The sequence below is a fragment of the Dasypus novemcinctus genome, chromosome 21 (assembly GCF_030445035.2).
Source record: "Dasypus novemcinctus isolate mDasNov1 chromosome 21, mDasNov1.1.hap2, whole genome shotgun sequence".
Classification (NCBI taxonomy): Eukaryota; Metazoa; Chordata; class Mammalia; order Cingulata; family Dasypodidae; genus Dasypus; species Dasypus novemcinctus.
In genome coordinates this window covers 81,613,232-81,755,923 of record NC_080693.1, presented here as the reverse complement: position 1 = coordinate 81,755,923, position 142,692 = coordinate 81,613,232, and the positions used below count along the sequence as shown (strand labels likewise).

Here is a 142,692-nt window from a genome sequence, read left to right as displayed (position 1 = left end):
CTTCCCCGGAAGCTGCCCCCCCCCCCCCATGGCCCTCAGCATGAAACCTTCCCCTGGAGCCACAGCAGCTGCCAACCGTGCCACAAGGACATCTCAGTGCGGCCACTGTCTCTGACTAAATTAGAGGGTCAAGAAGTTATCTTGGGAAGCTCCCCAGGGGCCGCCAGCTTCTCCAGATGAGCCCATGCTGGAGTCGCACCCGGCCAGGGCTGCGGACAGCCTCCGGGTGGGGGGGGGGCGGCCCCTGCTCTGAGCTGAAAGCGAGCGACCCCAAGCGCCTGCCTCGTCCTCCTGCCACGGGGACCCCACTGCTTCCCCTTTTCCCCCAAAAGTCCCATCACCCACACGACACTTTCGGATTAGGACGCGGAGGCAGCTCGGCTGGCAGCCAGGGAGAGGCGCACGGAGTGCAATCCCCGGCGGGGAGGCCGTCTCGAAACCGCACAGAAAAGCGATCAGAGCAGCCGAAAGTCACCGCCTCGGTCACTGGGAAGCTGGGAGGCCGCTGCAGGGGCGCCGCGGGGCCGGGTTTCAGGGCGGCTGGGGCTGCAGGGTGCCAGGCTCAGGGCCCGCGGAAGGCGAACAAAGCGGCCTCGGGGCCTTGGGTACCGAGTCATCACAACTTTTCAGACCCGGAACCCTTGTTCTCGGGGGGGGGGGGCAGGGACGTTCAAGAGCCGGAGTCCGAGGAAGTGCCCCCACCACCGAGTCAACAAAGGAGAGCCAGGCCAGCCCATCCATTGGCCCGGCGCACGGCCGCACGGTGCGCGGGCACACTGGCCCGTCTCCTCCTGTGTCTTCACTCCAGTCCCCCAAAGGCCCCCCGCCTGGCCCGTGATGCAGTTGCTGGGCCCCCCCCACCAAAGGGCCACGGGGGTGGCTGGACACCCAGGCGGGCCCTGGCTCTGGCCTTCGGGAGCGGCAGGAACTCAGGCCCGTCAGCCCCCGGCCTGGCCTGGCACCTGGCCGTCAGGGGGTCCTTCCGCCCAGCCCTGCCGCGCCCAGGCCACCACGAAGAAGGGCGGGGGGCCCCAGGTCCAGGAGGGGCAGCCCTCCCCCATCCGTAATCTGCCGCAGAAGCGCTGGAAACTATTGCGAGCTTCCTTCCAGGGCTTTATTTACTCCCCAGGATGCAGGACGCACGGCCGCCGCCGCGGGGAGTCACGAGGACACCAGAAAACACTGCCCGGCCCAGACCCGCACTCGGAGCGCCAAGCCCCGCAAGTCTCTCCTAAAACTCAGAAGGGGGAGGGGCCGGAGCGCACGCAGGCCTCTTCCTCCCCGCCCCCCCCCCAGCCCCCCGCCGTCTCTGGCAGACGGAAGAGGATGTCCCCATGTCCACGGGGCGCCCCGTTCTGGACCCTGGCGGGGTACAACTCGGGCGCGCCCGGCCCACGGGCTGTGCCCCTGGGCGCCCCCACCCCCTCCGGCCGGCCTCGGTTTAGCCCCAAACTGCGGTGGGGGAGGGGAGGGCTTCCCACCCGAGCGGGACGCGGCTGCCCCCTGGTCCAGAGGCGGGCAACCCACTCCTCCCCGCAGCCGCCGGCCGGAGGGGCCCGGGAGCCCACCGAGGACGAGGGCAGGGGGGCACCCAGCGAGCTGCGAGAGGCAAAACGCGCGCCCCGGCGCAGCGCCGAGGAGGTGGCTGTGGCTCGGCAAACACAAACAACAATAAAAGGAAGGAAGCCGGGCGGCAGCGCGCAGAGGCCGGCGCGGTGTCCCCGCGGGTCGCCCGGAACAGGATCTGCGGGGGCGGCGCGGCCAGGGGCGCCTCCGGGGGTCCCCACCTCCCTTCCCCGCGCCCCCCCGGCCCGCCCGCAGGGTCCCCCGGAGCGCGCCCGCGGCCGGGCGGCACCCACCTTCGAAGTCCGAGATGATCCCGTCCAGCTGCGCGTTGACCGCGGGGTCGGACATGGTGGCTGGTGGGCGACGAGGCGCGGAGGGCGGCGGCGAGTTAGAGGCCCCCGGCCGGAGCCGGGCCCTGCGCGCTGGCGCCCCGCCGTGCAGAGCTCGCCGCCGGAGCCCCTCGGCCCCCGGGATCGGCCGAATGAATGGGGGAGGCGGGCGGCGCCGGCCCCTCCCCTGCTCCCTCCGCCCCCGCCCGCCCCCGCCTCCCGGGCGGATCAGGTTCCCGCACCCGCGGCCCGGCCTCCCCGCCTCGCACTGGCTGCGCCGCCCGCCTGTCAAGCGCCGGGGGCCGGGGGGCTGGTGGCGCGAGCGGCCGCCGCGGGGACCCGCAAGAGCCCTGGGCACCCGACCCGGGCGCCCCCCTCCTCCCCGCCGGGCCCGCGCCCGGGGAAGCGGCGACGCTGGCGGTCTCGGCGCCCCTCCTCCCCGCCCGCCCGGACGCCCTGCTGCGGCCAGATGTGGGCGGATGTGGGGGCCGGGGCCCGGCGCGCGGGGGGCGGGCACGGAGCGGGGCCGAGATTCCTGGCCTGGCCCGCGGCGCGGGACTCCTTCTGCGGGTAGCTGGATGGACGCCGCCCGAGTTCGCCGCCGCCCCCCTCCGCGCGCATAGCGCCGGCCTGGGTTAAGCGGGGCGCTCGGCCTGCCCTGCCCGCGGGCTGGATCCCCGTTTCTGGGGTGCAGGGATGGCGTGCCTCATCCCCCCGCACGCACACACAATAAGGGGGCTTCTTGCGGGCAGAGAGCACACCGCGGCGCTGACCAAGTCAGAGGAAGAGCGTTTCTAATCTTTGGAGAAAGAACTGGCAAATGGGCAGATGGGGCCCTCCCGGCGCCATCTGGTCCCCGACCTCCGGCAACTAAGGGCAGGAGGGGCATAGAATCCTGTGTGCCCCCCAGTTTCAGGCCTGGCCTTTTTCCTCGAGCAGTTGTCCACAGTCTCCCTTTCCCTCAACAGCCCATACACTACTTAGCCGGCAGCCCGGTCTGGAGAGGGCAGGACAAACTGGATTAGACACAGAGGCCTGTGTCCACAGGGCTGGCTGGGGCCCACTCGCCCTGGCTGAGCCACCCCCAGACAGCCTGATTGGTCAGAGCCCAGGAAGCGGCATTTTTAGAGGCACCCACCCACCCCAGCTGGTGCCGAGCAGGTCTGAGAAGCACTGCAGCAGGCACCATCCTAGCCTCCCACCTGCCATGCGCCCCCACCTCTTCTCCCCTGAAGTCACCCAAGACCTCAGACCACGCTCTGCCTTCCACCTGAGACGGGGGCAGTGTGAGAATTCACGGCAGGGCATGGCACCCCCAGGCTGGTGGACCACTCTGCAATCCTGTACCCCCAGCGGGTGGTGTGGGAGTACCCCCTGAATTCATCCTGGGCCCCACGTTGGTCAGTGCCACTCCTGCCCCCACACCCCCAATTCTGGAAGCTCCCAGGTGTGGCTGCCACTCGAGAGGTGGACAGGTCGCCACCAGGCACCCAGGCCTCCTGCAGAGAAGGTATCAGGGTTCATCAAGTAGATGACACCAGGCCCTTCCTTCTTAAGAAAAGGGCGTGTGTCCCTTTCTCATGCTTGGGAAACTTGCACTATTTTCAGCCAAGTGTGTGTGGACACTGGAGCTGCAAAACCACAGCCATCTCAGGTGCACACAGCCTCGTCTGCCTGGGAGCCTGGCTTCCCATGGACAGCACCCATGGCGCGGCTCCCGTCTGAAGCCTGCACCGCGGCCTGCGGGCGACGGCAGCCCACACGGGCCTCCTGTCTGCTCGGCATTTGGAATTCGGCCCTGTTCCCCTGCCGCCAAGAAGCTCAGCCAGAAAGAAGGGGTTGAGTCTCCGGGGCGGCACCCAACTGAGGCCAGGGCATTATCCGCCAGTGTTTTTATAAAAAGCACCTGGGGAGGGGGACCCACCCCTGTGACTGTTCTGGAGAGCTGGCGTGGAGTGCCACCAGATTAGCAGGGTCACTTGATTGTGCGTTATTTGTTTCCTTTCACTGCAGAGCGAGAACCAGACTTGGGCGTATTTCCTCGGGGAGCCGGGCCAGGGTGCACGCCTCCCTGAAATGCTGCCCCATGGGAACCCGGGGACAATGGCAGGAGGGCGCCTCGGCCAGAAACTGCCCCCCTGCCGGCGAGACGGTGCTCCGGAGGCCAGCAGCCCATCCCCAGCTGCTGGCCCTGCCTCAGTGCCACCGTCCAGGCCACCTAGCCAGGGAAGAGGCTCCGCAGGCAGCCTGCGGACCCCCAACCAGGGCTCGGCCACACCCCCGACCCGGAAGCTGGGCCCGTATCTGGGCAGCTGCCCTCACTGAACAGCACTGATTTCCTCTCCTTCCCCCCCCCAGGTGGTGGGAAACAGCTGAGCCCGGCCTTCGAGGACTAATCACCTTCTCCGTCCTCCATGACAAGCAATGCAGTGGGTCCCCCGGCTGCTCCTTCTCCCCTGAAATCATCCTTCCCAGCCCTTTAATCATCTGGGGCTCTCCTTGGATCATGCCTGCAACTGTCCAACCCGGGGCTCGGGGGTTTACTAAGGGCCGGTCCAGGCGGGGGCAGTGAGGGGCCGTCCCCAGCCCCCTGGAGCCGTCAAGGCGGAGGCCTGGGCAAGCGGTCCAGGCAAGGGCCCTGGGCGGACGCAGCGAGCAGCCCCAGAGAGGAAGACACGCCGAGGAGAGGCGAGAAGGGGAGATCAGCCGGGCCTCTGCAGGGCATGTCCTCCTGAGGCCACGAGAGAAGGCAGGCAAGACCGGCCCCAAGCACAGTCAAGGGGGAGCTGGCGCTCGAGGGGCGCCCCCATGCCCCCATCCGACTCGTTCCCGCGGAGCAAGGCTTCACGTCCCCAAGATGTCTAATATAAGGCACCGAAGCCTGTGTTGGAAACGGCCGCTGTCTGGCAAGCCCCAGTCTCGAGGGAATGGGGGTGCATTGTGGGGTGCCAGCCGGCCCGTTTTAAAAGAAGGGCTGGGTGGGGGACTCGGTAGGAGAGGTCTGATAGGGAGCCCAGTTCAGGCCTTCCTGGGAATGGGGAGGAGCAGGCCGGCAGGGAAAACCCAGCAGGCCGAGCCCCGGTGGAGCGAGCCTGGCAAACGCTGGGAAAGAGGGAAGGGAGGAAGGCGGCAGCGGAAAGAGCCGTTTGGCTCGTGCATCGGGATCTGTGACCCCCCAGCATGGAGCTCGGCCCAGACCCAGTGCGCAGCAAGGAAGCCGAGCTGGCCGCAAGCCCCTCAGCCGGTGGGGCGGGGGGCAGAGGGGAGGCCGGTCTGGTGGCCCTGGCCCAGCCTTCAGGCAGGACCCCCTGTGAACCAGTGTCCTCCCAGTGGGGACCCTCCAGGGCAGGGGCCCTGCAGTCTCATCGCTCCCGGGCCCTGGCACACAGTAGGTCCTCAGTGGCTCCACCGGCGGCTGGACCTTCCACAGCCACCCCAAGCTCCCTGGGCCAGCCGTCCCGGGAAGCGGGGCCACCATCCTCCGCGGCGCCCAAGCCTGAGCCCCTCTTTCCCTGCACCCCAACCACTAGTAAATTTCCACCCCCAAAACAGCTGCCGACCGGCCTGTTCTCACCCCCCTGGCACCCCCATGCCAGTCCAAGCCACCCTGTGACAGGTTCCCCTATCAGACAAGGTTTTGTTTTTTTTTAGGTACTGGGGCCGGGGTTTGAACCCAGGACCCTGTATGCAGGAAGCCAGTGCTCAACCACTGAGCCACATGGGGTTTTTTCCATTTGTTTGTTTTTAGGAGGCACCGGGGACCGCCCATGTGGGAAGCAGGTGCTCAACCACTTGAGCCACATCTGCTCCCCAGCCAAGGTTTTAAAAAAGATACAACCTTTTGAATGTAACAGTAAAAAAATAAAAGAGATCGTAGAACCAAAAAAAAAAAAAAAAGGTACAAGCTGGTGTGCAGTGTCTGCCTATTTCTGTGGTGTAAACACTCCCACCGCAGCCGAGTTCAAGCTACCAGCGAGACGTCGCGGAAGGGGGAGCTAGCGGAGATGCAAACCCTGCAGCAGGACGCGTCCGGAACTCCCGAGCAGGCCTCGGGGAAAGCGTAGCCAGGTACCTGGGGAGGGGCAGAGTTTGCCTCTTTATTACCTTGGTTTTTAATATAATCACTGGCAGCTGCAAATGATTTTATTTTTAATAACGGTTGTGTTGAACATCTGGCTCACAAAATGCCTCCGAATTTAACCTTGGGCTCTTGGAAGCCGGCCTGGGCCAGCAGGAGCCGGCAGGGGGCCTGCTCCACCACCGGCCTCTCTCCCTCGCCTGACCACCAAGCCTCCTCCCTGGGCTGCTTCTACTCTTGCTTCCTTCCACGCAGCCCTGGAGGGAGGTTTCAGGAGTTAGGAGAGGGAGGGTCACTGCCCTGGTTAAAACCTGCCCGCGGGCTCATTCGCCGTGGAACAGAGCACAGACTCCATACTGGGCGGCCGAGGTCCTCTGGCTTCTCAGCTCGTCACACTTCCCTCCTGCCCCAGGACCCTTGCACTGGCCGTCCGCTCTGCCAGGACAGCCTTTCTAGGTCTTGCCCTGCTGTCTCCTGGTCTGTCTTTTAGGTGGAAGAGCAGAGCAGCCAGCTCTGTCTCCACCGTGAGACCGGAGCCTGGAGCCTCCTGGAGGACGGTGGCTGCCCTGCCTCCACGGTGGCCCGGTGAGTCCTGCGGCATTCCCGAGTTCAGTATCTGCTCCGGGATGGCAAGGTCACCGTGACTCCCGATGGGGAATGGGTCCAAAGGGGCGGAGAGGACATTCCGCGCCAGCTCGGGCTCCTTGCCCGCCTGCCGGCCTCCGCGGCCGGGCCCCAGCCTCTGGCGCCTCCGGCATCCCCTGCGGGTGCTGCCGGCTGGGCCGCGCCTCCACGTCTCCGACCGCTGAGTCCCGCGTAGCCTGCTGGATTTTGAATCTTGCCGTGGAGCCGCCGTGGGTACGGCTGACATCAAACCAGTGCAAAGGTCCCGGCAGCTGCGTCGCCGCTTAAATGCAACCATCGGGCTTCACTTCAAAGGAGAAGGGCCGTTTTCTTAGCACATGATTAATCTGTTTCCCCAAACTTCCCAGGGGTCACCCCAGCCTGCTTTGTTCAGAAGATTTACGGCAAGCCCCGGCCAGGCCGGCCCCCGCCCTATCTCTGCAAGGGGACTTGGAAAACAGCGTGGGCCTCCTCTGAATTGGGGCTTCGAGGCCCGGTACACCCCCTGCTCCCCGCCCCCACCCGCACCCCAACCCTCACCCCAGGCGCCCCTCCTCCAATGACAAAGCTGCTCAGGCTCAGCCGAGTCCTCGGTCCTGGCTCCGAGGGGGCAGGGGACTGCCGGGTCGCCCTCAGTCCTGACACTGGGTTCCTGGTGAACTTTGCCAAAATGAAACCTGACGGTGGGAGCGGCGCGGAAATCGGGAGCCCTCTCAAGAGGGTCCTGCACCAGCGGAACCCCGGGGGCCCCTGCGCATCAGCCGCTTATTTCCACAGCCAAAGAGCTTTCCGTTGGCAAAGTCGGCTGTCTGGGATGCCACCGCCGGCCTCGGTGAGTTGTCACCAGATACAAGGGGAGGGGGGGACGCCGCTGGTGGCTCAGGTTTCCTTCCTCAGGATCACCTCTCCCTACCCTAACTCGCCAAGAAGGGGGCACCGAAGGCTGGCCAAGTCCCTAAGCCCCTAGCAACCATCCCCCTAAAGTCGGGGGGTGGGCAGCACCCCATTCAGTCCGGCCCGTGAGAAACGCCCTCGGGCCCTTCCAGAGGACCTTCCGAGTCACCCAAGGGCCCGGCAGGAACGGCTGGCCTGGTCCGCCCCAGCCCCGGAGCGGCGAGTGCCCGCCAGCCTGCAGCCCCTTCCCCGCCCCACCCCGGGGGCTGCCGGGAGCCTTGGCTAAGCAGCAGGCCCAGGCAGGACGGGCTGCTGGCAGGAGCCCCGGCGTCCTGGCCCCCAGGCCGCCTCCCGCGGGCAGGCACCCAGTTCGCCTGGGTCCGAGACCGGAGGCGACTGGCCGCCGCTGCGGTGTGGGGACCAGCGCTGAGTCACCGGCCTGCCCTAGTTCCACGTCAGCGGGAACAGCAGGGATCCGAGCCGAGCAGAGAGGGAAACTCAGGCCTCTGTGGCCGCACTTATTTTTAGAGTCGCCACAGTGATGACCAAGGCAGCTCTGTCCCCGGGGAGCTCCCTCCCTGCCTGCCTTCCGCGGACACCCAGCCACGTGCTCTAGCTGTGCCCTGTCCACCGCCTCGAGAGAGGCCCAGCAGGTGGAGGGAAAGAGGGCTGGGGGGCAGCGGGGCGGTGAGGACCGGCAGGGAAGGGCAGGCAAGCAGGACCCCGCCTCCACCCCCCTCTCCGGAGGGTCGGTAAAGCTTACCCTGCCATCTACAGCCCCTGCACGAATCCCTCATCACTCTCTCCCCTAAATGGCCATGCACCCTGCTCTTGAACACCTCCAGTGATGGGGAGCTCAGCACCTACCAATACCTCTCCATCTCCAGCCAGCTTTGGCTGTTTAACAAAGAGACAGAGAGAGAGGATAGAAGTCTGCCTGGCCGTAGCTTCCACCCATGGAAGAGTGTATCCACTTCACCCTTCTCCAAAATAGGAAGGCAGGGAGACGATGCGGAGGTCTGGGCCACTGGCAGCTCTTCCCAGGGGTCTGGAATTTGGGACATCAACCCCCTTCGGTTTTGAGAAGGGAACTGGGATCCCCAACGTCTGCAGTGTAGACCTGGTCCCCAGTACGGGCTGGGGGTGCAGTGTGTGCTTACTGCGCAAACGTCATCTCCCACGCAGTCCCGACAAAGAGGGCCCTACCCAGGCCGACAGGAAATGCTGACTCCGGGAGCTTGCGAGGCAGAGAACATGACATTGCAAGGAAGGGGGCTGTGTTGTCAATCCGTGGCTGTGAGGAAATGTTTCCAGGAACCAGCCTGAGAGCCCCCCGCCTGCAAAGCCCCCAGAAGGAAGCTGAGAAGGGGCGGGGCTCTATACACACCCCTGGGCTCAGTTCTTCCGTGACCTCCTGCCCCCTGGCTGCTCTAGAACTTTCCCTGGAGGGTAAACCCAGCCTCTGGAGTTGCAGGGAGTGGCCTCCACCTTCCTGCTCCCGGTTTCTACGGCCGGGCAGGGAAGCCACAGCCGCTTGGGGACACGGTTCTGGGCTGGCGGTCCCCGGGCCCTGGTTTCTCCCCCTCTGGCTTCTGCGGGCCACCTCGGGCCACTTCCCTGCGGGCAGTGGTGGGTGGAGAAGAGGAGGAGGAGCCACTCGACGCCGGCCCGCCTGCTCTGGAGAGCAGCATGCGCTGGGAGCTCCCCGGGGCCCAGGCTTCCCTGCCCCGTTCCCAGCCCCTCGCCAGTCTGAGAGGAGGTTTTGGGCACGGAAGGGGGTGGCCGCCGGGCCGCTCTGCACCTGAGACCCGCCCCCGCGCCTTGGACCGCGGCCCACGCGGGGGAGGGAGGCAGGAAGAGCCGGGCGCGCTGGCCGGGCGCCCCTGCAGACAATCTGGCATTGCTTTCCCTGATCACGAAGTCACCCCCACCCCGAGCGAGGGCGGCGCGAGTCCAGGCGGCCCCCGGCAGCCTCAATGCACCATTTGTCCCTGGTGTGACGCGACCCTGGGGTGTAATGACTTTGCAGCCAGCACGCAGAGCCGCGGGCCCTGCCCCACTCTGCCCCTGGCCTGAGTCACTGCTGGCATGACTAGGTCCAGCCGAGGGGGCGTGGGAGGGGGAAAGACTAGCGAGAAGGACCCTGCCCTTTCCCCTGGAGCCACTCCTTGGTTCTCAGGACCCGGGGGCAGAGGCTACCACCCATCGCTGAGGGCTCCCCACCAGGGTGTGAGGTTTGGAGACAGGCAGTGAGACCAGAACAAGACTGCAAGGCCTGCGAAGGCCAATTACTCCTGTGATCAAAAACCCCGGGGACACCCAGTCAGGCAGGTGTTTCATTGGTTTCTTTGTCTTGAGAACCGTATGTTGAGTGAAGCAACCCATGACCCCAATGACATGAAATAAGCAAGCTGCCTCAGAGAGCTAGAGACTGGAAGATAGGCTTACAGGAAATCAGGGGGTAGAGGAAGGATGTAAGCTGACATCTACATGGGTGAAATCTATGATAAGCTGGAGGTTAGTATGTGTACAAGGAAGGGATAAAATGGGGGCATAGGGTTACCTTTGGGTGGGGCTTTGGGGGTTTGAGGGGGGCTAGGGATGGGCAGATGGGTAATATTGCCCAAGAAATTGGGGGGAGGGTGGGGCAACACACGAACATAGGAGATTGTCAGGTGTTGGTTGAGAGTATAATGCTGAGAAAACCTTTTCAAAATATAATTAGGAAAGTTACCTGTTTAAGATACTCAAAGGGGAGAATCTGACGCAGGACAGACTCCTAGGGAATATGTGAATGCTCATTTTGCCAGAGTGGGTTATACAATTGGGTAGAGACCCATATAATGAGAGTGAAGGTATACCCACATCCTGGGGAGGACTGATGCCATCAAATAGAGGGAACTGTATCTCTCAAGAGAAAGGGTGGCTCCCAGGGCATTAGGGCAGTTGAGCGGGTCAGGCCCTCAGCACTGTTGCAAGTATCTCTGAACGTGGCTCCTCAGGAAATGAAGATTGACTGTCACTGTGGGCCCAAAGGGGAGGGGGAAATAGATATTGAATAGATGGAACCAGAGTAAATGTGAGGGCAAGGGAAGTATTTCACAAGAGTACACAAGGATGGATATAAAACATGTAATATTACACCAAAAACATATAGGGGATGACAGACTAATAATGTAAACCATAATGTAAAACATAGGATAACTAAAAAATTTAGAAAACTGTATAGCCTAGTGTATAAATCACAATGTAAACACAAATGTTACCTTGTTTGAAAGCTATTGTCTCAATATTTGTACATCAGTTTCAGTAAATATGATATGAATAAGTTAAAAGATTATCTCTGTGGAAGGGAAAAGGTTTTATAATGGATATGTGGGACTACTGTATATTGTATATATGAATTACTGTGATCTAAGGCTCTTGTGAAGAGAAGCTCAATAATTAGGGAAAAAAGAAAAGAAAAAGATAGGATGTAGAATTTTTCCAAATCATATGTATTCTATATCTAACCTTTAAACTCATCGCTATATTCCATTTTACTATTAAGGGAACTGACATTATATTGGGCTTCACTTTTCAGGAAGTTTTGTATCACAGAGAGGTTCAACAATGGCAGTGGAGGAATACTGGTATGGGATGTTATTGACAGGGGACATATGGTTGACAGGGAGTTATACAGGGCATGTGTCCAGGATGCATGGAAATGTTTGGATATACTCATAGTGGAAACAATTAAAAACAACAGCTGGGGGGGTACTGGGTTCCTGGCCGGGGGGGGGAGGGCTCTGTCGTGGTCCCTAGGGGAGCAGCGGCAGTCCCCCAAGTGCAACGGCAAGGACCAGGAAGTAATGAGGGTCCAACAGTGACCCCCTGATACTAATGACTATGCTTGTGAGCCTATACACCTGAAATAAGAACAAGGCCTAGAGCAGCACTGTGCCTAAGGGTTCCCTCCTGACAGCCTCTGTGTTACTCAAATGTGGCCAGTCTCAAAGCCAAACTCAGCATGTAAATGCACTGCCTTCCCCCCAGCGTGGGACATGACACCCAGGGATGAGCCTCCCTGGCACTGAGGGATCACTACCAAGTACCAGCTGATGACGTAACTAGAAAATGACCTTGAGTTAAAGGTTCAACGTGGACCAGCAGAATATCCCTGTCTACATATAATAACAGGAGTTAAAAATGCTGTTTGACCTAAAGTAAGGGGGAAATGGAAAGGACAAATGAGTTTATATGGCTGTGAGTCTCCAAAAGAGTCTGGAGGTTTTCAGAAGGATTGCCCTTATGCACACCTGAGCAGAGTCCCAGAACAAATAAAGTAGATACAACCCCAGGTATTGGTTCTTCTGAGGGCTAAAAAGACCCACAGGTTCTATGGTCATGGCAGATGGAGTTCACTGCCATGTCAGTTGGTCCTTCTTTGGAGCTGGTGTTTCTGCGTGATGGAGCTGGACTCAGATGTGATCTCTTTTCACAAGCCTTTCATGCTACTTTACTGGAAATGTAGTTGGTGCTGGGGTTTAAGATATATCTAGGGGATTTGAATCTCTGGACTGACAATATGATAGCCAGGCCCTGAGCCTCAACCAACTTTAGCTCCTACACTCTGATTTATTGGACTTACCCCACTCAGCTAACATGGAGTTGAAGAATGTCAACCACCACACCATGGAGCCTAGAGTGCCTACAACTGAAAGCAGGAGGATTGCATCCAGTATCCACATGGAATCTAAGCCCCCTCTTGACATAGTTGTGGAATGGACACAACCAAGCCAAGGTCCACAGGAAGGAGGAATACTGTAAGGATCAGAGTGGACTTAATGATATTCTATTCATGAACTATTGTGGCTAATAATCGAGAAAATGTGGCATTGGTGTGGAAAAAGTGGCCATGGTGGCTGCTGGGGGTGGGGAATGGGAGGAAGAGATGAGATGTGGAGGCATTTTCGGGACTTGGAGTTGTCCTGAGTGGTGCTGCAGGGACAATTGCTGGACATTCTATGTCCTCCCATGGCCCACTGGATGGAACGTGGGAGAGTGTGGGCTATGGTGTGGACCATAGGCCATGGGGTGCAGCGATGCCCACAGATGTACTCACCAGATGCAATGGATGTGTCATGATGATGGGGGAGAGTATTACTGTGGGGGGAGTGGTGGGGCGGGGGAGGTAGGGGTGAATGGGGACCTCATATTTTTTTAATGTAATATTTTTTTAAAAAATGAATAAATAAAATAAAATTAATTAAAAATAAATAAATAACAAAACTTGGCTCAGAGCTGGGGCGGTGGCTCCAGCCACAGCCGCCTCCCTGCCCCGGGCCTCCGTCTTCCCACCAGGACTCTCCTCCCAGTCAGGGAGTGCAATGGGCTGTCCCTTCCCTGCCTCCGGACCTGGGTGGCCGAGCCCCTGCCGTCCCCGTGGGCTCCCCACGCAGGAGCCACACCTCTGGGCCTGTTTCCTCGGCCCCCTCCCCACCCAAGGCTCCTCCAGGTCTCACCCAAAGGTGGCTCCTTCTAGGAAGCCTTTGTGCCCCCACCCCCACCCCTGTGGTTGGTACTTTCCTCTGGGCCCTTCCTGGGGGTTTCCCAGGCCCCAAGGCAGCCTCTGACTCAGGCTCAGCTGCCTGCCAGGGATTCATAGCCTGTGACGCACTGTGGTGACTGGTCACCCCTTACAGAGGTGGAGGGCTCTGCAAACACATGGTGAAGGGCTCTGCAAACCGACAGCGAAGGGCTCTGCAACCAGTGAAGGCTCTACAAACCCAAAGGGAAGAGCTCTGCAAACACACTGTGAAGAGCTCTGCAAACCCACGGCAGCCTCCGCAATTCCTAGTGGGGAAGCCTGGGCGTGTCGCCACAGACTCGACTCCCCTCATCCCCACCCCGGGCAGCAGGCAGCTGGGAACAAGGGTAGAGCTTCGGGGAGCAGAGAATCAACTGGGGGGAAGGACAGTGATTTCCGGGTGCAGGGAAACTAGAGCTTCCTCAGCGCCTGCAGGCAAATGGGCCGACTCAGCACAGCTGGCTTCCCAGCAGGGAAAAGCTTCTCACCTCGGAGCAGGGCAGGGCCCTCCCACAGGGGCCACATCACGTGGTCAAGGGGCCACGGAGTCTAGTGGCTAGTCCCGCCCCCTCGGCCACAGACCTAGCCCTGGGCTGCCAACTTTGCCCAAAGGAGCATGCATCCGCGCATGGCCCGAGAGGCAGGGTGGGAAGGGGGGTCTGCCAGGTTAGCTGAAGCCCCTGGCGCAATCTGGAGTATGGACCCCCATGCAACTCCACCTGGAGCCTCTGAGGCGGGGGCCAGCGGGTCGACGCCAGGCCCCCCGCCCGCGCCCGGACGCTGGAGAGGTGGACCCTGAGAGCCGACGGCGCAAGGCCGGCAGGTCAGCAGGGGTGCCAGGCCCGGCGAGGGAGGGGTTGGCCCTCCATTCTGAACGGTCAAGAGCATCTACCGAGGCCCTGGACTTGCCCCTTCTGGCAGAATGAGGTCACTTGCGCCATCTCGATCTCCACTCCCCGCGCTCCCCTCGCCCCATGCCAAGAGAGCGCCAGGAACCCAGAGCCCGCGGCGGCCCCATCAGTACTCCCACGGGCCCCCACACCTCCCCGTCCACCTTCCGCCCTCAGGTCGGAGGGGAGTGGTGACCCCGAGACAAACGAGCCTTCAAGAGGGGGGCGGCTCCGTTCAAGCGGCGTCAGGGCTTCGGGAAGGATGAACACGGGGGAAAGGGGGGTGCACTGGGAACAGGCGCCTCGCCCTGACTCGCCCATCCCGGGTGTAAGTACAGCCTCCCCCCCCTGCCACACTCCCAACGCGACGTCCCCGATCGCGGCACGGGGACTGTGCACCCCGGCTGCAACGCTCAGATCACGCCAGCTCGGGTTTCCCAGGGGAGGGTGCAACGTCCAGACAGCCGGGCAGCCAAGCCAGTGGACGGCCCCCCGCGCGTGGGGGGTCCACGGCTGCCTCCGTGCCCCAAGAGGCCGTGGGGCCGGACAAGCGCTGGTGGTATCTGCCCCGGCCTCGGGGGTGGGAGCACCTGCCACTCGCCCGGAAGACGGCGTCGCCTGTCCCTGCAGCAGCTATGGGTGCCTGCAGCACAGGCCCTCCTCGCCCCCCCCCAGCACCTGATCCCTGCAGCTGCCGCAGGGACAGAAGCTGTAGCTCACGCTGCCGAGCCCCGAAAACGCAGCCCAGGCTCCTCGCTGCCAGAAGCGGCCGCGTAACCCGGTAACTGCAGGTGGAAAGGGGCACCCCACCCCTTCCCGCCCTCCTGGCTGGAGCGCAGGCACGTTGCTGGGAGCTGGCGCCAACCTCTCGGCTCACAGACAAAGGGCAGTCGAAACAAATGGGGTCCCCGGCACCCCAGGCCACAACTGCATATACCTAGATCATGGGGAGGAAGAGAAACGAACGCCTCCCTAGGGCAAGGCTGACGTTTTAGCCTTTGGTTACGCAGTCGGATGCATGCCCCAATTAATTCAGTGTATGTCCCTCATCCCCCCAGCCAGGAGCTCCTGGGGGGCAGGACAGCATCATATCTTTATGAACTAAGCCCCCCCCGCCCCCAGCAGAGTCCAGCTCAACGAGGGTGGTTAAGGCAAAGCATCGTTCTGCTGGTTCTGATGTTTGAAATGGGGAAAACAAGGGCCAGAGCTGAACTGGGGACAAATGCTTGCTTAAGAAGAGGGGACAGCCCCCTGCACGTGCCGGGCGTGGGGGGGTCGGGGCAGCCAGGTTTTGAGTCAGATCTGGGCAACAGCCTGTGTGTGCTGGGGAGCCGAGCGCGCCTGGCAGCGGGCGGGCAGGTGACGGGGGCAGGCCCAGCGCGGCCACTAGCCCGGCGGTGGGACCGGGCACGCTGCTTCCCCTCCCCCATGGACTAGCCTGCACCTGGGGAATAGCAACAGCCAGGGGCGCAGCTCAGCAGTCCTAACGCGGAAAGCAGCTGGCGTAAAACGGGCGCCTCGTAAAGGGCAGTTCTCGTCACCTTGGATTAAATTCCCTGCTTTACAGCTGTGAAAACCGGACCTAGAGAGGCAAAATGATTGGCTCAAGGTCGCTCAGCTGGTTGACAGAGAGCTAGGACTGGAACTCGCTGCGCCCTGGCTATGGAAGAAGAAATCCTGGGCGAGGGTGAGGAGTGGGAGTTGGTGAGAAATGCGAATGCATCTCCTTTACCTCTTAGGATTGCCAGGAGGACGCTGGGAGCACACGTCCCTTAAGGGTGCAAAGTGTCCCTGCTCCCCGCCCGCCCATCCAGCCTCTCTCACCTGGGCCTGAAGATTCTGCAGGTGGGGTGGGCTGGCCCAGATGCCAGCGCTCCGTCCCACCCCAGGGCTTGCCCACGCGGGCGCTGAGAGGATGCCCGCCCACCCCGCGAGGCCCCAGGGGGCCCAGCCCGGCACTAGCCGGCGCTCCTGCGTGTCTGGCCAAGGGCCTCTTGGGCTGTGCCCCGGGGACCCCACAGGCGCCCCGGCTGCTAAAGCACCACTAGCAAGCATCCCCACAGCCTCCTCCCCGCCCGCCTCCCCCGTCCCCCTAGCGTCTGTGCCTACACCGTGTCGTGGGTGGAGGAGCAGGCTGAGGACTGCAGACCTGCGCGGGGCCGGCTGCTGGGACCACTGGGTGGGAGGCCCCACCGGGTCTGTGCCCGAGTCCCCACGCCGAGAGCCAGGTGGGAGGAGAGCAACGGAGAGGACCACAGAGGGAGCAGGCTGCAGAGGTAGTGGAGGTGTGTGCGGGAGGGGAAGGGAGGGGGGAGGGAGGGAGGGGAGAGAAAAGAGAAGGGCGAGAGGGGGAAGCGGATGTGACTCAACTGATAGAGCATCCTCCTACCACATGGGAGGTCCAGGGTTCAAACCCCGGGCCTCCTTGACCCGTGTGGAGCTGGCCCACGCGCAGTGCTGATGCGCGCAAGGAGTGCCCTGCCACGCAGGGGTGTCCCCCGCGTAGGGGAGCCCCACGTGCAAGGAGTGCACCCTGTAAGGAGTGCCACCCCATGTGAAAAAAGCGCAGCCCACCCAGGAGTGGCACCACACACATGGAGAGCTGATACAGCAAGATGATGCAACAAAAAAGAGAGATTCCCAGTGCCGCTGACAATGCACGTGGAGGCAGAACACAGTGAATGGACACAAAGAGCAGACGACTGGGGGGGCGGCGGGGAAGGGGAGAGAAATAAATAAAATAAATCTTTAAAAAAAAAAAGAAGGGGGAGAGGAGGGGGAGGAGGGGTGAGCAAGGAGAGGAAGGGAGGAGGGGGGAGGAGGAAGAGGAGGGGGAGGAGGGCGTACAGGAGCGGGGAGAGGAGGGGAGGGAAACAGGCGGTGGCTGTGCCTGGGCCCGGGTGTGTCCAGAACTACCACCTGCTGTTTAGAGCCGGCTGAGGGTTGGGTCCAGTGCCCAGAAGGGTGGTAGGTCCTCGCCCGGGTTGGGTCCCTGCAGCGGGGGTGAGTGAAGACCGGTGCCGTGCGCAGGCCTGGTGCTTAGGGGAGGACGTGCAGACACGGAGACAACGGCGGACAGGACGGCAGAGCCCAAAGCCTCGCTACAGACCACGGCGCCCAGTGTGCCAAGCCCGGAGCTGGGGGCAGCACTGAGGGCCCCCGTGTCTGCCCGGCTCCCCTCACCCCAGGGCCTCCGCCTCCAGGGTGTCGAGGGCCCTGAGCTGTTTTGGGCTTATGGCGCCCGAGGGGACCGAGCCCGCACCTGCGGCGGCTGCCCCCGCACCCCTGCCCCCGTGGGGGAGCGGAGATGCAGGGCGGTCAGAGCCGGCCCGAGCCCCCCAGGGGGGACGGAGGAGTTGCTGGGACTGGAACTCCATCTGCGCCACCCCCATGCGCGGGCTCGTGGCCACCACGATGCGCTGACCGGGCCGCACGGCAGCAGGTGGCCCAGGAGCTGGGGGTGGCGGCAGCTGCGAGGCCCGGATGGTGCTGGGGAAGCACAAGGGCCACCGTGTGTCCCCGGGACGCCCAGTAGGCGGCCCCCCCCAGCCAGTCGGGGCCTGGTCACCCGGAGGCTCCTAGAACTCTCCCGCCGGGGGCTGGCAGCACCCTCACCTGCAGGCAGGAGCTCCCGAGCCGGGCTTCCCCCCCGGACAGGACAGACCCTCGCGCTGCGGGGAGGGGCCCAATCCCCGGCGGGCTCTGTGGACGTGGGTGAATTGGTGGCCGTGGAATGCCTTTGGATGCAGCAGCCACGGTGGTGGCAGGCGCGTCCCTGGCCACCGGGAGCCGGCGCCCGCGCTGGGGGCCTGTGCATGGCCAAGCAGGAGCAGGGGTTGCCCTGAGGGGTGGGTGCCAGCGTGTGGATGGCCGGGGTGGGGTGGCGCTGGGTGCCGTGGCCAGGCTTCTCCAGCAGACGTCCTCATCGACAAGCGTGGGGCAGGCCGCCTCCGTGCCTCTGGGGACCCTCGCGCGGGGACTGACCTGTGCCCGTTGGGGGGGGGAGGGGGGGCAGGGAAACAGCGGCAGAACCCGAGCCCCTCGGCAGCTTCCCCAAAGCGTCCCCAAAGGAGAAAGCAGCAACTCCTGTCACCCCCTTCCTGACGGCTGCTGGGTGCCTGCTGACAGCCCCCCAGCTGGCCGTGGGGGGCGGAAGGGGCTCGAGGGAGTGGACTTGAACCTGACCACTGACCTCCGTGTGGCCAGGCGGGGGCATCTGGGGAAATCCAGGTCCTGGGAGGGGGTCAGATCGGAGGGACGAGGCCGCCGGACAATCCCTTTGGTGCGCCCGGCACAGCAGGTGCAGGGGGGGGACACGGCCTGCCGCAGAGGGGACACCGTGTAGGGAGGTGGGGGCATGCACAGGCGTGCGCGCCAGGCTGTACGAGCAGGTGCGGGCATGGAAGGGCGAGGCGGGAGTGGAAGAGCGAGGCGGGCAGTCCGTGCCCCGCTCTGGGTCGCGGTTTCCTGGTCTATGAAATGGGGGGGCGGCACTGACGACCGTGGGGTCATCATGAAATGGCAAATGTGCAGAATGCCTGGGACAGCAGGGTCGGGCATGCCTGGGCTCTCCGTGTGTTAAACGTGTGAAGCTGAGACGCACGAATGGAGCCTGGCACAGCGTGAGCGCACGGCGTCGCTTCACATGCCTTCCACCTGATGATGGGGAGCGCTGCTGCTGGAGCCCCGTTCTCGGCTCCCTGGGGGGCCCTCGGCCCTCAGGGACCCGTTTCTCTCTGCGTCTGGCTGCCTTCAGTCACCGTGCGCATGCGTGTGTGGGCACACACGTGTTCCCTGCCCAGGACCCGCCTGACCCCTAGGCTGAGGGTCCATCTCCATAGAAACCGGGTGGGGAGAGAAGGTGGTGTCGTCAAGCCCCATCTGACCCCCACTTGAAGACAAGAGAGCGAGTATGCGCGACCTGAAGGCGGAGGCCCCCAGAGCAGGCGGGCCCCCACTGACAGCACACTTTGAAATTCAAGTTCTCATAAAATTCAAGTTCTCGGACTCCCGGTATGGGCAGGGCCCCCAGCAGCCCCTCTACAACATTCCTAGACGATTTTCCACGTGGTCAGGCTTGAATGCCTCTCGGCACGGGGAACTCACTACTTTGTGAAATAGCCTGTACCACTGTCAAAGGGAAAATTGTGAGGAGAAACCCTGCTTCACCAAACCCTCATTTCTGGTACCTCCCAAGTATCTGGTACTAGCACTTGGAGAAATCAAAAAAAAAAAATTCTCTCTTCCCTCTACATGATGACGCTCCAAGTGCTGGACACAACAGCTCCTCCGGCCTCACTCGCCTCCTGGCCAGGCAGCCATGCCCGGCCCCATCCACACTGCCTTTCCTGGCGTGATTTCACGCCCTCTCGCCGTGTGGGTCCCACTTCAGCTGCCCCTCGTGTAGCCACATCCTCCTCAGTGTCCTGGGTCATGACGACCCCGTGGCCTGGCGCCGCCCCCTCCATCAGAACAGAGTTCACAGCCATCATTCTGTTTCTCCGGCAAGGTCACGCAGCCGCTCACCCTGAGCTCGGCTCAGCGAGGGTCAGCGGATGTTCCCACGGCTCAGGGTGACGGCAGCGGCCACCGCTGGCCCGCCGGCCAAGCACCTGCTGTGCACTCGGTCCTGCCGCACTCGCCTGCCCGCCCTCGCCTGCGCCTCGTCTACTCCAGCGCTCTGGGGCAGGCCCAGGAATCCATATTTTTACAGGGATTGGGGGTTGAATTGTGCCCCCCAAAAAGACATGCTCAAGTCCTAAGCCCCTGTCCAGAGAATGTGACCTTCTAAACAAACAGCGTCTTTGACAATGGGGTCACTTAGAACGCGGCCAAACCGGACGGGGTGGATCCGACGTCCCCAGACGTTGCTGTGAGGCCAATCTGGACACGGAGACAGGCGGGAAAGAGCTAACGTGGGGTGGAGGGGGGGGGACGGACGTGCTGCGGCGGGAGGCGCGGCGCCGGCCCACCCCGCAGGTGTCCAAGGAACACGGCCTGCCACGGCTCGCTTCCGGGTCTCTAGTCCCCGGTCTCTAGTCCACTGCCCAGGCCGTGGTGCTGCGTCACGGACAATGCGTTTCCCAAGTCACTTAGCAAGTCCCCAGTGCTGGGCCGGCGTGGAGGGCCACGGCTGGGTGGCGGCCGAGCGCCTTCCTGTGTCACCTGCTGGGACTCCAGGAGGGCTCCCAGGGCCCTCCCGCGGCCAGCCTGCCCTCAGCTCAGGCGGGAAAGTGCAGCCCCGAGTGGCTGGCGCCCGCTTTGGGAGGAGTCCTGGGGAGCAGAGCGGGGGCATGAGCCACCCCGACGTCCCCTCCACGCCCCTGGAGGCTTTAGGCAAAGCTGGCTCTTCTGGACACAAGCTGCTCCCACCCCCACTTTCTGTTCCCTTCAATGAACAGCAACAAAAACATGTTTCTGTGCCAAAGGTGGGGCCTGGAAGTTTCCCAGAGTCCTGTTTCCTGACGGGCCTAGGTACAAGCCACGAGGGCGCTCACCCTGGGCTCACGTATGTGCGAGTGCATGCATGTGCCCATGTGCCTATGTGCACGTGTCTGTGTGTGCATGGCTGTGCATGCACGTGTGCACGTGGCTGTGTGTCTGTGTGTGCGTGCCTGTGTCTGTGCACGTGTCTGCATGTGTGTGCATGTGCGCACGCACGTGCATCTGTGCGCACGCACGTGCATCTGTGCGCCCTTGTCTCTGTGTGCATGGCTGTGCATGTGTGTGCACATGCATGTGCATGTCTGTGTGTGCCTTTGCTGTGTGTGCATGCCTTGCATGTGCACATGTCTGTGCATGTGTCTGCATGTGTGTGCATGTGTGTCTGTGCGCGCGCCTGTGTCTGTGTGCATGGCTGCGCGTGTGTGTGCGTGCATGTGTGCGTTTGCATGTGTGCATGCCTGCGCGTGTGCAGTTCTCTGTGTTTCTGTGCATGTGTGTGTGCATGTGTGTCTGTGTGCGCCCGTGTCTATGTGCATGGCTGTGCGTGTGTGTGTGTGTGTGCATGCCTGCGCGTGCACACTTCTCTGTTTCTGTGCATGTGCATGTCTGTGCATGTGTCTGCATGTGTGCACAGCTTGGGGAACTGTGGGGAGAGTCGCGGAAATTCTTTCTGGTGGTCAGAAAGATAGAAAAATGGATGCGCGCTGCGTGCACGCGTGTGCACACACACGCACACCACAGCAGAGGGAAGCCCTTCTCGTCTTCCGCCTCTCGAGATGACCAGGCCGCACAGAACACGCCTGGACTTGGGAAGTTTGAGGCAGTCTGCCATGTCTCCAGGGGGTCTGTCCGGGACGGGAGGTGGGGGAGCGCTTCCCCAACACCCACTGTCCCCAGTCCCCACCCAGCCCCTCCTGTTTCCTCCTCTCTGCTCCTCTAGCCCTTGGGCTGCCTGCTCGGATCCCAGCCTCTGCACTTGGGCGTGAATCATTTCCTCCGTGGAAGGGTGGGTGTTTGCGCACGTGGGGACACATGCTGGAGGAATGGGGAAGAAAGGGCGGCTTCTTGGGGATTTTCCTGGAGAAACACAGAGGACTTGTTGCTAGAACAAGGCACTCTACCCCAACACACACGCACACCACTTCCTCTATCAGGGAAGGGAAAGCCCCAGCAAGCACGGCTCACTCAGGCCTTAAGAAGAGCCTTGGATATGTGGGTCAACTGAATACTTCTAAGAAGAAATTGCAAGGAAAATTTTTTAGTATTTCTAATGGAATGATAATGAAAACAGCATATCAAAATAAATAGGATGTGGGACATGGATGTAGCTCAGTGGCTGAGTGCCGGCCTCCCGTGTATGAGGTCCTGGGTTCAGTCCCTGGTACCTCCTGAAAAAAAAAAGAAAAAGAAATATGATGCAGCCAATGCAGTGCTTAGAGGGAAATGTAGAGCTTTAAATGCTTCTATTAGAAAAGAAGGTCTAAAATAAATGTTCCAAATAAGGTCATGAAGAAGCAAAAAAAATGTCACTCTATTGCGACTCCAAATCCCTCCTTCCCTGTGGCATTGCACGGAAGCTGCCCGCACTGCTCTCCCCTGAGCCAGAGGGAGATGAGGTGGCCCTCCGTCAGCAGAGGGACGCGGGAGCCCTGGCAGAGGACGGCGTGTCTCCTGGTTGCTGCTTCTCCTCCCCCGGGACAACTGGGGTGCTCGCTCTTCACTGAGGCTCTCGAGCACCACTGAGGCCCCCACCACAAGCCTGGGGCCCCCAGCACCCCAGCAAACTCCTCAGACACCCCGGGGGCAGTGCTGGGGGACCAGCTCCAACCGGCCCAGCCCTCTGGCCAGCTTCTCAACCACCTGACAGGCAGCTCCCACAGACCAACTCCACCCACACCCGCCGGCAAGACTTTGTTTTTGCCACCAGCAGGCTGTGGGTCTCTGGGACAGCCACACCTGCTCCATCCTAGTCTGAGGCGCAGCCTTGGCTGGGCGAGAGGATGCCTCAAGCCCTTGGTTTCTTTCTCACATACTTCCCCTTAGCCCCAGATACAGCCGCTGCTTTCTTGAATTTGCTATTCCTATATTCCGGGGTCCTCTCGGGCCCCTTTTCATAGTTTGTCTCCTTTCACCACTTAATAATTCTTTCTATTACAAAGAGCTGCTCAAATTTGGGTGTGGTTTCTGTTTCCTGACTGCTGCACCAAAGTAGAGCAGAGGAAGCAGTAAAGATAAGGGCTGAAAGGAGTGAAATGGAAGACAGAAAAAGAAAGCCAGGAGCTGGCTCTTTCAAAAGATCTGCCAATATATTAGGCTTCCTTGTTGAAGAAGTTTTGGACCACAGAGAGGTTCAACTATGGCAGGGGAGAACACTGGTGTGGGGTGTTATTGATGGGGGGCACATGAGTGGGGAGGAGTTCTCCAGGGCATGTATATAGGGAACATAAAAATGTTCTGATACAATGTTGGGTATTTTTTATAGTAGTTACAGTTACGAATGTCAACTGAGGGAGTGCTGAGTTCCTATCCAGGGGAGCTCTGTCACATTCCCCAATGGAACAACAATAATCCCCCAAGCGCAACGGCAAAGACCAACAGGGAAGGATGGTCCAATAATGAGCCCTTGATACTGATGGCTATCCTTACGAGCCTGTGTACCAGAAATATGAACTAGGCCTAGAGCTGCAGGGTGCCTGTTACCTCCTGAGAGCCTCTATCTTGCTCAAATGTGGCCACTCTTTAAATCAAACTCAGCATGTAAATGCATTACCTTCCCCCCACCATGGGACATGACTCTTGGGAATGAACCTGCCTGGCACCGAGGGATTACTACCAATCACTAACTGGTGATGCAACTAGAAAGAGACCTTGAATAAAAGGGTCAACTCAGACCAGCAGAATATCTCAGCCTACATGTTGGATCAAGTGTTAAAAACTGCTCTTTGACCTTGAGTAAAAGGGGGAAATGGCAAAGACAAATGAGTTGATATGGCTAAGAGTCTTCCAAAAAGAGTCGGGAGGTTATCAGAGGGGTCACGCTTATGCACACTTCAGCAGGACCCCAGAGAGAGCCAAAATAGGTACAACCCTAGGTACTGGTTCTCCTGAAGGCTACAGAGAGCCACAGTGTATATGGTCATGGCAGATGGATTTGGAGCTCTTTGCCATGTCAGAGGGCCTTACTTTGGAATTTGTGCTCCTGAGTGTGATGGAGATGGACTTAGATGTGACCTTCCTACACGTGCCTCTTCTGTCACTTTTACTGAACCTGTGGTTCATGCTAGTGATGGTATATACCCAGGAGGCTTGAATCTCTGAACTGGCCGTGTGCCAGCCGGGCCCTGAGCCTCAGCAGAGTGGTGACTCCTCCTCTGTGGTTCATTGGACTTACCCAGGTCAGCTAACAGGGAGGTGAAGATGGTCAACACCACACCAGGAAATCAAGAGTGCCAACAACTGCAAGCAGAGGAATTGCATCCATCATCCATGTGGGATCTAAGACCCCTCTTGATCTAGAGGTGGAGTGGACATAACTATCTCAGGGTCCACAGAATGGAGGAATAAAATATGAATTAGAGTGGACTTACTGATATTTTACTATAAAACTGTTGTGACTAGTAATAGAAGAAATTGTAGCACTGAGGTGGAGAAAGTGGCCACAGTAGTTGCTGAGGGCAGGGAGAGGGAAGAAGAGATGTGATGTGAGGACATTTTTGGGACTTTGAACTGTCCTAAATGATATTGCAGGGTCAGATACCAGATATTATATATCCTGTCATAACCCACTGAATGTACTGGGGGAGAGTGTGAACTACAGGGTAAACTATTATCCACGTGGTGTAGCAGTGCTCCAAAATGTGTTCACCGAGTGCGATGAGTGTGCTGCAATGATGGGGGAGGTTGTTGGTGTGGGAGGAGTGGGGTGGGAGGGTGAGGTATATGGGAATCTCTTATATATATTTTTTAAAGATTTATTTATTTATTTCTCTCTCCTTCTCCCCAGTTGCCTGTTCTCTGTGTCTATTCGCTGCGTGTTCTTCTTTGTCCACTTCTATTGTTGCCAGCGGCATGGGAATCTGTGTTTCTTTTTGTTGCCTCATCTTGCTGTGTCAGCTCTCTATGTGTGCGGAGCCATTCCTGGGCAGGCTGCACTTTCTTTCATGGTGGGTGGCTCTCCTTATAGGGCACACTCCTTGCACGTGGGGCACCCCTGTACAGGGACACCCCTGTGTGGCACAGCACTCCTTGTGCGCATCAGCACTGTGCATGGGCCAGCTCCACACGGGTCAAAGAGGCCCAGGGTTTGAACCGTGGACCTCCCATGTGGTAGACAGACGCCCTAACCACTGGGCCAAGTCCGCTTCCCTCTTATATTTTTTAATGTAACATTTTTTTGTGATGTAAATATCTTCAAAAAATACAATTTACAAAAATGATGAGGTGAGGGGGTGGGGAGTGGGGTATATGGGAACCTCTTATGTTTTTTATATTTTTATGTTTTTTAATGTAACATTCTTTGTGATCTATTAACTTCAATTAAAAAAGTGTAAAAAAAAAAAACAAAAAAAGATCTTCCTGTTGATAAAGTCCTCATTAGACGACAAGAGAGAGTCCAAGACAAAAAACAAAAAAAGATCTTCCTGTTGATAAAGTCCTCATTAGACGACAAGAGAGAGTCCAAGACAAAGGTGGGGGTGGGGAAGGGTGAAGAGAGAAAGAGAAATAAAGAACATAAATTGCTAATACTAAGAATGAAGGGGGAGCAGAAGTGGCACAAGCGGTTGAGCGCCTGCTTCCCGCATGGGAGGTCCCGCGTTCAGTCCCTGGTGCCTCCTAAAAGCAAAAGCAAAACATCAAGCAAACAAATAAAAGTACCACCCAGGGGAGTCGATGTGGCTCAGTGGTCGTGCGCTAGCTTCCCACATAAGAGGTCCTGGTTCAATCCCCAGTACCACCTAAAAAATAAAATAAAAAAAGACTGAATATACATGCATATACATGTATGCATAGTACACACATCTATATATGTATACATGTCTACTATACATTATATACATGTATATGTGTATACTATACACATATACTATATATTATATATGTGCATTATGTATGTAATATACATAGGATCTCTACAGAGCTTATGTGTATTAAAATGATTTAAAAAGGAATATTATGAAGAACACTATACCAATAAATTCACTTCCTAACAATAAATGGGCCGATTCTTTCAAACTTGACATAAGAGGGAACAAAAACCTCAATAACTCTCTCTATATATTTGCATATGAATTTATAACATATTTTTTAAAACCTTTCCCAAAAAAGGAGTCATTTATGCTTAAAAAAAACTCTCAGCAAATTATGGAGAGAAGGAAATTTCTTCGATCTAATAAAGGACATATAAGAAAATCTACAGCTAACATTACGAGTTCTGAAACAAGGCAAGGATTTCCATTCAATACTGTCCTAGAGAAGGCATTCTTAACTTTTTTTGTTCCACAGACTCCTTTGCCAGACAGGTGAAAACCATGGACCCCTTACTAAGTCAACGCTAAACTGTATTATTTAATAAATATATCATACCCACATCAACATGTCCCCACAAGAAGAATGTTTTTCTTAATTTCAATTCAAGCTCATGGATCTCTTGTCAAGAACCCCTGTCCTAGAGGATTTAGCCAGTGCAACAGGGCAAGAAAAAAAAGGCATCAAGGTCAGAAAGAAAGAAGTAAATCTGCCTATTTTCAGATGACATGATTGTTAACATGTAAATCCTAAGATATTTACAACACAACTACTAGAACTAAGAAATGACATTGGCAAGGTCACAGGACACAACTTAATGTATTAAATTCAGCTGTATTTTTATATATTGGCAAACAATTGAAAATGAAATTTAAAATATAAATTCATGTTACAATAACACCAAAAAATACTTAGGAATAAATTTAACAAATAACATGCAAGATAGCTTCATTGAAAACTACAGAACAACCTGATTAAAAATGCATGTGGAAATGCAAAGGACCTAGATTGGCCAAAACAGTTTTTAAAGGAGGGTGTCCATCACCTGATACAAAGACTTTTATAAAGCCATGGTCGTCAAGAGAGCGTGGTGCAACTAGCAAGGGAGATGAAGCAGTGAAATAAACAGAAAAGAGAACTCGGAAATAGATCCATACTTAAACCGTCAATGGCTTTTCAACAAAGGTCCCCAAACAAGCCAGTGGAGGGAAAGAAGCAAGTGGAGGTTGAAAGAGACCTCCATAGGTTCTCAGAAGGATTGCCCTTATGCACAACTGAGCAGAGTCTAAGAGACAGATAAAGTAGATACAACCCCAGGTATTGGTTCTTTTGAGGGATAAAGAGACCCACGGGTTCTATGGTCATGGCAGATGGGGTTCACTGCCATGTCAGTTGGCCCTTCTTTGGAGCTGGTGTTTCTGCGTGATAGAACTGGACTCAGAGGGGATCTCTTTTCATAAGACTTTCATGCTACTTTACTGGAATTGTAGTTGGTGCTGGGGTTTAAGATATATGTAGGGGATTTGAATCTCTGGACTGACAATATGACACCCAGGCCCAGAGCCTCAACAGACTTCAGCTCCTACACTCTGATTTATTGGACTTACCCCACTCAGCTAACATGGAGTTGAAGAAGGTCAACCACCACACCATGGAGCCTAGAGTGCCTACAACTGAAAGCAGGAGGAGTGCATCCAGTATCCATGTGGAATCTAAGCCCCCACTTGACATAGATGCGCAATGGGCACAACCAATCCAATGTCCACAGAGAAAATGTGGAATGGGTGTGGGAAGGGTAGCCATAGTGGCTGCTGGGTTTGGGGAATGGGAGGAAGAGATGAGATGGGGAGGCGTTTTCGGGACGTGGAGTTGTCCTGGGTGGTGCTTCACGGACAATTATGGAACATTGTGGATCCCCCCAGGGCCCACTGGATGGAGCATGGGAGAGTGGGGGCTATGATGTGGACTGTTGACTATGGGGTACAGTGATGCTCAGAGATGTGCTTGCCAGGTACAGTGGATGTGTTGTGGTGGTGGGAGAGAGTGTTGCTGTGGGGGGGGTGGGGGGGGTGGGGGCGGTAGGGTTGAATGGGACCTCATATTTTTTTAATGTAATATTTTTTAAGAAATAAAAAAAAATGTTTAAAAAAAAAAAAGAAAGAGGCCTCCATAGAAAAATCCACCAATGAGCACCATCTGCTGGCCAGTTGGGAAACTGCAAAGAGAAAAAATGCTTTTTGGAGTCTCTCATCCCAGACCCCTTGGATCAGACCTGCATACCATGAATGAGTCCCTGGCCCTATACTGATAACTTAAGCTGAGAAATTTTAAAGATTGAACTGAAATTTTAAGTTGAACTGAAAATCAAAGAAAAGTTGTGAACCAAAACCATTAGGCAAGAAAGAAAAACTGACCATCACAGTAAATTCACCAACATATCCAGATACCTGACATCAGAAAAAACTATAAGCCATTCTAAGAAATAGGATGAGATGGCCCAGCCAAAGAACAAACCAAAATCCTATGGGACACAGGATTTAAGAAAACTAATCAATGATAATCACACAAATCTCCCTAATCAACTCAAGGAGTTGAAGGAAAATATGACTAAAGATATAAAAGATATCCAAGAAGGTACTGGGTGAGCATAAAGAACAATCTGAAAACTTGCAAAGAAAAGTAACAGAGAAAATGTGGGCAAGATGGCGGCTGAGTGAACTTCCCGGTTACTAGCTCCTGGAGGGAATCGGCTGGGAGGCGTCGGAGACTCCTTGGGACCGGGCTGTTTCGGGATTTTTCCTGGTCCCAAGGTGTTTAGACATCGATTTGGAGGGAAGGTAACAGAGAGGATCCATCCATGAAATATACACGGAGATCCCAGCTACGTGTGGAGGATTCCCTCCTTGGGTAGGCAGAGCCGAGGCAGCTAGCACCGCGCCGAGCCCCGGCGGGCGGCGGCCAGGGTAGCCTAGCTGGGCCGCGGTGGGCAGCGGGCGGGGGATCCGAGCCACGCCGCGGTGGGCGGCGGGCGGGAGAGCCGAGCCGCGCTGTGTCGCGGCGGGCGGCGGGTGAGGGAGCCGAGCCCAGCCGAGCTGCGGCGGGCAGCGGGCGGCGGGCGGGAGAGCCGAGCCGCGCTGTGCCGCGGTGGGCGGCGGGCAAGGGAGCCGAGCCCAGCCGAGCTGCGGCGGGCAGCGGGCGGCGGGCGGGAGAGCCGAGCCGCGCTGTGCCGCGGTCGGCGGCGGGCAAGGGAGCCGAGCCCAGCCGAGCTGCGGCGGGCAGCGGGCGGCGGGCGGGAGAGCCGAGCCGCGCTGTGCCGCGGTGGGCGGCGGGCAAGGGAGCCGAGCCCAGCCGAGCTGCGGCGGGCGGCGGGCGGCGGGCGGGAGAGCCGAGCCGCGCTGTGCCGCGGCGGGCGGCGGGCAAGGGAGCCGAGCCCGGCCGAGCCTAGTCGCGCCGCGGCGGGCAGCGGGCGGGGAAGCCGAGCCGGGCCGAGCCCAGCTGAGCCGCGGAGGGCGAGGGGGCCGAGCCCAGCCGCGCCGCGGAGGGCGGCGAGCGGGAGAGCCGAGTCGCGCTGCGCCGCGGAGGGTGGCGGGCAGGGAAGCTGAGCCCAGCCGGGCCCAGCCGAGCACAGCCGAGCCGCGGCGGGCGAGGGAGCCGAGCCCAGACGAGCTCGGCCAAGCCCAGCCGCGCCGCGCCGGGCGGGAGAGCCCAGCCGCGCTACGCCGCGGTGGGCGGCGGGCGGGAAAGCCGAGCCCAGCCGAGCCTAGCCAAGCCCAGGCAAGCCCAGCCGAGCCGCGGAGGGCAGGGGACCGGAGCCCACCCGAGCCCAGCCGAGCCTGGCGGCGGGGTTTCTGTTCTTTGTTTTTTGTTTTTTTTTTTGTTTTATTTTATTTTATTTTTTATTTTATTTTATTTTTGTTGTTGTTGTTGTTGTTTTTTAATCCTCTCTTTCCTGTCCCCAATATTCTTCTTATACTATTTTATCTTAACAATACAATAGGTCCTACAGGAAATACCTCACATTTGCTGGGTTTCCTCACCCTCCACTGCCTCATTTTTCTGTGAATAGATTTAGCCTATCTACACTATCCCCTTTCCCCTACAACTTGATATCCTCCACCATCTGCTATCTCTCCTATATTCCATCTCCCTTTCTTTGATCCGCAAAGTATCTAACTCTTAATTTCTAATACCTTTGTTTAGTTTTCCATCTGGTATTCGTCCCTGAAACTATTACCTTTCTTTTCTCTTTCCCTCTCTCACGGAAACAATAGCCTCTTAGTACGTACCACATTCCTCCCATATTCAGTCGTCTACCTCATTATAGGTACTTTCCTACTACTATAACTCTACACAATTTACATGATCTAACCTCCATCCTCCCAGAACTCATATTGTTGCTTTGTAAACATATATCACCAATACTACTTCACACTTTTTCCTTCCTTACACAATTGACTTTCCCCAGCACTAATACTTTCCTTTAAAGTGAACTTAACTAGCAATAAGAAATTGGAATAAGAAGAACAAAGTGACAAAGAGAAGATATAACACTTACGCAAAAACAACAGCTAATTAATCTCCAAGACTAGACAAAGAAGCTAAGGAACTGATTAAACCCGTCAAGAAAAAATGTTGACAAGACAGCAACAAAAATCTACAAACCAAACCAGTAATCAGGAAAACATGGCTGAATCCAATCAGGAAGGGGGGCAGGACTTCGCACAAGCAATGAAAGATCTCAGATCATTTATCACCGACAAATTTGATAAAGTAATGAAAGAGGTTAACAGCGTGAAGACAACACTTGGAGGGGAAATTGCAGACATGCGCAAAAAAATAACAGATATGATGGAAATGAACACCACAATTCAAGAAATCAAAAATACACTTGCAGCAAATATCAGCAGACTAGAAGAGGCAGAGCAGAGAATTAGTGGTGTGGAAGACAGTGCATTGGAAATCAAACAGATAGTAGAAGTGGTCAATAAAAAGGTAGAAAAAATCCAGATAGGACTTAGGGACCTGAATGATAACGCAAAACGCTCAAACATACGTATTATAGGCATTCCAGAAGGAGAAGAGAAGGGAAAGGGGTCAGAAGGACTGTTGCAGGAAATAATGAATGAAAACTTCCCAAATCTACTGAAAGAGACAGATGTACATATCCAAGAAGCACAGCGCACTCCACTGGTCATAAACCCCAACAGGCCCACCCCAAGACATATACTTGTCAAATTATCCAATGCTCAAGACAAAGAAAAAATTCTAAAAGCAGCAAGAGAAAAGAAAACCATCACATACAAGGGAAACTCCATAAGATTAAGTGCTGATTTCTCATCTGAAACGATGGAGGCAAGAAGGCAGTGGTATGATATAGTCAAGGTACTAAAGGAAAAAAATTTCCAACCAAGAATACTCTATCCAGCTAAACTAGCATTCAAAAATGATGGAGAGTTCAAAATATTCACAGATAAACAGAAACTGAAAGAGTATATCAACAAGAAACCTCCCCTTCAAGAAATTCTTAAGGGAGTTCTGCAGGAAGAAAGGAAAAAACAGGACAGTCAGAGATGGAGGAGAGTGTAAAAGCAACAAGAAAGACAAAAATAGAAGGGGAAAATAAAATAATACAAACAAAATATAACAAACACAAATCCAACCAAAATATGGCTACCATAAATAACTTCTAAACATAATAACATTGAATGTCAACGGACTAAACTCACCTATCAAAAGATTCAGACTGGGACACTGGATAAGGAAATACGACCCATCTATATGCTGTCTACAAGAGACACATCTTAGACCCAGAGACTCATGGAGGTTGAAAGTGAATGGCTGGAAAACAATCATACAAGCAAACAACAACCAAAAAAAGGCAGGAGTAGCTATATTAATATCAGACAAAATAGACTTTAAATGCGAAACAATTGTGAGAGACAAAGAAGGATACTATATTTTAGTGAAAGGGACAATCTGTCAAGAAGATCGAACAATCATAAATATTTATGCTCCTAACAAGGGCGCCTCTAAATATGTGAGGCAAATGCTGGAAAAACTAAGTGAAAGAATAGATGCATCTACAATTATAGTGGGGGATTTTAATACACCACTATCAACTCTGGACAGAACATCTCAAAAGAGAATCACTAAAGAAACAAAACATTTGAACAGTATATTAGAGGAGCTGGATCTAATAGACATATATAGATCATTACACCCAAACACAGCAGGATATACATTTTTCTCAAGCGCACATGGAACATTCTCCAAGATTGACCATATGCTAGGCCACAAAGAAAGGCTTAATGAATTCAGAAAGATCGAAATCATACAAAACAATATCTCTGACCACAGTGGAGTCAAGCTGGAAATTTGCAAGGGACAGAGACCCAGACTCCACACGACAATTTGGAAATTAAACAGCACACTCTTAGAAAAACAGTGGGTCAAAGAGGAAATCTCAAAAGAAATCAATGACTACCTTGAAACAAATGATAATGATAACACAACATACCAAAATTTATGGGATGCAGCAAAAGCGGTACTGAGAGGGAAATTTATAGCCATAAATTCATATATCAAAAAATAAGAAAGAGCAAAAATTGGAGAACTAACTGCACTTTTGACAGAATTAGAAAAACAACAACAAAGTAACCCAACAGGAAGAAGAAGGAAGGAAATAACAAAGATAAGAGCAGAACTAAATGAAATAGAAAATAAGAAAGCACTTGCAAAAATAAACAAGACCAAGAGCTGGTTTTTTGAGAAGATCAACAAAATTGACAAACCTTTAGCGAGACTAACAAAGAAAAAAAGAGAAAAGATGCAAATACACAAAATAAGAAATGAGAAAGGTGATATCACCACTGACCCCACAGAAATAAAGACTATCATAAGAGGATACTTTGAAAAACTATATTCCAACAAAAATGACAATTTAGAGGAAATGGACAAATTCCTAGAAACACATAAGCAGCCCATACTGATGAAAGAAGAAATTGACGATCTTAACAAACCAATCACAAGCAAAGAGATAGAATCAGTCATTAAAAATCTCCCAACGAAGAAGAGCCCAGGGCCAGATGGCTTCACAGGTGAATTCTACAAAACATTCCGGAAAGAACTAACACCAATCCTCTTGAAACTATTCCAAAAAATTGAAACAGAAGGAACACTGCCTAATTCCTTCTATGATGCCAACATTACCCTAGTACCAAAGCCAAACAAAGACACCACAAGAAAGGAAAATTACAGACCAATTTCTCTAATGAACCTAGACGCAAAAATACTTAACAAAATACTTGCTAATCGTATTCAACAACACATTAAACAAATTATACACCATGACCAAGTGGGATTTATTCCAGGTATGCAAGGATGGTTCAACATAAGAAAATCAATCAATGTAATACACCATATAAACAGATTGAGAGAAAAAAACCACATGATTATATCTATAGATGCAGAAAAGGCATTTGACAAAATACAGCACCCCTTCCTGATAAAAACACTCCAAAAGATCGGAATACAAGGAAACTTTTTGAACATGATAAAGAGTATATATGAAAAACCTAAAGCCAACATTGTTTACAATGGCGAAATCCTGAAATCCTTCCCTCTAAAATCAGGAACAAGACAAGAATGCCCATTGTCTCCACTCCTATTTAACATTGTCTTGGAAGTACTTGCTCGAGCACTGAGACAAGAACCAGATATAAAAGGCATTCAAATTGGAAGGGAAGAAGTCAAAATTTCATTATTTGCAGATGACATGATCCTATATATAGAAAACCCTGAGAGATCTACAACAAAGCTCCTAGAACTCATAAATGAGTTTAGTAAAGTCGCAGGTTATAAGATCAATGCGCAAAAATCAGTAGCATTTCTATACACCAATAATGAGCAAGATCAGGAGGAAATCAAGAAACAAATACCATTCACAATAGTAAATAAAAAAATCAAATACTTAGGAATAAATTTAACTAAAGAGGTAAAAAACTTATACATCGAGAACTATACAAGATTGTTCAAGGAAATCAAAGAAGACCTAAATAAATGGAAGAATATTCCCTGTTCATGGATAGGAAGACTGAATATTATTAAGATGTCTATCCTACCAAAACTGATCTACACATTCAATGCAATCCCAATAAAAATCAACACAGCCTTCTTTAAGGAACTAGAAAAACTAACTATGAAATTTATTTGGAATAGAAAGAGGCCCCGAATAGCCAAAGACATATTGAAAAAGAAAAACGAAATAGGAGGAATCACACTTCCTGACTTCAAAACATACTACAAAGCTACAGTAGTGAAAACAGCATGGTACTGGCATAAAGAGAGACACACAGACCAATGGAATCGAATTGAAAGTTCAGATATAGGGAAACGGACTTTGGCCCAGTGGTTAGGGCGTCCGTCTACCATATGGGAGGTCAGCGGTTCAAACCCCGGGCCTCTTCGACCCGTGTGGAGCTGGCCAGGCGCAGTGCTGATGCGCGCAAGGAGTGCCGTGCCACGCAAGGGTGTCCCCCGCGTGGGGGAGCCCCCACGTGCAAGGAGTGCGCCCGTGAGGAAAGCCGCCCAGCGTGAAAAGAAAGTGCAGCCTGCCCAGGAATGGCGCCGCCCACACTTCCTGTGCCGCTGACGACAACAGAAGTGGACAAAAGAAACAAAAGCAGACAAAGAAACAAGACGCAACAAATAGACACCAAGAACAGACAACCAGGGGAGGGGGGGAAATTAAATAAATAAAAATAAAATCTTAAAAAAAAAAAAAAAAGAAAGTTCAGATATAGAACCTCATGTATATAGCCATATAATATTCGATAAAGCCACCAAACCCTCTCAACTGGGAGAGAATGGCCTATTCAACAAATGGTGCCTGGAGAACTGGATAGCCATATGTAGAAGAATGAAAGAGGATTACCATCTCACACCTTATACAAAGATCAACTCAAGATGGATCAAAGACCTAAATATAAGAGCCAAGACCATAAAGACCTTAGAAAGCAGTGTAGGGAAACATCTACAGGACCTTGTAATAGGAAATGGCTTCATGAATATCACACCAAAAGCACGAGCAGCAAAAGAACAAATAGATAAATGGGACTACCTCAAAATTAAAGCCTTCTGCACCTCAAAGGAGTTTGTCAAGAAAGTAAAAAGGGAACCCACACAATGGGAGAAAATATTTGGCAACCATATATCTGATAAGAGACTTATAACTTGCATATATAAAGAACTCATATATCTCGAAAACAAAAAGATAAACAACCCATTTAAAAAAATGGGAAAAAGATTTAAACAGACACTTCTCCAAAGAAGAAATACAAATGGCTAAAAAGCACATGAAAAAATGCTCCAAATCCCTAGCTATCAGGGAAATGCAAATCAAAACTACAATGAGATACCATCTTACTCCCATAAGATTGGCAGCCATGAAAAAAACAGTAGAATACAAATGCTGGAGAGGATGTGAAGAAAGGGGAACACTCATCCATTGCTGGTGGGAATGCAGAAGGATCCAACCATTCTGGAGGACAGTTTGGCGGTTTCTCAAAAAATTATCCATAGATTTGCCATATGACCCAGCAATACCACTGCTGGGTATATACCCATCAGATCTGAAAACAAGGACACAAACTGATATATGTACACCAATGTTCATAGCAGCATTGTTCACCATCGCCAAAAGTTGGAATCAATCCAAAAGTCCATCAACAGATGAGTGGATCAATAAAATGTGGTATATACACACAATGGAATACTACTCAGCTGTAAGAACCAATACACTACAATCGCACGTGATAACATGGATGAACCTTGAGAATCTTATGTTAAGTGAAGCAACCCAGGCATTGAAGGACAAATACTATATGACCTCAATGATATGAAATAAGTTAACTGCCTCAGAGAGCTAGAGTCTGGAAAAGTGGCTTACTGGAAATCGGGGGGTGGAGGAAGGATGTGAGTTAATGTCTGTAGGGGTGGAATCTGTGATGAGCTGGGGATAAGTATGAGCACAAAGAAGGGACAAAATGGGGGCAAGGGGTTACCTTCGGGTGGGGTTTTCTGGGTTTGAGGGGGGCTGGGGATGGAAAGAGGGGTAATATGGTCCAAGAAATAGATGGGAGGGAGGGGCAACATACAAACATGGGAGAGTGCCAGAAGTTTGTTGAGAACTAAATGTTGAGTAAAACGTATCAAAGTATAAATAGGAGGGTCACCTGGTTAGGACGCTCAGGGGGTATGGTCTGATGCGGGAGGGACTCCGGAGGGAATAGCTGAAGGCTCATTTTGCCAAGGTGGGTTCTACCATTGGGTGGGGTGGACCCATATCCTGGGGAAGACTAATGCCGTCGAATAGAGAGAACTGTACCTCTCGTGAGAAAGGACGGCTCCCAGGGCATTAGATTGGCAGGCGTTGTGGGCCCTAAGGGGAGGGGAAAATGGACGTGCAATGGATAGAACAAAGGTAAATAAGGGGGCAAAAGAGGAGTTATGTGAGAGTACACGAGGATGAATATAAAACAGCTAATATTACACCAAAAACATATAGGGGACGACAGACTAATAATGAAAACCATAAGACAAAACATAGGATAACTAAACAATTTAGAAAACTGTACAACCTAAAGTATGGACCACATAGTAAGCACAAATGTTACCTTGTTTGAAAACTATAGTTTCGGAATCTGTACATCAGTTTCAGGAAATATGATATGAATAAGTTAAAAGATTATTGCTGTGGAAGGGAAAAGGTTTTATGGTGGATCTGGGGAAATACTGTATATTGTATATATGAATTTTGGTGATCTAAGACTCTTCTGAAGCTGCCATTATGTTGGGATTCACTTTACGGGAAGTTTTGGATCACAGAGTGGTTCAACAATGGCAGCGGAGGAATACTGATATGGGATGTTATTGACAGGATATATATGGTTGACAGGGAGTTATACAGGGCATATGCCCAGGGTATATGGTAATGTCTATATATACTCATAGTGGAAACAATTAAAAACAACAGCTGGGGGGGTACTGGGCTCCTGGCCGGGGGGTCACTGTTGTGGGCCCTGGGAGAGCAGCAGCAATCCTCCAGGTGCAACGGCAAGAACCAGGAAGGAAGGAGGGCCCAACAGTGGGCTCGTGATACTAATGGTTATACTTTTGAGCCTATACACCTGCAATAAGAACAAGGCCTAGAGTAGCATTGTGCCTGGGGGTTTCCTCCTGACAGCCTGCATGTTACTCAAATGTGGCCACTCTCACAGCCAAACTCAGCGTGTAGATGCGATGCATTCCCCCCAGCGTGGGACATGACACCCGGGGATGAGCCTCCCTGGCACCGAGGGATCACTACCACATACCAGCTGAAGAAGCAACTAGAAAATGACCTTGAATTAAAGATACAATGCGGAACAGCAGAATATACCTGTCTACATATAATAACATGACTTCGGGAAGCTGTTTGACCTAATGTAAGGGGGAAATGGAAAGGAGAAATGAGATTATAAGGCTGTGAGTCTCTAAAAAAGAGTCTGGAGGTTGTCAGAAGGAATACCCCTATGTACAACTGAACAGAGTCTAAGAGACAGATAAGGTAGATACAACCCCAGGTATTGGTTCTTTTGAGGGATAAAGAGACCCACGGTTCTATGGTCATGGCAGAAGGGGTTCACTGCCATGACAGATAGCCCTTCTTTGGAGCTGGTGTTTCTGCGTGATGGAATTGGACTCAGAGGGGATCTCTTTTCACAAGACTTGCATGCTACTTTATTGGAATTGTAGTCGGTGCTGGGTTTAAGATATATGTAGGGGATTTGAATCTCTGGACTGATAATATGACACCCAGGACCAGAGCCTCAACAGACTTCAGCTCCTACACTTTGATTTATTGGACTTACTCCACTCAGCTAACATGGAGTTGAAGAAGGTCAACCACCACAACATGGAGCCTAGAGTGTCTACAACTGGAAGCGGGAGGAGTGCATCCAGTACCCATATGGAATCTAAGCCCTCACTTGACATAGATGTGCAATGGACACAACCAATCCAATGTCCACAGAGAAAATGTGGAATGGGTGTGGGAACGGTAGCCATGGGGGCTGCTGGGTGTGGGGAACGGGAGGAAGAGATGAGATGTGGAGGCGTTTTCGGGACGTGGAGTTGTCCTGGATAGTGCTTCACGGACAATTACGGGACATTATAGATCCCCCCAGGGCCCACTGGATGGAACGTGAGAGAGTCTGGGCTATGATGTGGACCATTGACTATGGGGTGCAGTGATGCTCAGAGATGAACTTACCAGGTGCAATGATGATGGGAGAGAGTGTTGCTGTGGGGGGAGTGGGGGGCGGGGGCGGTGGGGTTGAATGGGACCTCATATTTTTCATAATGTAATTTAAAAAAATAAATAAATAAATAATTTAAAAAAAAAAAAAGAAGAAAAGTAACAGAGCTTATGGGAATGAAAGACACAATGGATGAGATTAAAAATACATTAGAGGGAAACGGACTTTGGCCCAGTGGTTAGGGCGTCCGTCTACCACATGGGAGGTCCGCGGTTCAAGCCCTGGGCCTCCATGACCCGTGTGGAGCTGGCCCATGCGCAGTGCTGATGCGCGCAAGGAGTGCCGTGCTACACAGGGGTGTCCCCCGCGTAGGGGAGCCCCACGCGCAAGGAGTGCACCCCGTAAGGAGAGCCGCCCAGCGCGAAGGAGGGAGCAGCCTGCCGAGGAATGGCGCCGCCCACACTTCCCGTGCCGCTGATGACAACAGAAGTGGACAAAGAAACAAGACGCAGCAAAAAGACACAGAAAAACAGACTCCCGGGGGAGGGGAGGGGAATTAAATAAATAAAAATAAATCTTAAAAAAAAAAAAATACATTAGAGGCATATAATAGCAGATTTGAATTGGTGGAGGACAGAATTAGTGATTTGGAAGATCAAGCATCTGAACTTGAAAAGAAAGGAGAACAGAAAGAGAAGAGAATAGAAGAAATGGAACAGGGTCTCAGGGAATTGAGAAACAATGTAAAACACACAAACTTGGATGTTATTGGTGCCCCAGGAGGAGAAGAGAACCTTCATGAAATCCTTATGAAAGACATAAATACCAATATCCAAGAAGGACAACGCACCCCAAACAGAATAAATCCACAAAGACCTACTCCAAGACACCTACTATTCAGAATGATAAATACCAGAGTTAAAGAGAGGATTCTGAAAGCAGCAAGAGAAAAGCAAAGCATTATATACCAGGGCAGCTCAATAAGACTAAGTGCCTATCTCTCATCAGAAACCATGGAGGGTATCCAACCAGACATGAAATGAATTATACACCATGATCAAGTGGGCTTTATCCCAGTATGCATGGATGGTTTGACATAAGAAGGTCAACCAATGTAATAAACCACATCAATAGACCGAAGGAAAAGAAATCATATGAGCATCTCTATTGCTGCAGAAAGGGCATTTGATAAGACACAGCATGCTTTCTTGAGGAAAACACTTCAAATACAGGAATAGAAGGGAACCGCCTCAACATGAGAAAGGCATATATGAAAAGCCCACAGCTAACATCATACTCAATGGAGAAAGGCTCAAGGGTTTCCCTGTAAGAACTGGAACTAGTTATGGATGCTCACTGTCACCACTCTCATTTCACAATGTATCGGGAGTACTTGCTCAAACACTTAGACAAGAAAAAGAAATAAAAGGAATTCACATTGGAGAGGAAAACGTAAAACTTTCAGTATCTGCAGATAACATGATCTTCTACGTAGAAAGTCCTGAAAAATCTACAATAAAGCTTCTAGAGCTGATGAATGAGTTTAGTGAAGTAGCAGGATACAAGATCAACATGCAAAATTCAGTAGCAGTTTTGTACATTAACAATGAGCACTCTGAGGAGGAAATCCAGAAAACAATTCCATTTACAATAGCAACTAAAGGAATCAAGTACCTAGGAATACACGTAACTAAGTATGTAAAGGACTTGTACACAGAAAATGACACAATGTTCCTAAAAGAAATCAAAGAACTAAATAAATGGAAGAATATTCCATGTTCTTGGATTGAAAGACAATATCATTAAGATGTCAATTCTACCCAAAATGATTTACAGAGTCAACACAATCCCAATAAAAGTTCCAACAGCACTTTTTACAGAAACTGAAAAGCCAATTATCATATTTATTTGGAAAGGTAAGGGACCCCAAGTAGCCGAAAACATCTTGAAAAAGAAAAACAAAATTGGAAGAATCACGCTACCTTACTTTAAAGCTTACTACAAAGCTACAGTGGTCAGAAATGCATGGTGTTGGCACAAGGATAGGCATACTGCCCAATGGAACAAACTGAGAGTTCAGACAGAGACCCACACACACATACGGCCAAACTGATATTCAAAACGGCCACTAAGTCCACTCAACTGGGACAGAACAGTGTCTTCAACAAATGGTGCTGGGAGAACTAGCTGTCCACATCCAAATGAACGAGAGGATCACCGCCTCACACCCTATACAACAATTAACCCAAGACGGAGCAAAGAGGCCGCGACATGCCGTCCAGATTGAGAAAGACCCAGAAACTCTAGGGCCATGTGAGCCACGCATCAGGATCGACATCGACAAGTACCACCCGGGGGACTTCAGGAAGGTTGGTACGAGACGCTATCACCTGAGGAGGAACCAGCACTTCTGTCCAGCTGTCAACCTTGACACATGCGGACCGTGGTCAGTGAGCAGACACAGGTAGATGCTGCCAAAAACCAGACCTAGTGGCTCCCATCACTGGCGTGGTGCGATCGTGCTATGACAAGTTCTGGGGAAGGGCAAGGTCCACAGCGGCCCGTCATCGTGAAGGGGGGCGGAGGAGAAGACCGAGGGGGTGGGGGAGCCTGGGTCCTGGGGGCTCAAAGCCTCACGGAGGGAGGCTCATTCGATGCCGACATGCTTTTCCCTGGGGTCTGAGTGCAGACCCCTCTCGCTCCTCCACATCCCGGCGTGTCGCCAGCATCAGGAACCCACCCGACGTGGGCTCTAGGACAAGGAATGTGGAGGCCTGAGCCGATGAGCAAACTTGAACCGTATTTTCACCTAGGAGAATGGGAACCTGTTCATTTTCGTTGAACTCCTGTTTGGATTGTGCACAGTGTTTGGATTGTGTACAGTGTTTGGATTGTGCACAGTGTTTGGATTGTGCACAGTGTTTGGATTGTGCACAGTGTTTGGATTGTGCACAGTGTTTGGATTGTGTACAGTGTTTGGATTGTGCACAGTGTTTGGATTGTGCACAGTGTTTGGATTGTGCACAGTGTTTGGATTGTGTACAGTGTTTGGATTGTGTACAGTGTTTGGATTGTGCACAGTGTTTGGATTGTGCACAGTGTTTGGATTGTGCACAGTGTTTGGATTGTGCACAGTGTTTGGATTGTGCACAGTGTTTGGATTGTGTACAGTGTTTGGATTGTGCACAGTGTTTGGATTGTGTACAGTGTTTGGATTGTGCACAGTGTTTGGATTGTGCACAGTGTTTGGATTGTGTACAGTGTTTGGATTGTGCACAGTGTTTGGATTGTGCACAGTGTTTGGATTGTGCACAGTGTTTGGATTGTGCACAGTGTTTGGATTGTGTACAGTGTTTGGATTGTGCACAGTGTTTGGATTGTGCACAGTGTTTGGATTGTGCACAGTGTTTGGATTGTGCACAGTGTTTGGATTGTGCACAGTGTTTGGATTGTGCACAGTGTTTGGATTGTGTACCTCTTCCATGGGGGTCAAAAGGGAAGACTCAGTGTTGATGGGTCATCCTTACAGAGGGACAGTGAGCCCTGAGGCAGCTCCAAGGCCTAAATTCCCGACCCTAAGGGTTTCTCCCGGGGTCCCTTATTTTGGACCAAACTGTTCTGATTTTAACCAGAATCTAGAATTAATAGTTTTTTTTTCCTAGTCAAAAATGTACATAGTGAAGAAAATTGGGAAATCCTAGAGGACAGAGGCTGAGTCAGGTGTCCTAGGTTTCTATCTTCCTGTTGAAGGTGACGACCAGGGCTTGTGTGCAGATGAGACCCTCAGGGGCCTCGGGGTAAATTATTTGCTACAGTTTTTACGGTTCTGGAATTTTAGACTATTGACCCAAAATAAAACCTGAAGTCTAAAAAAATTGATGAATCAAAGACCTACCATAAGCGCCAAGACCACAAAGCTCCTAGAAGATAATGTAGGGAAAGATCTATGTGCTCTAGCGTAGGAAATGGTTTCATAAACTTTGTACCCAAAGCAAGGGCAACAAAAGGAAAAACAGTTAATAGCAAATAGACAGTTAAATGGGATTCCCTCAAAATTAAAACCTTTCGTGCTTCAAAGAAGTTTGTCAAGAAAGTGAAAGGAAGAAGCAGATGTGGGTGGCGGACTTGGCCCAGCGGTTAGGGCGTCCGTCTACCACATGGGAGGTCCACGGTTCAAACCCTGGGCCTCCTTGACCCGTGTGCAGCTGGCCCATGCACAGTGCTGATGCGCGCAAGGAGTGCCCCGCCACGCAGGGGTGTCCCCGCATAGGGGAGCCCCACGCGCAAGGAGTGTGCCCCGTAAGGAGAGCTGCCCGATGTGAAAGAAAGTGCAGCCTGCCCAGGAATGGCGCCACACACGGAGAGCTGACACAGCAAGATGACGCAATGAAAAGAAACACAGATTCCCGTGCCGCTGACAACAAGAGAAGCAGACAAAGAAGATGCAGCAAATAGACACAGAGAACAGACAACCAGTGTGGGGGAGGAAGGGGAGAGAAATAAATAAATAAATCTTTAAAAAAAAAAATGGAAGCAGATGTGGCTCAAGCAAATGAGCTCCTGCCTACTACATGGGAAGTCCCAGGTTCAGTTCCCAGTGCCTCCTGGAGAAGACGCGCAAGACAGGGAGCTGGCATGATGGGTTGTTGTGGTGAGCTGATGCAACAAGGAGACACAAAGAGGAAACACAATGAGAGACACAACAAAATAGGGAGTGGAGGTGGTTCAAGCAAATGAGTGCCTCTCTCTCACATGGGAGGTCCCAGGTTCAGTTCCTGATGCATCCTAAAGAGAAGATGAGCAGACACAGAGAGCAGACAGGGAATGGACACAGAGAGCAGACGGCGAGCACAAACAATGAGGGGGGAATAAATAAAAATAAATCTTAAAAAAAAAAGATCATACAACTCACTGATCAAAAGCTAAGCAACCCAGTTTAAAAAATGGGTTACAAAGAGTAAATACAAATGGTCAAAAAGCATGTAAAAAAATGTATGTCTATACCACATTTGTTCAGCCATCAATATCACTAGCTAGTAGGGAAATGCAGAGCAAAACTATGATGAGACACCATTTCATACCATGTAGAACGGCCATTAAAAACAAAACAAAGCAAAGTAACAAAAAAAGAGCAGAAATGTTCAAGGGCTGGAGGGGCTGTGGAGAAACAGGCACACTGCGCCACTGCGGCGGGAATGGAGAAGGGCGCAGCCCCTGTGGAAGATGGTCTGGCAGTACCTCAAGACGTTAATATTAATATCAGGCAAAGCCAAAACAAAATACTACTCTAAGTGTAAGAACCCCAACACAAAGTACTACATATTGTATGATTCTATTGAATAAAATGTAAATATAAGTCAGTTCATAAAGATGGAATTAGATGAGCAGTTACCAGGGCGGGGAAGGACAGAGGGATTGCAAGGTGGCTGCCAAGGGGTGTGGAGTTCTGTGTTTTTTTTTGGAGTAATGAACTTGCTCTAACATTTTTTGTGGTGATGAATGCTGTGATTATACTAAAAGCCGTTGACTGTACACTTTGAAAAACTTTGAAAAAACTAGCAGAGGATGATAAATGACAGGCAAAGACTGTGCTGCACACTTCTGCCAGGAGAACTTCAAGACAGAAACAATATGAAAAATAACGTTTAAGTACAAGAAGGAAGTACCATTAACAAAAGCTGGGAAACGGCTGTGGCTCAAGCAGTTGGGCTCCCGTCTACCATATGGGAGGTCCAGGGTTCGATGCCCAGGGCCTTCAGGTGAGGGCAAGCTGGCCCATGTGAAGCACAGGCCCATGTGGGAATGCCGCCCCGCAGGGGAGTGCCGCCCCGCAGGGGAATGCCGCCCCGCGCAGGAATGCCAGCCAATTTTGAGAGCTGGCGCAGAAAGATGATTCAAGGAGACACAGAGGAGAGCCAATAAGATGTAGCAGAACAGGAAGCTGAGGTGGCACAAGAGAATGATCACCTCTCTCCCACTCCAGAAGGTCCCAGGATCGGTTCCTGGAGCCACCTAATGAAAATACAAGCAGACACAGAAGAACACACAGTGAATGGACACAGGGAGCAGACAACAGGGGGAGAAATACATAAATCTTTAAAAAAAAGAAAAAGAAAAAAGAAGCTGAATATAAAACTGCCCTATCATCCAGGAATCCCTTTTCCAGGAATATATTTAGTTCCAAGAAGTGAAAGCAAGGACATGAACTAACATTTGCACACTGATGTTCATAACAATATTATTCACAATTGTTAAAATACAGAAACAGCCCAAATGTCCATCAACCAATGCATGGATAACAAAATGTGGTATATCCATACCCTGGAATACTAGTCAGCTATAAGAAGAAATGAAATCAGGATGCATGTGACGACATGGATGAAGCTTGAGGACAATAGGTTGAGTGAAAAAAGCCAGACACAAAGGACAAATATTCTATGACTCACTAACACGAACTAAATAAGATGAGTACACTCTCCGAGGTAAACTCTAGGGTGTTAATTATCCAGGAGATAGAATGCGGGGTGAGAAGAGGGAGCAGATGCTGAATGCATGCAGAATTTTTAATAAGGTTTATTGTAAAAGTGTGGAAACGAATATAATTAATGGTAACACATTAGAGGGAGCATAACTAAGGCTGCTGATTCATAAATGAGACTGGCTGAAAGGGGTAGTCAGTGAGCGTAAATGTCAATTGGAAGGAAGCTAGAAAGTCATCTAGGGACTGAATAACAGTGATTTCGGTGACAGATGAAGATTGTGGTTAATAGTATAAATGTAAGAATGTTCTTTTACAAAGCATTAAGAATATGGTAACACGTGGAAAAATTTCAACTACGTAACTTACAGATGATAGTTAACGGCAATATTGTAATATTTTTGCAGCAATGGCAAAGATATATCAATTCTAAGGGACAACACTAGGGGGGTATAACACGTTAAGGGGTTTTTCCTTTTGGAGTAATGAAAATGTTCTAAAATTGACTGAGGTGATGACAGCTCAGCTCTGTGATGAAAATTAGAACCACTGAGCGTACATTTTGAATGGATTGTATAAAGGATGGAACTTATAACGCATTGTATCCCATGGCAGAAGATGGATTGTGGTTAACAGAACAAACAGAACATTCTCTCATGAATGTCATAATATAACAAAATATAAAATACTAATGCAAGGTGTAAGTAATCAGGTGAGATGGGGGTAAGATGTATGGCTATAGTTAACAGTAATATTTTGATGATGCTCTCATGGTTTGTAACAAATGTTTCAAACAATGCAAGGCATTGGTGGTGGGGTGATACAGGGGAGCCCTGCATGATGACAGGCATGTTTGTTTTGTAAATTCACAACCTTTACTATGCACTTATTGTTCATGTACATACATGTGTGAACGGCATACTTCAACAAAATTTTTAAATGAAAACAATGCACCGAGCCCCCTACTCAAAAATGAAAGCAAGAGCTTTTAAAATTTAAACATAAAAGCTGTAACTGTAAAGCTTCTAGAAGAAACCTTTGAAAACATCTTTGCAACTTGAGGGCTGGCAAAGGTTCTTATAAATAACATGGAAAGCAATAACCATAAAGAAGAAACAAACGTGCCATGAGACATCATCTAAATTAAAATTACAAACTTTTGCTCATCAAAAGATACCAGGGAGAAAATGAATGGGCAAACCACAGACAGGATAAAATATTTGTAATGCACATGCCTGACAAAGGACCCATATCCAGACAAATAAAGAACTCTCTCTGTATTATACAACTCAATAAGAAAAAGGCAAGCCACCCCCAATTTTTTAAAGGGCCAAAAGAGTTGGGAAGGCCATCCTCAAAGGAAAATACCTGAAGAGGCAAGAAGCACAAGGAACATGCCCAACAGCGTTAGTCACAAGGTACGTGCAAATTAAAGCCTCCTGGAGAGAAGGCAACCATCCACCGGAAGGGCGAGAATTCAGTGACAGCACCACAAGCTGGCGAGGGTGTGGGCAACCGGAACTCTCATACACTCCTGGTAGGTGTGTAAAATGGTACACCGCTTTGGGGAAAAAGGTGGGAGTTTCTTATAAAAACTAAACATGCACCTACGCGGTAGCCTGGCAATTCTACCTCTAGGCATTTGTCCAGAGAACTGAAAGCACATGTTAGAAAAGCACTTGTATGTGGTGCTCATGCAGGCTGAGAGCCCCAAGCTGCAAAGAGCCTGGGGACTGGCAGTGGAGAATGGCTACAGACCCAGGTGTGACCCTGTAGTAAAACAGGACACAACTCTGAAACCCATGGCAACAGACGAATCTAAACTATATCATGCAGGGAAGCGGTTGTGGCTCAGCTGATAGAGCGTCGCCTTCCATATGGGGGGTCCAGGGTTCTATACCCAGGGCCTCCTGACCTGTGTGATGAGCTGGCCCACACACAGGGCTGCCACGTGCAAGGAGTGCCGTGCCATACAGGGGTGTACCCCACGCAGGGGAGCCCCGTGCAAGGAGTACACCCCGTAAGGAGAATTGCGATTGCAGAAAAAGCGCAGCCTGCCCAGGAGTGGTGCCACACACACGGAGGGCTGACACAGCAAGAAGACGCAACAAAAAGAGACACAGATTCCCAGTCCCTCTTGACAAGAATGCAAGTGGACATGGAAGATCACACAGCGAATGGACACAAAGAGCAGACAATGGGGGAGAAGGAGAGAGAAATAAAATAAATCTTAAAAAATAAAATAAAGAGGACTTCCGGCAAGATGGTGGCTGAGTGAGCTTGCCTTGCCGTCTCTCCTGGGAAGAGGCAGCTGGGCACCGCTGGAGGTTCTCCGGGACCAGGCTTTTTCAGGATTTTTTCAGGGCAGGAAGTGTCTGGACATCGATTTGGTGGGAAGGTAACAGAAAGGACTGGTCCATAAGATATAATTTGGGACTTTTCAGGAGGGGGAGGCAAGATGGCGGCTGAGTGAACTTCCCGGTTACTAGCTCCTGGGGGGAATCGGCTGGGAGGCGTCGGAGACTCTTTGGGACCGGCTGTTTCGGGATTTTTCCTGGTCCGGAGGTGTCTGGACATCGATTTGGAGGGAAGGTAACAGAGAGGATCCATCTGTGAAATATACACGGAGATCCCAGCTACGTGTGGAGGACTCCCTCCTTGGGTAGGCGGAGCCGAGGCAGCTAGCACCGCGGCGGGTGGTGGGCGGGAGAGCCGAGCCGCGCTGTGCCGTGGCGGGCGGCGGGCGAAGGAGACAAGCCCAGCCGAGCCTAGCCGTGCCGCGGCGGGCGGCGGGCGGGAGAGCCGAGCCGCGCTGCGCCACGGCGGCGGGCGGTGGGCGGGGAAGCCGAGTCCGGCCGAGCCCGGCTGAGCCGCGGCGGGCGGGGGGGCCGAGCCCAGCCACACCGCGCCGGGCGGCGGGCGGGAAAGCCGAGCCCAGCCGAGCCCAGCCGAGACGAGGCGGGCGGCGGGCGGCGGGCGGGGGACCGGAGCCCAGCTGAGCCCAGCCGAGCCTGGCGGCGGGGTTTCTGTTCTTTGTTTTTTGTGTTTTTTTTTTATTTTTTATTTTTTGTTGTTGTTGTTGTTCTTGTTGTTTTTTTTTTCTTTTTTTTCAATCCTCTCTTTCTTGTCCCCAATATTCTTCTTATACTATTTTACCTTAACAATACAATAGGTCCTACAGGAAATACCTCACATTTGCTGGGTTTCCTCACCCTCCACTGCCTCATTTCTCTGTGAATAGATTTAGCCTATCTACACTATCCCCTTTCCCCTACAACTTGATATCCTCCACCATCTGCTATCTCTCCTATATTCCATCTGCCTTTCTTTGATCCACAAAGTGTCTAACTCTTAATTTCTAATACCTTTGTTTAGTTTTCCATCTGGTATTCGTCCCTGAAACTATTACCTTTCTTTTCTCTTTCCCTCTCTCACGAAAACAATAGCCTCTTAGTACGTACCACATTCCTCCCATATTCAGTCGTCTACCTCATTATAGGTACTTTCCTACTACTATAACTCTACACAATTTACATGATCTAACCTCCATCCTCCCAGAACTCATATTGTTGCTTTGTAAACATATATCACCAATACTACTTCACACTTTTTCCTTCCTTACACAATTGACTTTCCCCAGCACTAATACTTTCCTTTAAAGTGAACTTAACTAGCAATAAGAAATTGGAATAAGAAGAACAAAGTGACAAAGAGAAGATATAACACTTACGCAAAAACAACAGCTAATTAATCTCCAAGACTAGACAAAGAAGCTAAGGAACTGATTAAACCCGTCAAGAAAAAATGTTGACAAGACAGCAACAAAAATCTACAAACCAAACCAGTAATCAGGAAAACATGGCTGAATCCAATCAACAAACTGAAAATCAGGAAGGGGGGCAGGACTTCACACAAGCAATGAAAGATCTCAGAACATTTATCACCGACAAATTTGATGAAGTAATGAAAGAGGTTAACAGCGTGAAGACAACACTTGGAGGGGAAATTGCAGACATGCGCAAAAAAATAACAGATATGATGGAAATGAACACCACAATTCAAGAAATCAAAAATACACTTGCAGCAAATATCAGCAGACTAGAAGAGGCAGAGCAGAGAATTAGTGGTGTGGAAGACAGTGCATTGGAAATCAAAAAGATAGTAGAAGTGGTCAATAAAAAGGTAGAAAAAATCCAGATAGGACTTAGGGACCTGAATGATAACGCAAAACGCTCAAACATACGTATTATAGGCATTCCAGAAGGAGAAGAGAAGGGAAAGGGGTCAGAAGGACTGTTGCAGGAAATAATGAATGAAAACTTCCCAAATCTACTGAAAGAGACAGATGTACATATCCAAGAAGCACAGCGCACTCCACTGGTCATAAACCCCAACAGGCCCACCCCAAGACATATACTTGTCAAATTATCCAATGCTCAAGACAAAGAAAAAATTCTAAAAGCAGCAAGAGAAAAGAAAACCATCACATACAAGGGAAACTCCATAAGATTAAGTGCTGATTTCTCATCTGAAACGATGGAGGCAAGAAGGCAGTGGTATGATATAGTCAAGGTACTAAAGGAAAAAAATTTCCAACCAAGAATACTCTATCCAGCTAAACTAGCATTCAAAAATGATGGAGAGTTCAAAATATTCACAGATAAACAGAAACTGAAAGAGTATATCAACAAGAAACCTCCCCTTCAAGAAATTCTTAAGGGAATTCTGCAGGAAGAAAGGAAAAAACAGGACAGTCAGAGATGGAGGAGAGTGTAAAAGCAACAAGAAAGACAAAAATAGAAGGGGAAAATAAAATAATACAAACAAAATATAACAAACACAAATCCAACCAAAATATGGCTACCATAAATAACTCTCTAAACGTAATAACACTGAATGTCAACAAATTAAACTCACCTATCAAAAGATTCAGACTGGGACACTGGATAAGGAAATACGACCCATCTATATGCTGCCTACAAGAGACACATCTTAGACCCAGAGACTCATGGAGGTTGAAAGTGAATGGCTGGAAAACAATCATACAAGCAAACAACAACCAAAAAAAGGCAGGAGTAGCTATATTAATATCAGACAAAATAGACTTTAAATGCGAAACAATTGTGAGAGACAAAGAAGGATACTATATTTTAGTGAAAGGGACAATTTGTCAAGAAGATCGAACAATCATAAATATTTATGCTCCTAACAAGGGCGCCTCTAAATATGTGAGGCAAACGCTGGAAAAACTAAGTGAAAGAATAGACGCATCTACAATTATAGTGGGGGATTTTAATACACCACTATCAACTCTGGACAGAACATCTCAAAAGAGAATCACTAAAGAAACAAAACATTTGAACAGTATATTAGAAGAGCTGGATCTAATAGACATATATAGATCATTACACCCAAACACAGCAGGATATACATTTTTCTCAAGCGCACATGGAACATTCTCCAAGATTGACCATATGCTAGGCCACAAAGAAAGGCTTAATGAATTCAGAAAGATCGAAATCATACAAAACAATATCTCTGACCACAGTGGAGTCAAGCTGGAAATTTGCAAGGGACAGAGACCCAGACTTCACACGACAATTTGGAAATTAAACAGCACACTCTTAGAAAAACAGCGGGTCAAAGAGGAAATCTCAAAAGAAATCAATGACTACCTTGAAACAAATGATAATGATAACACAACATACCAAAATTTATGGGATGCAGCAAAAGCGGTACTGAGAGGGAAATTTATAGCCATAAATTCATATATCAAAAAAGAAGAGCAGAAATTGAAGAATTAACTGCACATTTGAAGGAATTAGAAAAACAACAACAAAGTAACCCAACAGGAAGAAGAAGGAAGGAAATAACAAAGATAAGAGCAGAACTAAATGAAATAGAAAATAAGAAAGCACTTGCAAAAATAAACAAGACCAAGAGCTGGTTTTTTGAGAAGATCAACAAAATTGACAAACCTTTAGCGAGACTAACAAAGAAAAAAAGAGAAAAGATGCAAATACACAAAATAAGAAATGAGAAAGGTGATATCACCACTGACCCCACAGAAATAAAGACTATCATAAGAGGATACTTTGAAAAACTATATTCCAACAAAAATGACAATTTAGAGGAAATGGACAAATTCCTAGAAATACATAAGCAGCCCATACTGACGAAAGAAGAAATTGATGATCTTAACAAACCAATCAAGCAAAGAGATAGAATCAGTCATTAAAAATCTCCCAACTAAGAAGAGCCCAGGGCCAGATGGCTTCACAGGTGACTTCTACAAAACATTCCGGAAAGAACTAACACCAATCCTGTTGAAACTATTCCAAAAAATCGAAACAGAAGGAACACTGCCTAATTCCTTCTATGATGCGAACATTACCCTAGTACCAAAGCCAAACAAAGACACCACAAGAAAGGAAAATTACAGACCAATTTCTCTAATGAACCTAGACGCAAAAATACTTAACAAAATACTTGCTAATCGTATTCAACAACACATTAAACGAATTATACACCATGACCAAGTGGGATTTATCCCAGGTATGCAAGGATGGTTCAACATAAGAAAATCAATCAATGTAATACACCATATAAACAGATTGAGAGAAAAAAACCACATGATTATATCTATAGATGCAGAAAAGGCATTTGACAAAATACAGCACCCCTTCCTGATAAAAACACTCCAAAAGATTGGAATACAAGGAAACTTTTTGAACATGATAAAGAGTATATATGAAAAACCTAAAACCAACATTGTTTACAATGGCGAAGTCCTGAAATCCTTCCCTCTAAAATCAGGAACAAGACAAGGATGCCCATTGTCTCCACTCCTATTTAACATTGTCTTGGAAGTACTGGCTCGAGCACTGAGACAAGAACCAGATATAAAAGGCATTCAAATTGGAAGGGAAGAAGTCAAAATTTCATTATTTGCAGATGACATGATCCTATATATAGAAAACCCTGAGAGATCTTCAACAAAGCTCCTAGAACTCATAAATGAGTTTAGCAAAGTCACAGGTTATAAGATCAATGCGCAAAAATCAGTAGCATTTCTATACACCAATAATGAGCAAGATCAGGAGGAAATCAAGAAACAAATACCATTCACAATAGTAAATAAAAAAATCAAATACTTAGGAATAAATTTAACTAAAGAGGTAAAAAACTTATACATCGAGAACTATACAAGATTGTTCAAGGAAATCAAAGAAGACCTAAATAAATGGAAGAATATTCCCTGTCATCTACAGGACCTTGTAATAGGAAATGGCTTCATGAATATCACACCAAAAGCACGAGCAGCAAAAGAACAAATAGATAAATGGGACTACCTCAAAATTAAAGCCTTCTGCACCTCAAAGGAGTTTGTCAAGAAAGTAAAAAGGGAACCCACACAATGGGAGAAAATATTTGGCAACCATATATCTGATAAGAGACTTATAACTTGCATATATAAAGAACTCATATATCTCGAAAACAAAAAGATAAACAACCCATTTAAAAAAATGGGAAAAAGATTTAAACAGACACTTCTCCAAAGAAGAAATACAAATGGCTAGAAAGCACATGAAAAAATGCTCCAAATCCCTAGCTATCAGGGAAATGCAAATCAAAACTACAATGAGATACCATCTTACTCCCATAAGATTGGCAGCCATGAAAAAAACAGTAGAATACAAATGCTGGAGAGGATGTGAAGAAAGGGGAACACTCATCCATTGCTGGTGGGAATGCAGAAGGATCCAACCATTCTGGAGGACAGTTTGGCGGTTTCTCAAAAAATTATCCATAGATTTGCCATATGACCCAGCAATACCACTGCTGGGTATATACCCATCAGATCTGAAAACAAGGACACAAACCGATATATGTACACCAATGTTCATAGCAGCATTGTTCACCATCGCCAAAAGTTGGAATCAATCCAAAAGTCCATCAACAGATGAGTGGATCAATAAAATGTGGTATATACACACAATGGAATACTACTCAGCTGTAAGAACCAATACACTACAATCGCACGTGATAACATGGATGAATCTTGAGAATCTTATGTTAAGTGAAGCAACCCAGGCATTGAAGGACAAATACTATATGACCTCAATGATATGAAATAAGTTAACTGCCTCAGAGAGCTAGAGTCTGGAAAAGTGGCTTACTGGAAATCGGGGGGTGGAGGAAGGATGTGAGTTAATGTCTGTAGGGGTGGAATCTGTGATGAGCTGGGGATAAGTATGAGCACAAAGAAGGGACAAAATGGGGGCAAGGGGTTACCTTCGGGTGGGGTTTTCTGGGTTTGAGGGGGGCTGGGGATGGAAAGAGGGGTAATATGGTCCAAGAAATAGATGGGAGGGAGGGGCAACATACAAACATGGGAGAGTGCCAGAAGTTTGTTGAGAACTAAATGTTGAGTAAAACGTATCAAAGTATAAATAGGAGGGTCACCTGGTTAGGATGCTCAGGGGGTATGGTCTGATGCGGGAGGGACTCCGGAGGGAATAGCTGAAGGCTCATTTTGCCAAGGTGGGTTCTACCATTGGGTGGGGTGGACCCATATCCTGGGGAAGACTAATGCCGTCGAATAGAGAGAACTGTACCTCTCGTGAGAAAGGACGGCTCCCAGGGCATTAGATTGGCAGGCGTTGTGGGCCCTAAGGGGAGGGGAAAATGGACGTGCAATGGATAGAACAAAGGTAAATAAGGGGGCAAAAGAGGAGTTATGTGAGAGTACACGAGGATGAATATAAAACAGCTAATATTACACCAAAAACATATAGGGGACGACAGACTAATAATGAAAACCATAAGACAAAACATAGGATAACTAAACAATTTAGAAAACTGTACAACCTAAAGTATGGACCACATAGTAAGCACAAATGTTACCTTGTTTGAAAACTATAGTTTCGGAATCTGTACATCAGTTTCAGGAAATATGATATGAATAAGTTAAAAGATTATTGCTGTGGAAGGGAAAAGGTTTTATGGTGGATCTGGGGAAATACTGTATATTGTATATATGAATTTTGGTGATCTAAGACTCTTCTGAAGCTGACATTATGTTGGGATTCACTTTACGGGAAGTTTTGGATCACAGAGCGGTTCAACAATGGCAGCGGAGGAATACTGATATGGGATGTTATTGACAGGATATATATGGTTGACAGGGAGTTATACAGGGCATATGCCCAGGGTATATGGTAATGTCTATATATACTCATAGTGGAAACAATTAAAAACAACAGCTGGGGGGGTACTGGGCTCCTGGCCGGGGGGTCACTGTTGTGGGCCCTGGGAGAGCAGCGGCAATCCTCCAGGTGCAACGGCAAGAACCAGGAAGGAAGGAGGGCCCAACAGTGGGCTCTTGATACTAATGGCTACACTTTTGAGCCTATGCACCTGCAATAAGAACAAGGCCTAGAGTGGCATTGTGCCTGGGGGTTTCCTCCTGACAGCCTTCATGTTACTCAAATGTGGCCACTCTCACAGCCAAACTCAGCGTGTAGATGTGATGCGTTCCCCCCAGCGTGGGACACGACACCCGGGGATGAGCCTCCCTGGCACCGAGGGATCACTACCACATACCAGCTGAAGAAGCAACTAGAAAATGACCTTGAATTAAAGATTCAATGCGGAACAGCAGAATATACCTGTCTACATATAATAACATGACTTCGGGAAGCGGTTTGACCTAATGTAAGGGGGAAATGGAAAGGAGAAATGAGATTATAAGGCTGTGAGTCTCTAAAAAAGAGTCTGGAGGTTGTCAGAAGGAATACCCCTATGTACAACTGAACAGAGTCTAAGAGACAGATAAGGTAGATACAACCCCAGGTATTGGTTCTTTTGAGGGATAAAGAGACCCACGGGTTCTATGGTCATGGCAGAAGGGGTTCACTGCCATGACAGATGGCCCTTCTTTGGAGCTGGTGTTTCTGCGTGATGGAAATGGACTCAGAGGGGATCTCTTTTCACAAGACTTGCATGCTACTTTATTGGAATTGTAGTTGGTGCTGAGTTTAAGATATATGTAGGGGATTTGAATCTCTGGACTGATAATATGACACCCAGGCCCAGAGCCTCAACAGACTTCAGCTCCTACACTTTGACTTATTGGACTTACTCCACTCAGCTAACATGGAGTTGAAGAAGGTCAACCACCACAACATGGAGCCTAGAGTGTCTACAACTAGAAGCGGGAAGAGTGCATCCAGTACCCATGTGGAATCTAAGCCCTCACTTGACATAGGTGTGCAATGGACACAACCAATCCAATGTCCACAGAGGAAATGTGAAATGGGTGTGGGAACGGTAGCCATGGGGGCTGCTGGGTGTGGGGAACGGGAGGAAGAGATGAGATGTGGAGGCGTTTTCGGGACGTGGAGTTGTCCTGGATAGTGCTTCACGGACAATTACGGGACACTGTAGATCCCCCCAGGGCCCACTGGATGGAACGTGAGAGAGTCTGGGCTATGATGTGGTCCATTGACTATGGGGTGCAGTGATGCTCAGAGATGAATTTACCAGGTGCAATGGATGTATCACGATGATGGGAAAGAGTGTTGCTGTGGGGGGAGTGGGGGGCGAGGGCGGTGGGGTTGAATGGGACCTCATATATTTTTAAAATGTAATTAAAAAATAATAATAATAAATAAATATTTAAAAAAAAAAAAAAACCTAATCTGAATGAGTAGTTTGGGAATTCAGGTCTGCATGCGCATGTCTTCATCTTTCTTATATTTTCTTCTTGTTGGAGCAGGCCTATTATTGTCTATTTTCTATAAGTAAAGAAGTTTAATTTGATGGAGGTAGTGGTGGAAAGAGAAGTTGAAATTCTTATTATGACAAATAGCTAAATTATCACCTCTAGTTAAGCTTCACTGGTAATAAAACTCTGTTTTGTGTTCAAAAAAAAATAAAATAAAATAAAATAAAATAAAATAAAAATAAATAAAACATACTATGCTGAGTGGAGGAAGCCTGACACAAAAGTGTGCCTACTGTGTGAGGCCATGTACGGGAAGTTCTCAACTTGGCAAAACCAGTCAATGAGGTGAGAATCAGAGCTGTGGCTGCCACTGGAGGAGATGAGGCAGAGGTGGACTAGGGAGGGGCACGAGGAACTTTCTGGGTTAGGATGTGTTCCATATCCTGACATTTGTCAGGACTCAAAGACGGGGAATGGGACATTAAGGCTTAAATTGTAAGGGGTTCCTATCAGGAGCAATGGAGGTATTTGGGCAATGGATGATGGGGATGGCGGCACCACGTTGTGAATGCAATTACAAGCATGGAAAGGTATATTTGAAGATGATTAAAAGGGAAAATGTGACATTGTCTATATGATAACAGAATACATTTTTTTAAAAACCCATGGAACTGCACTATACAAGCAGTAAACCCCAAGCGGGGGAAGCGGATGTGGCTCACGCAGCTGGGCTCCCTCCCCCCACACGCTGGCCCCAGGTTCAGTTCCTGGTGCCGCCTAAAGAAGAAGAGGAGTAAGACAGCGAGCAACGGGACAGGCTGGTCCAGCGAGCTGACGCAATAAGATGACACATTTAGACGATGCAACCAAGAGACACAGCAAGGAAACACAATGAGAGACACAACAAGCAGGGAGCAGAGGTGGCTCAAGTGATTAGGCACCTCCCTTCCACAAGGGAGGCCCCAGATTCAGTTCCCAGTGCCCCCTAAAAAAAAATGAGCAGACAGCGAGCACAAACAACAAGGGGGGGATAAATAAATATAAACAAATAAATCTTTTTAAAAAGGTTATGCTGTGGACTTTAAATAACAGTACAATTATAAAAATGTGCTGTCATCAATTGTAACGAATGTTCCACACCAGGGCAAGGTATCGGTGGTGGGGTGGTATGTGTGAATCCTGTATTTTATGCATGCCTCTTCTCTAATAAAGAAAAAAATTTTTTAAAAAACCAACCACAAAGAATCATGCATTAAAATCTGCACATTTCAAAGTATGTAATTTTTACTTCAAAGAAAGAAAAAAAACTAAAACCAAATATTGAATGGTAGTCAAGGAAACGCAGGCTGAAGTGTTTGCAGGGCAAAGAGCCCTGACGTGTGCAGTTATTCTGAAATGCATCAAAAAATAATGTGGGGAATGCAAATCCAAACCACAACGAGCTCCCACTTCACGTCCACTAGGATGGCTGCTATGAACAAACAAAACAGAATCTAAGTGTTGGCAAGAATGTGGAGAAATACAGAGCATCGTGCATGGTTGGTAAGAATGTAAAATGGTACAACCATTGCAGAAATCGGTTTCGGAAAGTTGAACATAGAATTGTCATGTGACCCTGCAATCCCACTTCTAGGTATACACCCAAAAGAACTGAAAGCAAAATTCAGATATTTGCTCGAACCAATGTTTATAGAAGCAGAAGTCACAATGGCCAAAAGGTGAAAGGCACCCAAGTGGCCATCGACAGATGAGCGGATAAGCAAAACGTGGAATAGTACTCAGCTGTAAAAAGGAATGAAGTTCTGCATCTCTTTGTAATAAAAAGTTGGGAGAACATTTAAAGAGCTTGAAACATATCCACAACAAAGCAGTCTGGGGCCGTAGCCTCTTCCTTTCCCCCTCACTCAAGATCCAGCCTTCCCCAAAGCCCCTAAGCGTCCAGCCTCACTTGCCTCGCTCGCCTTACCCCACTAGGACCTGGGGTCCCAGGGCCAAGCCTCAGGCGCCGTCTCCTGTGCTCCCCACTGCTTGCCGGAGGTCCTCGTGGCACTTGCCATCTTCTCCACCTTCCCCTTCCCTGCCTGTTGCTTGTAGCCACAGCTAATGGGAGCCCCTGGGACAGTCTCACACCGGTTTCTTTTCCCACAAAAGTGGACTGAAATCCCAGCAGGGGCTGGGCTCCTGAGGGCTTATGCTGCCACCTCCTGGAGGAAAGCCTTTTTGCACCCGGATTCCTCTCGCCTTCTTGCGTTGTTTTGCAGCAGCCGGGCTCCCTGCCTCCCAGGGCTGGTGGGGTGGGGTGGGGTGGGTGCTGGCCTCAGTAAATCTAAGGATGCCAAAGCATCTCCTCTGACCCTAGACAAACACAGCTCCCTCTCCCATTCCGGCCGCCTCTCTAGGAGTTGGGGCGGAGATGGGGGGAGTTGCTCCTCCCGGTCCCAGCACCCAGGGGTGATCTAGCAACAAGCTCTGCAAAGCAAGCAAGTCCCCTGATGAGAGGTTTGGGGCTTTGGCAAAAATACCTCTTACAGAGCGTGCTGTGCTCTTAGTGGAACCCTGATTCCCCGTATCCCCAGGTCCCCCAGCCCTCTCCGGGACAGGTTACCCAAAGCCCGGCCGAGCTGTGCCACCTCCAAGAGCCACGGCAGACTCCTGGGAGCGCCAGGGGCAAGGGAGCGAGCTCAAAGAGGGTGAGCTCCCTGAAATTCCCTGCACCCGCCCCTCCCGCGTGGCACAGGGCACCGAGGGGAGGGGCAGCAGGGGAAGCCCAGGGGAGAAGAGGCTGGAGGCAGGGACAGGAGCTGGGGGGGGACAGTCCAGGCTGGGAGGAGGACATGCCGGGCATCTCTCACTGGACCTGGAGGTAGGGGGTGGACAGGGCAGGGAGGGGCCACCGTCCAGCCTGGGGGTCACAGGGGAGGCTCAGGCCCCGGAGCCCCCTTGGCCCCTGCCTGGCCCCCCCAGGGGTCGCCCTGCACCCCAAGGCCTCCTCCTCCTCCACGCCTCTCCAGGGACGGTGCCAGCACCCACTTGGCCTTCGCTGCTTCTCTGGTCATGGGAGGGAGGTTCTGACTCACTCCCAGCTCTGAGGCCCAGCCAAGAACCTTCTAGATTTCCAAGCCTCCCCCCAGAGTCAGCGATCCAAAGCCGGGGAGAAGCTGGGGGCTCAGGGAGGCCAAGCCACAGGTGCACGGGAGAGGGGGTGCCCAGCAATCAGGGACACTGTCGGGATACCTGGTGCCCGCTTGAGATAGAGGCAGGGCGGGGCCAAGGCAGCCTCGGGGCTCCAGAGTCCGCATACGCTCCCAACACCCCAGTCCTGGGGCCGCCCCCCGCCCAGGACCAGGCCCCCGGGCTGCATGTCACCCTCCTGCCAAGGCCCACCCGGCCACGACGGCCACCTCAGAAGCAGGCCTGCACGTGTGTCCACCCGAAGTTGGCGGGCAGGGCGGGACATCGGCGTGCCCGGCAGGCCTCTCGCCCGCCTGCGCCTACCCCGCAGCCAGCCCCTCCGCCCACCTCCCCGCCCGCCCTGCCGCACCCACCGAGGGGCACCCAGCGTGCACGGAATAAAACCAAACCCTCCCCGGCGCCTCCCAGGCCCTGCCCCTCTGGCCCTGCTATCCTGGGGTTCTTGGGCTCGCCCCCTGGCCCTCTCGCTCCTCCACCCCAGGGCCTTTGCACGCCCTCTCTCCGTGGCCTGGCGGCTCTCTCCTGGGCTTGGGCTTGACTGGGTCCTGGGGGTCAGTCAAGATTCAGCTCAAGTTCACGTCCTCCGGGAGGGCTTCCGAGGAACACCCACACACAGAGTAACAAGCACACCTTGTCCTTGCCTTCTTCACATCCCTTATCTAAAATCGCCTATTTTTTAAATTTTATTTAAAATTTTATTATAATTTTATTACATTAATGGAACCTAATATAGCATGAATTTTGCCATTTTAACTATTTTTGAGGGGATGATCCAGTGGCATTACTTTGATGAAGTTTTGCTATCATCACCATGCCATCACCAAAACCTTTTAACCCCCTCCCCCCAAAACAGAAGCTCTGCCCCCACTAACCGCACCCCCTCCCCGGCTCCTGGCAATCTCTAATCCACTGTGTCTCCATGCTTTCGCTTGTATAGATACTTCTGTACGTGAAACCTCTTGCACCCCTGTCCCCAAGCCTGGCCTCTTTCACCCCACACCATGTCGTCAGGGTCACACGTCGTAGCACGGACGGAAGCTTTGCTCCTTTTTACGCGTGAGAAACACCCCATCGTGTGGCGAGATCATGTGTCCTCCATCGTCTTCCACGATGGACACTTGGGTTCTTTCCGCCCGTGGCCTTAGGGAACAGGCTTCCGGGGACGTCGGGGCACAAGGTCTGTCCAAGGCTCCCTTTCGGTCCTCCCGGGGGGGGGTCCCCAGAATGGGCGAGCTGGGCCGGGAGAGACTGCCCTCCACGACGGCAAGTCCCAAATGGCAGGGGCCCTTCGCTGCAAGCCACGAGCCCAGAACGGGGCTGCGCAGGGTGGGCTCAACTGACAGTGCCCAAGGGACCCGCAGGGACCCGCGCCAGCAGCCCTGAGGACAGGGGACCGACTCCAAGCAGAGAAGTCAAAGAGGGGCCACTCGGCGGGTCCGCACGGGCAGGGGCGGGAGGTGGGGGGGCGACGGGGAACCAGAGCCGGGGCGCGCGGGCCCTGAGCGGACGGGACCTGCCCCGGGGTGCTGGAAAGTTCTCGTAGCTGTGTCGGGAAGCCGCCGTGCCTCGCTAATTTCCAAGCGTGTTTTGATTTATTTATTCAGCTTTGCTCAAGTCAGAGTGTCCTCATTTGTACAAATAAATGGGGGGCGTGGGGTGGGGGGAGGGGCTCAGAAGGTCTCAAGTCCCGTCCAGGAGTCTCCGGCCCCGGGGGCAGGGCAGGGCCTTCCGTCCAGAACAGTTCCCCAAACTCGGGCCCGTGTTAAAAGGGGATCTCCCCAAGTTCCCCTTTAGGTCCCACCCGCTTCCTCACACCCCTTTCCCATGCCCGCCCTCCCCCGCCCCCCAGCACCCGCCTCGCCAACCCCGCGCTTTGGGGTCCCTCTAGGGCGCCCGGGGTAGGCTGGCGCCAAGGCCGCCTCCGAGCCGGAGCCCCCCCCCCAAACCCCCCCCCCCAGTGAGAGCCCCGGGGCCAGGAGGCGACGGCTGGACACCGAGCGGCCTGGGGGCTGTGGGGTGTGAGCGGGAGAAAGCCGGGTCCCAGGCAGGCTGGAGGCATCTGGCCTCTCCGTGGGGAGCTGGGGGCAGGAGTGCGGGGGGGGGGGGGGGGGGGGGCGGGGCGGGGCCCACACGGGCCCCTCTGGGAGCAAGCAGGGACGAGCACCAAGGGGACTACCGGCCGCCGCGACAGGGGTGACACTGGGGTGGGGTGGAGCAGAGAAAGGCTGCCAGCGGGAGCCCAGGAGACCCCCGGCTGCTCCCATCATTAGCGGGAGGACGGAGGCCAGCCTGGGCAGGACACGCAGCATGTGTCCTAGGCCAGGAGGGGCTGCCTGGCTGGCCCGAGGGGAGGACGGGGGCCAGGCCCCACCCGATGCCCCCTTCTCCCTGCGCCCGCAAAGTCAGCTGGGGTGAGAGAAGACAAGGCGTGGTCGAGAATCCCGCGCAGGGGACAGGGCCGCGGGGACCCCCACAAGAGGCCTGGGCCGGTCCCCGTCTCGTGCAGTGTCGTTAGTTGAGATGCTTTTCTAACGTGCAACGATGTGATTTTTTACGTCGTCCCTCAGTAGGCCTTGACGCGGACATTGATTCTCCAATCGGGGACATCTTTGGACAGATGCAAACCAGGGCTTGGGAAACTGACAACGCATGAGCCCCGTCATCCGGCAAGTGGCCGGCTCCCCCGCCCCACTGGCACTGTCCCCTCACGGGCTCCAGCCTCATGCCCGGAGCCGCTCTGCCCCCGAGCCCGCCCCACTATGGCCACGAGGGAAAGGCCGCAGCTGCCCCCAGGGCCCAGGCGAAAGGCAGCCGGGAGCACAGGGGACAGAAGCGCCCTGTGCCCCCGGACGCGCGGGGACGGTGGTGGGCTGGAGGGCGCCCCCCGGGAGATGGGGCCTCGCTCAGAGAAGGGACTCGCGGATATCGTTAAGGGGAGACGAGCGCATCGGGGGTGAGGGCGGGCCCTAGGCCCCCCAACTGGCATCCTCACAGGACGAAAGCAGGGGGAGATTGAGGCACACATGCAGGGGAGACGCGGCAGAGGCTGCAGGGCTGCAGCCACTAGCCGGGGAGCACCGGGCGGCGTCGGCTGCCCCAGAGGCCGAGGGCAGGGGCCGGGCCTGGCTCCCGGCCTCCACGGTGGCCCCAGGAGGCTCATACCAAGGCCAGCGTCCCCCGGCCGGCCACAGCTGGAAGAGGGCTTCGGGGGCCAGGAAGCCCCAGCCAGAGAGAGCCGAGGCAGGGCCGGGCAGCTGCCGACCCCCAGGGCGCCCGGGGACCATCGGGGAGAGGACGGGAGAGGAACTGGGCCCTCCCGGGGAGGGGACCCCGCCGGCTCTGGCTCCCGCTTCCCACGACAGAGGCCCCCCGGGAAGGGATGCGTGCCCGGCTCTGTCCTGTGGGGGGCGCTGGCCAGGGGTGGACGTCCAGCGCCGCGCGGCTCGGGCCCCCAGGGCCGCGGCCCACCGTCGTGCCCACCGCTCACGCGCAGGGCCCGCCGCCACCCCCCGAGGCCCGAGGGCTTGGGCAGCAGCTCCCAGTGGAAAGTTCCTTCTGGGAGACTCGGCGCTGGAACACGAGCTCCTGGAACAAGATGAAACTGCTTAATTTGTAAAAGCCGCAAAGCCGGGCCAGAGCCAAAGAGCCCCGGCCCTTGGCTGGAGGGGGCGGCCTTCCATGCCGCGGCGGCCACTCGCGGCTCCGTGACTCATGCGGCTCTGCTGACAAACCCTCTGGCACCTTCCGAGGGGCAGGCCCCGCCTGGACAGGGCCAGAGGGGGCCCGAGCGCCGGAGAGAACCCCAACCTGGGCGAGAGAGGGAGGAGACGCCAGTAGGGGCTCCCCGAGGCACCAGCCTCTCACCCGGGGCCCCCTTTTCCCCAAGGACGGGAGGACTGTGGACCCAAGAGGGAAGGTCCTCACCCAGGGAGTCCCCTCCCCCCCACCTTTCCAAGGGCCACGGGCCTGGGCCACACCTTAAAACCCAGCACTGGGGGTGCAAGTGTGGAAAGCAGGGGGTGGGGTAGGTGTCTGTCCCCACGCACGCGGGGCCCTCTCCCCAGCCCCAGCCCCCCATGACAAAGGGGGGCAAGGGGACACGAGCCGTGTTCCCAAAGAGAAGGGCGCTGCCCGCGGTGAAGAACGGGGGCTCACAAAGCCCGGGGCGTCCAGCTCCCCGCGTCACGGCTGAGGAAACCGAGGCCCAGAGCGGCACAGCAGAGCATCCGAGGTCGCCCCGCAGGGCAGGGCGGGCACTCCCTTCCCGGGGCTGGCAGGGGCTCCGTGAGAAGGAGGGAGGAGGCCAGCGTGGGACCCGGGCCGAGGAGGGCGGGAAGCGGACCTCAGTTGCTGCGGGGATTAATATCTGTAGCCGGCCTATAATTGAGTTTTGGGAAGAACACTTTTAAATGGAAGCCTACCCAAGGCGGATTTCATAGAAAGCACCCATTTTTCAGTGAGGCACCCCAGGCCGGGCTGTCGACAGCCGAGGGCGGTGGTGCCCAGAGCTGACCCAAGGCCCCTCAGTTGAGCCCACACAAAGCGCTTGGCGTCTGATGACCCCAGGAGGACCCAAGATGCCGCGTCACTGCCCATCCCCCGAGAGCCCGGGCACCCGCCCCTGGGGCCCGCCCACGTCCCCACGTGGATGCCCATCTAGGCCTCGGCTTGGTCTGTGGCCCCCCATGGCCCCTTGTGGCCCTGCAGCCAGACCAAGAAGGGAGCACCCCCGGAGGAGCAGGCAAGGCGGGAACCGGCTCCCTCTCTGCCGTGGGGGGCATTCCCCAGCCCACCCAGGCCCAGCGCAGGTCCCCCTCGGCGCCTGCCACCCTGCCGCCCCTGCCGGGCGGAGCACAGAGAACGGGGGCTCCTACGCCCCATCTGCTCCGGCCAGCCCTCTCCACTGAGCACCAATGGAGAGGAGGCCGCAGTCTTGCCGCGGGCCGCTCCTTCCGCGGCCTCCGCGGCTGGTCTGCTGTGCCCATGTGTGCGTGTGCCGGGGAATGTGTGCGTGCCCCCGGCACACGCACACCTGCGCGCACGCCGGTCAGCAGCGCCTCAGCACCTGCCCCACCAGTCCCGACATCACCTCCGCGAACGGGATTGGCCCCCAGAGCAGCTGGCGAGCAAACCTCTGAGAAGAGGCTCTTTGGGGACCTCCCCCCCAGACCAGGAGAGCGGCACGTGCACAGAGACACGGCTCAGCCTCCTTACGACCTGGTGCACCGAGCGCGGCTCAAACGCCAGCCGCATTTCCTGGCACCTGGTGCAGACGGTAATTCCTGCCACGATGGCACCGACGACAGAGGCCGCGGCTCTAGGATGCGAGATGAGTGGAGCTGGGGCGGCCTGGCCTAGGGAAGGGGACCTTCTAACTGGTGCCAACGAGGGCAGAGCCGCCGCCCTCCGTCCACCCCTCTGGTGGGCCTGTGCCCACTCCACTTGGCCTGGGGGGCTGGGAACCCCACAAAGGGGCAGAGCCTGGACCCAGGCCCCTTGGGGTCCCTGCAGCCGGAGACCCCCCTCCCCCAATCTGCTCGCATTTCCTGCCGAGGTGACATCCACGCGTCTGATGCGGTGGTTCTGCTCCAGGCCTCCGGCCAGAGCCCGCATTTGCTCATCTTTCCATCACAGAACATTCCTTGGCAGCCACCGATGACTACCACGCCCCCCGTCCCCCTCCGCGGCAGGATCCCCGGGCGAGCACAGAGCCCTGCTGGCACTGCCACCCCCCAGCACACTGGCCTTGCTTAATTCCATGAGCTTCCGGCAGGACAGGGCACGCCCTGCGCGTGCCCTCCCGCGCACACGCCGGCGGCTGCCCCTCGGCGATCGACTCCCGGGAAGGCACAGACAGGCCATTTCAGGGAGGCCACCCGGCCGGCGGGAAGACAGGCTTTGGCTGGCAGCAAAAACCCAACCACAGGGTGGACAGACAAACCGCCCCCGCCGGGCGCGCCCCCGCGCCCCGCCCAGCCCCGGGGGGCCGCGGCCGGCGCCCCCCCTGCCCCAGGACTTTGGCGCCGGCGGCCTCAGGCTCCTTCTCCGTTCCTTGTCTCCAGAAGCAAAGGGGGCACGTTGGAAAATGATAGAGCTGGCTGGCGAGGGGGACGGAGAGCAGCCCTAAGGCAGGCCGGGCCCTTGGACGGCGCGCCCGGGGGACGGTCAGTGTCAAGGGGAAAAGCAGCACGTCCAGGGGGCCCTCGGGTGCTCCTCTCCCGAGGCGTCCGCGAAAGACTGCGTTCCGGGAACCGAGGGGGCCCCGGGCGCGCGCGCCGCCGCCTACCTGTGATCCGGTCTCTCTCCATTCCTCCGGGTGAAGTGCGCGGGGGCGGCGGCCCGCGTCCCGCGTTCGCACCCCGGCGCCCTCCCGCCTGCTGCCTCCGCCTCCTGCTCCTCCGAAAACCCTCTTTTGTCTCGTCTAATTTCTTCAATCTGTTGCAATCATCCAGGCCTCCAAATTACCACATTTCCATGTGCTGCTCAGATGTTGGCGCTCCAGCCCGGGGGGGCATTGTCTCCTTGAAACCGGGTGGGGGAGAGGGAGCCCCGGCAGGGAGACGCGGGCCGGGCCCCGCAGCCCCGCGTCCTCCGCACGCGCCGGCCGCCGTCTGGGCTCCCGCGGCGGCTCCGCGGCCCGCGTGCGGCTTCCGGCCCCCGCGCCGGCCCCCGCCCGGCTCCGCTCGAGTATCCACTTGGAGATGCTTAACTCAGCCGCTTGGAAACCAGCTCGCGGAGTCAAATTCCTGGCGACGGCCCGAGGCTTTCATTTTCCTCCGGCCCCGCTGCCGCCGCTTCCTCTGGCCGAGCGTTTTTCCAGCCGGGCCCTGCACCCGGCGCCCCGCACCCAGCGCCCCGGGGGGCCGGCGGGGGCGGGGCGGCCACGCCCAGGCGGGAGGCCTGGGTGGTGCAGGCTCGGAAGCTCGGGCAGGGGCCTGTCCTGGGAAGGCAGCCCTGGGGGGCCGAGGGTCCGAGAGGGCTGTCCCCGCCCAGGCCGTGGGGAACAGCAGACGGAGACTTCCTGGAAGATTCCGACCGCGGTCATGAGTCAGGGAGCCGCCAGCTGTCCCCCGGGGCCAGCAGCTCTCTTCCTCAAGCCGTTTTCCCCAGACTCAGCGCCTCTGGGGGAGCAGCCAGGCTGGGGGGCTCAGCGCTGTTTCCCTGGGGCCCCCAGGGACTGCTCACCTGGTGACCTGGGGGTCCCCACCTGCACAGGGCGGCCTCCCCCGCGTGTCTCCAGTGCATGGGACATCCCCTCCGCTCCCTGAGCTCGCCCTCCAGGGTTCAAGCTGGTGGCCCAGGCCTGGGACGCGAGGCCAGTTTTGCTTGCCCGACACTTTTCAAAAGAAGGAAGGAAAAAAACAAGCGGCCTCATGTCCACATTTGAAACCCCGGGGGATTTTGCTGAGAACTCCAGATTTTCAGGCTCCCTTGGAAAAGCCCAAGCATGTGGCAAGATCGGATCACCCTCCCCGCCGGTACACGTGGCCGTGGCCGGAGCAGCGCTGCCGCCTTCAGGCTAAATGCATGGGCCACCGGCCCTGCACTCACTTCCTTTACTGGCTGCCCCACCTCACCCCCAGGCCTGGAGTTTGCCTCCCAGCCCTGCACGCCCCAGCCCTGCACCTCCCAGCCCTGCACGGCCGGCCATGCACGCCCCAGCCCTGCACCTCCCGGCCCTTCGTGCCCAGCCCTGCACCACCCAGCCCTGCACCTCCCGGCCCTTCGTGCCCAGCCCTGCACCACCCAGCCCTGCACCTCCCAGCCCTGCACCTCCCGGCCCTGCCCGCCCCAGCCCTGCACACCCCAGCCCTGCATGCCCCAGCCCTGCACCTCCCAGCCCTGCACTTCCCAGCCTTGCACGCCCCAGCCCTGCACAGCCGGACCGGCTGCCCACAGGCAGCTCTTCCCTAATGACAGTCAACCGCCTGGAGGCTCCACTTCAGCCTGGGGTCCCGGCCCCACGCGGGGCAGGGCCCCACAGGCCAGTCTAGGCAGGGAGGCCGTGTGGGATAGGGGACAATTCCCAGCCTTCTGAGGGACATCAGACGGTTGCCACCACCTAACGGCTGGGGACAACCCCAAGGGAGCCTCTCGGCCCAGCGGGAGAAGATGAGGTAGAGGTGAAGCAGGGGGAGGCCGGAAGCTGCTCCTTGGGGATGCAGCCACATAGCCAGTGGTGGCCAGAAGGGGCCGGAACAGAGGGAGCGAGGCCTGCCACACCTGGCTGTCCACCCTCTGGCCCCCAGAATGGCGACAGGGTACATCTCGGTGGCCTTAAGCCCCCCAGCGAGGGCAGCTCCAGGAGACCCCGCAGCCCGGAGGGCCAGCGTTCGCTGTGGCCATTTGCTGGTCCACCTTGTTCTAAAACGTCACGCTAAACTGACTGCTGGCCCTTGTTGCGCGAGAATGCTGGGACGCATGGATGTTTTTGCATTTATTTAACCTGTTTTCCACCTTCGTCCAAATATTCCTTACTGTCTTTTCTCATTATAAATGTAATATGTGCTCATTGAAGTAAATCGAGAAACGCAGAAACAGCGAAAAGAAGAAACCCCTGGAATCCCACGTGGGGTTCCCAGCACTGATCCCCAGACGCTCCGCGGGGTCCGAGGCCAGGCCGGCGGCGGCGGTCCCATGAGCGGCCCAGGCCGCGGCAGTTGTGCTGCACAAAGCCTCGGCCCTCGGACGGACACGGCAGGTTTGGCTCGACGTCTGTCCCCTACCCACCCTCCCCATGCCTGAAAATACATTCTGGTCCAAGCAGGGGATAATGTGAACCGAAAACCTGGCAGCACCGCTTGGCTCCAAGAGGCCTGTGAGTCACGGGTCCGGCAGAGGGTGCAGAGGTGGGACGCGGCCAGGCAGCTGGGAGAAGGGGCGCCGGGGGCACCCAGGCACCTGTTCACCCCGCCATGCCCCCTCCACTCAGGAGCCAGCCCCCCGGACGCCCAGCTCCTGGAGCAGGCTCCCCAACTTGCTGAATAGCAGAGAAGGAGTCGGTGCCCAGCAAAGCTTCATGCCCGACTTAGCTGCAGCTTAGAGGAGCAGGGTGAGGCGAGGAGGGCGGCTGCCCAACTTCACTTCACCCAGCATTTCCCCAACTTTCCAAGGCTGGCTGTTGTGGTCCTGGGGAGCCAGGACCCCCGTGGGAACCAACAGCTTTGGGGGACCCTGCCTCGTGCCAGCCCAAGAGCCCCAACTCACAGTCAGCGCAGCCTGCCCATGTCCTGGGACCCAAACAGCTCTCGAGGCAGCATCGCCACCCTTTACTCCCCGAGACTTACCCCAGCCACCTTCTCATGACGTCCCCGTCACCAGTTGGGAGCTTTTCCAAATCTGGGTGTGGGACTAACCGGGGCGGAGACCCCCCCTTGGAGAAGCAACGAGGGGCCCAGGGCAGGGGCGACAGGTCCGTTTCATCTCTAAAGACCCCGGCCAGGGGCTGTGGGGGCTGGGACCCACAGGTTAGAACCACGAAGTCCAGCACGTAGGCTGATTTGCCTGGAGGTGTGGAAAAGAAGTTAGAAGAGCCATTCTTTGGGTTCCATCTTGGCCTGGGAAACTCCTTCTTTTCCAAGGCTCAGTCAGGTGCCTTCTCTTCCAGGAGGCGTTCCTCGGTTGCTTCCTCCCCTCTTCTGCTCCAGCGAAGAGCCCAGCTCTCGTGGCCAATCCCTGTTGCCTGCCCTCAGGGCCTTCTCAGAACTTCTTTTCCTCCTTGATGGAAATTAGCACCCCAGATTGCAGATTGCCTCTGTGACCCAGTCCAGGCTCCCACGTGAAGTGAAGGTAAAAGGTGTGGGCCACGTCCCCTTCCCCAGAAGCAGCAGTCCGGCCTCTGTGGCCCAGGCTAATTTGGGAGTTTTGCAAATGTGCAGTGCTTGATAGGACTAACCCCACCCCAGGACACACATGAGCAGGTGCCAGCACTGCCCTGGTCACCAGGGCACCTCTGCCCGCTTCTGGAAGCTTCTGTGTCTCCCAACACCTAATTGAGAAAGAACACAAATGTACCAGGTGTTCCCAGGTGCCCTGAGCTCCCCCACCAGTCTAGGAGGGCTTGGGGGTGCAGAGAGGCCCCCAGGTGATTGTGGGGTGGGGTGTCAGCAGGAGAAGGGGGAAGGGAATCAGCAGCTCCTGGCTCCTGGCTCACATCCTGGGGAAGGGGCTGTGAGCAGGTCTCTGATGCTCTGGGTTCCAATTTGCTGCTATCTGCCACCTCCGCCTCTCAGTGCAAATTCAGGAAGCCTCAACCTCTCACTTTAAAGAAATGACTCTTCCACTGCTTCCCACTCACCCCCAGACTCAGTCTGGTTCTGAATTAAAACCAAAGGAGGTAAGCGCTCTGTGCTCCGAGCCCTCCCTGCAGCCACTGCTGCTGTCCCTGCCAGCTCGGCAGGCAGTGGCCGAGACCCTCCAGGGCTGGCCCCAGCCTGGGCTGCCAGCAGCCTCCCCACACCGATTCCGGACCACTGTACTCCTGTCTGGAATCTTCTCTCGAAATTTTATTGTGCATCAAGGTTTGGAATTCCTAAATAAATACAATCCAGCGACTCTGCCCAAGGGAGCTGTTGCAGGGCTCACTGGTGCAAGAGCCGCATTCAGGCTTGTTGCTTTGGGAGTTCTTCCAGGCCCCTGTAGAAGGAACCAGCACGATGGGGAGAAGCCGCCCAGACAGAGCCGAGTTCCAGCCTCAGCCCCGCGCTCAGCCATCCATCCCAGGCGCAGCCCGAGGAGGCCGGGAGCCGGCAGCTCGTTCCTAAAGGAGGCCCCAGCTGTCCGCGGAGAATGAGGGGAACCTGAGGAGGTAGAGCCAAGGTCCTTTGTAGACTTTGTCCCAGAGCCCTGGAGCTGAAGCTTCTCCCCAGCAGGCTGGGAGCTTCCAGAAGGATTGGCTTATTTCACTTTCTACCATCCATCAAGACCAATATTCCATCTGCTTAGTAGGTGCCTGACTTATTTGCTTAATGGCTGCCATTGCAAAATACCAGAAATGGGTTGGCTTTTATAATGGCAAATTTATTAGGTAAGAGCTTACAGTCCCAAGGTTATGAAAATGTCCCAATCAAGGCCTCATCAGAGCTGCCGTCTCACCAAGAGTCGGCCACTGGCGATCCTGGACTCCTGCCACGTGGCAAGGCAAAATGGCGGCCTTCTCTGCCTTCTCCTCCAAGCTCACCCTCTCCGAGCTCAGCTGTGGGCGATCAGGCACACAGCTCGTGTCTCCCACGGGCACTGCTCTGCAGACTCCAGCCTCTGGCCCCCCTCCCAGCCTCTCAGGGTTTCTCTGCCTTTCTGCAGTTGCAGGCAATCCTGGCGTCCTCTCACATGCAGGGTAAAATGGCGGCTCTCTTGCTCTGTATGTCTCTGCTTTATCAGTCCTCCGTTTATGTAAGACTTCAGCAAGGGGACCAAGACCCACCCTGGGTCACACTCACTGAAGAAGTCCAATCAAAGCCCCCCCCAACTGAAGCGATCTAATCAAAAGGTCCCACATAAATACATTCGCACGTCCAGGAATGGGTTGGCTTAATAACACAATTTTCTGGGGTCCACAGAAGATTCAAACCAGGACAGTGTCCAGTGAGCGTTTCTTGGAGGAACAAGAGAATGTAAGGATCTGCTCTTTGACAGCAGTGCTTTCTGCAGTGATGTAAATATTCTGTATCTACAGGGTGGACCCTGTAGCCACATAGGACTAGCGAGCATCGGAAACGCGGCTGGTGCTACTGAGGAACCATATTTTAAATTTTTTTTTGTTAATTTAAATTTAAAGGGAAACAGATGTGGCTCAACCAACTGGGCTCCTGTCTACCATGTAGGAGGTCCAGGATTCAGTGCCCAGGGCCTCCTGGTGAGGGCAAGTTGGCCCACACAGCGAGCCGGACCATGCGGAGTGCCGGCCCACGCGGGAATGCCGGCCCACGCGGGAATGCCGGCCCACGCGGGAATGCCGGCCCACGCAGGAGTGCCAGCTGACACTAAGAGCTAGTGCAGCAAGATGACACAACAAGATACACAGAGGAGAGAAAAATAAGATGTAGCAGAACAGGATGTTGAGGTGGGTCAGGAGAAAGATCGCCTCTCTCCCACTCCGGAAGGTCCCAGAATCGGTTCCCAGAGCCCCCTAATGAGAATACAAGCAGACACAGAAGAACACACAGTGAATGGACACAGAGATCAGACAACAGGGGAGGGGGGATGGGGGGGGAGAAATAAATAAAATAAATCTTCCAAAAACAAAATTTAAAGAGCCACACGTGGCTAGTGGCTGCCGGAATCTAGGCCCTCTGCTTCTCCTTTCTCCTGCTACTGCATTTCCCCATAAATTTCTTCCCTAGAGTGCAAACAAGGGGAAAAGGGAACTGGCCATTTTGCCACTGTTCAGTGAAGGCAATAAAAAAAAAGCTGAGATATCTATTTTAAAATAGTCTTTTGGCAGATTCCCCCAGGCATCCTGTGGTGACTGAATTACCAACCCGGCGAGGGGCACGCCCTTCCACGCAACCCTGTGGCCGCGGGCGTGAGCCCACTGGTAAACAGCTCCTCTGGAAGATGCTGTTTTTAGCTGAGCTGTGGCCCCAGTGAATCAAGGTGGGCTGACGCCCTATTGCCGGAGCCCTTTACAAGCACAAGAAATTTGGACACTGTCAGCCAGGGAAGGCCAGAAGCCGGAAACCAGAAAAGCTGATCCCAGGAGGGAGGGGTGGCCACGTGACAGAGGCAGCTCTCTGGAGCCCCAAGGACTGCGGCCAGCCAGCCCCAGCTCGCTGCACCCTGCAGGGAGACAGCGGCCTTGACTTTGGACTTGGAGCCCCTGAAACCATGAGCCAACTTCCCTGCTGTTAAGCCAACCAGTGTGTGGCATTTTGTCCCAGCAGCCCTGGCAAACTGAGACACGTCACCGGTCAAGTTCAATTCCACAGTATTCACCGCCGGCCTGCTCTGTGCCTGGCTGCAGTCTCCCGGAGCTGTGGATGTGGAATGACCAGGCCCACCTGCTGAAGGGGGCAGAACAGGTATGGTCAAAGGTCCCCTGGAGGCCGGCTGGGTCTGGAAGGATGAAAGAGGAGGCTTTGCAAGGAGAACACCTTCAGAGGTGAGAAAGCACAGGGCGGGTTCCCAGTGGTGACCTGTCCTGGGAGGCCAGCGCATTAGAGCAAGCAGGAAAGGGCAGGGATGACAGCTGGGAAGGTGAGAAGGTGAGTCGGGGCCAGGCTGGCTTCGTGGAGGCCCTTCTCGGGGTTTCACTTTCATTCCATTGGGAAACAGGGAACCAAGGGCCTTTTAAGTAAGAGAAACACAACGCAATCTGCTTTCACTAGTGACATCTATGGGATCGTGTGGCCTGTCCCTAGCACCCGAGATTCTTGATAAATGCCCCCTGGATGTCGAATGGGAATGGGGAGGAGCGTGGATGGGGGAGATGGGCTGGGGGCAAGGGCACCCACCAGTCCAGGGAGTCACCAAAGACCTCACCAGGACATGTTTGAGAAGATGGAGCATCCACCCCAGGACCGTTCTGGGGAGAGGGGGTTGCTGGGGCTGCAGAGGTCAAGGTCGACACCGAGACTCCCTGCTGGAATACCTGGGCAGAAGGCGAGGCTGAGACGCCAGAGGAGTGAAGGCAGAGCAGGCGCAAGCAGGTGGCAGAGGAAGCCGTGTGCCTGCACAAGACCCAGTGGGCATCGAAGCTTCCGGAGGCCTCTTCCTCGGCCAGCTCCCCTCCAGGCCAGCCAGCCGCGGCCCTCCCCTCCTTCCTTTGGCCCCCGCAGGCCCGCACAGAGCACCTGGTCCCTCGGCACCCGTTAACGGAGCAGCTGCTCTGGGCCAGGCAGTGAGACACGGTGCTTTGCAGAAACAGCGGTGAGAGCAGGAGGCCCTGCTTCTCAGCCCTGGTGTGTGCCGGGAGCGCCCTTCTCTGCACCTTCTCCTTTAGGCGTCCCTCTGGGAGGGCAGACGCAAGTCGAGTGGAGCCAAGCAGGGTTCTGGGGCCTTCCATCTCTCGGTGGGGCGTCCCCCATCCCCAGCAACCAGGCAGGCGGGTGGACTCGTCTCCTGGGACCACTTGGTGGCTGAAACCAATAGAAACGCGGTGTCTCCCATGTCTGGTGCCAGAAGCCTGAGGTCCAGGTGCAGCAGGGCCACACTCCCTCCAAAGGCGCCGGGGTCCTTGCCTGCCTCTTCCAGGGGCCACGTGATCATCTTCCTCCATGCCCGTGACCCCGCCTCTTCCTGTACAGGCACTTGCCCCTGGGTTTTGGGCCCACCTGGACAACCCAGGAAAACCTCATCTCAAAATCCTTACCTTCATCATATCGCAAAGGCCCTTTTTCCAAACAAGGTCACATTCTGAGGTTCCAGGTGATTAGCCCCCGCACAGAGGGGATGAGGGCGGGGCTGGGAAAGAAGCCACAAACCCCAGAGGAATTAGAAGGAGGGAGGGAGGGAGCACGGGACTCCGTGACACACTGAATGTCAGAGCCAGGGAGGCAGCTAGGGCCTGGCGGGTGGGCAGGGCCCGGGGGGGGGAGGCTTGGGGCACAGGCAGGGAAACGCCACATGCACACCGTGTGGCAACCAGGGCAGAGCTGGGCCGGAGGCTGCAGTCTGGGAGGCGGCTGCTCCGAGGAGCTGCTTAGGCACAGAGAGTGGGCGAGTGCAGGAGAACAAACCGGAAGGCCCCTTGAGACAGCGACATGGTAACTTCTGGAGGGCCGGGGATGGGTATCCCCAAAACCCAGCTGAGCCGCTCGATGAACACCCACACCTGCACCACGGACCACGCATGACACCCCAGCAGCGTTTGTAACAGAGAAGATGCGCCACCCTTGCAACGTCCCCCACACAGGAGCCCTGTCCTGCAGTCAGAAGGAGCCAACCAAAGCTGCCCGGACCTTGGCGTGAAAAAGCAAGGCGCAGACCCTGGCTTCGGCAGGACGCTGTTAGCAGGTGGCGTCGACAGTACCCGGCATGAGACGCACGTTGTTCGGAGACGCACGCGCTCAGTGGCTCGGGAATGACAAACTGCACATTCAGGAGAGTGGTCCCCCAGGGGCTCTGGGAGTCGTGGAGGTGACGCATAGGAGCTGCGGCTATGCTTGCAACACCTTAGGCTGGGCGGTGGGCATACAGACATTTAGTCATTTTATTCTTTACGTTTTTCTATGTCTAAAAACTGCATTGAGGGGGGGGACAGAAAGTGAGCGGGTTTGTCCAAGGATTTCACGCAGATGTGAGTTTGAGGGGAGGGCTGGAGACGGCAGGCCAGCCCGCGCACAGCCTCCAGACGCGCTTGGAGGGAAGGAGAACTTGAAATCAAGAGGAAGGAGGCTGCCCCTGGCACCCCTGGGCGACAGATGGGGGGCCCAGGAAAGCAGCCCCTGCCGGGACCACGGGCGTAGCAGCAGGAGGCAGGGCCTGGAGAGCGAGGAAAGGGTGCCCCGGAGAGAGGAGCTCGGGTGTCAGCAGGCGTCCGCACGGGCATCAGACGGCGGCTCGCAGCTTCGGGAAATTATGCCTTAGGCTTCCAAGCCCGCTGGGGCGGCCAAGTGCTGACGGCATGGAACTGGCCATCAGGGAAGCCAGAGCCAGAGGGGGCTGTGTGCCCCACCCTGCCGCCCGCCCTCCCCAAGACCTCAGCCCCCAAGGAGGGCATGGGAGAGGGGCTCTCCCCAGCCTGCCACCCCCAAGCCCAGCCAGCGAGAGGGAGGTGACAGAGAGGCGAGGGACCCCAGGGCTTTGGGTCCCAGAGAACATGTCCCCAGAACCACAACAGAGCTGCCTGCCCTGCAAGCCTCTGCTGGTCCCATCGCCCGCCCCCTCCCAGGCCCCTCCTGGGTGGCCAGGGCCTCCTGGCCACATGTGTGCGGCTCTCAGCCCGCACTGCCACATGCCATCGCGAGGCGGCCGCGCACTGTACGCACGTCATCCACGCCACCTCCACCCCACGGTCCAGGCGCCCATGGGCAGCGACCACCTCTGGAAGGTGGACCCGCACGCAGCGCAGGGAGCACCCGGGCAGGGCATGCTGGGCTCCCAGGCACCCGGCCTGGTCTGGGGCTGTCCAACTCTGCAGCCACCAGCCGCGAGTGCATAGAGGCTAAAATTAATGAAATTAAATGAACATAGAAAATAGAAAAAGGAAATAAGTTACTTAAACTTGAAGTCACATTTCAGGTGCTTGGTAGCCCATGTGACTCGTGTACTGTACCCAGCAGGGCAGATAGGTCCCGTTTCCATCGTCACAGAAAGCTCCGCTGGACAGAGCTGCCCTGTAGGGGGGAGTGGGCTCTGGGTGGGCACGTGCCCTTGGCAACACCCACCTGCTGCCCTGCGGGGTCCTGATTCGCACAGTGCACATTTGCATTCGCATCGTCACGTGTCCGGCTCCCACGCCAGTGCAGGTGCCCCGGGGCACAGCCCCCGCCTGCCTGGCCCTGTGGCCCCCCTCCCCACGCTGGCGCCTGCCCCCACCGGCCCTGCACACACACGCGTCCAGTGAGCCGCTGTCTCCTGGGAGAGTGAGTCCCTTCCTCTCCCAGGACTCAGCGTCCTCTCTGAACAAGGGCACAGGGAGCAGGACGTGACGGCGGGAACTGAGGAGCTGTGGGGGCCACAACTGGGGACACGGCGCACAGCCCGGTCCCCGGGACACTGTGGGGGGCTGAGCCCCGACTCCTCGCTGCTCAGGCAGGAAGCAAACCCTGCCATCCCCACAGCCTGTGCGCGGTCCCTCTGGGGCCCCCCTGTAGCCTCCGTGCTTTGCCCGGGGGCGTCTTTGTTTGCCCTCCCACACTTTTTATTGTGGAAAATTCTCAAGCACACGAGAAACCCTAAAGAATAGCCCGGTCACGCCTGTGTTCGCTTTGTCACCAGGAGCACCGACGGCCCTGAGAGGCTGCAGAGGCTGATGCGGGGTCCGCGGAGCCTGAACTGGCTCGGACACGGGCAGGGACAGAGCTGTCACCACCACCCTTCCATGCACCGCACCTTCTCCCTTGGCCTGGGAGTGGCTCCTTGAGAAAGGGGGGAACCGCAGCCCCAGAAGGATGGCTCGGGCTACGTGGGACAGGCCTGGGACCGCCGCAGGCAGCGTGTCCCAGGCAGCGCCCCTCACTTGGACCGGACCTACGACCCAGACCAGAAGAACGCACCACTTACCCGAGCCGGTGGGGTCGCCGAGCCTCCGGAGACGGCCACTGGAGGTCCGTGTGACTCCTAAAGACAAGAGGGCAGAGGGCAAAGGTTGCACAGGGCCACAGGGCCCTTCCCCGGGCGATGGCCAGCCCTGGGCGCGTCCCTGCCCCGGCATGGCCCGAAGCCCCCCCGAACACCCACGACTGGGACCCCAGCAGCCACCTGCAGGTGGAGCCACGTGGCCACGGCCACTGAAACGTGGTGACGGACCTGGCACCGGGCCACCCACTATCCTCCCCCAATCCTTGCCACCCCCACTTTGCAATAGGGGAGCTCAATCTCAGCGGGGTAAGAGTTGAGCCCAAACAGGACCCACGGCCACCAGCCCCCACAGCCTGGACTCAGCTCAGAGGTGCCCCGTGAGCACCCGGGACGGAGGGGGCCCCTGGCACCCGGCCAGGCACAGCACACGCCCTCATAGAGCCAAGCCTGGGAATGGGGGCATCCCTACATCTGGGGTTTCCCTGCCCCCACCCCAGGGGCAGCTCGGACCGATGGCCCCTTCTCCCCCAAGTCTGCACAAGCCCAGCTGAGCTTGGGGAGCAGCCTTGAGCTGCAGGCCGCCCCCGCCCACATGACCTCAGCCCCTCGGGCACGGCTGCTCCTGGGAGAGTCCATGTAGGCAAGTCGAACCGGGCGAGGCTGCCCGAGACTGCCCAAAGGCCCCCCCGCGGCAGATCGCAGCACCTCGGGGTGGGGTGGAGCTGGGGCTCATCCGGGCATCCTTCAGTGGGTTGCGGCTCCCCCAAGGGGGACACAGCCAGAAATGGTACCCACCGACGGCAAAGCAGGCTGGGGAGAGGCTGCTGCCCGGGGGCCCCAGCACCACCCTGCAGCTGCCACCCCTGGACACGCTCCCAGGGTCAAAGTCGCCGGCCCCTGCCCTGCTCTGTTCCCCAGAGGCCCCCCAGCATACCTGCCTGCTCCCCTCACTCCACACTCACTGCCCCTCACACCCGCCCCTCCAGCGTGACCAGAGCCGGAAGCAGGGCCACCTGCAGGCCTGGCCATGTGTCCAGTTCCCAGGAACGCAGCAGGAACACGCATCTGCAGGACGTGGAGGTGAGGACTTGGGTAAGGAGCAGAGACTGCGAGTCCTTCCTGCTGGAACTGGGACTGGCAAAGTGCCTGTCGCTAAGCCTGGGTCCCTCTCGGGGCTGGGAAGGGTCCCAGGATGTGCCCAGTTTGGCTGAACCCACCCAGCCCATGGAAATGCCCGTGGCACAGGGCGCCAAGGAAGGAGCGAGTGCCGTGGCCTTGGGCCATTGGGGAGCTCCACAGAGATGCAAGGACCGGGCTGAACCTTAAAGGCTGGTGGGGGGGGGCGGGCATCGGGGAAGAACAGCCACTGCCGCCCCCCAAGGCGCCCGCACCGCGCCATGAGCTTCACACCTCTCCCACTTCCTAAGCCAGTAGCCCCGGGAGGCAGGCGCCAGCATCCTCAGTCCCCAGGCAAGACTTGCCTGAGGTCGCCAGTGCCCGCGGCGTGTCTGGAATGCTCCTGTGGACCCCCTCCCCACCCCGGCCATCAGCACCCTTCTCACAGTGCCTGCTGGCTCTCCGGGGAGCTGGTGAGACGTCGCCCATGGCCTGGAGGCCGCCGGAACAAACTGCCACAGACTGAGTGTTCGGAAACATCCGAACTTTATTCTTCCCGGTTCTGGAGTCTCAGGTGAGGTGCAGGCAGGGCCAGGGTCCCCCAGGGCTCCGGGGCAGGACGGTGCCCGGCCTCTGGCCATCCCAGCTGACCCCACCACCTCCAGCCTCTGCATCTGTGTCCCCCCTTCTGTCTGTTTTCAGGACACTGGTCCCTGAATTTAGGGCCCACCGGTCACTCAGGAGGACCTCATCTTGTGACCTGCCCTTAGTCACTCCTGCAAAGGCCCTTTAGCCAAGGAAGGTCATGGCTGTGGGTGACAGGGTTAGGAATGGACGTATCTTGGGGGGCCAGCATTGCATCCACTGAGAGGCCCGGGCTGGCACATCGGGATTCCAGGCCAGCACGGGCGCACACCTGTGGGGAAGGAGAGCCACCGTGCGGCTTCCTGAGACGAGCCCCGCCCACCAGGGAGAGCCAGAGACGCGTGAGGCTTTCACCAGCCAAATGGAGCCAAACGGGGAGGCTCAGGCCCGCCGGCCAGGCGCAGCCTCCACTGAGCAGAGCGGGGCCTGGGGGTCTCTGGTTTCTGGCTCAGGAATCCTGGTGGGTGGCCGGGGGCCGGTCTCGGAGCCTCCCTGGGACGGGGAAACAGATGCCTGCTCTGCCCCCTCCCAGGGCCGCAGGAAGCAAAACGGGACGCCCAGGGGTGGAGGGCGCATGATGGCAAAGCAAGCAAGGGGATGGCCGCACCGCAATGGAGGCCTGCCGCGGTCTCTCCGGGAGGCTCTCACTCCGGCGCAGACACGTTGATGGGAAAGGGAAGCCCCTAAAGAGATGGCTCAAGCCCACTGGCCAGGGAGAGAGGCAGCGGCCGGCCGGCCGTGCTGGACAAAGGCCGCGCAGCTTCCCAGCTCCTTGGCCGGCATCCGAAGGGGCTGCCCACGCCCGGCTTTCTCGACCTCGGCCGCGCCCGCACGTCGGAGGCGGTCAGCCTTGGTTGGGGGCCGTCCTGCGCCGTGCAGGATGTTTAGCCGCGTCCCCGGCCTCTGCCCGCTGGATGCCGTAGCACCCCCCTCCCGCCCCCCAGTGGGGCAACCAAGACCGTGTCCAGCCAAGCCGCTCTGACTGAGAACTGCTGGTCTACACTAAAGGGCGGGTCCAAGGAGAAGGGACGAAGGAAGACTTGCGAGGTGGCCCCTGGCCTGGGCCCTGCCTGCAGCTGCAGGAGCCCAGAGGCCCGGGGAGGTGGGTGGGGGTGGGGGCGGGGAGGGGGGCTGGCACGGGCTGGCTCTCCAAGGAGCGGAGGGCCAGGGAAGTTCATTCCCAGGCGGCCGGCCACTGGGCAGAGCTTCTGGGGAGGCTTTCCCGGCAGCTGGGGAGTTCTCAGGACCCCAGGCTGGCTGGAAGAGCCTATAAGCACCTCCTGGAGTCATGAGCCTATGCACTCCTGCAGGAAATGCGAGGTGGGAACGCTGGGTCGCGGGCTGCCAACCTCAGTCCTTCCCTGCCTGGCTGCATCAAGAGTGCAGTGGGGGCAGGCGGATGTGGCTCAAGCAGCTGGGCACCTGCCTACCACATAGAGGTCCCAGGTTTGGTTCCTGGTGCCTCCTAAAGAAGACGAGCAATTCAGTGAGCTGGAAAGTGGACGTGGTTCAACTGATAGAATGTCCATCTACCATATGGAGGGTCCGGGGTTCGATCCCCAGGGCCTCCTGGTCCATATGGTAAGCTCGCCCATGCCAGTGCTGCTGCATGCAAGGAGTGCTGTGCCACGCAGGGGTGCCCTCACATAGGGGTGCCCCATGCACAAGGAGTGCGTCCCGCGAGGAGAGCCGCCCCGTGTGAAAAAAGCACAGCCTGCCCAGGAGTGGCGCTGCACACACGGAGAGCTGACGCAGCAAGATGATGCAACAAAAAAGAGACACAGTTTCCCAGTGCTGCCGGATAATGCAAGCGGATGCAGAACACACAGCGAATGGACACAGAGAGCAGACAACGGGGGGAAGGGGAGAGAAATAAATATAAATAAATCTTTAAAAAAAAAAGACGGTGAGCTGATTTGCAAGATGATGCCACAAGATGACGCAACAAAGAGACATAGCAAGAAAACACAATGAGAGACACAACAAGCAGGGAGCAGAGGTGGCCCAAGCCATTGGGTGCCTCCCTTCCACATTGGAGGTCCGGGGTTAGGTTCCAGTGCCTCCCAAAAAGAAGATGAATAGAGAGCAGACAGCAAGTGCAAACAAGGAGGTGGTGGTGGGGAATAAATAAACACAAATAAGTAAAAACTTAAAAAAGAATGCCGTGGGGTCTCTGCAGTGGGGAGCTCCTGCTGAAGCAAGAGCTCACAGGGGGCTGGGGACAGGCAGCAGAGGGTCTGGCTTCTCATTTCAACAGGAGGGTCTGAAGGGCGGGTGCAGTGCCGGTCCCTGGGAAAGGAGCACCCCAGAAGCCTCCTTGCTACTGCAGCCTCCGCGGGTGCAGCCCAGGGAGCCGGGAGGCCCCTTCAGCAGGGAAGGCCGGCGTCCACCTGGGCCGGTCGGCACGGGGGGCTCCGGGACGCGGCGAGGCTCCAGAATAAACAGCCCGCTCTGGTGTCCCCCGCACCCCCCCCCCCGCCTCGCTGGCACGGACACCCGCGCCCATCCCCTCCATCTGCCAAACTGGGAGAGGCGCGCAAAGCCCACCCTGAAGAACCAGCGGCCGCGTCCCGCAACGCAGGCGGTTCCGCCGGGCGCGCGAGGGGTCGCACCCGTGGAAGACAGCTGTGTCCATAAATCCAACCTGTCCCCGAGATGGAAAGAGGAAGGGGCGAGGAGCGGCCAGCACAGCAGAGGCGGCACAGGCCACGCATTCCTGCCAGCTGCAGTCACTTCCCGCCGAGCCTGGCGTCCCCGCGGGGCGCTGGGCCCGAGGCTGCCCGGCCCGCGCTCCCTGCCCTCTGGCCTCTGGGCAAAGCCAGGAGAGGAGGACCTGTCCGGGTTCAACAGCCCAGGGCACCCGCCCTCTAGGGGGTGTTCTGCGCCCACCTCCCAGCAAACCCGGGGTGGGGTGCGGAAGTGGTGACGAGGAAAGCAGCGTCTGCCTCGGATTCCGCGGGTGGAGTTTGCGTTTTATTTACACTGCTGATTTTTCTGATTTCCCCAAACGCGCCTGGTGCCCGGCAGCCCCTGGCACAGAGGAGACGAAAAGCATGATTCAGTACTAAAGGATGGCGGGGAAGGGGCTGCCTGAGACCGCTCTCCCTCCATGCTGGCGCGCCAGCCTTGGGCGCAGCCGCTGTGCCCGCTGTCCCCGGGAAGAGACCCCAGGCCAAGCGCGGCGCAAGGGCAGCGTCGCGCACCTAGTGACCCGGGCTGAGCCCGCGGCCAGCAAAGAGGACGCTGACGACGCGGTGCTCGGTCGTTCCGGCTGAGAACTGAGTTATTTTTATGGAATTTAAAAATAAAACATTTGGAAAAGAGAGGAGACGATGGGAAATTCAGCTGTTTGGAGGCATCCCAGACCAGAAGGCTCGTGTTCTCGGAGGCAAGGGGGCGGTAAACTCTGGAGTCAGGAACCCGGGGTTTGAATCCAGATCCCACCGGGGGCTGGCTGAGGGGTCCCGGGCAAATTCCTCCTCTTTCTATAGCTCAGTTGTCCTGTCTGCCAAACAGGTTAAGTGAGGTTACCTATCGAAAGGACTTGGCACGGTGACTGGCACAAAGGAAACACAATAAATATTGTCATTATTGTTGTTGTTACTATTATTCGTAGCTGCACACACCAGCCTGGATGCAGGGTCTCTGGTTAGGTATCAGCAAACGTGGCTGCCCACCAGCCGCGGCCTCTGGAGCACTGTCTGCAGGAGACCACCACCCCAGAGGGGCTGCTGGGGGTCCTCCCGGGCTCCCTCCTAATTCAGGGGAGTCCCTCAGCCCCCCTCCCGCCCCCGGCCCTTGAGGGAAGGAGCGTGCTCTAAGGCAGCCTCCCAGACCCAGAGGGCACGAACCCGGGGTTTGGGAGGCTCGGAATCTTGGTGCTCTCCAAGATCTGGCCGCCCAGGACCTCCCCACCCGGCGCTGGGCTCACCTAGGCCGAGAGGAAGGCCATTCTGCAGCAACAGGCACCAGGAAAGCTGGTGTCCTGTGTCAAGGCCACAGGGTTAAAACACACGGGGCAAAAGGCGGCAGAAGGCAGGGACTCGGCAACTGGCATCCCGAACAGAAAGAGCGCAACCTCGAAAGCAGCAGGGAAGATGGCTGGAGATGGGAGACAGGGCTCCCTGCTGCCCAGACCGGGAGGGTGGTCTCGGGCAGGGAGGGGAGGCCCACGATGCCCTGGGAAGTGTTTTGCTGAATCTGGAGAGCCAGATTTGTAGCCACCCCAGCTTGCCTGGAGCGCCCACCACCAGGCAGGGAGACAGCCTGATGCCTGCCCACACCTTGCCACCCCCTGCCTCATGAGCACAGCAGCTTGCAGGTGCGCCAGCCCACGTGTCCAAGTCCAGACGCCTATCTAAATGGGTGTTTCCTGATGCCTCCACAGAACTCAGTGACGGACAAGGTCAAAACGGTTAACAGTGCAGAGAAAATAGAGAGAAACTCCAGTTGAACGTGTCACTATTGCTACGATTCTGATGATTATTTAAACGCCCAGCATGCCGTGCCCCGCACGTGTCCTCCCGCGTGGGGTAATTCCAGATCCCTTCCGGAACGCAGGGCCACCTTTCCCACGACCCGAACCCTCGGGTCTCCCACATCCCAGACGTTTTGACCCCTGGGCTTGTGGGGACAGTGCAGGGATCAGGCCGCCCCCAGGAGAGGTGGCCCGGCTGTACCCCCCGCCCTGCTCTTGGCCTGACAGTAAGTGGGGGCTGGAACCCTTCCTCCAGTCAAAGGTCAAAGAACGTTCGCCAGGGAGGTGCTGTGAGAACTCACCGTCCACACGCCCCGTCTAGAAGCACCGGCGCCTGGCCACAGAGAAGAACCCAGTCCCAACTTTTTTTATTTTTATTTTTTATTTATTTCTCTCCCCTTCCCCCCTCCCCCAATTGTCTGCTCTCTGTGTCCATTCACTGTGTGTTCTTCTGTGTCCACTTGCATTCTTGTCAACGGCAGCGGGAATCTATGTCTCTTTTTGTTGCGTCATCTTGCTGTGTGTGTGTGGCACCATTCCTGGGCAGGCTGCACTTTCTTTCGCGCTGGGCGGCTCTCCTTACGGGGCGCACTCCTTGCACGTGGGGCTCCCCTACACAGTGGACACCCCTGTGTGGCACGGCACTCCTTGCGCGCATCAGCACTGTGTGTGGGCCAGTTCATCACACACGGGTCAAGAGGCCCGGGGTTTGAACGGTGGACCTCCCATGTGGTAGGTGGATGCTCTGTCAATTGAGTCAAATTCCCCCAACTTTTCCTTAGAACTCACTGGAGAGCTCCACGGGGGAGGACGGAGGGTCCCGGGGGCCCCTGGCCAGTAGCAGCCCTGCCTCTCCCCGTGCTACCCCTCCCCACTTCGTGCCTGGCATGGAGAGAGGGCCCCCAGCACCGTCTTCACCCCAACTTCCTCCCTTCTCAGCTCAGCTCTGTTTGCTCACAGGAGCCCTGGAGAGCGAGATCAAAGTCAAGGGTTTCCGGTGGGGGGGAGGGCATGAAGAGTCAAATTCCAGGCTTATCTCCCACCACAGGGATTATAACTGCCTTATCTTCAGAGGACCCCCCTTCCCTGCCCTCTGCCTGGCAGCACTGCTGTGCAGGCCCCCCAGCCACGCCCCAGTGCCGGGCGCCTTTTCCATCCTGCAGAGGACCCAACAGCCATGGGCGGTCTCGGTGCAGCAAAGCCCGGACCTCGAGGCTGGGGGTCCTGGCCCCTTCTCTGGCTCCTCACCCTGACCTGCAATCCCTCCGGGCTCTGTCTGCTCAACTCTGAAATGCCAACCCAAGGAAGGGCCCAGCTGGCGTGGGTGCAGCCCCCCTCGGCTCCCATCAGGCCTGCTGGTGCCGACGTGGGTCCAGCCGCGGGCCCAATGGGACCCTCCCAGCAGCGTCATGGCAGGAGCTCCGTGCCCGAGTGAGAAATCGGGCTGGACTCACCCGCAGCTCTCCCTGGGTCTGTGGGCAAGTTCCTCGACTCTCTGAGCCTCAGTTTCCACACCCACAAAGCACTGACTCATTTTCAGAAAAACTTACTGAGGACATACTACGCGCCAGGTGCTGGCCAAGGCTCTGGGGCCGTGACGGCGACCCTAGCGGCTGCCCTCCCTCGTCGCAGTGCTCAGAGGCCAGCGGGAGGCGAGTGCTGGTGGGCCTCGGGGGCTGGGGAGGGGGCCATCGGCTCCCCACAGGCCACTCACATCCCGTTATCAGATGGCACCGCAAGCCCACCCCTGCCATCGGGCTGACCATCACGGGTTGGACCAGGACAGAACGACTTCAAGGACGCCACAAGGGGGTTCTGCCCGGATGCCCCACCTGGACTCTACCCGTGGAGAGAAACAACGAAGGATTTGTAAAGTGTCTCCCAAAGGTGGCATGGGACATACTTAGACAAGAAATTAACCATCGCTCCCTCTGACACTCACATTGAACCGAGCGTCCTGTATTTTTCCGGCTAAATCTGGTAGCCCTAAACCCGTGGGCAGCAGCACCCAAAGCCCAGGCCAGCCTCTCCTGCCAGGATCAGCCCAAGGCTGCAGCTTCCCGGGGGCTGGGCCCGGCAAGATCTAGTTGTTATATCAAACCCACCCTGCAAGGCCTGGAAATGTGGGAGGTGAAACCCTGCTACTGTCCTCCGGGCTGGAGAAAGCACTGGCTGGGGACTGCAGAACCACCTGGAACTGCTGACCCAAAGCCCTCCAGGACACCGCGCAGGTCCCAGGAATGCCAGCCAGAGAAATGGTGACAACTGCAGCAGCCAAGCATTAGGGCAGAGTGACCCCTGATCCTCACGGCACGATGGCAAGAGCTGTGTTATTGTCATCTCCATTTGACAGAGGACAAAACCAAGTCTCAGAGAGGTCAGATATCACGCTCAGGGCCACACACCCTGTCCAGGTGGAAGTGGGGATCAGGTGCATTTGGCTCCAATGCTCACGCCCCAGCCGGGCTGGGAGTCAGGGCATCGGAGAGAAGCACCTGCTGCACGGGGCCTCGGTGTCACCGCCCATAACAGGGGCAGGCTGGGATGGAATCTCAGGGGCTCGTAGCAATTTAGCCAGGGAGGTGGGACAGGGAAACATGAAGGCTGCGACGGCTGGCGCTGCGGAGTGAGTACCATCTGGGAGGGGCCTACATCACGCACCGCCAGGGACAGGACGGGGGGAAACTGATCCCCTCCCAAGGAGGCAGCAGGGCCGGGGATCGGCAGGGCAGTGGGGAGATGGTGTTAAGTCTCAGCCGGCCTCCGCCAACCCGAGCCTGGCCTTTCAGAGCCCTCAGGCCTCCAGAAACGCACGGAAGGTGGACATGTGCAGGGGATAAAAGGAAAAAAATGAACGCCCCTGTCAGCAAACAGCAAAGCCTGAGCTTCCAACATCTCACAAATACAACCAAGACTCCTGAGGGACACCCTGGGAGCAGCGAGCTGTAGGCCCGGCGGCCGGAGAGCGGGACGGCGTCCGAGCGTCCACACCAGGCCCCGCTCCTGAGCCCCAGCTTCTCCCGCCGGGATTGGCCGATGGTGGCTACGCAAGGTCGGGGGCCAAGCTGAGCGCCTGCTCTGGGACCCTCCCCATACCCTTTGCCTGAGAAGTCGCCGGACGGTGCTGGGGGACAGACACATGGGGGTGCTCGCAGAGGATGCGTGGCTGTCGAGCCCGGCCTGCGTGCCGCACACCCCACAGCACCCTCGCTGAGGGGCGGGGACGCACCAAGATGCAGAAATGGCCGGAAAGGAGAGCATGGAGGAGATGAGCTGCCCTTGGACACGGCCACGGGGGCGGCGGGAGCGGGAGGCCGGAGGCCAGAGTGGCTCCATCTCCACACTCAGGCCCCCCACCCCGCGACAAGCATCCCTGCCTGGTTCCCAGGCTCCTGGCCCCGGGTACCTCCCGGCTCCCCACTGACCCCGCGTGGGACCCTCTGTTCCATGGAAAGGCGACCTGAGTCAGAGAGTGTGTGGCTGGGAGAGGCAAGGGACACTGCACTGGGCAGCTGGGGGCTTCAGCTCCGTGGGCGAGGGCGGAGAAGACCATCCAAACGGCCAGAGCTGTCCAGCACTGCCCCGCCCCAAATCCTTCTGCCCTTGACTTGCTTCCCCGGTGTCCTTTCTCCTGGGACAAAGTGCTCTGAACCACGGAAAAATACTGCTGAGACAGCAGAGCTATTTTTTTTAAGGTTACTTTCCTTTAATGATGGCTTTATTGAGATACAATTCATGTACCGCCCACTCAAAGCGTACAATTCAGTGGCTTTTCGTATACGCACAGCGTTGTGCCATCACGCCCACAATCAACTTTAGGACATTTTCCTCACCTCGGAAAGAAACCCCATGCCCATGTGCTATCACCCCCAGTCCCCGTGTTCTCCCAGCCCCTGGCAACCACTAATCTACTTTGTCTCCATGGATTTTCCTGTTGTGAACATTTTATATAAATGGAATCATGAACAATGTGACCTTTTATGTCTGGCTTCTTTCAGTTAGCAAAATGTTTTCAAGGTTCATCCATGTTGTAGCATGGATCAGTACTTCCTTTTTATGGCTGAATAATATTCCATCGTATGGAGAGATCACATTTTGTGAACTTGGTGGGTAGATTTCAGTCTCCCAGGGAAGTGTGCTGAAACCACCACGTTGCTGTCCATGCAAAGCCTGGTGGCCCCATTTTTCCTAATAGTTATCATTTACTAGTAGTAATACCAACAACAATGACAGCGGCTATTGTCTGTGGAAGTCTCGTTATAAGCCAGGCATTGTGCTGGGTACGTCAGCCTCAAGGTGATGCATTATCTCCCTTTGCAGATGATGTAATGAAACTTGGGAGAAGGGATACTTGATCTTGCCCCAGGCCTCCCATCTGACCTTGGCACCCCCTTCCCCTCTCCGCCACACCAGCCCCTCTGTTGGTGGCATCTGCCAAAGCCAAGAAGGCTGGCTCCTTATGGGTCTCAGCCTAAACATCCTCTTCTCTGAGACCCCTCATCACCCAATCTAAAGTAGCCATTGGCCACTTGCTATCAAATCACCTTATCTCAATTCTCTGCATAGCACACATTTGATCTTTTCCTTGATGAATTGGTCAATGGATTATTTCCTTTCCTGTTTCTTGCTTGTAGGAAAGAAGAGACCCTGTTTGGTCATTGCTACATCTCCAGTGCTTGTCATAGCACCTGGTACATAGTAGGTGCTCAATAAATAATTTTTGATGAATGGATGAGGGGAAGGAAGCCTGAAGGAACTGTTAAGTTAACCAATGGCTTCTTCTCCTAGATGGATGGGCAGCAGTACAGTACCACCTTGACCCTGCTCAGATGGGAACACGTTCACAACAGAACTTTCTGTAAAATACAGTCGATAGGTGCCACCTCCAGTTGGGAGTGAAGGTAGCTGAGGAAAGGGGAGCAAGTGGGGGCTGGCTGCTGCCAGGAGCAAGGGCCCTCCTTCCTTCCTAGCGGGAGGAAGCGAGGTTTGGCTGGGGATGCAGTTTGGAGGTGGGAAGACAGGGGAGCTCCTGTTTGCATGTCCTGTGCTGGCCCAGGGCTGGCAGCCCTCAGAGCCGTTCCTCGCCCTACCCCTGCTCTCCTCTGCAGGCTGGGTTTCCCCCAGGTCTGCTGGCTTTTGGCGTACCTTTCAAGGCCCTAGCAACATGTTCACATGGCCAAACACTTTGTAAAATTTGCAGAGTGGAAAATACTTTTACTAGTCTCCATTAAGATCACTGCTTGCTTCCACTCTGACTTCCTGCCCAACACACTTTCTCTTGTGTTAGGTGGTGATGGAAGGATTTCTGGCATCTGGGGGCTCCTGCTAAGGAGAAGTTGACTTGGAAAGATATTTTGTTGGGATTTAGTTGGGTCACAGTTATTTCCAGGTATAGGTAAGTTATGGCTAGCTATTCCAACATAGAAATGGGCTCCAGGACTACCCCGGCACTTACAGTACCAACTCTGCACAACAATCAGAATGAGAAACCATGAGACATGCAAAGGCCTACAATGTCCGAGGCCAGAAAAATGTGGGTAGTGGGAGAGACCCGAGGCTTGAAATGAATGGGGAAAATCACGGATAGTGTTGGGAATTGTTAACGATAATAGTCAACAAACAGTATGACCATCTGATTAAAACACAAGGATATACCATAGAGAGAGGCAGGAACCATGGGGCTGAGGGTAGAGAGGTCCTGGGAGGACTGATTAGGACGAAATGGCGAAGAAGACCGAGAAACAAGATGGCGCCCGTGAAGAGCAGGCCTGGCAGGTGGCACTGCTGATTGGCCCGTGGAGCCTGAGGCTTCCAGAAGAAATAGCTGCACGAGTAAGCAGGCAGCAGAAGCTGTGATGGTCAGGAGGGACGTCCAGTCACCTGGCAATCGGCCAGTCACCGAGACTGGCACCTTCGGACTGGCCCAAGGAAGCAAGCTCCATCCCAGGGTACAGCTGCCTCCTCTGGGGATCCAGGAAAAGACGGAGGCCAGGCGGAGAAAGGAATCGAAGGCCAGTAGCAAAGAGATGACGTTTTAAATGCCAGGTCAGCCCTGGGCTTCCCAGTGGCCAGAAGCAGCTTGTGAAGCAGGCCGGGAAGCATTTCTGCTCATTGACCCTCTTAATAAAACGCTGCGATAAGAACTCGTGTCTGGTTTGGGGGGGGCAATCCCAGTACTAGAGGAGAGACCTCTTGCAGGCAATATTTTATTAAATGAATGAATGGCCTGGGAAAAAAAATTTTTTTAAAGCATCAAAATAAGTTACCTTAAAAAAGAAAGGTAACCAAGAAGCAAGTGGCTACAAGAGTGTGTTTTTAAGAAAACAGCCTCTAGGGCTGACGTGGGTTTCTGCCGCTGCACTCGGCGCGCTGCCGGCACTTCAGCTCAGCGCCGCCTCTCTGCTCAGGGTCAAGGGAAGAGGGCCAGCCTTAGCAGCTGCTGAAGAAGTAAGCGGTGAAACAGCCACTGAAGAATCACTGAAGTCCTAGCTACAAAAGCCATGCAAGAGGTCCCATTTCAAGTGGGAAGAGCAGGGTTTAAAAGGGTTTCAACCAGGACTTGCAACTCTGAAAATATGTTACATGCCTTTGATAATTAAATCAAATGATACATTATGGACCTGTAGAGACAAGTAGGGACCCGAACACAAAAAGAAATGTTATAACCAACGGGATTGGAGAATTTTCCCTTTTCATTTCCTGTTGGCAAATGGGAACAGGAAATGAAAAGCAAAAAGCAAAAAAAAAGGTGGAAGGGAGGGAGGGTAAATTACATAATTTTTTGAAGCTTTTAGTTAAAAAATAATGTAATGCCAAGGTCTGGCTGTTCAAGAGCCCACCCCCGGCTATCGGGCAGGCTCCACAGTCCAGACTCCCTCATCCCCCTGCAGCTGACGTCCTGCCACACCTTGGACCCCCAAGAAGGCGGAGAAGCGGGCCCCCTCCCTCTCGGTGCCAGCTGCTGATGCGCCTGGCTGCCCGCGGCGCAGCTGGCTGCGGTGGGCTCCGCCGGTCTGCCCACACTGTCCCCACAGGGTCAGGGCGCCCTCAGAACAGTGACCCGACACCCCCAAGCACACGGTTGCCATTAGCGAATTTTGAACACCACCCCCAAAGCCCTCTGGACTGCGTTCCCCAGGTCCACAAAAGGCTGGAGGAGGACAGGGGTTGGGTTTAACCCACTTCCAGCGGCTTGGGTAACACGAGGACTATCTACACCCGCCCCTTGTGACCCCGTCCAGGATGGGAACAGGAACCCTCATTGATGGTAAAGCGGGAAAGCTGCGGCATGCGGACTGGGATCCGGCCGGCCGACCCGCGGCTCGGCCTGCGGTGGCCCGGCCTGCCCCGCCCTTCCTGGAAACCGCACTCACCTGGGGCCGCGCTCAGACCTGGGCGCTCGCCGCTCCGCTCCCGCAGCCGCTGCCCCAACACGCCGGGCCGCGCCGGGGGCTCCGGGGCGCGGCACCCAGGGGCTCCTGCTGCCTGCGCTGCCCACACCCCGGGTTCCAGGCACAGTCCTTGGGGGGGCCACCACCGAGGCTCTGCGGCAGGTCCCTCAAACGGCCTGGGAGGAGGCGAGTCCTCTCCTGGGGCCCGAAGAACTGGAGCGGACGGTCTCCAGACCCATCGCCAGGAGCGGACGGCGCGTCCTACCTCGGCCCCTCCGCCGACACCCCAGACCGGGCTGGGTGGGGGGTGCTCCTTTCCAGGCGGAGTCAGCCCAGCGCCAGCAAGGCTGGTGTTCCCGAAGGAGCCTCTGCAGCCCCCCGCGGGCCCCCACGGCGACCCAGGCCCGCCGGGAGGCCCTCCGGGAGGTGCGGCCAGTTCAAGGTCCACCTCCCCCAGACCCCAAGGGCGGCTGGAGGCCCTGGGGTTCCTGGGAGGGCACACAGCCAGTGACTTGGGCCCCCGCCAGCGCGGGTGGCCTGCAACCCGAGCTGGGTCCTCTTACACTCCCAGCCGCTGCTCCCCTTTCCTGGCCCGAGCCTTCGGGCTGCCAACAGTCATGCTTGGGAGAACCAGGTCAGATTAGGCCCCGGAACAAAGCGCACTTGTTGCACAGATTCTTCCCCAAGGCCACTGCAGGCGTGACTCAGGGGGACCGCCACCTCCCCGGCCGGCAGCGGCTCAATGTCCCCGTCAGGGCAGGCTGCAAATGGACCACGGCTGGGGGAGCAGGAGATAAGGCAGAGAGAAACTGGGCTGGGGGCAGAGCTCCAAGGTCAGCCACCCTTCCAGAGCCAGGGCGGGCGGCCGTGAGGGTGCTGCTGGGACTGGTGACAGACGGGCCCAGGATTCTTAGAGACACGAGCACCCCTCAGATCAGCAGAGCTGCGCGGGCTCCTGGACCCCATCCCTACCCCCCAGGACCCTGGACCCACCCCATCCCCCATCCCTCCATTCCCCCACCCTCCAGCCCCCACCCCCCAGGGCCCTGGACCCACCCCCACCCCCCCATACCTTCACCCCCCACCCCCCAGGGCCCTGGACCCACCCCTACCCCCCCACCCCCCAGGACCCTGGACCCACCCCCACCCCCCATACCTTCACCCCCCACCCCTCAGGGCCCTGGACCCACCCCCACCCCCACCCCCCAGGGCCCTGGACCCCCAGGGCAGACTCGGGCCTGGGCTTCTGGGCCACGGCGGTTTCTGGCAGTTACCACTGGCCTCTCTGCTGAGGTCTTTCCAGGAAACTGACTTACTCAGCACAAGGGCTTATCCCCAGGGGGTTTCACCCAGGACCCATGCCCGCTGATCCCCCACAAAGCCCCTAGCAATGCCCAGAGCTGGGACGTCTCCTGGGTTACTACACCGCAGTGGCAGGCCACCTCCCTCCCGCCCCAACAGCTCCCACCCTCTGCGGCCTGGGGCTTCCCTCTGGAGCCCCCCAGCCCCCACGGGCCCGGCCAGACCGCCCGGGAATGGCAGCTCCTCAGCCCCCAAGAGGCCCTGTGCCGCGTGCGCTGAACCTTCCCTATCCAGTACATCTTAAGCAAGCAAGCTGCGGCCCACACATGGCTGCCCGCGGACAAACACGTGTGCAGAAGTGGGGGCCCGCCTCGAGGCTCCCCATCTGCGTGGGATCTCCAGCACGCCTCAGAGGCGAGGGCTCAGGGCGCCCGGGGCCGTGGGAGTGCTTCTTCCCACTCTCATGTCCAAGGCACCTCGCGGGAGACCCCTCTGCAGACACCCACCCAGGACGGCCGAGCCCACGGCCGCCTCCCCATCCACCTGGTGCCCCGTGACCACCCCGCATCCCCTCCCACCGACACTGGCCTGAACCAGGCACGCAGTGGGTTCCCGGAAAGGGCTGCCTCAGCCTCAGGTGTGTTGCCCTCGGCCCTCAGGGGCGCTGGGCAGGCCCTGCCAGGTAGGTGACAGGTTGGAGCTAAGCAGGAAGGGCCTGGGCCGGGGCAGGTGGGGAAGGCGGGCCCTTTCTACCTCTGCAACAGGCTAGGGAGAGGGCTGAGCCAGGAGCCAGGCCCCTCCAGCTCTTCCTCGTGACTGGGGGGCTTTTGGGACCCCCAAGAGTCCAGGACGGCTGGGTGAATCCGGCAGATTGACTGCACCATGTGGGCCCAGGGCACCTGAAGGAGCCGGGGTGAACAGGCTTGGATGTGAGGACGCAGGAGGGGGCAGCAGGGCTGCGGGAACAGGAAAGCTGCCTTCGCACCCCTGCCTGGGACTCCTGCCTGCCGCAGAGGTGGCCCCCCGGGGAAGTCTTCTGCGAGGGCGCGTTTCCTCTCCCTTCCTAGAAATCAGCCTCTGGAGCAGGGTCGAGCCCTGGCTGGTCTTATGCCGTAGGAAGCTGCTTTCTCTGGGGCTGTGCCCGCCCCCCCCGCACCTGACCCCCCAGGCCTCTGGAGAGGCCACTATAGCTCCAGAGCTCCTGAGCCTTTGGTAGGCCACAGAGAACGTCCAGAGCGATTCCCAAGGGCACGCGTGGACACAATCCCCCGCCCCGCCCAGGCTCCCCAGGCCTTAGGTCTACCCGCCTGCACTGAGGGTTGAGGACAGCCAGGATGCTGAGAGGCACGCTCCCTGGGACCCAGTGCGCAGGGAAAATCCAAACCCAGAACACCAGAGGCGAGGGCTGGGGCTGCAGCCCGCTCAGTGCCGGGGCCAGGCGAGAAGCCCCGGGCCCCCACTCCCGGCCTCCAAACCAGCGGAGGGGGGTGGGGGTGTCGCCGGAAGCTCTCTTAGCAGTGGCAGGGGCACCCCCGCCCCCCGCTGTCCAGGCCTACCGTTGACAGCGGCAGTGAGGATGGCAGCAGCCAATAGGGATAGAGCAGGCCTGGCTAAGCCTTTCTGCAGATGGACACCTTCCGTCCTCACGGCTTAGCACCGTCCCCGTTCACCAAACGAGACACAGCGAGACGACGTGCTTGTCCCCACAGCAAGGAGGTGGCAGAGTGGGGATGCAGTCCCAGGAGCCTGACTCCAGAGTTCACACTCTCAACTGCCGACAGGTTGCCAGTAACTCTGCCCCCAGGTGAGTGCCAGGTGACAGGGCCAGGTGGGAGTGACAGGTGAGGCCTCCAGGACTAGCTCTGAGCAGAATCAGCTGCCAGCTAGAGCCCGCCCTCAACCCCCCCCCAGGGGCCGGCACGCCCAACTTTCTAGCCTTTTTTTCCCTCTCTACCTCCTCCCTGCGGGGGTCGCTCAGGCCCACGTCCCCCCATCCAGGGAATTTCTCTGCCTCTGGCGCCTGCAGCATGCACAGGGTGGGGGGTGTGAGTGGAGCCGTGTCCTGCGTCCCCAGTGAGAAGAGAAGTTCTCTGCGAGCAGGGGCCTCGTCTTTCCATCACTGGGTCCCCTCCCCAGCCTGGGCTGTTTGGGCAGCACGTACCCACGTTCGGCAAATGGAGGCAGAGAGGCACCCTGGACGGCCCCCAAAACATGTGTTTAAAACATTTCCCCTGGAGGGGCTCGTGAGCGCTGGCGCCAGCTCCGCGAGGGCAGCGTTATAATCAGCCCGTTTATTTCCCAACAGGCCCGACGCAACCAGCCGGCTCGACGCAGGTACAGGCGAAAACCCTTCCTGGGGCCCTTGGATGTTCAGGCACCGGAAAGCCTTTCCGGTTTCCTCCTCAAGTCGGTGGCAAAAGCACCCCCCCCTGGGAAGAGGCTGGGCGCCGGGCTAAGCCGAGGACCCGGGCCCGGCTCACCTTGGACTGCCGCCAGGGCCCGAGCCCAGTGGCCGCCGTCCAAGTCCAGGCAGGGCCCCGCCCCTCTAGGTAAACACGCAGGGCCACAGAGTCTGCTCCTACAAAACAGCTCCTCCTGGCCCCAGAACTCGGCTCCCACCCAGGCCGAGAGTCTCCTTTCTTTTTTTAATCAGCTGGGAGGGGGTGGTGGTAGGGCAGAGCAGAGGGCAAATGACAGGCTCCCTTCCTCCAGAGAAGACCTGGCTTGGGTCCTGCAGCCGGCTCCAGGGGTGCCCCGGCCTCGAGTGGCAGGGGCTTGGTGCCTCGCCACCCTCCGGACCCACCAGCAGCGGCGAAGCCCGAGGAGCAGAGGGCAAGAAGGACCCCTGGGCAGGCAGGGGTCCCAGGAAAGGGCTGGGCTGCCCACACCATGGCAAGAGTTTGGAGCCCAGCGTGTGCCACCTGCAGCCCCTCCCCCCTCCTGAGCGCGCTGGTGAAAGTTGAAATCCTAAGCCACTGAGCCGGAGGGTATTTGGGGGAAGCTTCCTTGTAACCCCCTTTGAAATATAGCATTTCTTGTTTTGGCTTCTGAACGTGGGAAGCATTTAGAGGCTGAAGACGGCCCCCGAGGCAGGGCCATGGCTCAAAGACCTCTTCCAGCTCCAATTAAGTTTCAGGATTCTGTCCTCTTATCAATAAAAACTCATTCACGGGTCCTTGGCAGGAAACCTCATGTCCAAGAAGACAAACGGAGGAAGAGAAACAGAAGGTTTGCAGGGTTAGCAGAACAGGAGATGCTGTTTATTTTTCGAGGACAAGGAATCCTGCCAGGGCCCTTGGGGCAGCACCACAGGGGAGAGAAAAGGAGGCAGGTCCGGGTCACCCTAAAACTGCCCGGCCAGTCTCCTGGCCTGCACCTCAATTTGCCCGCCTGTGCCCTGCCACCTCCGAGGACCGGCGGGAAAGCCTCAGAGCAGTTGCCTGCGGGAGCTGGAACCTGCTAGCTGGAGAGGACGCCGCGCTCAGCACCGTGAACCCCAAAACAAGAACCCGAGTGGCCAAGCCAGGCCCCAGCTGCAGGGTCCAGCTCGGCGATCATGCCCTGCTGGACTGGAAGAACAGAGGCCGGACCACCACCCAGCGACTCCAGCCAGGGTGCAAGGGGCGCCAGCGGGCTCCTGCGGAAGATGAGGGAACCATCCGGAGCCCCAGTGCAGCGCCCTCCCAGAGCTGCCCCTCCAGACCCCCAAGGGAGCAGGGGCTGACAGCGGCCAGGGACCCTCGGCCAAGGTCAGGAGCGGGGCTCAGCTGGCCCTGGCGCCCGGAACCCCTGGCCTGTTCGAAAGCCCTGAGGCTCCTCAGTCCGGGTCGGGAAGTGGCGACTGCCTCTACCTGGCCGGGATGACCACCCCACGCCTGTCACAGCGCCCCCCCCCCCCCGCCCCCCCGCCCAGGTGAGAAGCGCTCCTCCCGGGACAGCGATGCGTCCCCACGGCTGCGCGCCACCCACCTGAGTACGACTTCTTCATGGTGCCGCCGGGGCCGCCGCTCCCAGGAAAGTGTGGCCGCCAAGCCGCGGGGCGCGGGCTCCCGGGCTGCTGATCCCGGGCCCGGCCGGGGAGGGGTGGAGGCGGGGAGGCGACGGCCCCGCCCCGGGCCCCGCCCCCGCCCCCCGGGCCCGTCCCGCTCCGGGTGCGCGCCGAGCCCCCGCAGTCTCCGTGCGCTGCACCTTGCGGGAGCCGGGTGGGCGGGCGCAGCGGGGCCCGGGAGGGTGCGAGCGTCCCACGCGCCGTCCTGCTCTCACCCCCACTCAGCCCAGGCGCGCCCCCGCGGCCCCCTCTCCTGCAGCCCGCGCGCGGATCGTCCGAGGGTGGGGGCTCGCCATCGTGGGCCCCGCACCTAAGAGCCGGGCATCATCGGCCACGCCCCCCCATGCGAATGGGGGCGCCCCCGGGAGGCGCCCGACTTTCCAGGTCAGAGTCCGCGTGGGGCGCGGCCGGCCGGGTGGCAGCGGGAGGGAGCGGGAGCGCCGCGAGCAGCCACGTGCGGGCTCCGGGAAGGGCGCCCCGCGCACCTGGCACCGCCTGGGGGCTGGAGGGCGCTGGCCTCGTGCAGCAGGGCAGGGCAGGCCAGGGACCGTGGCTGTCCCGCTAATTCTCTGCAGGAAATGGGGCCTCAGTTTCCTCACCTGTAAAATGGGTGAGTTGGACTAGAGACTCCTTTCCATTCCACCTAAGAAACTTCGCGCCTCAACTCTGTGCGGGGTGCTGTGGGGGGTCCCAGTGTCACGGGGGTAGCAGAGCGGACACAGAGACACCCCCATGTCTACCCGCCCCCCCTTCTCAGGCAAAACCTGTCAGAAGAAGTCTCTGTACTTCTGTAATCTTACGAAATTTTCCATTAAAAAAAACTTTTTTTAAATGTAGAGAGGAGAAAGTGATTAATTCTGTCTAGAGGGTGTGTCAGAGTTTTGCGGTGATGCCAGAATCAGGAGACATTTGCCAGGTAGCTGGGGGATGGGGGGCGGGCTGTTCCGGGCAGAGGGAAGGGCGGGCGGGGTTTGGAGGCCGAGTGTGCCCGAGCGTGAGCAGGATCCACGCAGCCGTCCCTTCCAGCTTTGCAAACAGAGACCCCCGGGGAAGGCGAGTCAGCAGGCGCAGCGCCCCCCTCCTCCTGCCCGCCGCCCCAGGTAGCGCACAGGAGACAGAAAGTATAGTCACCACTACCCAACAGTCCTCTTCCTCTTTTCTTCTCCTTTATCTTCCTGGAGGGTTCCAGAAGCATTTTCATTTCCTGCCTTAGTGTGGGAAACTTGCATACCTGACAGCGGAGGCATGCGCGGCTTGCTTTGCCTGTGCCACAGGCTGCTCTTCTCTAGGAGTCTGTCCAGCCCCCCCCCCCCCCCCCCCCCCGGGCTGGAGCTGACTGACCCCACCTGGGCCCACCCCTTGCCTTTCTTGGCGTTGGAATCGGGAGGTCGTGCCGGGGGGTGGGGGGATGGCAAAAGGAGGGGCTCAGCCTGGGGAACTCGGGTGGGCTGTGAACAGCAGCACTTCCTGAGGCCTGAGCTCCGGGGGTCCCTGGACTCCGGGATACCCACATGCTAACCCGAGGCCCGTCCCCACACCTTCCCCGTCCGCAATGGCTCTTTGGACCAGCACGTGCAATTCGGGCTCCATCAGGTGGGAAGGCTTTGACTCTGACCCGATTCTGGGCCACATGCTGGCCTGACCCAGCTGCCTGGGGTTCCCAAAGCCCACCGGTCTCCCAAATGCCTGACGGGTTAGGGAGCATTGTCCACCTTACGCAGCTCAAGTCAGAAGTGTGCTGGTGCACATCCGTCAACAGGATACGGACCCTGGAGTCGTGGCTTGCCTGGGAGTGCTCTCTATGTCTGGTGGGCCCATCTCTCAGTGCTCCTGCTCTGCCCAGCGGTCATGATTCACATGGGCCTGGACACACAGCAGGACACCTGTATTGCAGTGATACTGGGCAAATGACATTTCAAAAACCTAAAGGAGGAGGAGCAGATGTGGCTCAAGCAGTTGGGCACCTGCCTCCCAGTGGGAGGTCCCAGGTTTGGTTCCCTGTGCCTCCTAAAGAAGATGAGCAGACCCAATGAGTGGACACAACAAGCAGACAGATGAGGGAGCCATCGGAGGGGGGTCGGAATCTGAAGGAGGGACAAGAGAGAGGAAGGGAGGCAGGTGTTCTGCCCAAGCGCACTTTCAAGACGCATGAAGGTTAATTGTTTACGCACCAAATTTTTATTTCTTTTTTTTTTCATGGACAACACTCTAAAATGGAGGACACGGTCCCTTGCCTTAGAGTATACCAGACATCACTGGCTCCTCCCGCGTGGCTCAAGACAGTCAATGATGCCCTGAAGGAGTGTTGACCCACGTGCTGCCGTTGTCCCTTTGCTAAGTGACCCCAGGCTGTTGTGCTGTCAAGTTTTTAAAAACATTTTCAAACATTCAGCTCCTTCTTCTACTAACAGTTTCTACTCCTATAAAGTAGGAATTGCAATACCTTGCACAGCTTGCCAGGCTGATGTAATGATTGGTACGGTAATGTATCTTAAGTGCCACACTGCGCTGTCTGCAACAAAAACCTAAACGTGCGGCATTGGCTTGGGAAGTGGCAGAGGGCAGAGGCCTGACGGTTTGGAGGAAGTGGGTGAGGGCTTGAAGGAAAGTAAGGAAATGCTGTTGGACACTGGAGGGAAGCAGACTTTAATTATGTATCATTGCCAGAAAGTATAGCAAAATGGTTGCCTGCAGTAGCATAGAAAATAGGTGGCATACCTAGTGACCTTGATGATCCAGCTAAGGAATTTTCCAGGCAGAATGTTGAAGGTGCCTGGCTTTTTCTGTTTATAATAGCATGAACCAGGAGACAGCAAACGCTTCCATTTTCAAGTGGAATTTGGAGGAAATAGAAAGGGCCAGAACAGTCTTTTCAGCTAGCAAAGGGTTCTCAAAGTAAGAAAGGGCTTCAGGACACAGACCAAATCCAGGACAGGACTGGAAGGTCCTCCAATAAGGCCTCAAAAAAATTCCGAAGGTGGCTCATGCAACACACTCTCAGACAGACAAGAGAGGACGCCCACAGTTCCTCTCTGTTAACCAGCGGATCCTCTAAAGTCCTAAAGGGGTTGGCCACAGCAGCCTCAGAGAGAACCCTAAGCAGAGAAGGGCTTACCTCGACAAGGTTTGTGGGTGAAGGTTTGTCTAATGGACTGGATTACCAGTTGATATATAGGAAGCCCCTGAGTTTTCAAAGGAATTAGGTCCTTGAATTTAAAGTCACAGAGACAGTACAAAATGAAACAAGGCTTTTGGACTCTCAACCCTTTAGAGGGAGAAAGCAGGCTGAGAAGGCTGGTTGTTTGCAAACTCAGTTTTCTTGTGAAAAAGGAAGTGTGACTCAGAGGACAGCCAAAAGGCATGGAGAATGACCTCAAGGGAGCGGGCCTTGACTCACCCTCCCCGAGGAGCTGGGTCTGCACCTGGGCCAGATGTAGACGGCTAGTTCCTGCGCCCGAGCCCAGGGCCATGGGGGATGGGACTCTAGGAGTCGGGGTAGGGGCGAGCAAATTTTGCACGTGGGAGGGATGTGAACTATTGGGGCCCGAGGGCAGACTGCGACAGAGTATATTTCCCAAAAATGGCCACAGCAGTATCTCCCATCCCACAAGCTTTTCCAAGGTCACCTTGACGCCCCTCCCACTTAGAGTCCTGTGTCCCCTCCCACTGAATCTGGGAGGCCTTGCTATTTGCTTGTAACCAACAGAATGAGGCAGAAGTGACTTTAAGCCTAGGTCAGAAAAGTTGTAGCTCCTTAGGGCCTTGAGCCACCATGGAGAGCCTGGCCACCCTGTTTGTGGGCAAGCCAAGCCCACGGAGTGTATTAGTTATCCACTGCCACGTAACAAATGACCACACACTCAGTGGCTTACAGTGACATGTGGTTATGCTCCCACTGCCTCTGTGGCTCAGGAATGCAGGTGCAGCTTAGCTGGGTCCCCTGCTTTAGTCTCCCACAAGGCTGCAAGCAAGGCACCGGTGAGGGCCGGGGTCTCACGTGACGGCTTGACTGGGGAAGGGTCTGCTTCCAAGCTCATGTGATTGTTGGCAGAATTTGTTCCTTCTGAGATCTCTGGCCAGCTAGAACCGAGTTCCCTGCCGTGTGGGGCTCCCCAACAAGGCACCTGGCAAGTACACTCTCTTGTACTCTAGCCACGGAGGTGACATTGGGCAGGAGGCATTCTCTTGATTAGAAGCCAGGGATTCGTGGGAAGGGGGTTGCACAAGGCAATGATCCTGGGAGGCCAGGGTCAGCTCCCTTAGAAGCTGCCTGCTACAGGGAGGCCCCCAGGAGGCGCTCTGGTTGGCAGCCCCGGTGTTTGAGTTTTCCCAGCCCAGATGCCAGAACTAAGAGCACATGAGCCTTCAGAAGGTTCCCATGCAGGACCTTCTGCCACCGTCAGCAGCTGAGTCTTCCTGCTCCGGCTACTGCCCGTGGCACCTGCTTCGGCCTCTGAGGTCTGCTACCTTTTCCTTCCCTCTCCTGTGTCACCTTTTTCCCCTCCTGTGCCACCCATGTCTCCAGGCCTCTGAAAGGTGGGACTCGGCTGGCCCGCCAGGGGCCCGGTCGCCCCAGGCCAGCAGCCACCGTCCCTCCTGAGGCTCAGCTCAGCTGGTCTCTTCCCTGCCTGGCTCAGCATCTCTGCTGCTCGCTGTGCTGACTTCACGGCCATCCCAGAGAGCTGAACTTGCCAGACCATTGAGTCTTGCTGCATGTGTAAGATTTACAGTCAGGGAGTGGCCACACTGACATTCTTACAGGCACTGAAGGTGCGTACACTGCTACCACCTTTCCGGAAAGCAATTTGGCAGTGTCTATCAAGAGCTTTAAAATGCCCGTATGCTTTGTCCCAGTAATTACTTTTTGTTTTTTTCACTTGCTGATTCAACGTAGATTTCCTGATTACTCATTATAGGCTCTGGGAATGGGGTGGCTCCTGTCCTCTAAAGCTTATATTTTGGTAGGGAAAACAGATGTTACTCAAATAACCATATAGTATGGAATAAAAAACGATGGTGGGAAAGACTAAGAAAGTGCAAGGAGAGTGTACAGGATGGGGTTCTGCCCTGGACTGGGGGCTCAGGGGGATCTTCCCTGAGGAGTGGGAGATTGGGCTGCGATCAGGAGAATGAGCAGGGATTTACTAGGAAAAATAGAGGGGAAAGAGACTGCAGGCAGAGGGCCATCTGTGCAAAGGTCCTGTGGTGGGAACTGAAGGAGAGGCCAGGAAGATGGAGGCCAGGGACCCTGGAGAGGGGGCGGAGGATCCGGGACCCCAAGGGCCTTGCAGGCACATTATTACAGACCTGGGGAGGGGAGGGGCGGGGCGGGGCTGACATGACCAGACCTGTAATTTGAAAACGTGACCCTGGCTAAACTGTGAGCAATGGGAGGGGACCAGTTTAGGGGCCTAGTGCAATGGTCCAGGCAAGAGGCTTGGACAAGATGGGAGTGATGAAGAGATGTGACTGTATTCAAGAGAAATTCAGGAGATAAAACCACCCAGCCCTGGGCCTGGGCTGCGTCCGAGGGTGAGAGGGAGGGAAGTGTCAGGATGACTCAGGATTCCGGCAGGAACAGCAGGGTGGCGGGGGCACCCTTGGCAGAGGGAGGGAAGAGTGAACGAGGACGGGGAGGGTTTTGGCACCTTGTGATGCATCCAGGGGAGCTGCCGGTGGGCAGTGGGGTATACGGGTTTGCAGAGCTGATGCGGGAGCTCAGCTGGGAATGTAACTCCACGCGTCAGCCGGATTAGGTGGGAATGGGGCTGTGGGAGGCAGGAGATTGCCCAGGGCCCTGCCATAAGGAAAAAAATAAGACCTGCCAACAAAAGGTACACACGAGGGTGTTTGAAGAGCCTTACTTACAATACCAGGAAATTTAAAACGGTAACAGGAACGCTGCAACCAGCAGACGCTGCAGACGCGGCAACCAGCAGGTGATGCAACCAGCAGGGAGCAGAGGTGGCTCCAGTGGGTGGGCACTCGCTTCCCACATGGGCGCTCCCAGGTTTGGTTTCCGGTGCAGACAGACGAGGGAGCCATTTGGGTGGGTGGGGGTAATAAAAGTAATAAACAAACTTTAAAAAAATTAATTTAAAAAAACAGTAATAAGTTGAGAGTAAAAGAACTAGTATCATTTGGTAGAGGAGTACACATAAATATGATGGGTGTGAAATGAAGGCTACAAGGCCTAGATGTGCTGAAACATTTCACTTATGTAAAAGACAGAAACATACAAATGCAGGAAAAAACACAAGAAAGCAGCTCAGCAAATGCTAGCACTGGTTATTTCATAATTGAGGGAATATGGGTGACTTTTATTTATTGTACTTTTCATGTCTTCTATAATGAACATATAATACTCTCATACTCCGAAAAACATAGAGGCTCTATATATACACATATGGATAGGAACATATTAATGAATAATATTATTTTTATCTCTGGACACATTTTTTTCCTGAGGTCATTGTTGGTGTATTTTAGAAGCTCTTTTATGTTAAATTGGTGAACTCTTTTACAATTAAACTCGCTGTTTATGAGGACCTGAGGCAAGCTTTTTCTCTCTCTGTACATTTGGGCCCTTTGGTCTGACAATTCCTTTCAAACGGGCGGTTTTTGCCTAAGCTGGCTGTGGGTAGAATACATGCCGCAGAGGCTCAGGCCACCGGCAGCTCACATTCGCTAAACTGAGGTCCATGGAGGTCTGAGCGCCCCAGACCAGAGAGGCAGGGCTGGTCCCTGAGTCCTGAGAATCAGAGCTTGGCGGACTTTCTCCCCAAGCAGTGGGGGCGCCTCCCCTCGAGAGGGACAGGTGCTGGATTCCTGCAAAGCGCTGTCCTCAGAGATGCTTTCCCCTGCCCCATCGGCAGTGGGGGAAGGGGGCGGATGGCAGTGGGGCGTCAGCTCCAGCCCCACGGGTGGTCCCCGGCCAGCTCGGCCTCCGAGGCCCGAGGGTGGTGCCCCGGCCAGCTCGGCCTCCGAGGCCTGAGGGCGCCGCGTGCAGCTGCAGGGCCCACTCTGGCCGCCATCCCTCCCTCGCCCAGCAGCCTTCTGGAGGAGTGACTTGGACACTGGAGATCCAGCGGCACTCCTCCTTACCCCTTTCTTGCAGAATCGTCCAGTGGGGACCCCCAGGGCAGCCCCTGTCCTCAGGTAGCTGCTGCCTGTTTCCAGGGGGGGGCTCCGTAGATGTTAACAGACTTTGTTGTCTGCAGGAAAGAAGGCTCTGAGGCCAAAGGTGGCACGTTCAGCTCTAACAACCCTTCACCGCTTCTCTGTCCCAGGACTTCTCAGAGCCTTGAATCGTTCCATTGGTGCTGGGAGTCTCCACTAAGGGCTAGAGAATGCAGCATTCCCCAGGCTTAGTGGACCCTGGAACCCTTTTTTTTTTTTTCCTTTCTTTTTTTTATGTTAGACAAAGGAATAAAGAGTTTATTAAGAAACGAGAAAACGAGAAAAAATACACCGCCCGAGCCGCGGGCTGCGGGCGTGCTGCGGGGTGAGACGCATGTGCGGGCCCCAGGGCTTCTTAAGGTCTCCCCCTTTCCCCTTTTCAGGGAGGGGCCCCTGGAACCGTTTTAACACGAGTTACATGCAGGTTCCAGGGCACAGCGTTTGGGAAACGCCGCCCGTGCCCAGGCCCTTGGTCCGAGGGCCACTCACCTCCGCGCGTGGTCACACCTGCACGCCGGCCCCAGGGGGCACGCGCACCTCTGCCCTCGCCCCTTCCCCAGGCTTTCCCTCCCGCCCTCCTCCCGCCTCCCCTCCAGGAGGAGCTTTCTGATGGGAAAACCGACTCTCCATGGAGCGGGAAGGAAGGAGAGCGCCGGGCCCCCGGCCGGCATTTGGCCAGCGCCTTGCCCGCCTCGGGAAGTGGGGAGCCGCCGAGAAACGCGGATGGGGAGATCAAGGCGGTCCACGATCCTGACGCCGCTCGAGGCAGGCCTTTTCCGTCGTCGCCCCTGTGAACCCCGCGTCCCTGCAGGGGGGGCCGGCTCGTCCCTCCCGCATTCCCGCCCCAGCCGGGTTCACACACCCCCCTCCTCCCCGGCCCGGCCCGGAGCTTTCCTTCCCCCGGGCTGTCCCCTCTTAGCAGCCAGTGCCTGGCTGATGGGCACGTTTATCACACTTTATGGTGGTTTTCTGTATTGGGGACCTCCCAGGGAGCTTTTAGAAACATCCACCCCAGCTCAATCATGATTTCGGGGGGGGGCGGGGGGGGGGGTAAAATGTTCGCCAGGCTGAGAACACTGGGCTGGTGGAGATCGCAGTTGAACCCCCGGTTCTGCTCCATATCAGCCGTGGGCTCTTCTGCTCTCGGAGCTCAGCTTCGCCATCCGCTCCATGGGGCAATGCAATGCCCACCTGCTGCGGTCCTCCTGGGGGTCAGGGATAAGGGACAGTATGCTCTCGTCCAGTCAGCTGTCGCCTCGCTGTATCTCGACTGCATCCCAGCTAGACCAAGTCACTCAAAGACGGAATCCTGCCTTACGCCCGGTGACCCCCCAGGCCTCCCGCGGTGCCGTGTGCCAGGTAAAGGGTTGCTGCGGGGTGGAAGAGCGGCTGGGGGGAACCCGCCTGCCGCCAAGGGAGCCCCGCACGGGCCCCTCCAGAAGCCGTGCCCATGCAGGAGAGAAACCCAGGTGTCTCCACTTATCACAAGAGCGATCGATCTCCTTACAGCACTCAAGAGTCTGTGAATCTTAATTAGCTCTCATGCAAAACATAAATAAATACAGGGCCTGCCAAACAGCCGAGGGTGGGGACACCGGCTCGCCACCCTCGGGGGCTGCAGGTGGCCGGGTCGGGGCCCTGCCCAGCCACATGGGGCCTGTGGGCTTCGTTCTGGGCCCCCCCTTCCACATTCTGCTCAGCCCTTGCCATGCTCTAAGAGCGCCCCACGCTCGTGAGGGTGGCCGGGTCAAATACGGGACGCCCAGTTAAACCTGAGCTCCAGGAGAGGGACACATAATTTTATAGTGTAAATATATCCCATGCAATATTTGGGGCATAATGACAATAAAACCTTTGTTGCTTAGCTGATATTCGAATTTAAATGCGCATCCTCTGTTCTGACTTGCTCGATCCCGCCGCAGGGCCTCCCCTTCCCAGCCTTAGCGCTATTGGGACTGAAAGGGCGTTTTGGTGATCGCCCCATTCAGGGTCCCCAAACGTCAGGCTGAGGACAGGGCCAGCCTGTGACTAGTTCTCACCTGCCAGAGCCACACTGAGTCGAACAGGACAATGCAAAGTGCGTTTTTGGTTTTTGTAACACTAAAGGTGTTCAAAGGACCGGCCTTGACTCTGAAGTCTGCCCTTCTTACTTGTGTGTGTTGAAAATGTCCTTAAACCATGGACGCCAGTGGTGACAGGTGGCGCGGGCAGCCCCTCTCCGCCCCGGCCACCCCCCCCCCCCCCCCCCCGCCTCCCTGCTCCCCAGCCCTCCTGGCCCCACCCGACTTCACGGCTTCCTTCTCAGCCCCCATTTCTCTGCTCCCACCTGGCACTGCCCCCCTTTCCCGTCGCTCTGCCCGCTGTGCCAGGCTCTTCGGGGTGTGCCCTAGAACTTGGGACCCGAGACCTGGGTCGTGTCCCTTCCTGCTATGTCTCTAGCTGGGAACTTTGGAAAAGTGCCTTCACTTCTCCGACCTTCCTCCTCTCCTTGTTCACGAATGGAGAGAATAACGCGGCCCGGCCCAGGGCTGCGCCCAGCAGGGCAGGCCACCGCGGACGTGGTCACGTGTGCGGTCTGCGCGTGCGTTGTGAACTTGTGCTGAGCTCACGTCCCTGTGTCAGGGTTAGTATACTTTAATAAAACCATTAATGAAAATTGACGATTAGCTTCATCAGCAGAGAGGCTTCCAGCAGAAAGGGGCGCCCTGCAGTGCCAGGAGACGTCACCACCCCCCAACTTTCCCGAGGAGGGTCCCCCGTCGCGCTGCAGCTGGCCCAGCCCACCGCTGCGGGGGAGGATGTTCATGAGCTCGCAAATGGGTCCATTTGATGAGGTTTCATTTTTTTAAAATGGCATTTTGAATTCATTCCTTGGAACTCCCCATCTAGCAAAGTCAGATAAACTGTAAAAAGAGAACATTAACAGATATAACCAAAATAAGAAAATAACGAGACCACCATCTCCACGCAACAGGCACTAACCATGAGGCAGAGGACGGGGCAGCCTGGCCAGGCTGTCTCCAGCCGTCTACCTGCAGAGGTGGAAGGAAGCCCCTGGGTGCTTGGAAGCCAGGGCCGCCGGGGCCACCTGCGTACTGGCCAGCAACGTCCCCCAAAGCCCCTCGCCTGTGAGGAGCTCAGATCCAACGACAGATGGCTCATTCTGGAGTGGGGTCTCCAGGGGGCCAAGCAGAAGCAACTGGAAAATCAGAGAAAGAGAGAGAGAGATTAGAGAGAGAGAGAGAGAGATGAGAGAGAAAGATGAGAGAGAGAGAGAGAGAGGAAAATGCCGACTCAAGCCGTACCTGCACACCTAGATCCCAAACACATGGGCAAAGTGAGCGCTAATGAAGACAATCAAGAAAACTTACGTCCACACAAAAACCCGCACACAAGTGTCTACAGCAGCTTTGCTCGTAAATGCCCCAAACTGGAAGCTACCAAAATGTCCTTCAATAGGTGAATGGATGAAAGAACTGTGGCACATCCATACAATTCGATGTTATTATTCAGAGATAAAAATAATCGAGCTAAGCGAAAGAAACCAGAAAGTACTACATATTGTATGATTCCATTTATATAAAATGTAAATATAAATCCATTTATAAATTTTAAAAATTGCGCTATCTAGCCATAAAAAGGCCTGGAGGAGCCTTATTTCCTTTTGCTAAGTGAAAGGAGCCCATCTGGAAAGGCTGCCTGCGGTACGATTCCAACTCCATGTCAACTGGAAAAGGCAAACTACAGAGACGGGAAAAATCAGCCATTGCCTAGGACGAGTGTGGAAAGAAGAAGGGGATGAATGGGTGGTGCCGAGGGCATTTGTAGGGTGGGGAAACTATGCTGTATGATACTATAATTGTGGATACATGACATTGTGCATTTGGCAAAACCGATAGAGCTGCACAACACAAAGAGGGAGTCTGCAGGTAAACCATGGACTTCAGTGAAAGCCATGTGATACATTGCAATACATTGCGAACCACAGGCTGGTTCATCAAGTGTAACCAATGTATCAATACCACATGAATGTGGGAAACAAGGAAACTCAGCAGAGACTCTAGGAGGTGATGTTCAACGGAAAGTTCAAGCTTGCTAAGGTCAGGGGGATAGAAACACTGACTAACTTTCTACTTTGTTATAAAAGCTGGCTGCTAAATAGGTATGTTGGGGAGCAGGGGTAGCTTGGTGGTTGCCTGCCTCCCACCTAGGAGGTCCTGGTTCAATCTCCGGTACTTTCTAAAAAAAAAAGTGTGCTTAAATATTTATGGGTAACCAGCAAACATACATCCTACAGCTTCCAAATCAAGAGAGAAAGAAAAAGAACATCAAAACCCTTATCAGAAGACAGGAAGGGGAGGCAAAGAGGTGTGGGAAAGAAAAAACATAAACTTAAATGACAGAAATGGACCTAAATAGATCCGTGAAGCAGAATAACATGAACAGTGAGGTTCACACACGGCATTTCCATGTCTTGCTGTGCATATTTATACATGTTTTCAAAAGTACAAAATTATTATTTTTTAAAGATTTATTTATTTTGTCCTTCCCCTCCTCGTCCCCTGCCCTGCTGTTCTTGCTGTCTGTGTCCATTCACTGTGCGATCTTCTGTAACTTTCTCTTTTTTGTCTTCTCTTCTCATCTTTCTCCTCTAGGATTTACCAGGAGTTGATCCTGGGAAACTCTGATGTGGAGAGAGTCTCCCTGTCAGCTGTGCCGCCTCAGTTCCTGGTCTCTACTGCACTTCACCTTGACTCTCCCCTTGGTCTCTCTTTTGTTGTGTCAACATCTTGCTGCGTGACTCACTTGCGTGGACACTGACTCACCATGGGTACATGACTAACCGCACAGGCACGCTTTCTCTTCTTTTTCACCAGGAGGCCCCAAGGATCAAACCCGGGTCCTCCCATATGGTAGGCGGAGACCCTGTCGCTTGAGCCACATCTGCTTCCCCAAAAAAAGTTTCAAAATTATAAAGACAAGGAACGACCCCAGGAGAGTAGGTGCTTCTGGGAAAGAAGGAAGAAGAATGGGATCCCAGAGGAGTGCAGGTGGACCTGTGATTTTTTTTTTTAAAGATTTATTTTTTATTTCTCTCCCCCTCCCTGGCTCCCCCCCAGTTGTCTGCTCTCTGTGTCCATTTGCTGTGTGTTCTTCTGTGACTGCTTCTATCCTTATCAGTGGCACGGGAATCTGTGTCTCTTTATGTTGCATCATCTTGTTGTGTCAGCTCTCCGTGTGGGCGGTGCCATTCCTGGGCAGGCTGCGCTTTCTTTCATGCTGGGCAGCTCTCCTTATGGGGCACACTCCTTGCATGTGGGGCTCCCCTATGCGGGGGACACCCCTGCGTGGCACAGCACTCCTTGCGCACATCAGCACTGCGCATGGGCCAGCTGCACATTGATCAGGAGGCCTGGGGTTTGAACCGCGGACCTCCCACATGGTAGGCGGACGCCCTAACCACTGGGCCAAGTCCGCTTCCCTGGACCTTCGATTTTGTGTGCAACATTTTATTGCTAACATTTATGGGGAGGAGGGAGGGAGGGAGAGAAGCTGTCATGCAAATACGGTACCATGGCCCGCACTGGTAGCTGGCAGCTGGGGGCACGTGGGTGCTGGGTGCAGTGCTCTCTGTTTTTTCTTTCTTTTTTTTTTTTTTTTTAGGTACTGGGGCTGGAGATTGGACCTGGGACCTTGTATGTTGGAAGCTGGCACTCAAGCATTAAGCCACATGGGCTCCCCTGAGCTGGAACCTCCCATGTGGGAAGCAGGTGCTCAACCACGTGCGCCCCATCTGCTCCCCTCTCTGGTCTCCTGATGCTTGAAATTCTTCGTTGCTCTCTCAGCCCACACCCGTGGGCCCTGAGGACCCGCCCTCTTAGCCCCTCAGTGGAGCTGAGCGGCCCTGGGCCCCCCTTGGCCGCTCCTCTTGCATCCAGGGCCAACGCCCTTCCCACGCCAGCCTTTGGGAGGACTGCAGGCAGGTAGTGGGGGCATGGGGGGAGGGTGGGAAGGGGGCAGGGACCCCCCCCTACCCGGGATGGTGCTTCCCATCAGCTCAGAGGACTGGGGCGTGAGGTCGGATGTGTGGGTCCCGAGGCAGCGGGCGCGTCTTGCCCACTGGGTGCGCAGAGGGAGCCAGGCCTGCTCCCCCGGCTTGGGTGCAAAGCCCGCCCACGCCCCGCGAACCCCGCAAGCCTGGCCCGGGCGCGCCCTTGTGTGGCCGTCCGCCGGCGTGGGCAGGTCTGGTTCTCAGGGGGCTTTGCTTGTTTCCGGGGACAGAGGCCGGGAGCGCCCCAGTGGAGGGGAAAGCCCTGTGGTTGGATTCCCGTGTCGCCTTGGCAAGGTTGTGATGTCCAAATGTCTGGTCACGCGAGCCTGGCCTGATCGTTACTCTGAGGGCATTTCGTGGCGTTAGCTCATCAGTCAGCTGATTGCATTGAAGGCTGATGACATCTGCACTCAACAAAGGGGCTCCTTCAGCCACGAGACAGGTCTCAGGCAATCAGTGAAGGCCTTGCAGGGAGACCTGCCGGCTTCAGCCGCCAGAAAGGAGAGTTGCCCTCTCTGCCGGAGCCAGCCAGCTTCTCTCTCCTGGGGAATTCATCAGAAACCTTCACCTGCACTCCCGGCTCGCAGCCTGCCCGTGGGATTCAGACCTGCCGATGCCCAAGGTCGCAAAGCCGACTTCTACAATGAATCTCTCCAAGTTTCTATCCGTTCATCCTGTGGGTCCCATTTCTCTGGAGAGCCCTGGCTAACGCGAGGGCCTTTGGGAAGGCAGCTCCGCCCTGACCAGTGAGCTCTGAGAGCCGCGGAACTCAGCCTCAGCCTCCCCATCTGTCAAATGGGCCAATTCCCACCTCGTAAGGCAGCCTTGAGGACTGAAAGAGGACCCAGTGGAGGCCCTGGCCCGACTCAGAGGTGCTGGCATCAGGAGCCGGGCCCTTGCCGCCTGCTTGCCCCTGCCCTGCTGCTGCCCACCCCTCCAGCTCAGGAGCTCCTACCTCGGCAAAGAGCAACCGAGCGTCCTTTCCCAGGTGGAGCAGTGGGTGTGACGAGGACGGCCCCACCTGGGGCTGGTATCGCTTTTCCAATTAGCAGAGGGTTTGGACTGATTCCTTCAAAGGATGAGCATGGCAGGAACAGAGAAACAGAGCTGGAGGTGGGAAGAGGGGGCTTGTCAGGGAATGATGAAAAAGTATAAGGAAGATTCTAGGAGGTGGAGGCAATGGTAGTGGAGATGGAAGAGGTGGAGGAGGCGGTGGATGGAAGAGGTGGGGGAGGTGATGGAGAGGGAGGAGGTGGAGATGGTGGTAGGGATGGAGGAGGTGGGGGAGGTGATGGGATGGAGGAGGTGGAGGTGGTGATGGGAAGGAGGAAGTGGAGGAGGTGATGGGATGGAGGAGGTAGAGGCAATGGTAGTGGAGATGGAAGAGGTGGAGGAGGTGATGGGATGGAGGAGGTGGAGGCAATCAATGGTGGAGATGGAAGAGGTGGAGGGGGTGATGGGATGGAGGAGATGGAGGAGGTAATGGGATGGATGAGGCGGAGATGGTGGTAGGGATGGAAGAGATGGGGGAGGTGATGGAGAGGGAGGAGGAGGAGGTGATGTGGAAGGAGAAGGTGGAGGAGATGATGGGACAGAGGAGGTGGAGGAGGTGATGGAGAGGGAGGAGGTGGAGGAGGTGATGGGATGGAGGAGATGAGGGAGGTGATGGGATGGAGGAGGTGGGGGAGGTGATGGGATGGAGGAGGTGGAGGAGATGATGAGATGGAGGAGATGGGGGAGGTGATGGGATGGAGGAGGTGGGGGGGTGATGGGATGGAGGAGGTGGGGGGGTGATGGGATGGAGGAGGTGGGGGGGTGATGGGGGAGGAGATGGGGGAGGTGATGGGATGGGGGAGGTGGGGGGTGATGGGATGGAGGAGGTGGGGGAGGTGATGGATGGAGGAGGTGGAGGAGGTGATGGGGGAGGAGATGGGGGAGGTGATGGGATGGAGGAGGTGGGGGGGTGATGGGGGAGGAGATGGAGGAGGTGATGGGATGGGGGAGGTGGGGGGGTGATGGGATGGAGGAGGTGGAGGGGTGATGGGGGAGGAGATGGGGGAGGTGATGGGATGGAGGAGGTGGGGGAGGTGATGGATGGAGGAGGTGGAGGAGATGATGAGATGGAGGAGATGGGGGAGGTGATGGGATGGGGGAGGTGGGGGAGGTGATGGGATGGAGGAGGTGGGGGGTGATGGGATGGAGGAGGTGGGGGTGATGGGGGAGGAGATGGGGGAGGTGATGGATGGAGGAGGTGGGGGAGGTGATGGATGGAGGAGGTGGAGGAGATGATGAGATGGAGGAGATGGGGGAGGTGATGGGATGGAGGAGGTGGGGGAGGTGATGGGATAGAGGAGGTGTAGGGGGTGATGGGATGGAGGAGGTGGGGGAGGTGATGGGATGGAGGAGGTGGGGGGTGATGGGATGGAGGAGGTGGAGGAGGTGATGGGATAGAGGAGGTGGGGGGGTGATGGGATGGAGGAGGTGGGGGAGGTGATGGGATGGAGGAGGTGGGGGAGGTGATGGGATGGAGGAGGTGGGGGGGTGATGGGATGGAGGAGGTGGGGGAGGTGATGGGATGGAGGAGGTGGGGGGTGATGGGATGGAGGAGGTGGGGGAGGTGATGGGATGGAGGAGGTGGGGGAGGTGATGGGATGGAGGAGGTGGGGGGTGATGGGATGGAGGAGGTGTAGGGGGTGATGGGATGGAGGAGGTGGGGGAGGTGATGGGATGGGGGAGGTGGGGGAGGTGATGGGATGGAGGAGGTGGGGGAGGTGATGGATGGAGGAGGTGGAGGAGATGATGAGATGGAGGAGGTGGGGGGGTGATGGGATGGAGGAGATGGGGGAGGTGATGGGATGGGGGAGGTGGGGGAGGTGATGGGATGGAGGAGATGGGGGAGGTGATGGGATGGAGGAGGTGGGGGGGTGATGGGATGGAGGAGGTGGGGGGGTTTGGAGGTGGGGGAGGTGATGGAGAGGGAGGAGGTGGAGGAGATGATGAGATGGAGGAGATGGGGGAGGTGATGGGATGGAGGAGGTGGGGGAGGTGATGGGATGGAGGAGGTGGGGGGTGATGGGATGGAGGAGGTGGGGGAGGTGATGGGATGGAGGAGGTGGGGGGTGATGGGATGGAGGAGGTGTAGGGGGTGATGGGATGGAGGAGGTGGGGGAGGTGATGGGATGGAGGAGGTGGGGGGGTGATGGGATGGAGGAGGTGGGGGAGGTGATGGGATGGAGGAGGTGGGGGGGTGATGGGATGGAGGAGGTGGAGGAGGTGATGGATGGAGGAGGTGGAGGAGATGATGAGATGGAGGAGGTGGGGGGGTGATGGGATGGAGGAGGTGGGGGGGTGATGGGAAGGAGGAGGTGGGGGAGGTGAGTGGAAGGGAGGTGGAGAAGGTGATGGGGAAGGAGGAGGGACAGGAGGTGATGGGAAGGAGGAGATGGAGGAGGTGATGGATGGAGGAGGTGGAGATGGTGGCAGAGATGGGAAATGGAGGCGGTCTCAGGTGCAGACTGGAGTGCTCACGTCCCGGCGAGTGCACCCAGTCCACGGACGGGGCTGGACCCAGTGGCGCCCCACGGCTCTCTTTCCCGTGCCCTGCGCGGGCTCCCTCATCGCGCTGCTAAGCGCAGGCAGCTCCCACGGCTCTTCATTCCCCCTCGGCCCTGAGACCTGCCCATCTTGCTAATCCAGATGTGCCGTCGCGTGTTAAACTACCCAGAGCAGTTAAATCAAAACTTCACTCTCTGTCCGGTGCAGAGCTGCACGGATGGGTGGGCTCCCCGCTCCTGGCTCCTCTGCACCCCAACTCTGCTCTCCCTCTGTGGCTCCTCCGTTTGGAGGAGGGGAACGACAGGAGGACGAGGGCTCAAGCCCCTGGCTGGCCCCGGTGCACCCTCTCTCTCCTGCCAAGCGCCCCGTGTGGGCAGGTGCCCGAGGGCAGGCTCTGCGTGCTCCAGCTGCTGCCCGGGACCCCCACCCCGCTCCTGTCACTGGAGCTTTGAAGCCCTGTGCCCAGGGTGCCCTTCAAGGAGTGCCCCCGGCCCCCTCCTGGGCAGAGCGTGGCCTGCCCCCTGCCCTCACCTGCCACCCTGGCAGCTCCTGCCAGCCTGCAGGATGCCCTGGGGCAGGGGTAGCTCTGCCTCTGCCATGGGCCCTGCTCTGGGGGACAGAAGCCGTGCCCTCCCCTGCCCTCCTGCCCGCCTCTCGTGCCCGGCCCTTGGTTCTGCAGTGCAGGAAACACCCTGTTGGGGGCCCCCGAGGCACCCTCCCTCCGCCTGGGGTGTGGGGAAGAGAAGGGAACAGCCACAACACTCTCTACTCCTAAAATAAAAACCTCCCTCCAGGAAAACAGATTTGGCCCAACGGATAGGGCTTCCACCTACCAGATGGAGGGTCCAGGGTTCAAACCCAGGGCCTCCTGACCTGTGCGGAGCTGGCCCATGCGCAGTGCTGATGCGCGCAAGGAGTGCCCTGCCACGCAGGGGTGTCCCCCGCATAGGGGAGCCCCACGTGCAAGGAGTGCACCCCGTAAGGAGAGTCACCCTGTGCAAAAAAAGCACAGCCTGCCCAGGAATGGCGCTGCACACAGGGAGAGCTGATGCAACAAGATGAGACACAGATTCCTGTGCTGCTGACAAGAATCCAAGTGGACACAGAAGAACACTCAGCAAATGGCACAGAGAACAGACAACTGGGAGGAGGAAGGGGAGAAAAAAAAATTTTTAATTATAAAAATAAATCTTAAAAAAAAAAAAACTTTATTAAAAAAAAACCCTCCCTCCAGCAAACCCCACTGTCCCATGCTGTGCGGCGTTGGTGCTGGGCCTGCCCTCTTCTATGTGTGTCAATTAATTTGAGCCTCACCACAGCCCCATCATAGCCGCATTTTACAGACAGAGAAAGGGAAGAACAGAGAGGTTAAGGCACCAGCTTGAGGTCACACAGCGGCTCAGGGGCAGGATGTGCCCGGCCCCCCCGGGCCGTGTGAATGCACTGCTGTTCCGCTCTGCTTTGGGCCTTCATCCAAAATCCCAGGACGCCAGGGAAGTCCCCTCTGATTCCTGGTACATGAGTCACCGGGGGCCACGATGGCCCCTGAGGGTGGCTGGGTAAGGAACAAAGGGCCCTTCTCCACCTGACTCGAGCCCCTCTGCCTGAAAGGCTGACTCACAGACGAGGCTCCTGGAAGCAGGCCTGGCCCCTGGGCGCAGGGTAGAGCCGGGTGGCACATTCCAGCCCCGCGCCAGGCGGCAGGCCGACCGGGCTCCCGCCAGCCAGGGGTGACTCAGTCCCCGGAAATCACAGGCCCCCATGGAGACGGTGGGCGCCCACGGGGGGAGTGACTCCTGCACTCAGAGCCCACGGCGCACAGGGCAGCCGTGAGGGGCCGGCACACGGGGGGGCTGGGGGGGGCTGCGGACAGCTCCGGCAGCTGCAGAGAGGGCCGGGGCGGGGCACAGGGCCTGGGCACACTTCCTGGAGCCACAAGACGGGACCAAGTGGGGGTGTGGGGAGAAGGACACAGGGGGCCCCAGTAGGAGGGGGGGGCGCAAGACAGCCTCCAGCAGGAAGTGGGGGGGGGTCTAAGACAGGCCCCAGCAAGAGAAGGGGGTAAGGACTGCCCCTGCAGGAAGTGGGGGGAACGTGGGCCCCAGCAGGGAAGGGGGCGCAAGTCAGGTCCGAGGAGAAGAGGGGGGGGCACGGGCAGTCCTGGTCCACTCGCTGATGTAAGACACAGCCTTGGAGCCGAGGCAGGAGGCCTGGCCCCCTCCCAGCCCCAGCGACCCCCTCTGCGGCTCCGGGGGCAGCCCCCTTGCCGGGCCCTGTGCCAACTGAGAGGGAGGAACGGCCCCCTCGGAAGACGCTCAGAAGTGTTTGCGCTCTCCTGCGTTCTGAATGGGTACCTCGTCCCGCAGGAGGGGGGTGGCTATAAAGAATAAAGTTTCCTTGATTCACTGCATTCCTGGGCCCGCCAGGCTCTTTCAGAGGCCAGAGCTGCGGATTAAGGGCTTTTGGATTGCCAGGAAGGGCGGGGCCGGGTCTGGCTCCTCGTCAGTGCCCCCCCCCACCCGTCTATGCTTATGGATTGGCCAAGGGGGCAAGTGCCCAGGACCGGAGACTCCTGGGGTCTCCCTTCCTCCCTGCCCTCATCGCCCAAAAGTTGCCTCCGGTGGGACTCCCCGCCTGCCCCCCACAAGAGTGTTTTCGCCCTGACGCAGCGGGGGCACCTCCGTGGTAAGGTGCCAGGAGGCTGAGCGGGTTCGGGAGGGCAGGCAGGCGCCACGTCGTCCTCCGGTGCAGAGGCTTGGGACCGAGCTCCGGTTTTCTTTGGTCTCCGGCAGCTGCCCCGCAGGGGTCACGGGAGAGGGGTTTGTAGAGCCCTGATTTGGTGTGAACTCACCAGGCTTGGTCACCGGGGACCTAGGAAACATCCACCCAGGCAGGCCTCCGTCTGGCTGGAGCGTTGAGGAAGGAGATGGGGGTCTCAGGAGGTCTCTGGGGTGAGTGGGGCCCCTGGGGCTGGCTGCAGGGTCTCGTCCTCCCAAGTTTTTGTGTCTCCCACTTCAAAGGGCTGGCAGAGCCGTCACCACCTACACAAAAACTCTCAGAAACAGTAACTATGTCAATATGGAATCTCTAAAAATTGCCATAGGAAGGCAAGAAGAGAGGGAAAGGAATGTAAAGGAGGAAACAAACAGAAAACAACTCATCAGACAGAAGACTGAAGACCTAAATGTAAATGGTCTTGATATACCAATTAAAAAGCAGAGATTGTCAGAGTGGATTGAAAAATATGGCCCAAGTGTATGCTGTTTACAAGAAACTCACTTCAAATTCAATGATATAGGTAGGTTGAAAATAAAAGGATGGAGAAATAAATACCATGCAAACATTAATTTGTTTTTTTAAAAAAAGGCATGAGTGGATATAATAAGATAAAGCAAAATATAAGGTAGAACAAAGAAAACTAGAAGAATATTACGTAACAATGAAAGGGTAAATTCACAAGAGATAAAGCAGTACTAAATGTGTTACACCAAACAATAGAGCTTCAAAATACATGAAGCAAAAACTGAAAGAACTGAAAGGAGAAATTATAATTATAAATCCACAATTATAATTGGGGACTTCAACACTCCAATCTCTGTAAATGATAAATCTACTACACAAAATACTCAGCTAGGATATGGAAGACCTAAACAATAAAATCAATCAACAAAATAACTGACATTACAGATCTCTACCAAATAACAGTAGAATACACTTTTTTTTTCAAGTGCCCATGGAACATTCATCAAGTAGATCATATCCTGGCCATAAAATAAACTTCATCAAATTTAAGAGTTGAAGTCATACAGAATATGTTCTCTATATCTGTAATAGAATCAAACTAAAGATTAATAATGTAAAGACAACAAGAAAGCTCTAAACATTTGGAAATTAAGCAACACATTTATAAATAACCCAGAAGTCAAAGAAGAAAGTTCAAAAGAAACTTAAGAACACATAGAGCTGAATGAAAATGAAAAACAATACATCAAAATGCTGGGATACAGCTAAAGCCATGCTGAGAGGGAAATTTGTAGCACTAAAAGCTGACAATAAGTCAAATATTTTTTAATTTTTTTACTTTTAGGAGGTACCAGGGATTGAACCTGGGACCTCATACATGGGAAGCAGGCACTCAACCACTGAACAACATATCTCCCCAATGAGAGTTGTTTTTTTGTTTATTTGTTTGTTTTTTAGGAGGTCCTGGGGATTGAACCTGGGACCTCACACATGGAAAGGAGGTGCACAACCCCTTGAGCTACATCTGCTCCCCAAGTCAAATATTTATTGAGGCAAGTCTTGTGCTTGGTACTGAGATGACAACAGTGAAGAAGGTCCAGTCTCCACCCAAGGAGTTCACCAATTGTATTGGAGGAGAAGCAAAGAAAAAGAGAACTCTCACGCAGTGTGACCACGGGCTTCCATTGACAGGAGTACAGGGTGCCAGAAAAGAAGAGCAGAGAGCATGAAATCTAGCTGGGGGCATCCAGGAAGGCTTCTTAGAGGAGGTCATACTGTCTTTTTTTTTTTTAAGATGTATTTATTTATTTATTTCCCCTCCCCCCACCCCAGTTGTCTGTTCTCTGTGTCTATTTGCTGCGTCTTCTTCTTGGTCCGCTTCTGTTGTTGACAGTGGCATGGGAATCTGTGTTTCTTTTTGTTGCGTCATCTTGCTGTGTCAGCTCTCCGTGTGTGCGGCACCATTCCTGGGCAGGCTGCACTTTCTTTTGCGCTGCACGGCTCTCCTTATGGGGCGCAATCCTTGCTCGTGGGGCTCCCCTACGTGGGGGACACCCCTGCGTGGCACGGCACTCCTTGTGCGCATCAGCACTGCGCATGGGCCAGCTCCACATGGGTCAAGGAGGCCCGGGGTTTGAACCGCAGAGCTCCCATGTGGCAGACAAACACCCTAACCACTGGGTCAAGTCCGCCGCCCCGTCATACTGTCTTGAGTAGATACTGGATGAAGTAGAGCAGCCAAATGGGGAAATAGGGAGAGGGCACCCTGGACTCAGGCAACTGGACACTCGACGGTGCAGAGGAGAAAGAGAACATGGCGGCCCATCAGGCCAGGTCAGCATGGACAGAAAGAGCAGGAAGAACAAGGAGCCCAGGCCCGGATCAAGAGGGACTTTCCAAGCAGGTTCAGGGGTTTGGATTGTGTCTAAAAGGCAGTGAAGAGCCAGGGAAGAGTTTCAAGGAGGAGGGTGACAAGGGCTCATCTGCTTTGGGAAGACCCCCTGACTGTCGGAGGAAGGTCACTTCTAGGTGAGGCGAGCCAGGAGGGGGTTCCCAAAGGTCACTTAGGAGAGGTCGAGGCTGTCCTAGGGCAGGGGCAGCAGGACAGAGAGGAGAGTTCCACGGCAAACTGGGAGGAAGATTTGCCAGGACTTGGACATGGAAGTGAGGGAGAGGGACAGAGAGGGGCTGGGGAGACATCCAAACGGAGTCTGGGCCACTGGGTAAATGCTGAGCTGGGGCTGTGAGGGGCAGGCACGGGCTGCCCTGTGCTGCCTTTGGGGCTGGGTGGGGGGAACAAGGATACAGGGGTGACGACGGCTTCAGTTTGGGAGACGGTGCATGGGAGCACTGGGGCATCTCCGTGGAGACCGTGAGTGTGAGCTTGGGACCCCCATCCGAGCTGGGATACGGATGTGGTGTGATGGACGTGGGGCCGTGGTTGAAGCTATGGAGGGGGGCGAATTCCTGAGATGACACAGAGAACAAGAAGGGAGGGGACCCAGGCCCAGACCTGGGGGATGTCATCATGTAAGGGCAACAGAAAAGGAGGGCTGGGAGTCAAGGCAAGAGTCAGGAGGAAAGCCAGGTGAGAACCGGACCAGTAAACAAGGGACGAGGGTCTAGGGTGTCAAATGGCAGGGAGGGGCTGTGAAGAGCCAGGCTGGGACACGCCGAGCTGGCAGCTGGGAGGCCACTGAGGACCTGGGGGGGCGCTTGAGAGGGGAGGGGAGCTGGGAGGGTGGACAGCTCCTGGTGTCAAGATTAGAGCCTTGAGCACCTGTATCTCCTGGAGGAGGAATGGAGGAGGCTTGACGAGGGAGGTGGCAGGTGACAGCAGGGTTCCTGGACAGAGGAGAGCCTGGCCCTGGGCTGAGCGGGAAGGCCGCCATTTCCACTGAGCTGGAGGAGGGGGAGGCAGAGGGGGTGTCGCTCATCTCTTCATAAAGTCGACTGCGCCCCGGGCACGGGGGAGCAGCAGAACGGTCCCTGCCCTCCCCCCGGCTCCCGACGTCTCCAGCGTGGGCAGTCAGAGCTTATGCCTGGGGCCGACCAGTCTGCAGGGAATCCCAGGCGCCGGCCACGAGAGGGCCCTTCGCGTGGATGGAGAGGAAGGACAAATCACCACCGCGGAGCAGCTTCGAGAACAACACAAACTCATTATCTCTGCGTCTGTGCGTGGGAGGCGGCACGGCCCTCGGCCTCTGCTCAGGGTCTCACGCGGCTGAAAGCACGGGGTCAGCGGGCTGCCACCTTGGCGAGGACTTGGAGTCCTCTTCCAAGTCCACTCAAGTAGCTGAGCGAATTGGGCTCCTGCAGTTGTGGGTCTGAAATCCTGTTTTCCTTCTTTTTTAGGTATTTCATTCAATGGTTTCCTTCTTTTTTAGGTATTTCAATTCAATGGTTTTTAGTATATCCACGCAACCATCACCACGATCAGATTCAGAACATTTCAAGACCTCCCAGAACCCTGTCAGCAGTCAAGCCCTAGGCAACCAATAATCAACTTTCTGTCTCGATAGATTTGCCTCTTCTGGACTTTTCCTATAAATGGAGCCCTACAAGAGGTGGACTTTGGGGTCTGGCTTCTTTCCCTCAGCACAATGTTTTCCAGGTTCGTCCACATGGTGGCGTGGATCAGACGTCGCTCCTCTTTATGGCCGAGTAATTTTCCATTGCACGGACAGACCACAGACACCCAGAGAGGGATGTGCGCGCTGTTTCCACCTCTAGGCTATTCTGAACGATGCTGCTACAAACATTCGTGGGCAGGTTTTCGCGTGGACACGTGTTTCCATTTCTCTTGGGTGTACGAAGGAGTAGAACTGCTGGATCATAGGCTAACTCCACGGTTACCCTTTTGAGAAACAGCCAGACTGTTTTCCAAAAGGGCTGCTCCATTTTACGTTCCCCCCAGCAGTGTGTGAGGCCTCCGATCTCTCCACAGTCCCGCCAACCCCCGTTGTAATCTGACTTTTTCTTTAAATCAATTTTATTGGTACATATTCATAAAGCATATAATCCATCCAGAGTGGACAATCAGTGGTATTTGGTGTAATTAGAGTTGTGCATCCATCACTTCAATCATTATTAGAGCATTTGCATTATTCCAATAATACTAATAAACAAAAAACAAATTCTACCCCTTAAAAATCACCTCTCGGTCTCTCTACGCTTCCCCTGCTGTGCGTACCTGCTATTCTGTTGCCTTCTCTCTACGTTATCTGTATTTATATTTTGTATAGATGGAGTCAAACCACTTGTAGTACATTTTGTCTAGTTTCTTTCACTTAGTATATTTCCTTTTTTTTTTTTACCCTTAATGGAAGATTGTTAATATACTACTATACACTTTGTCCATGGTTTGCTTTGGTTATATTTTTGCCTCGTATTAAAATCTTGTATCTTTAACATAAACTTGTTCAGTTATAAAGAAAAACTCTTATACATGCAACATTACCCACACTCATACTTCACACGAGGTCTGTCTATGCTCTACAGTCCCATGCTACAGTTTTCAGCTTTCCTTCTAGTAATATGTATGACCTAGACTTTCCCTCTCAACCACTGTCATACCATATAATAGCTCTGCTAGTTACAAACACTGTGATGTGCTTTCACCATTTCTATACATTTCCAAAGATTTACAAACAATCTTTTTACCACTTCTGCCCAGATTAAACCTCAGCTTTCCATTCTCTATCCTCATTCTATTTTCTAGTGACCTATATTAACTCCATGAGTTTACAAAATGTATTTAAGTCATAATAGCACAGTCCTATGGTATTTGTCCTTTTGTATCTGGCTTGCTTCACTCAGCGTAATGTCCTTTAGGGTTCATCCACGTTGTCACAGGATGTCACGACCTCATTTCTTCTACAGCTGAATAATAGTCTATTATACATATGCCACAATTTGTTTATCCAATCGTCAGGCCATGGACACCTGGGTTGTTTCCATCTGTTGGCAATTGTGAATAACACTGCTGTGAACATTGGTGTACAGGTGTCTGTTCGTGTCGTTGTTCTCAGTTCTTGTGGGTAGTGGGATTGCCAGGTCATGTGGCAAATCTATATCCAACTTCCTCAGGAAACGCACACAGTCCTCCACAGTGGCTGCACCATTCTGCGTTCCCACCAAGAGTGAGTAAGTGCTCCTATCTCTCCACGTCCTCTCTAGCACTTGCAGTTCTCTATCTTTTTGAGTGGCCATTCTGACAGGTGTGAAATGATCTCCTTTTAGCTTCGATTTGCAATTCTCTAACTGCTAGTGATGTTGAACATTTTTCATGTATTTTTCCGTCATTTGTGTATCTTCTTTGGACAGATGTCTATTCAAGTCTTTTGCCCATTTTTAAATTGGATTGCTTGCTCTTTTATAGTCGAGTTGCATGATTTCTTTACGTAGTGGATATTAAATCCTTATTGGATATGCGGTTTCCAAATACGTTCTCCTATTGAGTCTGATGCCTTCTCACTCTTTTGACAGAGTCCTTAGAGGTGCAAAAGTGTTTAATTTTGAGGAGTCCCATTTATCTATTTTTTCTTTCATTTGTCTAGCCTTGGGTATAAGATTTTAGGAACCTTTACCTATGGCCAGATCTTGACGATGTGTCCCTACATTTTCTTCTAGTAGTTTCATGGTCCTGGCCTTTTTTTTTTTTTTAATGGTCCTGGCTTTTTTATTTAGGTCTTTATCCATTTTGAATTGATTCTTGTGTAGGGACTGAGGTAGGGGTCCTCTCTCCTTACTTTGGTTGCGGATATCCAGTTCTCCCAGCACCATTCGCTGAAGAGACTGCTTTGTGCTAGCAATGTGGACTTGGTAGGTTTATCAAAAGCCCAGCTGGCCGCACACGTTGTAATCTGACCTTTCGATTCGAGCCTCCCAGTGGGTGTGCAGTAGGCTCTCGTTTTGATTTGCATTTTCCTGACGGCTAATGAAGTGGAGCATCTCTTCATGAGCTCACTCGCCATTTGTGTGTCTTCCTTGGTGAAAATCCCTGTTTCCTCGCCGGCTGTCCACCTGAGGCCATTCTTGGCTCCTAGAGACCACCTGCATTCCCCGCCCCGAGGGCCCGTCCACGACAAAGCAGCGGGAGACCCTGGGCTGCTCTGTCCCTCTGACCTCCTCCCCTCTCACCTCTAGGTCCAGAGTGAATGGCTTTGTGATTGGGTCAGGGCCACCCACTGATCTCCCCATCCTGAGGCCAACTGATTTGGGGCCTTGACTGCATCTACAAAATCACAGCCTGCCTAGCTTTGATGGAAAAACTGGGAGAAGGCGTGTGTGGAATAAGTCGCTAGATGGTGCGTCGTGGGAACCCAGGCTCGGCTCAAGAGCAACTGTCTGCGAGCGACGGCTCTATTACTGCTCAGCACGAAGAGGGCAGGAGGCCGGGAAGGGGCCGTCGTGGCAGGCGTCCCGGGAGGCCAGCTGCTCGGGCCAGGGTCAGTGGACGGCAGCTCTGCACAGCCCACTCTGCGTATGAGAGGAGAGACCCGAGCTGAGCATTTTTACACCCCAGAGTGGGGGGCCCTGCCACTGAGCATCTCCCCCGGAAAAGCACCCGGGGCTGCTTGTTCATTCCTGGGATTTTCATCAGACCTAACCTCTCCCCCAGGCTGTGGAATGGAAACTGAGGCAACGTCCACGCCCACGAGAAGGGGGGGCTGGGCCAGGGCTGGGGGACGGCCGCAGGTGTGCCGGTGATTCCCGCAGCAGCGTGCGTACCCCAGGGCTGGCGTCTCGGGCCTGCCGCCATCACCGAGTGGAGCAGGTCAGGGAACTCCGAGCCGAGGGTGTTGGCTGAGTTACCCCCAAAGATGTATGACCCGAAGATAGTGGTGTTGCCTTCAAAGCGGCAGGACTTGGGGGGTAAAGAACCCAGCGGGCCAGGGCCCCAAGGCCTCGAGGAGTGGCCGTGGAGGATGAGTGCAGCGGGACCCGGACGGGGAGAACCGGGCCCTGGAGGCGGCGGTGGGAGCCGGGGGTGCCGAGCCTGGGGCGCCCAGCACTTGGGAGCTGTGAGCACCTGGGAGGGCAGAGGTGCAGGTGGGTCCCACCTCGTGGGGGGAGGGAGGGGGCGGCAGAGACGGGCGGTGACCTGGCTGCAAGAGTCTTGGGTGACAACTCAGCACTCCAATGAGGGGTACCCTTAAGATGCCCCTGCCACATCTGAGCTGTGACCAGCTTTGGGGGTGCCCCTGGACCTCGCTGATTGACAAGTGTCCTGCACCCACCGACAAGCATGGCAGGTATGGGTCCCGCCTCCACGGAGCCCAGAGCCCAGCTCGGCGTCTGGGGGTGCCCCAGAGCTGCCTTCTGCTGTGCCCTCTCACCTTGCATCTCCCCTTGTAATTAATTAATACTTAGTGGCTAATGGCACAGGGCAGGTGCTAAGACGGGCAGAAGGCACACCCTCGAGGAGCTCACAGCCCAGGGGAAGGTGGCAAGTGAACAGAAGGCGACCACAGTGTGGCAATGCCGTGGGGAGATGAGCTCCTGGGCGAGCACCTAGCAGGAGGAGCACCCCCAAGCGGGCATCATGGATGGCTTCCTGGAGGAGGCAGCCTCTATACGGCCACTCCAGGGATGAGCTGTTAATCAGGTCAGGGAGAGGGAAGGACCGTTCCAGGCAGTGGAACAGCAGGGACGGGAAATACCCCTTCTGGTGTGCTCTGCAGCCGACGGCCCGCATTGGCCGCTTATGGCTGCGTGACCTTGTGCCTCAGTTCCCTCTTCAGGAGGGAGGGGGTGGGGCCGACTCCGGAGCTGGGTGAGCTGATTGATGCCTGTCAATCACCATCGCAGCCGCCATCCTGATTCCTCGCCCGGGCCCCGTACCAGCCCTGGGAGGGGTGGGGGCCGTGGTCACCCCTGGAGCTCAAGGACTTCCCAGTGAGAGTCCCAAGGCCCAGACCTGGGGGTCCAGCCCTCCTGGGCCCCACGAAGCCCCCAGCCTCGGTCCACCGAGGGGAGCGGCGTTGGGCCTGGCTTTGTGGAGACCCTGAGGAAGGGGCCCAGCCCCCCCCCTCCACCGCAAGGGAAACGTTCCCAAGGGCGTGGGGACGCCTTCCAGGCGGTGGGGCCGCAGCACCGGGGGGCTCCCGGGAGGCAGGTCCCCGGCGCGCTGATGCCTGGGCGCCAGCAGGTGGCGCTGTCGCCTCTCCCATCGGGCCGGTCTCCCCGGGCAGCTCCGCTGCGGCCGGGACTGGGCGGGGAGGAGAGGACAGCCTGGAGGGGGCTTCCGCCGGGAAGAGGGGCCCCGAAACCAGAGCGAGCCCCCCACGGCCACGGCACAGGCCTCTGCCTCTGTCACCGCCAGCCCCAGGGCCTGGGCACTGCTACCCGAGGATTTATCCTTACCCGCCCCCCCCCCAGCCCCGGGCACCCCAAAGCCTGCGGCCTCCACCCCACAGTGGTGGTGACCCTCCTCCGGCCAGGCAAGCCCAGCAGCCCCTCCCACCCGACCTGGCCAGGTGGTTCCGTGGGGGGTGGGAGAGCCGGGGACGGGGCGCCTGGGGCACACTTGGGCTGCGCCGCGTGTGGGGAAAGCGTGGGTCCCCGTGTCATGCTTGGGTTCAGGTCCGGCCCCGACACGCCCCAAGCCCCTTCCCCTCCCACAGGCCATCGGAGGACTAGGGGTAACAGCCGGGGCCCCAGGAGACGGGGGACCCTGTCACCACTGGCTGAGGGACCTTGCAGGCACACTGGCCTGTGTCCCCATCTGGAAAATGGGGCACACGATCACGTGTCACCCCCACATGGAAGGGCAGCAGCACTTCGCAGGCGGCAGCCAGCCGAGGGGCGCGGGCTCTTGCCCTGCCCCCCACACACCCCATCCCGCTCCCTCCCTAAGCCTGTCATGCCCCCCTTCCCTCCGGCCCACCTCACCTCCACCTCCTGTCCCCTCCAGCAACTGCTCTGGTCCTTGCCACTCGCTCCCGGAGCCCCGCAGACCCCACCCCACCAGGGCCCCCTCCACCGCCACACTGCTCAGCCGAGGTCCAGACCCTCAGGGTTCAAATTCAAGGCAGACCCAGGGAAGCGGATTTGGCTCAACAGATAGAGCGTCCACCTACCACATGGGAGGTCCAGGGTTCAAACCCCCGGCCTCCTGACCCATGTGGTGAGCTGGCCCATGTACAGTGCTGATGCGCGCAAGGAGTGCCCTGCCACGCAGGGGTGTCCCCCACATAGGGGAGCCCCACACGCAAGGAGTGCACCTGTAAGGAGAGCCACCCACAGCGAAAAAAAGTGCAGCCTGCCCAGGAGTGGCACCGCACACATGGAGAGCTGACGCAGCAAGATGACGCAACCAAAAGAAACACAGATTCCCAGTGCTGCTGAGAAGAATGCAAGCAGACACAGAGGAACACACAGCGAATGGACACAGAGAGCAGACAATGAGGGCGGGGGAGAGAAATACATTTTAAAAAAAATCTTTAAAAAAAACAAAACAAAGCAGACCCGAAGGCTGGGGAGCCTGGGGGAGACCGGCGCGGGGCTGGGGGTGCTCGTTCTGTGCCCTGAGCCCTCGTGTGAGGTGGGTCGTTGGAGCCCAGGCCTGAGTAGCCACAAAGCAGCTTAGGGCGAGGAGAGTGGATCTCTGCAGAGGGACAGAAGGACAAAGAGGGAGGGTGGGGAGGGGGCGGCGGGGAGGACACCCGCTGTGGCCCCGGCGAAGGCGAGCACCTGCCATCAGGAGGTGGGTGCGGTGCCATGGGCGCGTCTCCTCCGGCCGCTCTAACAAAGTCCCGTGGACTGGGGGGTTTAGGACAACAGACGTTTATCCTCTCACTGTCCTGGGGGCAGCAGGGCCACGTGCCCCCGAGCCTGGGGGAGGCTCTGTCCTGGCCCCCGCTGGCTCCTGGGCTGCGGCATCCTCGGCCCGCAGCTGCCTCGCTCCCCCTCTCCCTGAGTCGCCCCGGGGCCCCCTTCTCGAAGGACACCGTCCCTGGAATCAGGGCCCGTCCTAGTTCGTGCAACCTCATCTTAACTCACGGCCTCCGCAGACACCCTGCTTCGTTCCCAGGCTCCGGGTTGACGTGAGCTCCCGGGGGCTCCGATTCACCCCGGCGGACGAGTCCAGCAGGTGGAGCACGCCGCACAGCACCCGGCCCCGGCGCTGCCTCGAGTCAGCGTCCCCAAACACAACGGGGGAGGTCTCGTCTAGGTTACGGGGACCCAAGAGACAGGACGACCGAGTGTGACACACAGTCCTTAAAGGGGACTGGTGGGAGAAGCCGGCTGCACAGGACAGCGGGGGACGCCCTGGTGAAGCTTTTGTGGACTGGGTGGCACTTTGTTAGCTGAGCTCATGGTATTGTCGGTAAGTAGGAAAATGTCCTGTTTCAAAGCTATGCATCCCGAACTATTTAGGGGTAATGTCATGAGATTATAATTTACTTTTTTTTTTTAAGATTTATTTTTACTTATTTCTCTCTCTTCCCCCCACCCCCAGTTGTCTGTTCTCTGTGTCCATTTGCTGTGTGTTCTTCTGTGTCTACTTGCATTCTTGTCAGCAGCACCAGGAATCTGTGTCTCTTTCTGTTGCATCATCTTGCTGCATCAGCTCTCCGTGTGTGCAGCGCCACTCCTGGGCAGGCTGCACTTTCTTTCGCGCTGGGTGGCTCTCCTTACGGGGCGCACTCCTTGCGCATGGGGCTCCCCTACGCAGGGGACACCCCTGCGTGGCAGGGCACTCCTTGCGCACATCAGCACTGCATGTGGGCCAGCTCCACACGGGTCAGGGAGGTCCTGGGTTTGAACCCTGGACCTCCCATGTGGTAGGCGGACATTCTGTCCGTTGAGCTAAGTCCACTTCCTGTAATTTACTTTAAAATCCTTCAGCAAGAAAAAGATGAAGCAAATATGGCAAAATGTGAGCTACTGTTCTCTGTTTTCTGGATACATTAGGCATTTAGGTGCTTTTCTCAGTACTTTTCTGCGTATTAGAAATTTTTTATAAGAAAGATTTTTAAAGAATCTTTAACAAAAAATGTACACATGTCACCTCTGGGAGGATGCAGGCTTGTGAGAATACATTATTAAGAATAAATTTATAGTAACAACAGAAAAGAGCCATTTATCAGCTACGTAGGGACGTGGCCGTGTAAAATTCCACATGGGAGCCTGGGGAACTCAAGCTGATCAGAGGACAAATGTCCTTGAAGCTGCCAGAGGTCGCGCTCTCCAGGCCGGCGCTGGGCGCCCCACGCCCAGGTGCGTGACCCCCCCGCTGCCACGAGCACCGGGAGGCAGCGGGGGGAGCAGACACGGCAGAGCACGGGGCCAGGCATTCCAAGCAGCCCAGGAGAGCCTGGAACTGGATGGAGATGCCTGCAGGGTTTCAATGAGCATCCTGGACAGAACCTTCCACCCCAAGCCCTCCCAGCCTGGCCCGCCTGGCTCCCGTGATCCGGTCGCTGCACCTGCGGCGAGGCTGGCTCCCCGTCAACGTGCAGTGGACTCGGGCCAAGTTCAAGATGTTCTTCGAGTCACACAACCCTGCAGGCCAGCCCTCGCCCGGCCAGTGAGGCCCGGTCACACCTCAGCTCACCTCCACTCTCACCGGGGGGCTGGGAAGGACGCTGTCCCTTCCAAGGGCTCACCGGGCCCTGCCCGAGACACTGTCGGAGAGGAGGGCATCTGCTCTCCCAGTGAGTGCCCGAGCACCAGAGACCTTGGGTGCTCCTTAGGAAAAGTGCTGCTAACCTGTCACTCCCGAAAGGTCACCGGCTCTGAGCGTCCAGGTGATGGTGGCCAACGTGGCCGGGCCGGCAGGTCCCCGGATCCGGGTGACTGGACCACGGTGTTCCTGGCCCACAAAAGGAGGCTGACAGGGAAACGGACTTTGGCCCAGTGGTTAGGGCGTCCGTCTACCACATGGGAGGTCCGTGATTCAAGCCCCGGGCCTCCTTGACCCGTGTGGAGCTGGCCCATGTGCAGTGCTGATGCGCGCAAGGAGTGCCGTGCCACACAGGGGTGTCCCCCGCGTAGGGGTGTCCCCCGCGTAGGGGAGCCCCACGCGCAAGGAGTGCACCCATAAGGAGAGCCGCCCAGCGCGAAGGAGGGAGCAGCCTGCCGAGGAATGGCGCCGCCCACACTTCCCGTGCCGCTGACGACAACAGAAGCGGACAAAGAAACAAGACGCAGCAAAAAGACACAGAAAACAGACAACCGGGGGAGGGGAGGGGAATTAAATAAATAAAAATAAATCTTTAAAAAAATAAATAAATAAAAGGAGGTTGACAGATCCATCCCAGGTCCACCATCCTGGAGCCAGACTCAGGACAGACGTCCCGTAGGAGCGGTCACTGCATCACTGGTGCGTCGCAGGGGCCCGGTGCCCACCTCGGGCTCCGCCGCGAGCTCAGAGGTGGGTGGAGTGAGCTGTCCCCGTGTCGGCGTGTCGAAGGCACAGTGTTCAGTCCCACGCCAGGGACGGCGTCTCTGAGAAGGAGAGCTGGTCTCATGGCTAGGCTCTTGGATGGTTAACGACCTCACCCAATCGGGGACAGAAATCGGAGTGTGGGCTCACGCATGGCTGGTTCATCAGCTTGTCTCTCAAATAGGCGGTGTCAGGTGAGGGTGTGGTGGGATGGGAGGCCACTCAGGCTTGTTTGCCTCCCTCCTAGTGTTGACACTGGATACCCTTGAGCCTCTTCCAGCAGGTGGGAGGGGTGAGCGGGGACCCACCCCCTCGTTTTGGGAGCCCCTGATGGCAGGCAGTGCTTGGCTGACCCCCGTCCTTGGCCTTTGCTGAGTGGGGTTGGCAGGACAAGACAGCGTCATTTTAGAGGCTGTGTCGGACGAGTGGAGAGAGGGGCAGCAGCGACACAGAGAGGAAGGGAGAGGCTGTGTCCAGTGGGGACCACTGGAGGGAAAGGGGGTGCTGCGCGAAGTACCTCCTCTCCCACCTATACCCCAAACCTGCCATCTTCCCCCCAGATCTTAATGCATCATTGGATTGGTGTTTTCTGTCAATGCATCAACGTGGGTGCAGGGTGAGAAACAGGGTGCTCAGGCTGCCCAGGCCCAGGGCTCCTCCAGGCACCCCTAGGGCCAGGCAGGTCACAGCCCTGGGGAGGGGGCCCTGCCACACGTGGGCGACCAGGGCCTGTTTCTTCCCAGCCACGCCCAGACTGGTTCAAGCCAGAGCTGGAGAGAGATCCAGATGCCCCATGACGGGAAACTGTGGGTGATGGGTGATGGCAGAGGCCCAGCACGGCAGAAGTCACAGACCCCTGAATCACATACTTGAGGGTGGCTAAAGTGGGAAGTGCCATGTTTCATCTGTTACCACAGTAAAAAAAGATCCAGGGAAATGGACGTGGCCCAGTGGTTAGGGTGTCCGTCTACCACATGGGAGGTCCGCGGTTCAAACCCCGGGCCTCCTTGATCTGTGTGAAGCTGGCCCATGTGCAGTGCTGATGCGCGCAAGGAGTGCCCTGCCACGCAGGGGTGTCCCCGCATAGGGGAGCCCCACTCGCAAGGAGTGCGCCCCATAAGGAGAGCCGCCCAGCGCGAAAGAAAGTGCAGCCTGCCCAGGAGTGGCGCTGCACTCATGGAGAGGTGACACAACGAGATGACGCAACAAAAAGAAACACAGTGTCCCGTGCTGCTGACAACAACAGAAGCGGACAAAGAATAACACGCAGCAAATAGACACAGAGAACAGACAACCGGGGTAGGGGGGAAGGGGAGAGAAATAAATAAATAAATAAATCTTAAAAAAAAAAAAAAGAAAATCCAGGTGCCCCGACACTAGACTTCTAGAGGACGAAGACGGCGTCCTGCTAGGAAAGGCTAAACGTCAGGTCTGCGCCTTTGCCCAAGCCAAAGGCCGTCCTGCTTCAGCCCTGTGCAGGCCGCACTAAACCACAGAGGACGAGGACAGTTTTCCGGGGGGGGGGTGGCGCAGATTCCTGCGCAGCACAGGACCGTGCCGTTGTGACTCTGCATGCGGGATCACAGCGGAGACGACTCTGACTGTCACAGTTGCCAGTCCTCTCCATAGAGCCTCCCACCGGGCCAGGGTCCCCTGGGCCCCGAGGGGAGTGTGCTGCCAGCTGCGGGGACAGGTGACACTACGTCGACAGGTTCAATCCCGAGAGTGCCAGGGAGTCACTCCTCTTGTTCTGATTTAACTGCTCCGTGGGAGAGCAAGTTGCCAGGAGAGCGGCAGGGCGCCAGCCTTTGGGGGCCCCGCCCAGCTTGTGCCACCCTCTACCCTTCCTTCGACTGTCCTTGGGACCCAGGAGCAGCCCCCAACCCAGCCAGGTTTGTTCTTCCAGCTCCTGCCCCAGGGAGGAACCCCGACCCCAGCCGAGCAGGGCACACTCCTGGCTCCAGGAATCTGGAGTTGGGACAGGAAAGCACAAAGGCCTCCTAACAGGCCGGAAGGGATGGAGCCAGAGGCCGCCAGCTGCCGAGCGAGAGGAGAAGGAGGCTGCGAGGCAGACAGGGGTGGGCATGCGAGAAGGATTGGCAGCTTTTCGGTTCTGTGTTCTAGGCCCTTCCAGAAGCTTACTGGCTTCCTGTCCCTGAACTCCATACAATAAATCTGCCCAACCCCCCCTCTTCATTTTCTTTTTTTCTTAAATCAGTGTGTTCTTGTCCTATAGCTGCTGTGACAAATTACCACCAACTCCATGGCTTAAAACAACACACATTTATTCTCTTTCTGTTCTAGGGGCCAGAAGTCTGAAATGGGTCTCACCGGGCTAAGGTCAAGGTGTCGGCAGGGCCGGTGCCCTCCTGAGGCCCCAGGGGAGCACCCCTTCCCTGGCCTTTGCCACGTCTAGAGGCCGCCCGTGCCCTCGGCTCGTGGCCCCTCCCCATGGTCCACGCACACCCCTGCCCCATGCTCCGCGGCCACGGCCTCCTCCCACCTGCCTCCCGCCTCCCTCTCACCAGGACTACTGCGACGCACCAGCCCACGCGGCTGACCCAGGCCAGTCACCTGTCTCAAGGTCCTTCCCTTCGCCCCACCTGCAGAGACACCCTCTTTCATCGAAGGTAACAGGTTCCAGGGACTGGGGCATGCACATGTTTGGGGGGTGGGCATTGTTTGGCCACATCTGTAAACATTTCTGGTTGTCACAGCTTGGGGTGTGCCATTGGCAGAGGTCAGGGGTGCTGCTAACCCCCCTGCCATGCACAGGACAAGCCCCCCCAACAGAGGCACCCAGCCCCAAATGTCAACCAAGCAAGGCCGGAGACCCTGTTCACAATCATAGCCGCGCAGTGGGGCACCTTGTTTGAGCTCCAGGCCTCGTTCGAGATGGCTGTTGTGCGCCCTTCGCCCTCAGCAGCCCAAGAGGCTGACACAGTCATTACCCCATTTTACACACGGCAACATGGAGGCAGTGGGTACCGGCCAAGGCCACCCAGTGGCTTATAAGTCGGATTCAAATCAGTGCAGACTCCAGACTCCAAGCTTTCCGACAGCGTAACTTAACTGCAACCACGTGATCCCTGGCGGGGCCGGCACTGGATTCCTGGGAGCACAATGGATTGGGGGAGAAAAGACGCCAAAGACGGAGGCCCCCAAATCTCACACGTGGCCAGCCTGGGGGGCGGTGGCCCGGCTGTAGGGACAGTGCAGGGTCTTCTCTGTGAATGCATCAGGTCCTGGGGACCTGGGGGTGGCCTGACCTGGCGACCTGGAGGAGCCCCCCTCAGCTGGCACCACGAGGGACCATGTGGCCATGGGCAGGGGCTTTGGGCTCGTTTCCCACTCTCGTGGCCTGTCCCAGCCACAAAGCACCCTGCTCTCCAGCCCCGGGTGTGGCCGGGCCAGTTCTTGGGAGATGGGCAGAGCTGGGCCTGCCCCGGGGTCCTTGCTCCCCACCAGCCCGCCCTCTAAGCCCAGGTCGGCCTCCGGCTCTGGCTGTGAAAAGCTGGACCAGGGCTGGAGAGGGAGAGAAGCAGCTGGCCCGTCACGAGACCAGCTGGGCTGGAACCGAGGCTCGGGAGGGACCCAGGTCCCAGCTGCAGCCGAGAGCCCTGGATGACTCAGCTCGGTTCTGATTACCTCCGGGAGAGGAACCGGAGCCTGAGCGTGTCATCGGAAGGGCCTCGAGTCGGCCTTGAATCATCATCATTATCTTCACCCTCATCACGGGTGGCTAATATTTATAGAAGGTTCATTACGGATGTGCGGCCTCAAGCTCAGCCGTGCATGTGAGCGCATCTCGGCCTTCTGGGGCTAAAGGAGGCCTGCAACTAGGAAGCGGCAGCGCTGAGGCTGGAGCCCCCGCCCCGCACTGGTTCCCACGGGGAACCCGCCTCCCGCTGCCCACATCCTCCCCTGCAGACGTCCAGCCTGCTTTGCAGCCACGGTGCAGTCAAGACGCAGCCCCGGAGCTGACCCTGGGCCCCTGGGAGAAGCTGGGAAGAAGATAAGAAACCCCGTCCGGCTGGGCCCTGCCGGGTGTCACCCGGGGAGGCCCGGGAACGGGGCGAAAAGAGAGCCAACGTTCTGCGCGTGTGCACGCAGGCTCCCTCCAATTTGCACGTTTTGTGCCAGAGCTATTAATTCTAGGCTTATAAAATCAAACGTGGGCACGGGTTCATCTGCCCGCATCCAGTTGAGTCAAACTCAATCCTTAGGGCGTAGCTGAGCCCCCAACACCCCCCACGCACACACACCCTTCTACCCCTAGCCCCACTCCAGAAAAATTGTTTTTCTTCCCCTTCCCTCCCCCGCCCCACTGTTTTTGCTGTCTGTGTCCATTCACTGTGTGATCTTCTGTGTCTGTTTCTCTTTCTGTCTTCTCTTCTTGTCCTGCTCCTTTGGGATTCACCGGGATTCGATCCTGGGGACCTCCGATGTGAAGAGAGGCTCCCTGTCAGTGGCGCCAACTCAGTTCCTGGTCTCTGCTGCACTTCACCTCGACTCTCCTCTTTGTCTCTCTTTTGTTGCATCATCATCTTGCTGCGTGACTTGCTTGCGCAAGGACTTGCGGGCACTCAGCTCGCTGTGCAGGCACCCACACGGGCTCTCCGCTCACCACGCGGGCACTGGCTCACCATGCAGGGACTGGCTCGCCACGCGGGCGCGCTTTCTCTTCTTCTTTTTCACCAGGAGGCCCCAGGGATCGAACCCGGGTCCTCCCATACGGGAGGCGGAAGCCCTGTCACTCGAGCCACGTCCACTTCCCCCTGCGCCCACTCAAACGTGCTCAAGCTTTGAGGAAATGCTGCACCTCATAGAATTTCACTTATTTTTTTTTAAGATTTATTTTTTATTTATTTCTCTCTCCTTCCCCCACCCCCCGTTGTCTGCTGTCTGTGTCCATTCACTGTGTCCACTTGTATTCTTGTCAGCGACGCCCAGAATCTGTGTCTCTTTTTGTTGCGTCATCTTGCTGCGTCAGCTTTCTCTGTGTGGCACCTCTCCTGGGCAGGCTGCGCTTTTTCGCGCTGGGCGACTCTCCTTAAGGGGTGTACTTCTTGCGCGTGGGTCTCCCCCAAGTGGGGGACACCCCTGCGTGGCAGGGCACTCCTTGTGCGCATCAGCACTGTGCATGGGCCAGCTCCACACAGATCAAGGAGGCCCTGGGTTTGAACCCTGGACCTCCCATGTGGTAGGCGGATGCTCTATCCACTGGGCCAAATCCGCTTCCCAGAATTTCACTTATTAACAAGAAAACCAGGGAGCAATCAATCACAAGAGAAATCGGGGATTAGGAAAGGCTTCTTACGGGGGCTCTATTGTTTTTTAATGTCCTGGTTTTGGACCACCAAGATTAAGTTCTGCCCTGCGGGAGCTTTTCCCTGCTCAGGGGTCTCTGCAGAACTCGCCTGAGGGAGTTCAGGTGCTCCTTCTGTTGAAATCAGGCCCATCCTATCTGTGTGCATGTGCGGTCGCCAGGGCGCTGAGTTAGAGCCCCACGCAGAGCCCAAGCCCAGCTCCACCACGCCTTGCTGTTGTTTGGGGCAAGTGTCTTAACCTCTCTGGGCCTCGGTTTCTTCTTCCCGGTCATGAAGGCGTTGGATTATTAGTAGATCAGGGGCTTTCAGAGGGGGTAGAGACAAGGGATGGTTTTAAACCCCCTACAGCACACCCCCCCCACATCAAGTCCTCCGACTCCAAGTGTCGTCCGTGCCGAGGCTGAGCAACGCTGCAGTGGATGAATCCCCTGCCCCCATGGTGACGTCAGGGTGGCCAGAACGGCAGGACAGGCCGCCCCCCGCTGCCCCCGCCCGGCGGGACGTGAACTGGGGGGTGGAGAAGCCTCGCTGCCAAGCGCGCCTTGTCCCCAGGCCCTCCAGGAAAACGCGCGAGGTCCCCCCGGGGTTCCTTCCAAAACCTCCCCGTGCTCCGGGCGTGGAGAAGGCGTGAGGAGCCCGTGGCTGCGCTTCCAGCGCGGGGCACTGGGCGCTGGGAACCCGCCGCCGTGCGGGGCTGCTCGAGGGAGGGATCAGTGCCGGCCCGGCCCCTGCATCCTGCCTTTGTTTGTTGTGTCCCGAAGAGCCCGCAAGCCAGGCCCCCCGAGACGGCCGGCGGCCAGGGCTCCCCCAGTGCCACTCCACACTGACGCTGCTCGCACCGAGGGATGTCAGAGAGCCGGCGAGGCCAGGGCTCTTCAGGTGCTTTTGTTTTCTATTTTGGGGAGTTTTTTCCTCTTGCATTTTTTTTCTATTTTGGTGGGTCTTTTTGGCTTGTTTTCCTCGTTTCATTTGCTTTTAATAAAAACCTGCGTCCCTTTTTCAAATTTGTAGCGCTAATCGGACCCTGCCCAGGAACTGCCCACCAATACCAGAGACCCAGAAACCCCCTCAGCCCACATCAGGTCCCCGCGCAGAGCCGGGTGCGAGTTCCGGAAAGAAACGCCAGAAACGTGGCCCCCGCTTTCTTCCGGTTCATATTTTCTCTTGTGATTTTCTGGCTTCTTGGGAGGCCCGGAAAAGTGTTTAAACATGAGGCGGGAGCAGACGCAGCTCAGTGGTTGAGCACCTGTTCCCACGCAGGTTTAATCCCGGTACCTCCGAAAAAAAAAATGCAGGGCCCCTCGGAAGGAAGGCATTTCATATCCCGCCCCCAAGCTGCCTCCAGCCTGGGCCAGAGACAAGCCCATGGTTTGCCAGTAACAGCAAGTGCCGAAGGCAAGCACCTGCATTACCTGGCACACGCGCTGCAATGAATTCTGCGCTATTTCAGCGCCCCTTCAAAAGTAGCCCGCGGAAGGCTGCCCGCTGGCCTGGCCCTCCCTGCCCGCTCTCGCCGGCCCTGGCCCAGGCTCCGTCCCCGAGAGACAGCCTCAAGGCGGTTTCAAGGAGCTGGAAATGAGCTTCTAAAGAAGAAAATGTCGAATTTAACTTGGGGAAGTTCTTTCTAGGCGAGATAATAAAACCCAGAAGCTATAAAGGAAAGGACGAGTTGGCCTCCCAAATGTCGAAAGGCGAGTCGAGTCGCAAGCACAGATGACGGCGTTCCACTCGAGACACCGAGAGCTGGCGGCGGAAGGAAAGCAGACGGCTTGTAAATGCAGAGGCAGCTTCGAGCTTCCAGGGCTGACAAATGATTCTGACAGACACGGACAAGAAGTCAGCTCGCCTCCTCGCGCTGGCGCAGGAGTTTGTCCGTCTCGTGGGGGCGGCGTGCGGGCAGGCGGGCTGTCTCCTGCCTTGGGTCTAACATAACGAGCTAGGGCCTGGTTTGGCTGAATCAACCGCCCTGGTGGGGATTTCACATGTCAAAAGACAAAAAGGAAACTCAAGAGGGAGTTGAGAGAAGCACAGGTTTGTTTTCTCTCTCTTTTGGCTCTGAGGAGTCCCCAGGGCTTTCTCGATATAATTTTATCACAAAGATTTAAAATTTCTGCCCCCCCCAAAAAAAAGACAAAACCAAATAACAAACAAAAGACCCCCGCTTCCCATCCATCTTACTCAGAATTCAAGCCAAAAGCTGGGGTGCTACCAAGTCCCACGAGGCCCTATGGGAGCTGGCCGCCCCTGCCCTTCCCCTGACCGCTCTGACTTCATCCCTCTCTTGGTCAGGTCAAGCTCGTTTTGCAGTGGTGACGGAGAACCCCTGGCGTCCCTGAGGCATCACGCAGTGCCCGCCTAGTTTGCTCTCACACTGAACCCGCCGAGAGCCCGAAGGCTCTGCAGGCAGCAGCGACTCCACGCGGTGACGCAGGGATCCAGGCTGCCACCGCCCACCCAGCTCGTGGCCTCCCGCCGGCTTCGAGGCAGGGGGCGAGGAGGCTCTCAATTGCTTCAGTGCCGACGGGGCTCTCGGCCCTGCTGCCCACAGCCCACCCCCCGTGGTCCTGCCCAGCTGCCCCGGGTCAGGGGATGTGGGGGACCCGGGAACTCCGTGAACCGCGGGTTTCTCTGCCCAGTCCTGCACCTCTTTCTCTTCTGCTCGCTCACCCCTGCGCTGACTTACTGCTGTCTCCAGGATGCACCAGACACACTCTGTGGTCTTTGCAGGAGTTCTTCTGTCTTCCTGGAATGCCTGTCTCCCAGAAAGCTGGGTGCACTCCTGCGCCTCCTCCTTCATGTCACCTTGGTGCAAGGCCTCTCTTGGTTGCCCACCCATGCATCCCATCTCCCCCCCGATCTGTTTTTCTTTTCTTTTTTTTTTAAAGATTTATTTATTTCTCCCACCCCCACCCCCCCACCCCCGGTTGTCTGTTCTCTGTGTCTATTTGCTGAATCTTCTTCTTTGTCCACTTCTGTTGTCAGCAGCACAGGAATCTGTCTCTTTTCTTGTTGCATCATCTTGTTGTGTCAGCTCTCTGTGTGTGCGGCACCATTCCTGGGCAGGCTACACTTTCTTTCACACTGGGCGGCTCTCTTTATGGGGTGCACTCCTTGCACATGGGGCTCCCCTATGCAGGGGACACCCCTGCGCGGCACGGCACTCCTTGCACGCATCAGCACTGCGCATGGGCCAGCTGCACACGGGTCAAGGAGGCCCGGGGTTTGAACCGTGGACCTCCCATGTGGTAGACGGACGCCCTAACCACTGGGCCAAGTCCGCCGCCCTGATCTGTTTTTCTGGTAGCACATAGCCCCTTCTGTTGTCCACCCTGAAAGACTGAACTAACGTGAGGTATTCTAAACAAAGGACTTTGACTTGGGAAGTGTGGTAGCACAGGCTTAAAAGCTCAAGGAGCAGGGAGCTGCTCCCCCTGGGGCTGGGAGAACACGCTGGAAGAGGTGGGGACCAGGAGCCAGCTCTGGGGAGGGGGCCTTGCAAGGCCAGTGCTCAGGGCTCGGTGGCACTTGGTCCTCAGGGGAGGGGCGCAGGCTGGGGGTGCTCGGGTCTCGAGGAGGCACAGCCTGGCAGGTATTCCGGTGGCTCAGGGAATGTGGCCTGGGGGTGAGGGCGTGGGGTGGGTGAGCCGACTGTCGAGGGGCACAGCCTGGCTGGAGCCAAAAGCAGGCGGCGGCCGCGCTTGGCTGCTCGTGCCGCAGCAGGTTCCCCACCCCGCCTCAGTCTCCTGCCGGTTAGAGTCTATAGGACTCCATTTAGATGACATTTTTGAAATGACAGCATTTTAGACGTGGAGAAGAGCTCGGCGGCTGTGGGCTTCAGGGGTGGGGGGCGGTAGGGAGATGGGAGCTCATCACAGCGCCTGAGTGTCCCTGTGCTATTCCACTGTCCTGTGTCTCGAGGGTGGTGGCACCAAGCTGCAGGGGTGACACAATGGAATAGAACTAAACACACACACAAATGAGGACAAGTGAAACTGGCGAAATCTGAACAAGACAGGTAGATTGGACCCAGGCCAGACTCTCGGTTGATATTGCACTGTAAGTTTTTATAGTCTGTGCTTTAAAAAAAAATTTTTTGTTCTAGTAACATATACAACCTGAAACTTCCCATTGGACCCACTTCCAATTCTCCACTTCAGTGGGGTTAACCACAGGCTCCGTCACCACCACCCATCACCCAAAACCAGCCATCACCCCAAAGAAACTCTGGCCAGTGAAGCATTGGCCCCCACTCCCCACCTCTATAATTTCAAATGAGGTTCCCATCAGAGAAAACAGGGTCCGAGGGCTCTCATTCTGTTTCACTTCTCACCACTGCCCGTGAATCTACAATGACCTGGATAAAAGGTTCAATTAAAAAATAGAAACAGATGCAAGGCTCCTCTTTCGTCACTGTGGAATCTGGTTCAAGGACTTCGTTTTGGTTTTGCTGTTTAAAAACCAGGGCAGTCTGGGCGTCTTCACTGGCAAACTCACGCCCAGCCTCGGCGCTCTCGGGCTGGAAACCCTGGCTTCCGGGCCAGGCCCTGGAATCTGTGGTTTGATTTGGCTGGGGGTCCCTCCGCAGTCTTGGGAGCACCCCCATACACAGCTCATCTCTTCAGGGGCACGAGACCTGCCCCTTCAGGGCACAAAACCAAATTCCACGGGTGAAGGACGTATCAGTGGGTGCCTGAACCCAAAGTCACCATCACCCCGTCCTTGTTCAGTTTCTCTGACGTAACTCACTCTCTTCTGCTACAAACAGAGGCCTCCGTTGCCCGAGCTCCCGAGGGGCTCTGCGGCCAGGCGCCGGGCAGCCTGCCCCACGGCCCCCCAGCACGCACGCCCTCCACCCGCCCTCTGGGAGTTTTCGCGGACAGGCCCGGAGCAGGGAGTCAGCTTTTGCTCTCCCTGCTGCCTCGGCAAGTCTCAGCAGAGCCCCAAATTCTGGGTGCTGGCCACAGGAGCCGAGCACCCCACATCCTGCAGGGGAAGCCGGGCCACCCTGCAGGGGTCCCCTGGGCCCGGGAGTTCACCAGCATGGCCGTCCCCACCCCAGCCTATAGGTGGTCACACAAACTTTCAAAAATCAAGAAGGTTCAACTTGAGTTAAGTCATTTTGATTTTAAATTCTGGTATTCATAATTTGTATTTTGCCCTTTCACTTAAATAGATAACTTGGAATCTTTTCAAAATAATTTATTTAAAGCATGAAAAGTAACTTGGAACTAAAATACTGCTACATTTAATTTATATTTTTGGTGAGAATACATTCAAAGCTCTGTTCTGTTTGTATAACAATTTCATTTTTTGACCAATTCTTCAGACCAGCACTGCCAATAGAATATGAGTTACAGGAAAGTCTTGATTATAACAACACAGGTACGGTCAAGTGGTTTTTGACTGGCCTGTCAAACCCGTGCAGCTCGGGCAGAACAGTCCACTCAACAATCGGCACTGAACGAACTGGACATCCATAGATGAAAGAAGGAAGGAGGGCCCCTATCTCACATCTTACCCAAAAATTAACTCAAAATGGATCAAAAACCCAAAAATAAAAGCAAAAATCGTAAAACTTCTAGGAGAAATTATAGGAAAGTATCTTGAAGACTGGTGGTATGCTGAGAACCAGCTCAGCAATAGGTTTGCTCGAAGGGAAGGTCACACAGAACTTACAGAAATAACGGACAAAGAGAAAGACGAGAGCGGAACCAAGGACGGAGGCAGGGGGCTCGCAGCTTCTGGAACTGAGAGCCTCGCTCCTAGTTTCCGCATCATATTTGTTAGGAACTCCACAGCAGCTGTTCCTCGTCAGCACGGCGACGTTTGCCATAACTGGGGACAAATGCAGCAAATAGGGACCAGGTAAGCCAGCTTCCCACAGCACTTCCCCTTTCTGTTTTTGTAAAGCAACGAAGGCAGATTCGGTGGTTTCTTGCTGCTTCATACCCCGAAGGGCTTGTTGCATGCTTCTGAGGACTAAATTCAAAAGAAACAAGGATAAGCAAGCAACATTTCTCCCAGAATACCTCCTCCCCGACTTTTCCCCCAGGTCATAGGGTTTAGTGACTGCAGTCCATCGGCAATTCCAGCCAGCGTTTAAGAAACAGGCCAGCATTCTGAATACCCGTTACACCAGCCTGCCATTGGACTATTCTTATAAACACATGGGGTTACACAAAAATTAGACACATTCCAATCACATGCTAATCTCAGTTGGATATTTACATTTTGTAATTTTTCTTGCAAATTTAGAACAGCATTTTATACATAATCCATAACTACAGCAGATTGTACAAACTTCCAACTAGCGATGACGTATTTCTCATGGGCTTAAGATTTCTTACCAGCAAGGCTGTGTAGGCCAGTACTCGATCAAAAATGACCTCATTTTCCCCAATTTGTCTAGTTTGAGGCAGAGGCAATGACAACTTATTGTTACTTCCCCATTTTGGGCTGTGGGGCAGCTGGAAGTTTATCACATAATGTCCATGCCTTCCTTGGTCCTGCTCTAGCCTCTTCACTGGACCTGGGGCCACAACCAAGCATTGAATTTAAACTTAGTCTGTTGTTGTGAGGACTCTTTTTCCAGGCAGAAAACAATAGCTGACCTGTTATAAGAGCCCCACTGCAGTGGCTGTAGCCGTGAAAGTGTATCTTGCCCCTTCCAGGAGCAGGAGGGTGTGATGTCACAGTCACTGACGTGAGCGTTAAGGCCACACGCTGCTGGTGAGCAGCAGGCAGGGAACTGCTGCGCTGGGCGCCCCAAGGTCTGGTACTCACGACGCTCACTTTTCCGGTGGAGCCACTCTGCTCCATTCTCAGGTCCCAATCTCACGGCTCTGGATCTTCATGGGGCGTCTGCCTCAACAGTCCTGAGAGGGATGTTAGAGGAGTGGGCAGGGACATGACAGACCTGTCACTGGTGGCAGGCGTCCCAGATGTTCTTCCACAGATCTCTCCCCCATAGAGGGTGATTCACAACAGTCCGTTGCTTCTGTCTTGCTTTTAGTATTTGCAGTCCACCTCTGGATGGGATGGCAGTCTTCAGAGTGACCAGACGCTAGCGGGTGGGATCTTTCACTTGCCGCCGGGCCTCCCATGCTGCACACGATTGCTTTTATATTGTACCTTTGGCCTCTTCCCACAATTGTGACTAAAACCCTAGGGGTACTCAATTAGAACATTGCTTTTGCCACAAACCCCTCCCAACCAAAGCCAATATTGACGGCGGCCACAGCCGATTCACAGGCTAAATCAGTACCCACCTCCCCCCTTTTACTATTTTAAAGCAGCCTGCTGGAGGTCCTCCCACTCCCAGGAAGGACCTTTCCTAATTAACACATCTTAGTGAGGGATAAAAGATTTTTAATATTCCAACAAAATTACAAATTCTATTAACATGACAAAACATTGTACTTTATCAAATACAGTAGATGGTATAGTTTTGTCTTACTCAACCAAACAACATTTAATAATTTGATAGAGTAGCAGGGACCTTACAGTTGTCCCAATTGTTTGCCTATTCCAGACCCTCAAAATACCATGGTCTCCGATGTGTCTTAGTAGGGCCACTGCCTCAGGTTTCTTCTATGCAGCCGGATTCAATGCCATCAGGCCAGGCAGAAAGCCTTGGAGAACTGCAAAAATCCTTTGTTGACCTTTTTGCACAGTTTTTGTACTTTTTGTATTCATTCAGGCTTGTTTTACTTTTACAAAACACATCTCACTGAATGCTACCACAATACTTTTACAAGTTGCTATATGCTTACTAGTTCTGTCCTGCATATCTCCATACTAACCATTTTATTTTAGGACATTTCAGTTAGCATTCCCACAAACTTTTTTCTTTTTTCAATATTCGCTTAACTTTTACATCTTTCATTTTATCCTAAGAAGAAAAATTAATTATTCATTTCAATTTAAGCAAGAACTATTTTTTCTGAAGAGATAGCAATACTAATAATCAAGATTTACATTTCTTATTTTTATAGAGATCTCATTAACATTTTTAACTTAGGTAATAATATAAGCACTTAGTTAATTTTTGGCCATTTGAATAGAGCTTTTTCGGAACTTTTTTTTTAATCAAATTATATCACCATCCAGAAGTATCAGAATACATGCTGACAATGAACAATCACAAAAACAGTTAAAACGTACACTGAAACAATTACAACATACACTTTGACAATGAGCAAACAAACACAAAAGCATTCCAAATCTACTAACCGAGAATTTCTTCATTGATTTTAATTTGACTTTTGATACTCTCGAGCTGCCCTGTCTTCTGCCGTTTCTGTTTCTTTCCTCTAACATTCTTTTTGCAATTCTTCTTCTTGCTTCCTTTTAAAATCCAACATTTTTTTTCCTGTTTCCTCCTCTCAATTTCCTTCTTAATCTCTTTCTGTTCCCAAGCCATAATTGCTTTATGATGCCATGCCCGAACAAGATTTTAGTTTAGATACTTTGATGGAAAGCCATTCTAGTCTTCAGAATGAGACCCAGCCGTGCAGTTTCCAGCATCCATCTCTCCATCTGCATGACCGAGGTTCTGGATTCCACAGGAACTTCCCTCATCTCTTTGCGTTCATGGTATGGCTTTATCCGACGAGCTGGTGCCCATGCAGGACGTTCTCTGTCTCCTGGGGAAATACAAGCAAACCCTCGAGGACTTGGAAGGCTTTCCAAACCACTCAGGGCTCTGAGCCATTACACCAACTTTGGTTTTGCTCAAGGCGGTCCTTCTTCCCTTCGAGCCCCACATTGGGCGCCAGTTGCTATAATCAGATCAGTGATAGGTTGGCTTGAAGGGAAGGCAACGCAGAACTTTATGAAATAAAAGGACAGAAAGAGAGACACGAGAGAGGAAATAAAGATGGGGCCAGGGGCTCGCAGCTTCTGGAACTGAGAGCCTTAACCCTAGTTTCCACATCATATTTATTAGGAACTCCAAAGCAGCTGTTCCTCATCAGCACAGCAACATTTACAATAACCGGGGACAAGAGCAACAAATAGGGAACAGGTAAGCCAGTTTCCCACAACAGTGGTAGGTGGTGGATTCTTAAAGGAGATAATAGGAGGACTGAGATGAACTACTAATGTTTAATGTATGTAGAAGTTTTAATTAGCTTTACTGTAAAAGTGTGGAAATGTATAGAGTGGATGGTAACACATAGTGAATAACAGTTTATAAATGGGAATGTGGCTGAAAACGATAGTCTATGTATGTAAATGCCAATTGACAGAATGCTAGAGAATAATCTAGGAACTGAATAGCACAGTAAACCAAGAGGTGGATGAGAATTGTGGTTGATGGTACAGATGCAGGCGTGTTCTTTGTGAGCTAGAGCAAATGTATATCACTACTGCAGGGTATTGGGAATGTAGAGAAGCATGGGAAAAATACAGCTGGAGTGACCTATGGACTATGGTTACCAGTAAGAATATAATGTTCTTGCATCTATGCAAAAGACGTACTGTGTTAATAACGAGGCAGTATGGAAAATATGAGCCAAATGTACACTATGGACATGGTAACAAGCAGGTGATATTATCTTATGTGTAGCAAATGTTCCACCATAGTTTGGTGTGTTGATGGAGGGGTGTTGTTTGGGAATTGTGCACATGTGCATGATTGTTTTATAAGTTTACAACTTCTGTCATAAAAAAATGTATTTAAAAAATAATAGGATGGGGTTGGGGAAAAACACACCAGATGTGTATAAGGACTATGATTAGTATTAAGATTTTGACAATATTCTTTCATAATTTGTAACAAACATCTCATGACAATGCAAGGTGTTGGTGAGGGTTGATGTATGGGACCCCTGTAGGATGTTATGCATGTTTGCTTTGTAAGTTCACAACTTTTACTATATACTTATTATTTATGTATATTCATATATAAATGATATAAAGATAATAATAATAGGTTGATTGCAGAAAATACTTTGGTTAGTAGTAATATTTTGACAGTGCTCTTTAATCATTAGTTAAAAAGGTTTAACAACAATGCAAGTTATTGGTGGTAGGGTGAGTTATGAGAGTCCTGTATGATGTTATGTATGTTTGTTTTGTAAGTTCACAAATATTATTATACACTTATTGTTTATGTGTGTTTATGTATGAGTGATATTCTTCAATAAAATTAATTAAAAAAAAAATAAAAAGCCACCGGCGGGGCCTGAGCTCTCTCTCCCTTGTGCTCTCTCGCCTATGGACATGTCCTGCCCTCTGCTCACCACTCTTGCCATTTTTCCTCTGCCATGTGGCCGTGCAAGTAAACCTGGGGATTTATAATCTATAATGGGAATTGTAGTCTGTCAGTCAGCCCTCTTTATCACTTTTCAGCCCCTTCCTCTCTACCTGGGACCCCTGAGCTGTTATTTTCTCCCATTTCTCATCCCTCCCTGCCTGAATAAATTACTGGCCTAACTGAAAAAATAAAAGAAGATGTAGCTGAGGAAGGACTCACATCCAGGCATATAAGGAATGCCCATGCATCAGTAAGAGAAAAGAAGGACAGCCCTATCAAAACATACCCAGAAGTTCTGCATAGACTAAAGAGGAATCCAATGGGGCAGCAGGCATCAGGTGCCCCCGTCACTAGTCTTCGGGGAATTGCAAACGAAACCCACCTTGAGCTTCCACCACACCCTAAGA

General features: G+C 55.3%; 1 long non-coding RNA gene across 1 annotated transcript; it reads right to left on the bottom strand.

The window, feature by feature from the left end:
- Positions 1-21,644: 21,644 nt before the first annotated feature.
- LOC139437185 (uncharacterized) lies at positions 21,645-94,359 on the bottom strand. Its single transcript, XR_011646956.1, has 3 exons — positions 94,196-94,359; positions 75,278-75,334; positions 21,645-21,782 (listed from the first exon to the last, which is right to left on the bottom strand). It is a non-coding gene; the product is annotated as an uncharacterized lncRNA (long non-coding RNA).
- Between the last annotated feature and the right edge of the window lie 48,333 nt (positions 94,360-142,692).